The sequence below is a fragment of the Sabethes cyaneus genome, chromosome 3 (assembly GCF_943734655.1).
Source record: "Sabethes cyaneus chromosome 3, idSabCyanKW18_F2, whole genome shotgun sequence".
NCBI classification, from domain to species: domain Eukaryota; kingdom Metazoa; phylum Arthropoda; class Insecta; order Diptera; family Culicidae; genus Sabethes; species Sabethes cyaneus.
The window spans coordinates 206,962,464-207,106,642 of NC_071355.1; the positions used below are offsets into that span (position 1 = coordinate 206,962,464).

Below are 144,179 nucleotides of genomic sequence, written 5' to 3' on the forward strand. Positions count from 1 at the left end.
AATCATGACTCTCGCTTCGATTCCCGCTCGTCGGATCACCCCCGAAAGAGTGATGTGGAACATCATGCTGGATAAGCCGTCACCTTGTCTCAACCCTTGCCGTGTCTCTAAGGGGCTCGCAAAATGCGCACGAAACACATTACTTGATCCAATACAACTCTAACCAGACGCGTCAGTTTATTCGGAACACCTGCTGTTCTTGATCGACTGTATCGTATGCTGCTTTGAAATCAATAAAGATGTGATACGTGGGCACTTTGTATTCCTGACATTTATGCAAAATCTATCGGATGGTAAAAATATAGTCCGTGATTCCACGAGCGCCCATAAGGCTTGCCTGGTAATTCTTTTCGAAACCCTGTGCTATCGGTAACAGTATCTGGGAGAGTACCTTGCAGGCGGTGTTTTCCAACGTTATGCCGCGAAAGTTGCAGTAGTCGAACCGATCACACCCTTTTTGTAGATGGGACTAACCACTAACAAATCTTGGAAATAACCCAGTTTAGAACAATTGCCAGCGTTTCTCGGCAATGTTTATGAAAGTTTTCAATGCCATCGGTTAGCACATTTCCGAGTGCTAACTGAAATCGGAATCCACCGCAGGCGAGTATTTTCTTACTTCCAAAAACACGCAAGGAGGCGCTTCATACTTATTCCAATTGGCCGTGTGAGTAATTGAGATAGAAAAGGGAATACAAAAACCTAACGCTAGCAAAAAAACCGAGTTCACGCTTATCGTCCAGCATATACCCGAGAAACTTTTACGAAGTAAATGCACGCAATCCAGAGTGTTTCCGACGTGTTAAAACGCCGTTGTCTAAAAGGCTACACTGAAATGGGTCGCAGGTACTTTTTCAGAGCGCGCGGCTTATTTCATTAGCCACGGTCGCAGCGTATCGACTCAAGTAAATTTCGTAAGGTTTTTCAAGTGCGGCACGCAGTAAGGTTCAGTGTTTAGACATGCCTGGTCCTTACTAGCGACTTTCGTGGTCTTCAGTAACCCGATTTCTCGTTTGACTTGTTGGAGATTAGGTTCTGGGGCATTTATTATCTTTCATGGGCTCACTTAGGTTAAACCCGTTCCGCCTCCTGCTGCAACTTCACCATCGAACGTTTTTACCTGGTGAACACCTCGGGCTCTTTTGTGTCTAGGTTCCATCCCTCGTCCCTACATATGTCAGTTTTCAGTATGTAATTTCGCCGTCATATCACCGCTTGTGGAAAGCTGGATGCACTGAAACATTTTTTGCGGTTTTCGAATTCCAACGGAGAAAATTTCTGGAAGGGGTCTGCAGCATTTTGGAGAGGGCCAGGTCCTCCAGGCTCTCTAGCTCTAGCTACGCCTGTGGATCACGTTTGGCTAGGTATGACCGTGTGGCAAAAGTGGCTCTGCTACCCTAGTCGTAAATTATTTTCAAACAGCAGGCGACGGTCGACAGTGGTCGTTTGTCAGCATAACAAATACTCCGTTTCATGTTTTGATGTATAAAACATCGATGGCTGATCTAACGCCTTTATCACCGGACGAAAGACGATGTGTCGACCAATGGATACAGCTATTCCGCTTATCGTACCCGATCAGGAAGTTGAGCCGGGACTTTTCCGATGGAGGTAACAGCTTCGTTTTACTTGTTGGTGTCTTGCTACTTCAGTTAACATTGTCATTGTCACCCACGATCGTGTCTGTTGACAGTTCTAGCAGCGGAAATACTTCATCAACTTTTCCCACGATTGGTGGATCTGCATAACTATACGAAGGGATTCGCCATGGCTCGAAAATTGGACAACTGGGAGACGTTGAATCGTAAAGTTTTGAAAAAAATTGGAATTTTCTTGACCACTTCGATGGTACGATCGGTTGCTGGAGGAGAAAGCGGTGCTGTAGAGGCTATTTTGTTCGAAATCATGATGAAAAGCGCTGAATTTGGTAATATTCATAAACAATAAGGCTTTCGAATTTAGTATCAGTATTTAACACCCATAATACGTTTTGTAAGTAAATTTTATTTTTAATACTAATTTTCTTTAAACTTCGTATGGCCTCGAACTTTAGACGGTGTCACGATTTTCTTGGTTTCCTTCGATTTTTGTTTTATGAAGTCCCTATAAAGTGCCATCAGGATTCTATAGCTGACTGTTAACGTTAAAGTTACCATTAGTGTGAAAAAGGTTACCACGTCCAACATGTGGTACTGTACCCAATTCAGATCGACGGATATCGACTTCAGATGTTTGGCTCCTTTGTGACGTATTACATACTCAATCCAGTACATGGCTTCGTCCATTGGCGGAACTAAATTATCGCGAAATAGTTGAGAGGCTTTTTTCGCCAGTCTTTTGTAGGTAGGATCGGTGAGTAACTCATTGATTCTGGAACCCAGCGTTATTACGTTAACATCAGCGAAATTCAACGACAAAGCATAACCTGAGCGCTCTGCTTTGAGTGCGTTTTGATGCTGATCGCCATAGAACGGGATGAACAGCATAGGAACTCCACGATAAAGTCCCTCCTGTGTGCCAAACATTCCGCCATGAGTGATGAATAGAACTACATTGGGATGGGCCAGGATATCGCTCTGTGGCAACCACTTTCTAACCATGACATTTTTCGGAACATTACTCATCGTTTCATCCTCAAATTTCCACAACACTTTATGCTTGATATTCCGAAACACCTCGAAAAATGCCTTCAGCTTGTCTTTCGGCATATCGGTGCTCTTGACGTACGACCCGAGGCTAAAAAATATTGCCCCCTCGGTGGCACCGTTCAGAAATCGTTGAATATCCTTCGGCAGTACTTTCGCCGGTTTGATGTGGGCTCCAGCCACGTTCACCAGCCCCGTTATGGAGGCACGAGGCGGCGTCGTAGAGATGTGACTGTTTATCAACATCACCGAGATGGATTTTTCCAGCTCCTCCACCGATGGGAACGATTCCGGCCCTGTGGAAGTAGAAGAGTAAACAGTTAGTCAACTGTTTCACAAATGTTTGTTAGTTTCACAAATGTTTATTAATAGGTATGGACTAAGAGAAAACTACCGACGAAATATTTTTGTTTCAATTATTTTTCGAGGCACTAACCTTCAATCGAAGAAAAGTATTTTTTCGCCAATTTATCCTGTCGAGGCAAATAGTAGTATTTCCGTAAAAAAGCATCCGTCGCCGATATCAGAAAATTGTAGCATCGCTGACTGAAACTCATATCATCCTTATACATTAGAATAGGATGTGGAACGAAGGACCACGGTGTCAGCAGTCCCATTGCTCGATCCATAAAATCCGAGTAACCCAATGTCCCTAGCGAAGAGTAAATCGTAAATAACACGTTCACGAACAGAATGTTCACAAACAGCAAACCTATTGTCACAATCGGCGCTCGGTACTTGTGTGCAAACATCAGGAAAGCCTCCTGATAAAACTGTTCCGATATCACCAGATCGAAGCTGCTATCGTCCTGCTCGATGAAATGCTGAACATCGGGGTTCCTCAGCGCATATTTTGTCGTAGAAATGCCGACGTTCCAGTATAAAAACAAATTGGAAACATCACTGCTGTACTTCGCTTCGAACATATCCGACACGGGAACTACAATGACACAGTGTTCTGCCAATAATTAGTGCTCGAAATTCTGTCAAATTTACTCACAATAGTATGGAATATCGAATGGCGGATCTATTACTACCTCGGTATAGTTAGGATGTGGCTCGGTGGCGGCAAAGTTGGTAACAGCCGTTACTTGGTGGCCTCGGTCTAGCAGCTCCAGGACGAAATGCTCCAGCCACAGCCAATGACTGTGCGCCGGAAAGGGAACGAGCACTAGAATCTTCGAGCAGTTTGCCATCGTGCCGAAGGTCGTCAGTATAATCAGTACATGTTTAATGAGTGTAAAGTTCTGCAAAGGAAATATTCCTTATTTAGAATTCAGTTATTTTTAATTCAGTGGTTGTGAAAAATTATAGAACTCAGTGTAATACTGAAGTCGCTTTTTTCGTGTTTTTTTACGCGGTTTGTTTTTTACGCGACTATTTTTACGCGAATTTCGGAATTTACGCGGTTTTTTACGCGAATTTCGGAGTTTACGCGGTTTTTTACGAGAATTTCGGAATTTACGCGATTTTTGGAATTTACGCGGATGTGCTCAATTAGTTTTCGCATAGTGTTGAAATCCACAACACTTTTTATGCAAAATTTTGGATTTTTTTACAAAAATTTTGAAATTTACGAGGTTTTTTTACGCGAATTTCCGAATTAACGCGTTTTTTACGCGAATTTCGGAATTTGGCGTTTTTTCACGCGATTTGGATTACGCGAGATGTATCCTTCGCGTAAAAAGCGACTTTAGCGTATTTTCCACGGAGCGGTAAGTGATACTTTGGATTCTTTACCTATGAATTTTTGAATTTATAAACTGATAAACTTGGATCCATTTGCTTGATTAGTTCTCGAGTTATGAGGAAATTTGTATTTTATTTGTATGGGAGCCTCCGCCCCCCCACCGCTTAGAGAAGGAAGAGATATCAATACACCATATAAAACATCACTGCCTCCAAAAACCCCCATAGGCCAAATTCGGTTCCATTTGCTTGATTGATTCTCTAGTTATGAGGAAATTTGTCTTTCATTTATAAGGGAGCACCCCATCTAAGAGAAGGGAGGGGTCTCAATACACCATAGATATAATTACTGGCTCCAAAAACCCCTACATGCAAAATTTGGTTCCATTTGCTTGATTAGTTCACCAGTTATGACAGACCTGTCCGACAGATAGACCTATCCGACCGACAGACCTGTTCGACCGACAGACCTGTCCGACCGACAGACCTGTCCGACCGACAGACCTGTCCAACCGACAGACCTGTCCGACCGACAGACCTGTCCGACCGACAGACCTGTCCGACCGACAGACCTGTCCAACCGACAGACCTGTCCGACCGACAGACCTGTCCGACCGACAGACCTGTCCGACCGACAGACCTGTCCGACCGACAGACCTGTCCGACCGACAGACCTGTCCGACCGACAGACCTGTCCGACCGACAGACCTGTCCAACCGACAGACCTGTCCGACCGACAGACCTGTCCGACCGACAGACCTGTCCGACCGACAGACCTGTCCGACCGACAGACCTGTCCGACCGACAGACCTGTCCGACCGACAGACCTGTCCGACAGACAGACCTGTCCAACAGACAGACCTGTCCAACAGACAGACCTGTCCAACAGACAGACAGACAGACAGACAGACAGACAGACAGACAGACAGACAGACAGACAGACAGACAGACAGACAGACAGACAGACAGACAGACAGACAGACAGACAGACAGACAGACAGACAGACAGACAGACAGACAGACAGACAGACAGACAGACAGACAGACAGACAGACAGACAGACAGACAGACAGACAGACAGACAGACAGACAGACAGACAGACAGACAGACAGACAGACAGACAGACAGACAGACAGACAGACAGACAGACAGACAGACAGACAGACAGACAGACAGACAGACAGACAGACAGACAGACAGACAGACAGACAGACAGACAGACAGACAGACAGACAGACAGACAGACAGACAGACAGACAGACAGACAGACAGACAGACAGACAGACAGACAGACAGACAGACAGACAGACAGACAGACAGACAGACAGACAGACAGACAGACAGACAGACAGACAGACAGACAGACAGACAGACAGACAGACAGACAGACAGACAGACAGACAGACAGACAGACAGACAGACAGACAGACAGACAGACAGACAGACAGACAGACAGACAGACAGACAGACAGACAGACAGACAGACAGACAGACAGACAGACAGACAGACAGACAGACAGACAGACAGACAGACAGACAGACAGACAGACAGACAGACAGACAGACAGACAGACAGACAGACAGACAGACAGACAGACAGACAGACAGACAGACAGACAGACAGACAGACAGACAGACAGACAGACAGACAGACAGACAGACAGACAGACAGACAGACAGACAGACAGACAGACAGACAGACAGACAGACAGACAGACAGACAGACAGACAGACAGACAGACAGACAGACAGACAGACAGACAGACAGACAGACAGACAGACAGACAGACAGACAGACAGACAGACAGACAGACAGACAGACAGACAGACAGACAGACAGACAGACAGACAGACAGACAGACAGACAGACAGACAGACAGACAGACAGACAGACAGACAGACAGACAGACAGACAGACAGACAGACAGACAGACAGACAGACAGACAGACAGACAGACAGACAGACAGACAGACAGACAGACAGACAGACAGACAGACAGACAGACAGACAGACAGACAGACAGACAGACAGACAGACAGACAGACAGACAGACAGACAGACAGACAGACAGACAGACAGACAGACAGACAGACAGACAGACAGACAGACAGACAGACAGACAGACAGACAGACAGACAGACAGACAGACAGACAGACAGACAGACAGACAGACAGACAGACAGACAGACAGACAGACAGACAGACAGACAGACAGACAGACAGACAGACAGACAGACAGACAGACAGACAGACAGACAGACAGACAGACAGACAGACAGACAGACAGACAGACAGACAGACAGACAGACAGACAGACAGACAGACAGACAGACAGACAGACAGACAGACAGACAGACAGACAGACAGACAGACAGACAGACAGACAGACAGACAGACAGACAGACAGACAGACAGACAGACAGACAGACAGACAGACAGACAGACAGACAGACAGACAGACAGACAGACAGACAGACAGACAGACAGACAGACAGACAGACAGACAGACAGACAGACAGACAGACAGACAGACAGACAGACAGACAGACAGACAGAAATTCACTTATATATACATATGGGTTATTCCACGTCAAGTGTCCGAGCTTGTCCGAGTCACTTGTAACCGACCTCCTCGGATTTCAACCAAATCCGGCCAGATTGTTCATTTTGGGCCATAAAACAAAAGTTCTCTCAACTTTCGTATTCTGCTAAGGCGCTCAAAAACAAACTTTAGTTGTATTATATACTATTTATGTGCTTCCACAACAGCGCAATGTGCCTTTAGATTAAACCAGATTAATTTTGCTTTTTTTGTTATTTGCTTATAGCTAGGACATTTTATTTTCTTTATGATTTTACATGAGAAATTGGGAATTGTTTATTTCAAAACGCTATATCTCGAGATCGGCAAAGAACACCTCGTGGTTATGAGTGATTCTTATATAAATAATTCTGGGAAATACGATGGTGTTGAAATTTTTGAGATCAAGTTGTACTCAATGAGAGACAAATGCAAATTTAATTTTAAAATCGAAAATAAAAATACTTGGCAACACTGCTGGTAAAAACTAGTAGCTTTTTCGGATTCCTCAGAAAATTTCCCTTGAAAATGTAGAAAAGAGCTTCTTTCTAAACCGATTGCTTTCGGAGATATAAGCCAAAGAAAATAAGCGAATTTGACGAAAATGAGGTTTTTTCTTATAAAAGGGAGGGCTCCCATAAATCGAGTTGATGTCCAATCGGCACCAAACTTGGAATTTTTGTTTTTGGCCCAAAATGAACAATCTGGCCTAATTTGGTAAAAATCCGAGGAGGTCGATTGCAAGTTTGTACTTTTTCTCGGTCACTTGACGTGGAATGACCCATATATAGATTTCGCCGAATAACATATCGCGGAAAACCATTTCTCGGTTGACCATTACGCGGAATATAGTCTTTCGAGGAATACCATTTCGTATTCGTGGAAAACTTGATACGTTCTCGAGTTATACAGAAATTTGTGTTTCATTTGTATGGAAGGCTTCCCTCTTACAGGGGATAGGGGTCTCTAAGCTTCATAAGAACCTTTCCCGGCCACAAAAACCCTTGCGTACAAATTTTCGCGCCGATCGGTTCAGTAGTTTCCGAGTCTATAAGGTACATGCAGACGGACAGATTTATTTTTATATATACAAATAAAATAAAATTCAGGAAACATTGGTTTTGGATTAAAATGAAATTGAGATAAATAGTTTGAGAAATATTGCGATATCATGACGGTTAAAAAAATACAGAATCAAAGTGCTCTTGCTGCAGATTGGTTTCAATGCATTACAATAAAATCTAAATACAAGCTAAATTGCATCAATACTACCGGCAAAACAAATCTACTGCGTATTTGGTACCACATTGGCTACCAATGTCTAAGCACGCTAGTGGTCTTCAATGAAGTAAAAAAAAATATGAAAAAAAAAATGTTTTGTTTTTTAAGTGGCTGTGAATCCATAATTAATCTGAATGTTGATGTGGAGATAAAAACGGCCGATGAAACACGAACGAAGTGCGTTTTGTTGGTTGGTATGCTTGGAAACACACGCCCCATCTGAGCATATCTTTTTGAAGTCAGATGATGACAAAATAATCCCTAGACCAGATATTCAATCTTGATGGGCGATTTTCAGACTGGTTAAAAATACTCCTCAAATAGTATCCGAACAGCCACAGTTAAACACCATTCAAACTGGTCACCCCGCGTGAATGTCCGAAACGGCGCTCGTTGAATTACCTTATTCATTTAATAAACTCGAATTCCTTTGTCTGATTTATTACTTTGAGTAAAGCTAATTCAGATCTGCAATATTTCACTGACAATTGTCGCATGTTTTTCGTCCTCTCTGATGATAAAATTGAAGGTGTTAAAACCATTTGATCAAAAGTAACTTTGGTACTGTATGGTTATTCACTCGTGTCCTCATATTAATAGCGTCTGTTTTATCGTAAAATACATTTGTAAATTGTGCAGATGTTTACAAACAGCTGTGTGAAACTCAAACTAGTTAGCCCAACAACATCACAGTTTCATAGTTAATTAATTAGCAATTGATAGTGATCGACACTCTCGTTCCCTGGGAAAACTTATCACTGTGCAGTGTGCACTTAGTTCTCAAAGCAGTAACCGCTGCAGCAGTTTGTAATAATATTTCAAAATTTAAAAAATTATTTTTGCACTTCGAATACGGCACTTTTGATTGAACCAATATTTTTCCTATACTACAGCAACGGGTGGCGCATTATTCAGAAAACCACTTGTTAATCCGTCGAAGCCGCTTGAATGCAACGTTTTCGTTTGTAAGCCGCAGCCGTTTCGGTGAGCTCGTAGAAAGTAAAGCGCACTGACGAGAACGTTTGTTCGAACGTAAACAAAATATCTAAATTTAAGTGCGAATATTTAATCTATACTAAATTTAGGAACCTGTGGAGTGAAACTTGGCACTGACACTAGCCTGACCCATTTCCATCAGTATCTCCACCAGAAACAGTATCTCTTTCACTGTCAATGTCACAAGGATCCGTACGATGATGATCAGGAATGTGGTTTTCCTATACATTTTAATTGCTTTCAAGTATTTTAATGTTGAACTCCTATTTTTTTGGTCTATTAAAATACCAACCATTGCCGCGAGCTGCGTATCGTAGATATTCGGTTGTTAATTAACTCGGACACGTAACGTTTGTTATTGCTCCTGCGAATTAAATTATATAATTGGATCGAATCGGAACGGTTTGCTGTAGCACTGAAACACTTTCGAAACCACCGGATGGTGGAACCGTACGCTTTGGCGTCTCGCGGAATACTGAGCGAATGGCGAGATTTTCCTAACGTGAGGCAGCTGGCTGTGTTTATAGTGGATCCCGTAGCAGTAAACAGGGAGTAATTTTTTTCCCAATGAGCAAAAACTGTCCAACTGAACAATAACTCACTTCAGAATACCGGTGCGATGCGAACAAGAATAGATCAGTTCCAAGCGAAATTTTGCCGGCCGGCGAATAGCAGTCCGCGAAGGGTATCGTTTGAATTCAGTGCTTCTCAATAACCGTGCGTCTCCATTAAACATCTGTTGTAGAATAATATGGCATGGTTTATATGGCATGGCTTATATAGCATTTTCTGCTCACTCAAAAATCATGATGACATGTTTTAAATAGCTCTTACAGTCACAAGAAAATTGATCGCTGAATGTTTTGTAGAGACACTTCTCTCCGACAGCTTATCGAGATTACAGAAAAATCAATTAAAATTACATATGAAACCTTGGCGGATGGTAGTCGTAAGAGTGGTTATACATGATTATCGGAGTTGCATTGTTTTTCTCCTGGAAAAGTTGCCCAAATCGCGAAAAAACTAACGGTACATCCAAATTAGGTGAGTAAGGAAGAGAGTAAGGGGTTGTATTGTAGTCACAGTAATACGTGGACTATGTGGTCTTATGTTATCAAGCAACATGGTGAGTACTGATCCACTGATTAATCTAGGTCATATCAATTTAAGCTTTAGCAATAATGTTCGACATCGGAATGAAAATTGAAGTCCGGGTTCCGGTCTGGTCCGGTTAAAAATCGGCACGAACGTTATTATTCCGACCTTATTCCGGTCCGATTTGGCTCTGTTCCGGTTCTGGTTCTATTGAAGATCATTGATTTTTGATATAACTTAATTATAATTGTATAGTGTGTTAGTTATTTGCGATTGTCACATGTTATCTATTTTTTCCGTCAAACACTAGACTAAATTTTCGTCGAGAGAGTAGATTGAAAATAGGTATACGGTTTGAAATCAAAAGATTGCCCATCGTTAGCTGAAACTTTTTGCTATCTTTCTGGCAGAGCTCGATTACCGTTACGGTAAAAGCCCGAGCAGGAGCGAAGAGCAAAATAATATAAAAACAATATCAAACTGTGTTATAATGGTAGGGGATTGTCCCCTGTTGTGAAACGGCCCCGGTTGTGAAACACCCCTAATTTTTAACGTTTTTATTATCCTAGTGCAGCCAAGTTACTACCAACGTCTAGTCTCATAGTAATATAACTTTTGAGCGAACAACGGTCAAACTTCAACATTTACAATGCTTTGTAGGAAAAGTGTTTGAAAAAACACCTAAAAAAGTTTTTTCGCATATTTTGCAATTGATTATTTTGTGTACCAAATGGAATAAAAAGCTCAGGTATAGGCATATAAGCTAAGTTTTGGACCTCTATTTCATCACACAGACAAATTTTAGGTGAAATAATTGACTCAAAAATTATTATATAATTTTTTTGCAATATGGCCACCGCCCCGGTTATGAAACAGTTGAGTTCCCCGGTTGTGAAACATCTAGAAAATCAATTATTTTATACTTCAATGATCGTACATTACTTCGATTGGGGCATTATTAGTTTTTATGGCAGCAGGATTTATTTAGGTTTAGCAAAAACTCTATTCCTTGTAACACATGTAACAGACCAATGCATTTGAAATGCGCCAATATAATTGCTTGCTTTTTTACATGCATTCATTGCGATTTAGATTTAGATGATTAAACGAAAAAATTGATTAATGATTTTGTATTTTTAGTATTTTCCATGAATAAATGATTTGAATTTTTGATTTTCCTTCGATAGTTTTATATTTTCTTTTCTTTTCTAAAGATTTCCCGAGGTGTTTCACAACCGGGGACACTTTTCTTTTAGCCACAAAAAACCATGTTTTGAAATTTTGCTATAACTTTTGTGTTTTAAACAAAAACCATATATTTCTTTTGGCAAAAAGATAGGTAAACGCTTCATCTTTGCAACGCTTCAAAAAGATTTAAAATTGGATGATCCGATCAAAAGCTATGGCCAAAAAACAAAACCTGTTTCATAACCGGGGACATTCCCCTATATTTTGTTATTGAATAGATATGGAGATACATTGATAACACATTTTGTTATTGGGTAGCTATTTAAAACAGTGGTTGTAAGATGAGTTTAATAACTGATTTTGTTATCATAACTTATTTTGGCCTTAAAATGACATTCGATATATTACATACAATTTTTTTATTGATTAAAGAGATTTTAGATTATAAATATTTTATAAAATGATTTTTTTAATATCTCATATACTATTGCATTTGTTATTCAATACCTTAATAATACCAAAATATGTTATTCAAAACTCTAAATACAGTCATGTTATTGCTTTGTTATTCAAATAACACAAGTAGTTATTCTTTTGGCCTTAAGGGAGTAAAATTTTGATATTATTTTTTGTTATTTTACCATCTATGTCAGCTAAAACAAGACCAAATTTTGATATGAGTTTATTCGATTTCCAATAACACATTTGGATATTATTTTGCTCTTCGCTCCTGCTCGGGAGTCTTCACCGTTTGAGACTATCCATGAATCAAGCGTTTTTTGATGTCTCAATATGAGTGAGATTGCTGATTCACCAGACAATGAGCCATCGAATGGAATAATTAATAATTGGATGGCGCAATATCTGGCGAAAATGGCGGGTGGGGTAAAATTTGAGTATTACCACGGAGGTTTTATCGCGTTAGACAACATGAGCCCGACCGTTGTCACGCTATAGAATCACTTTTTCGTGCCTCTGCTCGTATTGTTGCCATTTTGGCGCGGTGTTCAGCCCAATCGAAGCCATTCAATTCGCTACTGATGGTGACGGTGATAACACCGTCTTCTCGAACTTCGAAAACAGACACTGACGAAGCTTGCAAGTCGTAGGCGAAATACGTATCTGTCGGGAATATATATTAATAGTAGAATTTAATTTGGAAAAAGTGTTCTTTTCTTTAATTGCAAGTTTTTCACTCTATAAAAAAAAATTGAAATAAATATTGAAATTTGTCTTAAATTTGGGTCAATCTAGCCTAACCTAAATTGGAAATAAGACTTTAAATTGAGCTTGAAATTGGACTTGAATATGGTCTTTACAGTGGAACTGAAATCAGACATGCAATAGAACTAGAAGCGGGACATAAAATTGGATATAGTACTTGTAGTACTTATACTGTCCATAAATGGAAGACAGCCACATCTGCAAAAACGTGCAACTACGAAAAACGCTGCTGAATGCATGACAATTTTTCTTTAATATTGAATCGATTTTGGAAACAAATCGTTCAAATCATCAAAAAATCACTTGAATGTACATAACAGAATACTTTAACAAGCAATTGGTTCACAAGTGACTTGAAATTTGTTCCAAAACTTAGAAAAACTGCCGAAGTTACTGATATGCGTTTATTTGTGCTTGAATAAGCAAAAATAAACTCATAACAGTCACAGCCACAGCATGCCTTGATCCTTGCGTTGTCGGTGACTCGGCAGTACTTTCAAGACCACGTGTCGTTGTTTTGATAATTCACGTGTTCGTTCAATTCAATTGTTCAAAATGTCATTTTTGACTCAAATCTCTTCCTGGCATTTTCTCCACCACCACCCTCCCCCCTTTGGAAATTGGCTTGAAAAATCGGGTGACAGAAAAATAATTTGTAGGGTATGAGCTAATTTTTTTTCATAAAATCAATTGTCTGTGGGTTTTACAGCCTGTAAAACTCGAAAAATGAGTGTACGAGTTGAGTTAATGCTTCTAGCACGAAACAAAAATGGAAATTCGAATAACGAAATTTCCGAAAATCGGTCGAAAAAATTTTCTTTCGTTTTTGTCTTTTTTCGTAGATTTTTGCATGGAAAATAATAAACGTATGTTTTAAAAACAAGAATAGATTTGGTTTTCACGTTTAAACTTTAAATAAAAATGCCTAAAGTCAATATTTTTTTTCTCGATTAAAAAAATCTTTTTGTTTTTTTTCGCCCCCCCCCCCCCTTCAGTGGCCCAACAACGGAAGGATAAAAACTTTATAAAATATTTGTAATGGCCTTATCTTGAGTTTACAGTGAGGTCCCATAACGTGTCCGAGTATGACCAATGTGATCCTGGACACTATATGTGACAACAAATGAACTGTTTCAAACTAGTTTTGCAATTTCGAGTACCGACTTAGAGAAGTCACATGTTGCATTTTAGTTAAATTCAGAAACTGGTCCCCGTAGAAGTATCTGGAACATTCACGGATATGTTTAGATGTGGGCAATGACGTCTTGAACACTTTATACGACTACCAATAGTCTAAATTTGCAAATCCGTGTATTTATAGATGTCATATGATGGATTTGTTGTGATTCAAGGTGCTTCTATGTTCAAGTCCCATATATTCCGGAACTTGTTCCCACTCTAACTTCGGAATCGTACATCCGATCAAATTTCTCCTCAACAGTGTTCTTCTAGGCCATAAAATCTTCCGTTTGGTAGTTGCTGCAGTCGAATCGGTCTAGGCATTTCCAAAAAACAGATACTTATTGATATATTTTTACTACTGTGACTGTTATGCGTTTATTTGTAATATGGGACTGACATAGTTTGATATTTTTTCAACATCTTGGGAACAAGCATAACTCTTTTGTTTGAAATATTGAAAGAACAGTTAATTTAAAGATGATTTCCAGGTTTATCTCAAAAGTGGTGAAAAGTCAAATGGGACTGTTATGCATTTATGGGCAGTAATAGTAGTATTGCATTTGAAATCGCAGTTGAAATTGATCTTAAAATTGGAGTTGAAATGAGACTTATAATTAGATATAGATATAAGATCGGACTCAAAAATGAATTTCTAATTTTACTTGAAATTAGACACAAAATTTTACCTAAAATTGGATTTGAAAGTGGATGTGAAATGGGACTTGATATTAATCCCGGATTCGACTTGAAATGGGAATTGAAAATGGACTATTAAACTTGAAATTAAACTCAAAATAGGACTTAAAATTAAGCATGAAATTGAAAACCAGTTAAACTTGAAATTGGACTTCAATTTTACTTTAAGTTTACCTAATTTTTGAAATTGGACGTGTAACTAGATATTACATGATATTGAACTTAATTTGAACCGATTTGGACTTCAAATTGAACTAAAAGAGGACTTAAAATTGAATCTAAAACTAAACTCAAAGCGAGACTTGAATTTGTACTTCAAACTCGTCTTCAAATTAAGTATGAAATTGGACGTGAAATTGGAATTTAAATTGGCATGAATTTGGACTATGTCTGAATCAATTTAGACTTGAAATTTTATTGATGATGATGATGATGATGATGATGATATTATGATGATATTTCAAATTGAACTGTAAGTTGGACTACTCAGATTAACTTTCGCCGTCTTTCACCGCTAGCAAGTAGTTTCGTGGGAAGACATCAAGCCGGTTTTGTGGAGACAGACCAATTTTTTGTGCTGCAACAGATCCTCCAAAAGTGTCGTGAATGCCAAGTCCCTACGCACCACCTATGCATAGATTACTAGGCCGCCTACGATACTTATGATCGTGAAGAGCTGTGCAAAATTATGGACGAAAACGGCATTCCCGGGAAATTGACAAGACTGATTAAGGCCTCGAAGGATGGTGTACAGGGCTGTGTGATGATATTGGTTGCGTTATTAAGCCTGTTTAAAAAACGCAGGGGACTTCAACAAGGCAATGGTATTTCCTGTCTCCTGCTCAACATCGTGCTAGAAGATGTTATGGAATGGGTGGGTTTTACCATGCGGGGCACGATCTCCAATAAATCTAACCAATTTATCGGTTTCGCTGACGATGTGGATTTGTCGGAAGGGCGCTCCAGGCAGTTGCTGAGTAGTATACCAAACTGAAACGTGCAGCAGTGAAGGTTGGATAAGTGGTAATTACGGCTAAACCATTTAAACCAAGTGTCTGCTAGCTGGAGGTACCGAGCGCGACCGAGCTCGCATAGGCAATAATCGACGGGGATGAGCTCGATTTGGTGGACGAATTTGTATACCTCGGGTCGTTGATGACGTCGAATACTAACTGCAGCAGAGAAATACGCAGACGTATTCTTGCCGGAAGTCGCTCTTACTACGGACTCCACCAGAACCTAAGGTCTGGAAAGCTTCATCACCGTACCAAATGTACCATGTACAAAACGCAAATAAGGCTGGTAGTCCTCTACGGGCACGAAACGTGAACAATTCTCGACGGAGACTTAAAAGTACTGGCCGTTTTTAAATGTCGTGTACTTAGGACCATTTTTGACGGTGTATGTGAGAACTGTGTATGAATCACGAGCTGGCGCAGCTCTTCGGCGAGCTCAGTATCCAGAAAGTTGACTAATTAAAAGTTATTACGTTGAGCGTCTTAGCAACATCTCGAATACGAGCAAAGTTAGAATAGTTTCCTAAAATTAAATAAAAAGAAAACTTATCCAATTTAATTCTACTATATACATAGTAGATTAAATGAAAAGAAAACTTATCCAATTTAATTCTACTATGTACATAGTAGAATTAAATTGGATAAGCAATGTTGCTATTCATCGATAAAAGTACTGATTCGGTTCGAAACACACTCAAAGGTGATCACGTCAAATTCTCTGGAAATGCTTTTCTAGCTGAGAATTATTTAATGAGAGTGAGAGAAAAGCGAACTACCACTCACTCTTTTTCATGCAATGATTTGATCGCTAGTGATGCCAATCAAAAACGAATACCTCGCATTTTGGCTCATCGCGATGAGTAGCTATGATTTATCAATTTTGGAAAACAGGCAAAAGCGCTATCGGATATTGAATTATACCGTCAAAAAAACATGTACCTAACATTTATGTTGGTTTTCAGTTCGACTATTAGCTCCTGAGATACTTGGAATATACATTTTTGCGACATAATACATAAATGCACTTCAAAACATCAACGTTCTTCTACACCCAGAAGACTTTTAATTTCATAAAATTATTTTAACATGCTATTCATAATTTTTCAACATTCACGTTGAGTGAGAGCATAAATCTTTTTTTTTTCGTGAGAATGACAAGCACCAGGATCAAATTTTGAACAGTAGCCGACGATATTTTTATTATCAGCCTTCATCGTTAGTCACACAAGAAGAAGATGTATTATTTTTCATAGCTTCGAACCTTCGAGGCACCAATTACTAATAATAATATTGCACCAGGTTTGCATTTCATTGAAACTAAATCTTGAAACCATTTTGTTTGTCCGTGTGCCGCTTGAAGTTACTGGTTGTGTATGGCGTTGCAAGTATATGTTGACGTTTGACATGTTCATAATTATTATATGTGATACGAATAACGTTTTATATTTGAACGAGCAATATTTCTTTTGTAATTTGCCAAAAAACATGTTTGTTTACGTTTCATCGCAAAATACATTCTCGGTTGGATGGCAGCGATTAACGATGATTAGCGATGAGTGTAAGACAGAGATACCGAGCGAGTATTTTCGAGCGTAATCAATTCCTATTTTGCTCACCAGTTTTTGCGTCGGCGATTCATCGCGAGCAATCAGGATACGATAGAGTTGCTAGTTGATAAGATTTAAATCGCTGATGAGCAAGTGATGAGCCTTCATCGTGATGAAAATTTGCAACATTGTGGATAAGTTTTCTTTTTATTTAATTTAGTATTAGTAGCAGAATAAAACGGAAAATTTTTCTGGCTTGACTCGTATCTGTTGCTAAAGCTGGAAGGGTACAATGGACGGGACATGTTGTGAGAATGCCGGACAACAACCACGCCAAAATGGTGTTCGCTACCAGAAGCAGAGGTGCGCATCATGCTCGATGGTTAGACCAAGTTGAGCAATACCTGGAAAGTAGGACAGAAGAGAAATTGGAGACGGACAGGCATGGACCGTGTTTGTAGGCGGGACATTGTAATGCAGCTGAAATCCTGTAGCACATCGCCCCAGGATAAGCAAGTAATTTTAATGGAAGTTGGACATGAAATTGGACCTAAAGTTTGACTTGAGACTGTTACACTGTTATTTTTACATAGTTAGATAATTTATCCCAAAAACTCTGATCTATTAGCCAGCGCCTCTGACGAGAAAGATAACATTTTGAAAATCTTGAACATTTCTTAAATAACGCTACAACATAGTTTTTCAAATACATCATTGTGTGTAAAACCCGTACCTGATATGATATGTCACTACAGTAGAGTATTCAAAACCATAGCTAATGAAAATGCACTCTCATTGAAAGTTTTGCTTCGTCTCTTTTCTTTCTCTAGTGCGCTGGCTTGGCCTTAAATGAAAACCTTCGTCCTCTTTCCTTATTCTTTCTCTCTCTCTCTCTCTCTCTCTCTCTCTCTCTCTCTCTCTCTCTCTCTCTCTCTCTCTCTCTCTCTCTCTCTCTCTCTCTCTCTTCTCCCCAGATGCTGGTTCCCAGATGCCTGATCTCAAAACTGAGATTTTGGCCAGAAGGCAGGACTTGGTAGCATTTTAATTATTTGTTTTAGCTCATCAAGTACCTCCTACTGTACAATGAAAACTTTGGTAGTAACAAGTTTAAATAATGCACATGGATATCAGAACGAAAAATTAAATTATTGGATATTAGATTAACTGATGGAAATTCAAATAACGCAATTATTTCACTCAATGGATTGTTGGTGAGATTGTTCTATTTTTGCCCATTTATACTCATTATATACTATATATACATGCTTTATTATTGAATCATCATGATCCTTATTGTTTACCTTGCGATATCTTCTGTTTTCCTGTAACATCTATGAAATTATCTATCATGTGTACCATCAGCGCCGTCTTTTTGAAATCATCTTTTTTGTTACTCTCCGCACTGCCCGACGCATTAAACTCTTGTAATGTTTTATAACAATAGTTGCTCCGATGATGAAGGCATAGTTCTTCGGAACGTCAGCTGAACGTAAAATAAAGTTGACGTAAGAAACCCGAGACCGAAATGCCATATCCTAAAAATGCTTAGCAGCACTATCGTTTAAAACTAATATTTTTTTGGATTCCTGGATTCGGATTTGCGTTGAAACCATGAAAATATTGTCTTTCTTAACCTAGTATTTCCAGAGATTTACGCAAAAGAAAATAAGAGGGTATGATGAAAACGTTCTCCACCATCTGTCAAAGTCTCTGAACAAGCCAACATAGGGTAAGGAACGAGTTAAGCAGTGTCACCTATTTTAATCAATTGAAAATAAATGAGCCGAAAATGCACTTTTTTATTCATATTTTCAAAATCTTTTGATAGGATCATCTTCACAAATCACTTAACCATACATTTGATTCACACAAACACAATTTACTGGGTTTCTGACAAGAAATATGATGAATTAAAAATTGTTGTCCAAAAACGTACATTTTTCAGCTGCTGAAGGCAATCCTCGCTATTAACGAATCCATCACATTTTTCAACACTGATTACAACCACTATAAAAGTCAAGCACTTAATTGCCACATGCCATATTATTCACTCTCTTTTTTTCTATTATCTAAGGCTTTTTCACTAGCCGAAAGTTTTATTATTTTCTAACAAAACTGAAAACTAATTCTGAATTGACGGAACCTGTTCATCAATAGTAGCAGCAGCAGCAAAACTGATAAACTATCGTGTTGCCAAGACACTGTTTCGGTTCTGGAAATAAGAATTATAGGTTTGAAATTAACTGAAACCTCCAATGGTGAAAACGTGGTTCAATACTTTAAAGAGAAATGTATGTTCATAATTAATTTTTCTTTATTAAAAACAACAGAAAAGACAGCTTTTTCAATACTTTTCGAAGATTTTCTCAGTGATTTAATGAATAGGGGGAAAAGTTCGAGGGATTTTTTACGGGGACGTAAAAAAAAATTCAGATTTCAGGATTGCTTAAAAAAGCACCTTGAGGGTGAATATGTTATGAATATGAGGGTATAATATGTTCGGTCTGATCAAAATTAGTTCCACCGCTCCAACTTTTAAAGCGGAAAATCAAAAGTTTAGCACAACAATAGTGTCTTCCAATGGTAACAGCTTGAAGAACTAAAGATAGCAAGTCACTTAGTCAACCCATCACTTGTAATAAGGTAAAACAATCAGTGACCCGCTTCGACTGCTTAAAACCGGTTCTTTACCCTATATAGAAAGACACGAAGTTAAATTTTGTATTTTTTGAGTCCAAAATTGTGCTTAAATTATACCAACATGCTAGGTCAGTGCATAATTAAGGGAATGCTTAATGATTTTTCGAAAAAAGTAAGTAGTCAGTTGGTTTCTGAAGCAAAAATATAGCTGCTTGGATATTGACAGTATAAATTAAATGGATTCAGTCCGATATCAAACTGGAACTACTTCGAAGTTCATTGCCTTATCGATTTATTATCATTAGATGGATAATTAAAGACCTGCTGCTCGGTTTCACATAGGTAGTTGAAAAGGTGCCGCCGCCTAATTGTTTCTCCGCCGACTCCTGACTTTTATAAAAGAAGGTAAAGTTGCAAAGTAAAGTATTTTTACAGTTTGGGTTGAGTTGAATTGTAATATTAGGTATTTAAAAATTGAAATACTCTATAAAGAGCCGCATCATCTTCTTAAGTAATAATAATACCACAGTCGACATGACATATTATCTCAGCATTATTGCTTCTTTTTCTTTGGTTCGATTTTGTTATTTCGACAAAGAATTGTAAATAACTTCCTACTGATCCATATAGCAACATAGAGAATAAGAATTGCAAGTGCCACGACGTCCAAGAGCAAATATTGATACCACGGTAGCCGAACGGCAGCAGATTTCAAATGTGGTGCTCCTCGATGTCGAATGACGTACTCAATCCAAAACACGGCCTCCTGCAGAGGGTCCACCGGATTGTCCCGAAACAGACTGGACACGCGGTTCGCATTATTTTGGTAGTCAGCGTTGTCAACAATCTGCCGAATTTTGTGCTGAAACTCATGCACCGTTACATTGGCGATGTTAAGCGTCAGGCCAATACCGTGCCGCTCGAATTTCAGAGCATTCGAATGCTGATCGCCGTAGAAGGGAACGAACAGCATTGGACGACCCCAGTAGATGGACTCCTGCGAACCGAAGATGCCGCCGTGACTAACGAACAGTTTGATGTGGGAACTCGCTAGTACGTCGTTCTGAGGTAACCATTTTCGCACCATTACATTCGGTGGCAGGTCCGGAACTTGGTTGCTTTCCCATTTCCACAGGAAGTGATATTGGGGAAGGTTACGGAATACTTGCAGAAAAACTTGTAACGTATCGGCCGGCATAGCTGAACTCCGCAGGAAGGTTCCGAAATTGATGTAGATCGTTCCGGATGGAGAACTTTCTACGAAGTTCTGAAATTGTGTTTTTGGGAATGAATTTAATAAGGTTTGATGATGAAAATCAACCTACCTTAACATCCCGTGGCAAATCTTTCGGTTGCCTAATATGGCATCCTGCTATATCAACCATACCGATCATTTTAGGTCTCGGCCTAAACGATACAATGTTACTGTTGGCTAGAGTCACGCTTACATTCATATCTAGTTGTTCAACCGTAGGAAGCAGTTCTCCGGATCCGTTTTCTTTGGTAAAATATTTTCTGGCCATTGCTGTTTGTTTCGGTAGATAAACGAACTTCCTGTATGCCCAATCGTATGTGGTTACAATGACATTGTAACATCGCTCGAAAAATGTCATTTCATCTGTAAGCTCAGTAAAGAAATGCGGTACAAACGACAGTGGGGTTATCATTCCGAAAGCACGATCGATGTAGTCCGTATATCCTAGTGTATCTACAATAATTTTAGATGAGTAAAAGTTTTTCGTCTGGTAACAAGTTACGTTTACTTACTAATCGTGACAATTGGTGATTGGTATTTGTGCCCGAACATTAGAAAAGCTTCCTGTACAAATTGCTCCGCAATCACTAAATCATAACGTAGGCCTTCTTCCTGCAAAAACTGCTGAACGTTGTTAGTCTCGAAGGCATGTTTCGTTGTAGCCAAACCGAGCCACCATAGAATTTTCAGCTTAAAAAATGGGCTACTGAAAGCGGTCGATCGGTAGTAGGATTCCATTGGAAGGTCGCTCTCGAAGTCAAATGTTGGCTCAATCAGTACCTCCCTGTAGCGATCGGTATAATTCGAGCTCTTGAGCCGATAATTGCTGATGGCAGTAACCTCATGACCCCTAGCTAGCAGTTCATTCACAATGTGTTCGAACGTCAACCAGTGGCTCACACCGGGAAAGGAGGAAACTAGCAGAATTTTGGCTCCTTCTGCAAAGCCCTTCGTTGCTGCCAGAATTGTTATGATCAATATCGAAAAGGATATCGATCTCTGCGATGTTCAAAGTTATTAGATTAGTATTTTTGCACCACATTTGATATATTTTGACCTACCATCTTTGCTGATAAATCTCCCGAATGACAAATACAACATAAATGCGGAGAGTTCCACTGCTCAAGTGAACGATAAAAAACTGAATGAGGATGACAACAGCGATGCTTTACGAGAAGCATCAGAGGCAGTGGAAAGTCGAAAGAGCATATTGCTTCTCGTTTTCGATCATTTTTCATTTCGAATCGTCATGTGTTCATGATCTGTTGAAGCGAGTTACGATTTCATTCTCTTTCTCTCTTTGTTTCGTTGTTGTTTTCGTGTACCTGGCATCAATATAACTTACGACCCTAATGATGATGGATGAAAAAAAGTCACATACTAAAGTTTCACAGATCCGTAAAAAGTGTAATAGGAAGTAGGGTATGTTGCTGCTTCGTCGTAATTGCCTATTCCCGTCCTATCCAACACAAATTATTTAAAAAAATCAGCGATTCTTATGACACACAATGCAAAATTAGTTATTCCCTAATATTTTAGTCTGTCGCCTCTCATACACGATCGATCAAAGTGAGCTAAGATCTATTTAAATGCTTTTTTTCATTAAAGAATTCCTAGAAGCCAAATTTCCAACGTTTTTTCGTGCGACGAAGAACTAATTGTCGACTAATCGTTCCAATTTCCGTCATTCATAAAATGAAAATAACTCACGCAACGCATTGTTGTTATTCTGTAACCGGGAAAACTTGCATAACCTACAGAAATTTTGCAGAATAACATTTGCCATGTTGCCCTACACAAATACATGCGCGCTAGCTTCGTAAACATTATGAAGTATTCCACCACGCACACATATAAAGATTTTTTGACATTAGCTGAGGCCCTCGCTGAGGCTGTTTGCAGTAGGAGTAATATCAACAACATCAAATTCCAAACTCCCGGATCCTCTCCTCCACTCTTTGCTCCCCTCTCACTCCTACATAAGCGATCCTCAGCAAATGTCATTCTCGTTGGTGACGAAACCGCAAATTACTTCATTGTGATTTTTAGTTCGGACGATGAAAAATTTTGATGGACTTAAAATCCGAGGAATTTAAAATATAAAGTCAGTTGCGTAGTTTCAATCAAATGCTTTATTAATCGCTTTTTAGCGAATTCACGGGGCAGGGATCGGAAGGTAAGCGTATTTGAGTCAAATCAGCAGCAGAGCTTTTGGAGTATTCATTAAATCCAAACAGTCCTATATGTTTCCCATATTCAAGAATGGAGGAAAGCTAAACGTGAGGAACTACAGAGGCATTACAAGTCTTTTTTTTAGAGTGGTTTTAACCCAAAGGGTCCTTCGCCACTTACAAGTCTTTCTGCTGGATCAAAGTTTTTCGAAATCATCGTCAGTAGTGTAATCCTGAACAGCACCAAAAACTATATTTCAGTTAACCAGCATGGCATTATGCCGGGTCGTTTTGTGTCGACTAATTTGATCGAATTCATCAGTACCTGCATCTCACAAATGGAAGCCGGAACGCAAATCGATGCTGTGTACACAGATATAAAGGCCGCGTTCGACACAGTAGATCATCAAATACTCCTGCACAAGCTCTCTAAACTGGGTGTTTCTGATATACTGACTTCGTGGTTGAGCTCATATTTTACAGATTGTTACGTGTCAAGCTGAATTCAATAGTTTCACGTGAATTTTGTAATATTTCTGGTGTCCCACAAGGTAGTAACTTGCGGCCTTTGCTTTTCGCCTTGTACTTTAACTATATTGCTATTTTGCTGGGTTCCAGATGCGTATTGGTATATGCCGACGATCTAAAGATCTGTACAACCAGGACGCATTGCTCACAGTACTAAGGGAGTCCGCGAGCCACCCGACCAAGTCAAGTTTCCTGAGACTTCTTGTCTACATATTCATCAAGTTCCGGATGGTTCCTATCAACAGAGTTGCCCTGGTCCTTGGGTCGTGGTTGGTGACGGGATCTCCCGACAACCATTCTGAGGCATGTACGGTGCCGTTTTGAACGAGACTCCTCCTGATCTGTCGAATGCTTCTAGCTCGTCTCAACTATCTCCTGGACGATCATTACCTATAAGTCATACAGGGCACATTGAAGCTGACATTAGAGAAGCCTTTAAGTTCCGGCCCGCGTTTAGTAGTCGTATTGTTTTTCCTGCGTGCAGCTCGGTATCTCCACGTGAACGGAGTACTATTTTGGAACTATCAACTGACACCAGTGACACGGATGGCATAAGAGCGTATCAGAATGTACGAGGTCTAAGGACTGTCTAGTTGTGAAACCTGTCGACGATGGACACCGATTGCAAACATTGCTATACACCTTCACTGATTAGTGTAACAGAAACAAGCTAACGGAGTTGTTCTAGAACGCGTCGCTCAGGCTAATGATCTTGGAGTTCTGTTGGATAACAAGCTCACGTTCAACTCAAGAGCTCAACGTCATCTAGAGAGTTTCGCAGCAACAAGGATGCATCACAAAAATCGCTCGTGACTTTAAAGTTCCGCACTGCTTGAAAGCATTGTACTGCGCATTAGTACGACCAATACTCGAAAACGCCTGTATCATCTGGAATCCCCATAACTTGTGCTGGACAGCTAGGACAGAACGTGTGCAACAACGAGTTGTCCGTATCGCTCTAAGACATTTACCGTGGCGTCTACCTAATAATCTTCCCCGCTACGAAGACCGTTGTCAGCTTGTAGACTTGGATGCGCTAGAGAGTCGTCGGAAGAATCAACAAGCGACTTTTGTAGCCAAGCTCAATAATGAGCTTGACGCCCCGGTTTTACTGTCTCGAATTGATTTTAGAGCTTCACGTAGACAGCTTCGTTCATCGAGTCTGCTGATTCCATCGGACCATGAACGGATTTTATGAACCACTGACATCATACGCTCGCCCCTTCACTTATTTGACTTCGGAAATGTTACGTCACGGGCTTTCAGTAGAAGAATAACAAGGTCCAAGATGCTGCAGTACCCAAGTAACCATAAGCATTAATCTAAAACCGTATATTGGAAATAATTCTGCATCCCAAGTGCCAAACTTTTGTATATTAGCAATCTTAATGCTTATAAAACGTATATTAACATTGTTGATGCATAGAAGCATTAACGTAAATCAGCATTAAAGAAAGCAATATATGCGCATATAACGTAACAATATAATGCATTTAGTCAATTGCATTAAAACGAGCCGTAAGTGTTGATGAACGGCTTGTACTTGACTTCTTATTTTGCTATTCTGCGGCCACTATTTGTGCCCTCTTCCATCTGATGGTTGCCGTCTTTTTCTACCCTATTGGTAATGCAGAACAAATAGGTATGATATGAGAGGGAATATCACCAAGATTTAAATATGGCTAATTTCACCTCACTCAATCACATCCGCTATGGCTTAGATAGCAAACGTGCAAGGAAACGAATGAGGTTGCATGACTACCCGAGCAGGAGCGAAGAGCAAAATAATATAAAAACAATATCAAACTGTGTTATAATGGTATATTTTGTTATTAATTAGATATGGAGATACATTAATAACACATTTTGTTATTGAGTAGATATTTAAAACAGTGATTGTAAGATGAGTTTAATAACTGATTTTGTTATCATATCTTATTTTGGCCTTAAAATGACATTCAATATATTTCATACAATTTTTTTTATTGATTAAAGAGATTTTAGATTATAACTATTTTATAAAATGATTTTTTAATATCTCATATACTACTGCATTTGTTACTCAATACCTTAATAATACTAAAATATGTTATTCTAAATTTTGAATACAGTCATGTTATTGCTTTGTTATTCAAATAATATAAGTAGTTATTCTTTTGGCCTTAAAGGAGTAAAATTTTGATATTATTTTTTGTTATTTTACCAACTATGTCAGCCAAAACAAGACCAAATTTTGATATGAGTTATTCGATTTTCAATAACACATATTGATATTATTTTGCTTTTCGCTCCTGCTCGGGTAACTCCCGGTTCGAGCCCTGTCTAGGTGGTAAGATTATTCAGCATTTCCAAAAATGGTTCTGTTTATCCTGCTCCCCTTGAGATGCAGCAAAAAAAGTCGCATGCTTTTTTAGTTTTTTAAATCCCGACCGAATCTATTTTTATTTACCATAACAAGCAAACGATATGCCGTCGATACTTTTTCGATACGTCGATAATGTAGACAAAATGACGTTTCGTTTAAGCCTCAAACAAACACTGATTATGCTTATTGGATGCTTGTGGCGTAGCATTTTAACAACCCGCTATTTCGCCTTTTTAGCATTATGTGAGTTCTATAAAAGTATATAAAGAAAAATATGCTTTTAATCATAGTTCTGTATGCTTATACAATGTTGTCCAAGGACTAGTGTTTAGTGCTTACTGGTTACTTGGGTAGACTTAGTTTTAGATTTAATTTTCATGTTGATAATGTCAATTGTCAGATGAATCGACCAATATACAATACAATACAACTATTAGACTAAAACAAATTACCTGTACAACTCTAAGTTGACGATACTACAGTATAACAAATGATTATGCCAATCGTAAAAATTACACTTTTAGCTTATTTCAGTCAAAATTTCGATAGTTTTTCCTATATTCCTAAGTTATTAATTAATCAATGTGCTTTATTTTTATCTTATATATAAAAATGGATTTCTGTCTGTCTGTCGGGATGTTCCTTATAGAATCAAAAACTACTGAACTAATCAGCGTGAAAATTTTCATGTAGAGGTTTTTGGTTTGGGGCCAGGAAAGGTTTTAGTGAAGGTTAGAGACCCCTCCTCCCACTAAGAGGGGGCGCTCCCATATAAATGAAACACAAATTTCTGCATAACTCGAGAACTAATCAAGCAAATAGAACAAAATTTGGCATGTGGGTGTTTTTGGTGACAAAAATTCATTCTATGATAAATTGGGACCCCTCCCCTCTTTAGAAGGGGAATTATGACTCATCTCCCCTTTAAGAGGGGGGGCTTCCATACAAATGAAATACAAATTTCCTCATAACTCGAGAACTACTCAAGCAAATGGAACCAAATTTGGCAAGTGGGTTTTTTTGGAGACAAAAATTTTTTCTATGACGAATTGGGACCCCTCCCACTTTAGGAGGGGGGCGCTCCTAAACAAATGAAATACAAATTTCCTCATAACTCGAGAATTAATCAAAGCAAATGGAACCAAATTTAGCATGTGGGAGTTTTAGATGGCAGAAATTTTTTCTATGGTGAATTACGACCCCTTCCCTTTTTAAGAGGGGGGCTCCCATACAAATAGAATACAAATTTCCTTATAATTTGAATACTAATCAAGCAAATGGAACCAAATTTGGCATGTGGGGCTTTTAGGGCGCAGAATTTTTTTCTATGATGAATTAAGACCCCTCCGCTGTTTAGGAGAGGGGAGGGGGAGCTCCCTTACAAATTAAATTCAAATTTCCTCATAACTTGACAACTAATCAAGCAAATGGAACCAAATTTGGCATGTGGGAGATTTTGGAGTCTTGAATTTATTTTATGATAGTTAGAGACCTCTCATCCCTGTGGTAGGGGGATATGGACTCTCATACAAATACAACAGAAAGTTTTGCGAAACTCAAAAACTAATCGAACTCGAGAAATTCGAGACAGTTCCATAAAACATTAGTCAATAACAAGACCACAAAAACTATCTATAGTAACACTAGATCATTCAGGACGAGACGGTCGCGAGTGTTGCCGGTGACCCGCCGTCGGAAGCGCCGCCCACTTTGGGGAGGCAACTCCCCGCAGAAATCACTACTGTCTAGATTTATTTGTTTTCCTAGGTCTACCTGGGTTTCCTGGAACGAGCGACAGCGCGTAAGGAGTGGATCGCGAAATGGTACTTTCCACAAAAAAGTTTTCCGTGAAATGGTACATTCCACTTAAGTTTTTTCGCAAAATGATATTCGGCGAAATGTTGTACAATCATGGCGAATAATACTAACCGCTTTCTGGCTATGCAATGAGGGGACAGGGGAGTTGTTTTCTACTTTACTGTGAGGAAAAATTGCAAATTTGTATATTAAACTACCCGTTGCTGGTAACTAATAAGCATTAACATAAGCAGCAAATCAGCATATCTGGCATTTTATACTGCACGTTGTTGTATATTAGCTTTTTGACTGCATAGGTATTGTAAATTGGCTTCCAAAATTGTATTCAAATTCTTCGTGTCGGTAATTAGCTGTAAATTAACATTGTCACTATAAGAAGGTTATTAGTAAAGTAGCTGTATATTTTGCCAAAATAGCATTTAAGTAGCATTTAAGGCGACTTAAATGCTTATTGGCCTACATTTGAATAGCATTGGTGATGCTTATTGAATACCTGGGATGCTTTCATATATACGTAACTGCCAAAATGAATCATCTAAGATTGAACTCCTCAGAAACTTGCAAAACTCGAGATTGTGACAGAGATCTTCCGAGATTCATGATTTATGTACAACACAGGTTAATTTGTGGCAATACGAAGTTTGTCGGATCAGCTAGTTATAACATAAAATTCATTTCATTCCAATCCTGCTTGTCCATACTGAGTAGTGACCATATCGTAATCGCGCCTAATTCTGCGCACCAAAATTTCTCATTTTATTTCTATCTTAATTAAGGCGTCTATGTTATTATTTTAGAATTTTTCATTGGAAATAATGCGCAGACTTAGGCGTGGCTACGGTAGCACATATGGATTTTTCACTTAATTGGAAGCATCTTGGAGATGAAGAAAAAACTTTTTACGCAATTTGCTAAGCATGAAACAACAGCGAGGCGACAATAGCATACAGAAACTCTTGTTTGTCGTGTCGTGTTTTGTTGTCGTGGCAGAACGAGCATCAACAATAAGAGGTAATTTCTACGCTTGATAAAATTTTCCACGGTGAAAGTGAGGATAACATAATTCTACTTCTAGTTGCGATTAAAACTGTTTTGACCCCGTTCTGAAACTGGAACTCAATGTGGTGGATGGTTATGGACATTATGGACGTTGTTTTGGATACCCCCGATACTACTAAAAGTCGTATGCATCCCGATACTACTAAAAGTCGTATGCATCTCAGGTTTTTTTTTTGAGCTATCTAACTTCATCCCTGATGAAAGTTATAATTCATTTACAACTGGTGCTTAATTACCCGGCCGGCCGGTTAGATTCGAAACAGTTTCCCTCAATCTCAACATAGTTCATTGCTTTCGGAATAAGCCATATGCGCATGCTTGTTCTGGTTCAGATTTTCCGCTCCGTATTCGAATTTTATCCGAGTTTAATTCATCCCGAGCGTTAGTCGCTGCCGATCGGTTGCGCTGAACGCATGTTTTTCAAAAATAAGCTAGCGTATTTTCCGCCAGTCCGTGCTTCGATTCCCTTGGTGTGTGCGAAAAGAAAACGTTTTTGTAGTGCTACCGATCCTTTTCCAGCGTACGCGACGGATAGTGGCATCTCGTGAATATTGTGCCATAAAAACCAACGAATGATCGCTTCTTCCGCGGTTGACCCCGGCACATTCGTATACCGTGACTTAAGTGAGCACTACTGAGAGGGGACCGCGTCACGCACGACTGCCGTATTCCGAGAAATGTGTTCTGACGAAGATCATTAGTGCACTGAGGAAATTGGTGTGTCTGAAAAGCATAATCGTGTTTGAAAAGAGTAATAAATTTTGTTTTTCTTCCAATTTCAATGAGCCAACAATTAAAATAAAATTGAAATTGGGTGAAGAAATATAAAATACAAAAGAAAATCTTATAGTGTCACCTAGCATCCCGCTTTCATCCTCATACTGCGATTTCCCGAAAGAGAGAGAGGATTTAAAGCGGCAAAGTGTACACACATGATTCCATCATCACCGGATTTTTATGAATAAGAAAAATTGTAGAAAATAAACATCACAAGGAAGGAAACGGCTGAGCGACGGGCCGACGACCGCGACCGCGTCGCGCCTCGACTCATCGCGTCGCGAGCGCGAGTGGAGGAAAAGCGAAGCGTAGGGGTCCTCCGATACCTATAGGTGCTTATGTGTGTTTGCGCGATCAACGCACAGGGAAAAGTCAATCCGAAAAGCCGCCAGCTAGCAGACAGGCCGAAAGCGAACCAGCAAGCACGGCACTCAGTGCTAAGTGGGAAACTGCTGTGGCGGCGTGCGGTGAGCGAAGAAAATTATGGCACTTACACTGTGAGTTTATTTCGGTTTCTCCGAGGCGACAGTTCAGTGTACAGCATTTTACGGGGCGATCTTAGTGCGTTGCTTAGAACTTTTTCCATCGCATCGTAATTGTAGTTATTTCCAAGTGTTTTTTGTTTTTGAAAATATGGAATAATTTCATTAGAAAAAGGTGCGATACACGTTCGACAGTTGCTGCAAAGAATCGGATCGGAAAGGTGAAAACGCTTCCACGCAAATAGAACATCAAGGCGACATGACAAGTTACCAGAGAGTGATGATTCATACATGGACCACGAAAGTGAAACGGGACGTGTGACAAATTTAAATGTGATGTGTGGTTAACGTGTTCTAGACGAGAAAAGTTAATACTGGCTTTCGTGAAAGTAAAGTGTTGAAAATAATGTGTTCTGATTTTTCTATAATTCGTTTAGATGAGATATGAATTGGGGATTTAGAAAATTGATGGTATTTATGTGATACGGAAGAAATTGTGGTAGGACTTGTGCTGTTTCGTGATAGCATGATGGATTTTATTCGTGACTTTCTGTCATGATAGCTGGAATTTATTCGTGACTTTCTGGAAATGTAGGGTTGTATATATTAAGAACCAGAGGAACTTGACAAAATTGCCTTTCGTAAGATAATAATTAACGGCCATTCTTATAAAGGTGATGGCTTCGAGGAAAACTCTGAATACGGTTTTGAAAAGTGAGGAAGTGCCTGATGCGAAGTATGATTATTTGCATGAACTGAAAAGTTTCGATATATCAAGGCGTTGGCAGGTCGGGTTCGCACCCACGTTCGGTTGGTACCCGACTGTTTTACTAACTAAACTGCTGCCGCCTACTATATTAGTCTAATACATATTTTTGTCTTATTCTCAAAATTCCTTCACTTCCCGTATCTACATCACACACTTCCCCAGGCGACGATATTATACAAACTGCTCTTGGTTCCTACCACCGAGCAGATAGACTGTTATCTACTCAGTCAGTGTGATAGAAGCAATGCAGTACGTTGCGGACGTTCGCACGGCAAGTCTTGGGTTATATTCTACAGTGGGTGTGTTTTTTTTCTTTACTGGTATATGATTATACGCGGTCATAACGTAAACTATTTTGGAAAGTGGGGAGGTGTATGATCTAAGAATGATTATCCCCTCTAAGATCTACTCTAATTTTAGCACCGAAAAATATTCTAAAATGGCTGTAACTTTTTTATCTTTTAATACTTTTTCATTAAATTTGATCGAGACCATACGTTACATGTTTCCGGTATTCCTTGGGGGACTGCGACATGGCTTTATTAGATAAGGCCATTACAAATATTTTATAAAATTTCAGTCCTTCCGGTGTTGGGCAACTGAAAGGGGGAGGTGAAAATGTTTTTTTATTCGAGCAAAAAAAAAATGCGTTTCAAGCATTTTTACTTAAAGTTTAAACGTTATTCGAGCAAAAAAAAAATGCGTTTCAAGCATTTTTACTTAAAGTTTAAACGTGAAAACTAGTTCTATTCTTGCCTTTCATATACACGTTATTATTTTCCGTGAAACCAAACCTACAAAACGAAAGTAAATTTTTTTGCAGATTTTCGGAAATCCCATTGTTTGAACTCCCATTTCTGTTTAGTGCTAGAAGAGTTAAATCCGCTCGTACACTCATTCTCTGAGTTCTTTAGGCTATAGAGCCCACAGACAAGTGATTTTATCAAAAACAAAAAATTAACTTATATCCTTACATCCTTACATTAATTTATAATTGTTTTTTGACCCTCGATTTTTCAAACCAATTTCAAAGGGGTGGGGAGGGGGTGAAAATTTTTTTAAAAAATATTTGCAATGGCCTAATTTTGTCAAATTTATAAAATCTGCTTGAAATGTGGATGTGGATTTTTTAAAACAAATCATCGACTGTGGTTATATCAATTACTTTGCTGCGGGGTCGAGCCATGACACGCGCTATCTGGACCTGGAAGGTCACTAAAAATCCGGAATCGTTGCCCATAAGGGGACATTCCAAATCAGTAATAAATGTCATGTCGCATACAAAAAGAACATCAGCATTCGACGAAATAGCGATTGGCGACCAACTCATGTCTTTCAGAGGCCATATGGCCGATTCCAAGTCCTAGAAAAGTACATTCGAAGTTCGTTCCGTGGTCTACATATTCTATGCATATTGTGGGGATCTTCAGAAAATATGTCCAGCCGTCATCTGCCATCTTAAATATTGAACTGGAGTAAAAAATCAGTTTTTAATTTCTAACAACCTTCTCTGCTTCAAGACATAACTTGTAATACCTACACACTTAAAAAAAGCAAAATTTTGCCGAAATCTCAATAGCCGAACGTTCCGTAAAAATGTAGTAGTAGTAGTAGTAGTAGTAGTAGTAGTAGTAGTAGTAGTAGTAGTAGTAGTAGTAGTAGTAGTAGTAGTAGTAGTAGTAGTAGTAGTAGTAGTAGTAGTAGTAGTAGTAGTAGTAGTAGTAGTAGTAGTAGTAGTAGTAGTAGTAGTAGTAGTAGTAGTAGTAGTAGTAGTAGTAGTAGTAGTAGTAGTAGTAGTAGTAGTAGTAGTAGTAGTAGTAGTAGTAGTAGTAGTAGTAGTAGTAGTAGTAGTAGTAGTAGTAGTAGTAGTAGTAGTAGTAGTAGTAGTAGTAGTAGTAGTAGTAGTAGTAGTAGTAGTAGTAGTAGTAGTAGTAGTAGTAGTAGTAGTAGTAGTAGTAGTAGTAGTAGTAGTAGTAGTAGTAGTAGTAGTAGTAGTAGTAGTAGTAGTAGTAGTAGTAGTAGTAGTAGTAGTAGTAGTAGTAGTAGTAGTAGTAGTAGTAGTAGTAGTAGTAGTAGTAGTAGTAGTAGTAGTAGTAGTAGTAGTAGTAGTAGTAGTAGTAGTAGTAGTAGTAGTAGTAGTAGTAGTAGTAGTAGTAGTAGTAGTAGTAGTAGTAGTAGTAGTAGTAGTAGTAGTAGTAGTAGTAGTAGTAGTAGTAGTAGTAGTAGTAGTAGTAGTAGTAGTAGTAGTAGTAGTAGTAGTAGTAGTAGTAGTAGTAGTAGTAGTAGTAGTAGTAGTAGTAGTAGTAGTAGTAGTAGTAGTAGTAGTAGTAGTAGTAGTAGTAGTAGTAGTAGTAGTAGTAGTAGTAGTAGTAGTAGTAGTAGTAGTAGTAGTAGTAGTAGTAGTAGTAGTAGTAGTAGTAGTAGTAGTAGTAGTAGTAGTAGTAGTAGTAGTAGTAGTAGTAGTAGTAGTAGTAGTAGTAGTAGTAGTAGTAGTAGTAGTAGTAGTAGTAGTAGTAGTAGTAGTAGTAGTAGTAGTAGTAGTAGTAGTAGTAGTAGTAGTAGTAGTAGTAGTAGTAGTAGTAGTAGTAGTAGTAGTAGTAGTAGTAGTAGTAGTAGTAGTAGTAGTAGTAGTAGTAGTAGTAGTAGTAGTAGTAGTAGTAGTAGTAGTAGTAGTAGTAGTAGTAGTAGTAGTAGTAGTAGTAGTAGTAGTAGTAGTAGTAGTAGTAGTAGTAGTAGTAGTAGTAGTAGTAGTAGTAGTAGGGGAAAGCCACCATCAGTTCAAGGACTTGCCAATGTATGTGGGTAGAATTACAGTAGATCCAAATTCGATTATCAAATGAATTTCACATTAATGCTGTTACAGATGGGCCAAGAGGGATTGGGCGGACCCACAAGCAGAGGCACTTGTGCGCATCTTCAGACCTTAAGAATTCAGGTTGGCAATCCACTCCATCATCCAGCCTTCCACGTTTATGATATCAATAATAATACTGTTAATAATATGATATTGCCTCCCAGTTGGCTTCGAGGTATGACGCTGGCCTAATAAGCCAGTCGTCGTATGTTCGAATCTCGACTGGAAGAGGCTGTTAGAGTCAATAGGATCGTAGCAACTGGCGTTGCAATTGTCCTGCACTCTAGCAGCTGGCTGCGAAGTCTGTCGTATAAAAACAGAAGGTCAAGTTTCGATAACGGAATATAGCACCTAGGCTTTGCTAATGTGATATTAAGATGAAATGTGGTATTTTCACTTTCGAATCTTCGTGTGGTATATATGGTAAAAATAGAACAATCTCACCAGCAGTCCTTGGTATGGAATAGTGTAGCGTCCTTCGAGGTTCCATAAGTGCTTCTAATAGTTAATTTAATTTTTCATTCTGGTGTCCATGTGCAGTATCAAGATTTGTTTTGACCAAAGGAAAAAAATAACTTATTAGGCTTACCTATTAGCTAGGCCGTGTGGCTCCGTCGTCTGCCCAAAACCGCGGTTTTGAGACCAGGCAGCCGGGAACCACCCAGCATCGCACCTCCTAGCTTGGCTACTCAATAGAGCATTACCAGGTATGGCCACGTGGAGGCACTAGGTAGGGGCTTGGGATAGCTAGAGCTGTATTGGACGCTCCTCATTTGCCTTCCCCATTTCATACCCACCAACTTGACTTGGTGCATCTCGACAAATAATTGAATGGTTGGACACATAGCTTAGTAGTAGGCTCGGAGTAAAACTCGGATCCAGTCTAGAGTTCCTCAAGTCAGCACCGTGGGACTTATGCTTTTCTGTCTAGTCTTTAACGATATTGCATTACTATGAGATATTGACTGCTAATAAGTATACGTGTATATGCTGATGACTTGAAATTGATAAAAGGAACTGGTCCATTGTGGGAGTTTCCAAATGTAAAGTAAGTAAGCTTCACCGTAATAAAAACCCGAATTTCTTTGGTTTTCTGAGCTATTAAACTTGGAGTCTCACCGGGCATAAAACTGACATTTAACCTACATGGTGAGTCACTTACATCCAAGGCATCACGGCAACTAGCATTCTTCATAAAAATTGGTTGGAGCTTCAAGGATGCTCACTGTCGTAAAATGTTGTATTGCGCCCTTGATCATCCGCTACTAGAGAATTGCAATCTGGTTCGGTTTACAAAGCAACTAACTTAAAACCTACAGATTGTACGTGTGAAATGGTGATTTTTCCGGCTAACATTATGACATTTCTCCTGGCGACATCCGGATGTCTTCCCAAGTAGCACACTTTTGTCACTTCTGGTTGCTGAAACCTGTTTATGACTGAAATCAGTCCTTAATCGGTTACCACAACTAGTTTATAACAACTGTGCTAGTAGGGTTGCCTTCTTACGTAGATAGTTGCCATTTACTTGACCTAGACGATATTTGTAACAGACGATATTTGTAGCTAAAGTTGTCAGTGGCGAAATTGGATCCCCTACTTACTTACTTTTTCGGTGACAATCCGCTCATCGAAACTGTGCCGAATTCAGGAGCCGTCTCCTGCACCACACTCCTTCTTCTAATATACCATATACTGCGTCAAGAATTGTTTGCAGGATCTTACGCTTAAATACGCCAAGAGTTCGTCGGTCGCTCTCTTTCAACGTCCAGGCTTTGTGGGTATAGAGTCTTATGAAGCGCAAGTTTCGTACAGAGTAATAGACTACGGGATCTCAGTCAGCTACGTAATCCATCGAAGGCTCTGTTGGCAGTCTCGGATATCATCAACGTTAGAACTTACCGTGGCGCAAACATCGATTCTGACCACTACCTTTTGAAGGTTAAAGGGTTTTGGCGTTGTTACCAACATTCGGTATAGTCGCCCGCAGGGGTACAATCTTGAACGACTGAAAATACCTGAAATCGTAACTGAGTATGTGCAATCATGCCTTGAGGTTGCGCTGTAGAGTGAAGGAGAGCTAAATGAACCCACCCCCGAGGACTGCTGGGGTAGCGTCAAAGCGAGCCATCAACAGCGTAGCGGAAGGTGTCGTTGGGTTCGCTGAAAGGAGTCGACGTAATGACTTATTCGACGAGGATTGCCAGAGGATGTTAGATGAGAAGCTTGCAGCGCGGGTGTTGATGCCCGGATAGGTTGGCTACCTGTCAGCACCGGGTGAGGGTCTGGGAAATAGAACAGTTACCGAAGAAGTGGAAGAAGTAATATGTCCAATATACAAGAAGGGCGACAAGATGGAATGTGAGAACTATCGAACAATCACCACTCCCATACTCCTATACGCCTATAAAGTGCTTTCTCAGATCATTTTCGCCGTCTATCACCGCTAGCAAGTAGATTCCTGGTGAGTTATCAAACCTGGCTTTGTGAACGGGCGATCGACAACGGATCAAATATTTGTACTGCAACAGATCCTCCAAAAGTGTCGCGAATACCAAGTCCCTACGCGTCTTCTATTCATAGATCTCAAGGCCGCCTTCGATACTATCAACCGTGAAGAGGTATGGAAAATTATGGATGAAAACGGCATTCCCGGGAAGCTGACAAGATTGATTAAGGTCACGATGGATGGTGTCAGTGCTGTGTCGAAACACGCAGGGGTCTTCGACGAGGTGATGGTACTTCCTGTCTTCTGTTCAACATTGCGCTAGAAAGTGTTATGAAACGTGCGGGTTTTAACATGCGAAGCACGATCTTCAACAAATCTAGCCAGATCATCTGTTTCACTGGCAACGTGGACCTTGTCGGAAGAAGATTCCTGGCGGTTGCAGAGCAGTATACCAAACTAAAGCGTGAATCGTGAAGTAGTAAAGGTTGAATACGTCTAAAACCAAGTAAATACCTGTTAGTAGGAGGAACCGCGCGCGATTGAGCTCGCAAAGGCAATCGATATAACATTTTTTTTTTTTCAAAAATCTGCAAATTGAATTGGTATATAATTCCGAGAGTTCGATTTCCAAATTTCAATTTCAATGAAATCTTTACAAACTCTTTTTTTCTTCTCATTTCTCAATGTATCTTCCAAACCACATCTTCAATGATTTCGTTTTTGCTTCGATATAACGTTACGAAAATAAAAATAAACTGCAACCGCCGTTTGAGATTAGTCAATTTTCAAAACTTTTTGACAGTTTTAATTCCTCGAGAATTCCCACATTTTCTTTGAAAATTCTAGCTAAAGCTAGTTACACAAATTCCTTTTAATTTAAGTTGGAAATATTGCGAGCAAATCAGTTTTTTGTTGTTTTCTTGCAATAAAGTGGAATGCATATGTGGGGTTTCTTAAACAAACGATTCAATTATTCTAAATGAGTCTTTATGGAAAACAAGTTCGTGAGTAAATTGATGAAATCGTTTATCGTTGACATATTGTTTGAATTGAGTACGTTACAGCTGTTCCTCAATTTAGGTGTGGTCTAAAACTTTAGAAAAAGGGTTACGCCCTTCATCATGCTGTCTACTCTGCCTTTCGTCACGTTCGAATGATTACAAATAGAGGAACACTGCTTCACTATCGATCACTAAAAGCAACGATGTCTAATAATCCTAGACCATAAACACACTTTAAGATTCAGCTTAACTTTTTCATTCACGTGTGATGACTTTGCTTGGATACAGAAACCCACATCGATAGGCACATTTAACCGGCTACCAAAACAAAAGTGGAAAGGCTTTCCGAAAATGCTCGCGAAGATTTATCGCAGTCACTAAAAACTGCTCGGAATGTCCCGCAAACTGTTAATCACGAATTGGAATGCTTCTTTTAAATAAATTCCTTCAAGCATATCCCCACCATCGCAGACGACGGAACGGATTGCTTTCTGCCAGGAAATGGTTATTCATCATCGTGTAAATTACGATACTTTGCTTCGCTAAAGCCGGCGAAAAAGTCTAAACAACAACTAGCTTCTGAGTCCAGTAGAAGTGATGGAACACAAGTTGGTTGCAACGAGCCTTCCGTCTTGCAAGCGGTACGTCCCCTAGCTGCTAAAAATACAGGGAAATGTGTACTTTCCATTCTCGTAAATTAACGACCGGCTTAGAAGTGTAGCCATTGGAGCCGCGACATAGTGTATTTCATATTGATATTAGTTTTGAACTATTTTTATCACTTTTGTGATAGATTGTGATGAAAATTATTTCAATTATATATGTAAAGATTTTGAATTATCCAAACTTAATGGGAAATATCAGTTGCTGGAAGATATCTAATCGGCTTTAAAAAAATAGATATAATTTTCAAAGTTGCTTCTACTTAAATGCCTTTCTTTTCATTGTTGTTTAATCATTGTTTATGATAAGCCGCTAGTTAGTTACACCCACTATTACATATTGTAGCTACTTGAGTGTCCTGTATTCACAAATTCTAAAATCAAAATATAAATACCACAAATGTGCACAATTTGACTTCAGTGCAAAACTTCAATGATATCCTCTTATTTGTACGAAACGAAACAGTCTATTTCAGATGTAGTGAATAACGTTAGAATTACTCAGAAGAGGCTGACAAGTGAAAACATAGTGTGCACACTAACCGAGCTCTGTCGGAAAAGATTGCCCGTTGGCGCATCGGAAGTGCGTCGTCGTGCGTCGGTGTGCATGCATGCTCTATGCTGGGTAGCATCATCTCTCTCGTGCATCGTCGGCACTGCTGCTAACCAACCACCCACCCCACCAACCAGCCCAGCCCGGTGTGTTGTTTATTTACGGCTGCAGACTGAAGCATCCAACGAACAGCATAACAAACATGGCGGTGCGGCGTTTAGCCAACGGAGAACAACGATGAATGTTTTGAACGGCGTGCGACAACGGGTGATTAGTGGCATAAATCGATTAGTAAACATAACAACAGCGCAGCGCTCCCAACAGCGAGCGTGTGTCCAGTTGTGATAATGTGATGAAGATTAATGGCTCTATTGATTAAGTGGGTTCTATTGGTAGTAGGGAAGCAGAGGTCAGTGAAACGATAAAACTATGATACCGATAAAGTGCAAGTGGAAACTAATAATAGATAACGAAAAAAGTGCAGACGAAAAACGGTACGGTGGCTATGAGTTTGTGTGAGCTTTATTACCAAATAATAAAAGTTGATAATCGTAACAATAATAGCGTAAAACTATATCGTGACTCTGAGGCTAAAGCTCAAGGAAATGATTGCGCCGATTATGGATAAATTCAATGAGCGTCTTCTGGCGATCTTCGCTTTCTGCCTGCTTCTCACAGTCATTGATGCAGTCAAAGGTATGTATCAATTTATTTTTCAATATAATTTACTGAACTAGCAAACAATTTTAACTGAACAGTCAGAACAATTCTATTGGAAACAGTAGAGTTTTATGTAAAAGATAACTCAGCAACCATGCTTTGCAAACAACAAAAGTTTACGATAGATTTAAGCTGTCAAAGTAGTCACCTATCCATGCCAATGTAGTCAATTGACTCAGAATCTGCACTGATAAATCGTTGAATCGCACTTTTACTCCCATCCATCGCACTGTTGCCCTTCCTTACTCTATTTATAACGGTTAGATCATACTTCCGATTTGCATACTATGGAGACAATCAAACTATTTATTTTGATTCCAATTATTTTTTATTCTAATTATTGTTTTAGCTTTTTTGACATTGTTAAGAGGACTCGGTCGTCGAATTGTTTTGAAAAATTCAATATTTGATTTAGATTCTACAGACTATTTTGCTCATTTTGGTTCTAATATTGTAATGATCTAACCAAGCTTACTCAAAACCATAGCTTCATTTAAAAAGCTATTTTTTAAACAAAATTTACACAAAAAGAGGGCACATCGGTGTTCAGGAGAGTATATCCTGGAGCACAAACCGTTTACGGATAGAATAAACTGCAATGGGCCTAAGTGGCTTTCCTGAAGGGCAGCTGAATCAATCTTAAATAGAATTGAATTTGTTTCACCTATACGTGCCTTATTGTACGTTGCATCTATATGTGCCTGACTATCTCCTGACTATGCCTCCATTCGGTCAGAGTTTGTCTTTACTAGGGGTAATAGTTTAAACTTCTTGAGTACACGAAGATGGGCAATTGGGATCCTTTGAAGTATGTTACGACACCTTTGCAACCTTAGTGCACCGACTTCGGCTTCCTTCATCACATGAAGATGTAAAGGCAGCAAGCATAACATTGCCCCAGTAGCTGCAGTTGGTGTTGCGCGTATTGCGCTGGTCACTGACGGACATGCCAGATGTTGAACTTTGTTTAGCTTGGCCTGCGCTGAGACCTTGTTCACAGTTGTTTGGCCGCCATACGAGGGTGGCATAAGTTAACTTAGGCAGAAAAGTAGTAGTGTATGACTAAAGCATGTACCGATTAACTTCATTGCTGAAGCTTAGTTTGACGCGACTCATTGTAGAGAAGGTGAGAGTATGTCTTCTCCGCCTAGTAGATGGTATGACGACTGACGACTTTGGTGGAAATTATATTAAGCCCCTCTTTTAAGCACCATGAAATAGTGGTAATTAGATATCCTTGCATACGACTTGACAGCACTGCGTTAAATTTACCTCTAACAATAAGTATTACATCGGCAGCGTAACCATGCTGTGATAGCTTATGGGCAATGCAAGAGGAAGAGAATTTCTCCTTGAGGACATTTTTTGATCGCGACGTACTTCCCAATGAAGCTGAAAATTCCCTGCTTAACAGCTTTGCTTGAATCTAGCTGATTGTCGGCTGGTCAGTTCCTTTGTTAAGGATAGCCGTATTAATTGAAGCGAAGGGCGTATTGTCGAAAGCGCCTTCAATATCAAGAAAAGCATACAGTGCCGTCTCTTGGTATTGGAGTGACTTTTCAGTCAACGTCACAAATCACACAGTAAATTGTCGCTAAATGAGGTCCTTTTCGTTGGTCCAACGGTACAACCAACCCTGCTTGTCGTTATGCTGAATTTCTGGTAACCCAAGTACACGTTCGCCGCCGACGCCGAGAAAACATGTCGATAAACATGGGTACATTCGGACGATCGGATTCCTGTCGATCACCTGGCGTTCGGATCCATCACTATCGTTGAAACATTTTTTGAAGATAGTAACATACGGATTAGCCTGTTCTCCGTATCAAGCTGCTCGCGTATTGAACCAGCTCGTTTACTCGGGTGTATTTGGTCGGGCCATGTGTTGAAGGGGACATTCAAAGCAAACTGCTGATCCCCAAGTAAGTCACGGGTCTCCCCTCTATGGGGCCTGCCCATTCCAAGATTGGAACTATGCGCGGCTGTACTTGGTAGCCAGCTGATTCATAACCTGCGTACAACTACGGACTTTGTTGGCTCTGCCGTGTTTTGTTTGGACAGCACAGTTGTGTTGCTCTGGATCCGGTCACCAGCAAATGAGTGGAAACTTTTTGTTTCTAATCGTGTAGCAGAAGTTCAACGCCTTGCTCAATGGCTACCCTAGAATCATGTTCCGCCCGAGTAAACCCCTGCATGGGCCGCCATTCTTAATGCAGCCATTTGAAACTTCCGTCCGAAATTTCCATCATCTCTACCGGCAAACCAGGACTTCGAGCAGGAGAGATGTGCAGTCGTAGTACTAACTCAAAACTCCCGTTCGTTCTACCAACTAATCACCAAATCAGCTTACTAATAACGCGATCGCTACATGTAAGGACTGCTCACGTGGGGTCTTCGTTACTACCTGCGATTATGCGTTAGAGATTTTGGCCGATGCGTGGACGTGACTTGGTTCACAGAGTCGTTCGAAAGTGCATAACTGGTGTCTGCATAACTTGTGTGTCGACCCCCTGATTACCATCAACAGATGACACTACCTCCAGCGGTTCGAGTAGTCCCTTCTAGAGTATTTTCGAAAGCTGGTCTAGACTACTGCGGACCATTAATCGTTTGTCCGTTGTATGGGAGGGGGGCCAATGTTAAAATGCACGTTACTTGGTTTGGCTGCTGGTAAATGCGGTGCACTTCAAAATCGTTCCGAACCTTTTTACCTTTGTTATACAATATAACAAAGGTTTAGGAATTGGTCGAAAAACACGAAGTCGATCTGAGGCCCGGAGGGCCGTGTCACATATACCAATCGATCAGGTTCGACGAATGAGCAATGTCTGTGTGTGTGTGTAAGTGTGTATGTGTGTGCGCTTCAATTTTCAATCGCCTATTTCTCGGAGATGGCTGAACCGATTCGTCTGCTATAACTTTTATTTGAAAGGTATTTCTACCTAGTATATCACAATTAAATGGTTTTGTGGTCTGACTTTTAGTTTAAAAGTTATAAGCAAAAATGTGAAATTTACGTGACACGATTTTCTCCGGAACCACATAACCGATTTCATCGATCTTAGTACCAAATAAAAGCTCTTACTATTGCTAAACTTCACGCCAATTTTTATTGAAAACAAACAAGTGGTTTGAAAGTTATGCTTAAAAAACCAGTTTTGACAAGGTTCAAATGATCGCCTGTTTCTCAGAGATGGCCAAACCGATTTACGTGCTATTAGTTTCATTTGGCAGGTAATATAGCCGGATAGATCACTATTGAATGGTTTTTTGATTGGATGTTTAATTTGAAAGTTATGAGTAATTCAATACACCACACCAAAATTAACAATAATTTATAATGATTTTAACCAAGAAAAATAACCTAATTTCAATTATTTTAATATCAAACGAGAGGTTTTCACACTACGAATATATATGCAAAATTTCATAAGAATTGGTTTTGCCGGTCAAAAGATATTAACCCTTGAACATACGCGCCAACTTTTGTAGCACGGTTACTCGCGCGCACAATAGCCCAAAACCAAAGAAAACGTGCGCACTAGAGTGTTGACTAGGAAAACTTGGTTTTAAGTTTATCGAACCTTTGGAAGAGTTTCTTGAAATTGAATGCTCTATCGTCTGGTAGAATTTGAATATTGATTAATCCCCCTAAAAGTGAAATAAAAAAATTATTTTCCTTCAGTTTCTATATAACACATTGATGTGTTCTGCAAAGTTTTAGAGCATATTATTACAAGAAATTTTGCTGAAGACAGTAACCTTCTATCTCTTCAACGAAGAGATCTTATTTATTGTATATGAATTTGAAAAATCAGTTTTTCTATTTTAGCTCTTTTTGTAATTGTTGTATGACTTTTTCATGTATTACAAAGTTGTATAAATAATAAAAATACACAACTTTGCTGAATATAGTATACCTCTATGTTTCCTTGTTTACAAACTGTAGAACTTTGATTATAAAAAATATCCTGATTTTGACCCCGAATTACTCGACTACCAGCAGACGGATACATTTTAAACATTTTACATTTACTGGTAGTTTTGCTGCACACAGACACCATTTTCCATATGAAGAAACGAAAGAAAATTCCAGTTGGGGTCAATTGCGGTACACCTCACATGCTACTTGCTTCGTTTCTGTGATGTCGGTTTATGCTAATCTATTTTCCTAACAATTTAAAGTAATAATGCATTGAATAATTCTGACATTTTGCTCATAACAAGTTTATTGAAGAATATACGTTAGTATATACGTAATATACGATTTGTAACTATATAACAATATGGCATTCAAAAACCTATATATGGTGTACAAAATACAACAACGTGAGTAACTGAAGGTTCATAAAAATTGATGAAATTTATTCAAGAAAACTTTATTGTGAATCAAATAGAATGGCGTTACAGGAAATTATGCATAGTTCAAAAACCTATAAACTAGACCTTTACTACGCAATGTATATGTTAAAGAATAATATTTCAGCTTACAACTTACTTTTACTTGCACTTACCCTCATCAGTAACAACTTACTCAGCAATTTCATGAGAAAAGAAACTATCAAAATTTATAAGTGCTTCTATTTGCTTCAAATTTTGTAAACTTATTCAATTTCCAAAAATTTCATGTAAACCAAACGTGTCGATTTCTATCTCTAATTGCAAGTAAGACGGTATAACAAAGGTTCCTTTCACCACTAGGTGGATTAAATCAGGTTTTTTTTTTGGGTACATTCTCCACTGCGACCAGTAATTTGATCTATTGTGGCGGGCCCCTATTTACTGTTCCGAACCTTACGTGCACGCGTGTATCAACGCGATCAAACGGTTTGTAGCTCTACGCGGTCGATTAATCGAGCCGCTAATGCGATAACGCGACAGCTTTCGCTGGGGCTGATTGCTAGTTAAAATCGTTGCGTAGTCAGTATCTCGAGCAGTTCAAGACAGACAAGTAGAAAAATTATTACCTCGACTCTGGAATTTTCTTTCGCTTCATTCCCGCTCATTCTCGGTATCTCGGGGGGCTGTGGGAGGCCGGAGTGAAGTCATTCAAATATCATTTCCTGCGAATTTTCGCGCCCATTTCCTACACGTTTGACGATTTTTATACGGCGACGAGCCGCATCGAGTGCATCCTAAACTCCCGGCCTCTCACTCCTCTCACCGATCGCCCAGACGATCTCGCAGTGCTTACGCCCGGTCACTTCTTGGTCAGGGAACCAATGGTCTCGATCCCGGAACCGGATGCAACAAATGACCAGGTATCGCGACTTTCCCGATTGCAGAAACTACGCCGCTCAGTCCTACATTTCTGGGAACGTTGGTCCAGGGATTATATAACTCAGCTACACTAGCGTTCGAAACGGTGGACTCAAATTACGCCAGAATTTAAAAACTAGATCAATCGAAGTCAGGTCCACTACCTAGAACCACGTTGGTTCTGGACAAGTGAAGGGGACTTCCGGAAACACCCAGATAAGTGGTCAGTTTCGTCTATGAACAAAAACTTATACGTACGACACCTTAAATCACACTAGATAGTTCAATAGTTAGAATAATGCAAGCCAAATCTGCTATCTGGGGTCTGGTTTGGTCTGGACATGTTGGGAGACTCCGGGAACCCCTAGGAAGTGATCAGTTTCGAACATGAACAAAAGCCAATCATACGACACCTTGAATTGCACCAAAACTTTCAAAATAGATCCACGTTAGTCAAATTGAGTACCTAGAACCATAATAGTTGATTCCGGGCATGCTTTTACCAACCTCATATACCATATACCTCATTGGGTTATTGATTTTCTCCTGCTTTTGAAATCACAGAAAACAATGACGCATGTTTGAACCTTAACATGACAGGAAGGGGTCAATCCCGGTGTAGTGGTTAGCATTCACGCCAAGGACCCGTCAAATCTCAGCCCCGCAGAAGTCACAAATGACTCAAGCTGTTAAAGTGATTATAATCTAGCAAAAAAACATGACAGAAGTTCCTAAGTAAACCATGTGTTCCCTGAACGAATACCACTTGGTTTTCTTAGGGTTTCTGCAGTTTGCCTCGATATCAAAAATGACCTCCTCTACAGTACCGCACGAACGCAACAACTTCGGATGGCGGTATAGCGTCCTTGTCATCCGCGAGGTAAATGGACGCCACGACCAAGTCCTGATTTTCCGTAGTCGTTTGCACTTCCAGTTAGGCGGCGACGATATCGTCTTCTATAAATTCTGTAATGGGAGAAAATTTTATTTCTTTACTTAACAGAATTGCAGTCCTCGATTTGGACTCTTTGTTACAGTGTATTAACTTACCGTGATTACCAAGGCAGAGAATCCAAGCCGTCCCAGGAATACAAGGTTTTTGAATGAAGGTAGTTGTTATTTAGTTGCTGGTTTACGAACGACCGACCAAGGTCACTAGAATCGCCCTTGCTATGACGGAGGGTCGCTTGCACGCAGCGAAGGCTGCTCACTATGTTTGCCATCTTCGGCAGAGTCGTTAGACACAGAAACTTGACACCAAGGTGGCCAGTGACGTAAAGGTCTTGTTGATAAGCCTGCTTTTCTACATCTGAGGGCTTCAGTGGTTGTAGTCGACTGGAGACCGAATCACGACCGACGCTTTTCGGTGGATTCCAAGGTGTGCGTTTGGTGGGTGATGGTTGATGCAGAGCTGGCTTACGGTGAACCTGGCGAACCTTCGCAACCGTCACCAACGTGCCTGGAGTAGTTGGAGCTCCCTCGGAAGATTGGTCCACACGTTACACGTACCTTCACTGCTCCTGCCGCTCCTTGACTAACCTTGTCACGTAGCTACGAAGTACTCGCCACGCTTGTGTAGAGAAGCCATCGTTCTGATTTTGGAGCAGATGAATTATCCTCTCACTCGAGGTATCCAAATACTCGCAATCACTTCATAAATATAAGAGGCTTCGAAAGGTCCTTCATGGTGTATGTTTGTAGCAGCACTTCATCCCACCGTTTGAGGGTTGGTATCGTAATCTCCAGTCATCTTACTGTTACTGTTGGCACAAACGGAGAGCAGGTAGCAGTTCCTGAACTTTGTCCGTATGGCTGCAGAATCCTGTTCCGTAAGGCAGCTCAGAATTTCTTCGGGAATAGCCGTTAGCATATTCGCGATAAGTATAGAGGATAGGTAATCACTTGTCGTGATTGTGATGCTGGAGTCATCCACCAATTCACTATACGAAATCCCTGTTTAGGGTATGAGCAGTTCCACGTGAAATAGGTAAATGACAAAATTTGAACCTTTCTGATTTAGATGAAACTTTTCAAACGTGTACCTTTGAATCTACGGTACAAGTACCAGCGAGTCACATGCCCTGGCGGGTGTTGTGGGTTCGAATCCGGTTATAATCTCAGATTATAGCTTGGTTCGACCCATGCACCTTCCAGCATTGTACAAAAGGTAGGAGTCACAACGACAACTTGTTAAGCGTAGCTACCTATTAACCACTCCCCCTCCCTTTACCTTTCCACCCTTTCCCCTCCATTTTCAAAAAAAAAATCATTACTTTCCTCCCTTCATCAATTATAGAACCACCATTTCAAAAAATATTAAGTAAAGGAGAGCCAATTTCCTAACCTCTTTCTATGTGTATCCTCTTTTGAGATACAGCTTGTGCCGCTTTTTCTGTGCACTGGAAAGCCACTTGAATGCAATACGAGACGATGTAGATGCCCCACCGTCGCCTGACCGCGTTGTCGGATCGGGAAGATTGTCCGTGCAGCTCTCCACTCCCTTCTGGTGAACCCAGGATCAACGAAGAAACTGAAGGTCCTCCATACAGTGAGTCGCTGTCAAGGTTGAAGCTTTCCTCCAGCTCTTCCGCCTTCGGTCGATTAGTTCCGCGCGATTCCGTAGAGTCCTCTGGCTCCATTGGAATTCTGGTATCATTCGGCCCAAATCTGCATGGCGAATTTTCAAAATACAATCATGCCGGTTTCACTCAAATGCAAAACTATGTTAACCTTCCTAATGCATTAGAAAAAAGTTACATATTATGCATTAAGGGTCGAAAACGACCCAAGTTTTGAAATTGCTCTCATTCATCCATTTTCAATCCGAATCTCGTTTTCTTTACCTCGTTTGAAAGCTATGGCCAAAAACTAGCACCCAAGGTATGTTGGGGAATATTTGTTGACTGATGGCCACTTCTGCGTCGGTTCCGGAACACCCACTACCAGGTCCCGGTGAACATTTTTATGTTTTGAGATAATTCATTTTGCGGCACATCAAATCACATTGGCTTGACAAAATAAGATTAATGGAAGTGCAATGGGAACATTTTGGACCCAAGCGACCATTTCCTCATTGGTTCTGGAACATACGGTACCCGGTTTTTGAGGACAATTTTAAATTTTAGGATGATTTATCTTGCGACACGTCAAATTACATCAGCTTGATAACGTAAGACTATTGAAAGTATAATAAAAACATTTTGAAGGCAAATGGCTACATCAGCATTGGTCCCGGAACATCCGGTACCCGGGTTTTGGGGCCATTTTTGTATTTTAGGATAACCCATCTTGCGACACATCAAATCACATCGGCTTGATTAAATAAGACTGATGAAAATAAAATAAGGTCATTTAGAAGCCAAATGGCCATTTTACCACCGGTTCCGGAACATCCGGTACCTGGTTCCGCGGGATATTTTTGGATTATGAAATAATTCATCTTGCGGCACATCAAATCACAACGCCTTGATCAAATAAAACAGTTCCAAGAGGTATGGGGACCATTTGAAGACAAATGGCCATTTCATCATCGGTTCCGGAACATTGGGTGCACGGTTTATGACAACATTTTTGGATAGGATAATTCATCATGCGCCACATCAAATCACATTGGCTTGATGAAATAACACTAATGGAAGTACAATGGAAAAATTTTGGAGCCAAAATTACCATTTCATCATCGGTTCCGGACTATCCGGTATCCGGTTTTTGGGGACATTTTTGGATTACAGGGTAATTCATCTGCCCCGAGTTACCCCGTTTTACGGTTCATTATAAATACCGGGTACCGGATTATATGCGACTAACGCCCCATTATACTTCCATTGTTGTTATTTTATCAACGCGATGTGATTTGAGGTGCCGCATGGTGAATTATTTCAAAAGCCAAAAATGTCCCCCGAAACTGGTACCGGATGACCCAGTACCGATGGTAAAGTGGCCATTTGGCTTCTAAATGACATTGTTTTACTTCCATCAGTCTTATTTTATCAAGCCGATGTGATTTGATATGTCGCATTATGAGTTATCCTAAAATACAAAAATGTCCCCAAAAACCGGGTACCGGATGTTCCAGGACCGATGCTGATGTGGCCATTTGCCTTCAACATGTGTTTATTATACTTTCAATAGTCTTATGTTATCAATGTGATGAAATTTGGCGTACCGCAATAGAAATCATCCTAAAATTCAAAAATGGCCTCAAAAACCAGGTACCGGATGTTCCGTAACCGATGGGGAAGTGGCCATTCGGGTCCAAAATGTCCCCATTGTACTTCCACTAGTCTTATTTTATCAAGCCAATGTGATTTGATGTGCCGCAAAATGAATTATCTCAAAATATAAAAATGTTCCCCGGGACCTGGTAGGGGGTGTTCCAGAACCGACGCAGAAGTGGCCATCAGTCAACAAATATTCCCCAACATACCTTGGGTGCTAGTTTTTGGCCACATCTTTCAAACGAGGTAAAGAAAACGAGATTCGGATTGAAAATGGATGAATGAGAGCAATTTCAAAACTTGGGTCGTTTTCGACCCTTAATGCATAATATGTAACTTTTTTTGCTGTGGCTCTTCTAGATGTCGCTGAAAGCTGAAACTCCCCCTCAATGCTAATTTTCCAAAGTTAGGAAAAGTCAGAAAATTTCAAGTCTCTAGCTCGTACCGTTACTGAGTATCAAGCTTTGTAAGTATGCCGATGGGTCGAAAACGACCCCAATGCACTAGGAAGGTTAAACAACATGAAGATTTTTTGTTTAAAATCATAATAGCAGTGAATTTTTGTTGTTGTGCAGATACTGCTTTCGGTTAAAAATTGATGGGGTAAAGCCTGTTAATCGTTTGCATTCTCATATATAGTATAGTCTCTATCTATTGAAACACACAAAATAATACGTTCGAAATCCAGTAGCACCTACCGCCAGCAGGGTAAATATATAAACAAAAATTGAAGCGAAAGAATTGAACAAGCACAAACAAGAGAGTAATATGTTTTTATAAACAAAACTGAACTCCAGCAACTAAACCAATGTTACGCTAGAGCAGTTCCAGACAGTTCTGGATTTCGGTTTCCACTCCACCCGTTCTAACGACCACGCCGGCCGTCCCTCGGCAGGCGGAATGATGTGCAGCACTTATGCGCGAACAAATTGACTGCTGCTTTTAATAGACCGTGCGCCATATGTTCTGTTCTACAATTATTGATGAAAGCAGTCAGATGTTTGCTGCTGTTTGCCGGTTGTAAAACTAATAACCTCTAAAAATATACCAAACTTTCCCTCTCGATGGATCATATCGGTTTGATCATTCCGCCGGTATTGATACGACTGAATAAGGGAGCTCCCGATGGGTGGTTTTCGTCACGTCACAAATTCTGTTCCACTCATCAGTTGACAATGGGTTTGTTGTTTTGATTTTAAATTGTCTTTCCCGTAACGATAGACTTCAGCACGCATTATGCACGCCAAAGCATTCATCAATGGAACTCACTGATCCGAATGGACGACGAAAACATTCCAACTATGTTGCATTTATGTGCGATGCTTTGGTTGTGGAGTAGAAACTAATTCGTTCTTTTCCGTTTGCGTTGTCTTGCTTCTTTTGCAGTATCGTTTTACGGCGCTAGTCACATAGCGATGCCATTGCAGGAAGCTAAAATATCTACCAACATTCGATTGCGGTTTCGATCGCGACAAGACAACGCCCTCATTCTGCTGACGGCCGGCCGGACGGACTACTCGTTGCTCTCCATCGACGGAGGACGGATTCGATTTAGCTTCAAGATCGATGAGTATCACACAGATGTAAGTATCATAAGGAAGAAGAAGATGCTCTTTCCATTTTAACGATATTTTTGAACCCGTCACACGACGCAGTTGTGGTCACCCGTTACGCTCAAGTTTAACGATCTGCAATGGCACGATATCTCGATTTCACGGTATGCAGCGAACTTGACCATGCAGATCGATGAGTATTTCACGACGAAAACGCTTCCCGCCAATGTTACGGAACTGAATGTCCATTTTGGTGTTTTTATTGGCGGTGTGGGTGAGTATTCCGCCGAATATTTAGACTCGTCGAAAAATTTCCGAGGATGTATTGCGGATGTAAGTTCGTTTGAAGTGTGTTGATTAGATTAAGGTTTCTGACTTTTTCGTTGTTTTTTTTTCGAAGATATTTTATAACAATATCAACATCTTCAAGCGAGCAAGAGAAAGGACGGGCCACGTGACGAACGAGCGAGTCTCGTGGATTTGCGCACCGGAGTTCGATGCGGATGCAAGTACGCCGATCAGCTTTTTGGACGACGAAAGCTACACCAGCATACAGAAGCCGACTTCACGATCAGGTGATCGCTGGAGCATGGAATTTCGAACGAACGAACCGTTTGGGATGCTTTTGAGTAACATTCCATCCAGTGCTAGGTACGATTTCATGGCGTTGGAAATAGTAGAAAGCCAGGTCCGGCTGCTCGTGGGTAAAGGATCCAACGCCGTCGAACTGATTCCCGATCGTAACGTGTCCGACGGGAAATGGCACAACGTGTCCATTACCTATGGTCCAATGTTGGTTGATGTAAGTTTACCGTTGTTTGATTTAACTTCAAATAATTTTATTTTCTTATTTCACTTTAGATAACCGTGGATGATGTTACAAACAGCGCTACCTTTGCCAATGGGAGTAGCCAAACGATCGAACTGGAAGAGGAGTTCTACATTGGTGGTTTTGACACTCAGAGAAAGCGAAGAGCATTCATTAGGGGAGCTCTCGCCACTGACTCCAGCCTTAAGGGATGCATTAGAGACATTCACTTGGATGATCATTTGGTGGGTTTCCCGAACTTTAAAGTCACTCATGGAGTGACCGTGGATTGTGTCTGGAGATATCCTTGTATTGAAAATAAGCCTTGCATTTCAACCGGTCACTGCCACCACCAGGGAATCAATGATTTCATCTGCTACTGTGATCAGGCATATTGCATCAAGGCGGATTATTCGAATAGTTTCAAGATATTCTCGCGATCGGATCTGGTGATCGAGAAAGAACTGATGTTGATCAGTCCAATGGAAGTCGTAGAAGGAGGAATCACTTTCCTGTCACCGAAATATATTGAGATTCTTTTTGACTATCACAAACTAGGTGTTCAAGAAGCTGGTATAATCTTCCATATAATTCAACCCCCTAAACACGGGAAAGTCACTATCCATTCCTACGGAACGGAAGGTAATGCTTCGGCAACACAAATGAAATTTTTCTCCCACATCGATTTAAGCACCGATAAGGTCAAATACTCCCATAATGGGGCGGAAAATTTGAACGATCATATGATGATCGATATGCAGCTAGTGTCGGCTACTAGAAATACGTTACCATCTTATTTGGAGGGAAAACATCGATTTGTACTGCATGTCAACGTAACTCCAGTGAACGACGCTCCAGTTTTGAGATTACCACCAAACAAACTACTTCGTGTCACGCAAGGAATTCCGAAAATTCTTGGTTCAGATTTTCTGCAGGCTGACGATCCGGACAGTTCTCCGGACTCGTTGATCTACACAGTTCTAATGAATCCCACATCGGAAGCTCAATTTGGTCGCGTTGAACTCAACGGACGAGCAGTCGCAACGTTTTCCCAGTCGGATGTTAATGCCGGAATCGTTACATACTTGATAAACACTCGCGGCTCGGAAGATTCGTCGTTTGAGTTGAATATTCAAGTTTCCGATGGAATGGAAACTAGTCCTGCCAGTACGGTTCGAGTTTCCGTACTGCCGTTGCAGCTGCGTATGGTTAATAACACGGGATTGGTGTTAATCCACAAGTCGTCAGCTCTAATCACACCCCACAATCTGTCGTTTGTTCCTAACTCGGACGAGGAAAATGTGGATATGAGGTAATACACGTTTGACTTGAATAACCACAGCGTTAATGGAAGACCGTGCTTTTAGGTTTGACATTGTCCAAGCTCCAGCCTACGGAAGCCTTCAGAAATTACGATCGGTGGACGCTTCCTGGATATCGGTGGATTCTTTCACCAGTAGTCAGCTACTTCTCGGACAAATCCGGTACTTACATTCGTCCGACCTTCCAGTACACGACGAATTTAAGGTATTCTTACAGGGAAATCTTTACGAACATATCTTAACGCATAACCCTTCACATTGCAGTTCACCGTCACGCTGGGCCCGGTAACGACCCCGACGTACGATTTCCGTATTTCCTTCACCAAGCTTCGCATCGGCATGATCCGCCAGAACAACTTGTACATCAACACCAAGGACAACGTCATCCGAGCCGACTATCTGCTGCACCAGACAACGCCGATTCCGACCTTCGCGCGGAACATTATCTACACCGTGGTAAAACCGCCAAAATTCGGTATCATCTACGTTGAAGGTCACCCGGAGTACGCCAAACCGGGCGATTCCTTTACCCAGCAAGAAGTGGACAAAAACATCATCAAGTATCGGACCTACCACTCCGCATATGGCAACTTTATTGACTCCTTCGAATTCATCGTGTCCGTGCCAGAGTGTGACGACGTCCAGGGGAAGATCGACTTCGTCTACAGTGCTCCGGATTATCTGGCAAAGCAAATCATCTATCAGAAGAGGGAAAAAATGTTTGTTCACGAGGGCAACAAAACTGCTTTGTCGAGAACAAATTTCGATGTACTGTTTAATAAGTTCAATTTTTTGACGTTCAATTTGACGCACTACCCAAAACATGGATCACTGTGCAAGATAAACCCGAGAACTTTCGAGACCAAAGAAGTATCTTCGTTCACGTTGCAGTACCTGTACCTAGGAGACATCCACTACTGCCATGATGATTCGGAATCTGTGGACGACAGTTTTCGTCTGTTGATTTTGTCGGATAACGACACGGATTTCCAGTTTGTGTGTGAAATTCAGGTTGAGGTGACGTTGTTGAATGATAATGGACCGTATCGGGTGTTCGACAAACCCTTTCACATCGTTAGGGATGAAACGAAGCTGTTGACGTCGGTCGATTTGAAATATGCCGATCCGGATATGGACACTCGAAGCACGGATATTGAGTATAGATCGGTGAGCAGTTCGAACGGGGAGCTGTTTCGAAATGGTAAGGTTGTGGAATTCTTTACTCAGGATGATTTGGACAACCGAAGGTTGTTGTTCCAACACAATGGGACGGATCAAGGTCGTTTGTCTTTTATTGTCACTGATGGGCTGTACGAGGTTCCTGGGTCACTGGAGATAGAAGCTTCCGATCCGTTTCTCAAGATAAGAGAAAGTAACGCGTCGATTGTTCAGGAAGGTCGAGCAGTGCTGCTAACTTTGGATGATTTGAACATCGATACAAACTTGAATGCCAAACCAGAAGAGATTCAGTATCGGATATTGCATGAACCTAGCCATGGATTGCTGAAGTTGCTTGATAGTCGTTTTAACACTAGCTTTGCATCTAACTTGCACAATGCTACTCCTATTCCTACGATGAATTTTACCCAAGCTGACATAATCGCGGAGCGATTAGTTTACTGGAATAGAGATGTTGCTTCGATGGATAAAATCAAATATCGTGTCAGCACGAAGGGGGTTTGGGCCGAAGGTCAAATTGTGATCAGAATCTACCCACCAGCCTACTGGGAAGCGTTGAGAATTCGTCGAAACCAAACACTGTTTGTGGAAGAATCAACTAGCGTTATCATTTCACGTGACATTTTAGAGGTAAGTTCACCTGCTAAGACAGTGGATCAACTAAAATGATATTTTTTTTACAATTACAGATTGTGCATCCCAACATTTCTCCGGGTGACATAACCTATCTAGTGACTACTCAACCTCAGCATGGGTACCTTGAAATTCAGTCCATCACTTCAGACGACGAGTACAACTCGAAAGTTTTCGATCAGTCGACCATAAATTCCGAGAAGATGTTCTACATACAGGCAGGAGTTAATCAATCGTCAGATTTCTTCACGTTTGACGTCACGAATGGAATCACTTGGCTTCGCGATTTGATGATCAGAATAGTGATTATTCCGGAGCATTTGTACATCAAAACTGCTCCCATCGTCGTGGAAGAAGGTTTGGTTCACTTTGATCGGCATTGTTTGAAAAATTTAAAATGATTTTCATCTGAACAGGTAAAAGTACAAAAATACAACCCAGCGATATGGTTCCATTTTCCGAGTACTACACTGGAAAAATTTTGGAGTATAAAATTCTACGCCACCCGTCCCATGGAAGTATTAAGTCGGGCAAGTCATCGAAGGTGAATCGTTTCACCCAGAAGCAGCTGGAGGCCGATGTAATCACGTACGTGCATAATGGCAGTGAAAATTCTTCCGACACCATCCAGATGGTAGCGTTGGGAAGGAACAAGGAAAGTGTTCCCTTCGACCTGAACATACAGATTCTGCCGGTGAACGATGAAGTGCCGCTGGTGGTTACCAATACTGGTATGCACATGTGGATTGGTGGAAAATCGATGATTCAGAGCACGGATCTCAGTAAGTAGTTCGAAAACGTTCACTTTTGGTCCATTAGTTGAATTTATACAATACAATACTGAGATCAAGATCAAAATCACCAAGATCAAGATCAAGACCAAGATCAAGATCAAGATCAAGATCAAGACCAAGACCAAGACCAAGACCAAGACCAAGACCAAGACCAAGACCAAGACCAAGACCAAGACCAAGACCAAGACCAAGACCAAAACCAAGACCAAGACCAAGACCAAGACCAAGACCAAGACCAAGACCAAGACCAAGACCAAGACCAAGACCAAGACCAAGACCAAGACCAAGACCAAGACCAAGACCAAGACCAAGACCAAGACCAAGACCAAGACCAAGACCAAGACCAAGACCAAGACCAAGACCAAGACCAAGACCAAGACCAAGACCAAGACCAAGACCAAGACCAAGACCAAGACCAAGACCAAGACCAAGACCAAGACCAAGACCAAGACCAAGACCAAGACCAAGACCAAGACCAAGACCAAGACCAAGACCAAGACCAAGACCAAGACCAAGACCAAGACCAAGACCAAGACCAAGACCAAGACCAAGACCAAGACCAAGACCAAGACCAAGACCATGACCAAGACCAAGACCAAGACCACGACCACGACCAAAACCAAGACCAAGCTCAAGACCAGACCAAGACCAAGACCATGACCAAGACCAAGACCAAGACCATGACCAAGACCAAGACCAAGACCACGACCACGACCAAAACCAAGACCAAGCTCAAGACCAGACCAAGACCAAGACCATGACCAAGACCAAAACCAAAACCAAGATCAAGACCAAGATTATTATTTATTCAATATTAAGTTTAGATAGCGGGAGTGGATAATTCAAATCAGTTGGTATAAGGCGGAACCTGGTTGGTATAATTAAGTACTGAAATATTTAAGAAACAAACAAAAGATGTGACCATATTTCAGAGACCAATCCATATTTTTTTAAAGTAATCCCCGTATTAAACTTAATCTTGGTAATTTTCAAAGTACTAGCGAACCAACAGGACCAATATCTTACTCCCTGGAGGTTCGTCCCGGTGCAAAGATTAACTTCCACGCTTATCACCCCAATATCTCGGATTCAAATTTCAACCCCGCAGATGTCATAAATGCTTTAGTTATTAAAGTAATTGTAATTGTTTGACTAAATCATACGGTGCTTTGAAATATCTATAAATAGATGAGGTATTTGAAAGTCTAATTGACCGAAATTTACCGACAATCTACCGGAAGATAAACATTTGGTTCGCTGTGGAGCATTTCTCTCGAAAGTCGGACTGGTGCTTGTCACTGTTGGCACTCAGTATTGAACCGCTCCATTAGGTATTACGATTTGTTGTAGTCCTTGCCAACCCACCGTTAAGCTGATCGTTCCATGAAGGTACCTCCTACTGAATCATTGGAGTGACACAACAAGCAGTTTCTGCGCGATAGACCTCGACTTTGAAATGACTTGGTATTTGACTTTCTATGGTCACGAACGGACAGAACTAGTTTGTTTATTCCCAATATATTATGTCGTCGTCGTCAGAATGGAGCCGGGTGTGTTCGTGCTGCTTCAAGCAGTCGTCTCCATTTTTACTCGATTTGGGGCCACTCGTAAGTCGCTTTCGACCTGGTCAAATTAGGATGCACGTTAGGCCCCTTTGTTCCTGGTGCCGGTAGGATTGTTGAAGGGAACAGTTTTTGTCCGGCACTGTCGTCCGGCATATCTTCACGACGTGTCCACCGTAGTCTACCAACTTTCACCAGATGTATAACAGGAATCCCTTCAAGCTTTGAATTTATTATCGTCCGCAACACATTCCGCTGGAATCAGGCAAGCGCGCGTATATCCTTCATGAGCAGTGCCACAACTTCAAATCCATAAAGAACTACTGGTCTAATGAGAGTTGTCTACGCTGTTAGCTTCATATTATGGCGTATGCTTCTTGATCATAGTGTTTGGCGAAGGGCAAAATAGACCTGATTTCCTACTTGAATGCGCCGCTTGAATCCCTAGTACTAGTATTGTTATCCTCGGTCACCAGTTATCCCAAAATTCGTTCTGTCTGGCGTAGTGTTCCTCCGCTGTCGCAAAGTTCTATGATTTCAAAGTCATTAGTGAGGCCTAGAAGTTGGCTACCTTCGGTGAAAATAGTGCCTTTCGTTTCAATGCCCGCTCGCCGGGTCACGCCCTCTAGAGCAATGTTGAACAGTATGCAGAAAAGCCGCCTACTTTTCCCAACCTTCATCGCGTTTCGAAAGGATTTGAAAGTGCCTCTGAGATGCTCACGATATACATCATTCGACCTAATGTAGCTCGAATCAGTCGCATCAGTTTATCCGGAAAACCGTGTTTGTGTATTATCTGGTCTCGATCGACTGCATCGTATGCTGCTTTGAATTCATTAAAGATGCGATGCCTGGGCACGTACTACTCCAGACATATCTGCAAGATCTGTCGGATGGTAAAAATTTGGTCCATGGGGAGCGTGCGCCCTTGAAATCCACCATATATGTTCCTAAGAAATTTTGTGCCATCGGCGACAGCCGACGTAACACAATCTAGGAGAGTACCTTGTAGGTGGCGTCTACATACGTTATACCGCGATAGTTGCCGCTAGCTTTTCCTCCTACCAAATCTTGAAAATAAATCAGTGTAAAGCCGTTGCCAGCGTTTCTCCACCAGGTTTATAAAGCTCTACCCGTAGGCGGTCCTTACCAGCGCCTTTGTTGGTCTTCAGCAATCCGATTTCTCGTTTCACTGCTTGGAGATCAGGTAATGGGACATTACTATCTCCCATCGGCACTCCTAGGTTGATTTTCGTTGTGGAACTTCGCCACTGAGGTGTTCATCGCAAAACTACCTGCACCTGTCTACCACCTCGCCGCGCTCGTTTTTGATTAGATTTCCTCCCTCGTCGCTGCAAATGTCAGGTTTCGATGTGTAGCTCTTACAAGTTTGTTTTACCTTCTTGTAAAATTTGCGCGTGTAATTAGCTCGGTACAGTTGTTCTAATTCTTCTAGATCTCTGTCTCCTCCTTTTTGCTTCTAAGATTTGTAGTTAACTGGTTTCTTGGTCGTCGATATTTGGCCAAGTTCTCCCTAGTGCCAATGTTCAGAAATTTTTTTCGGATATTTTCTTTCTTTGCGTCTTTTGTTGGTATTCGAACCTAACCGAACCTCATCGAACATAATTTCGTATACTCCAAGACACTTCACTTAGTGTCGTGTTAGCGGTATTCTACTTCAACTCTTCATGGGTTGAAACCCCTAACTCCTCGGAAGAGGCAGTGCCTCAATCAGTACTCGCGGGTAGTTCTCGGTAGATCGAGGGTTATCTAGTTGCCTAATGCTCAACCGAGGAGGACGGCTTTGACGTGTCTGGTATACGGTTGACAGTTTGACGGTTGAGCGCACATATACTGCTACTAGGTCATTATCAAAGTCTATTTTACAGTAACAAAAAATCGCCATAGTCTTACTTTTTAACCACCCGCAGACGACTGCCTGTGATCAGCAGTCAGGTCGTTGAATGCGGTCGGAATCTAGATCGAACTGTTCAAACCGTTTCTCGTGACGGTAGCGCAATGTAATGCTGCCGAGATGGTGTATTAGACGCGACATGTACTGATACTGGGATAAGCGATATTCTGTATCAGGGGTATTCAACCCCCACAGGTCAGTCAATATCCGCACCCCATAGGGGACGTATGTTCGTGATGACTATGAGAACGTATAGTCAATCTGGTTCATTGCATCTTGGTTAGGTGATCTCTAGGAGTTTTTGTGGATAACTTTGCGTAGGAAAATGGTGCTTCGGATCACCAGGTGATGTTTATGTGTCATTGGTCGTTATGTGCATGTTCATGCTATACAGTCCTATCACCGGTCTATAGATTTCTTCTTTACCGACCTGAGCGTTCATATCCCCGATAATGATCTTGATGTCCCGTGGTAAACAGCTATCCTGCGTTGCATGCAGCCGCGCGTGGAACGCTTCATTTTCATCGTCCGGTCTACCATCGTGCGGTCAGAAAACAATGCGGCACCCTTTAATTGAGTAAGATCAAACTTTTTCTTTTGGTTCTATTATTCATTCATTCACCAAAGGAACATTTTAGTTAAATAAATTCTTTATCGATTCAAGTTCGCTTAAGACACAAAACTGAACAAATAATTTTTTTGAACCAATGCTAACTAATGATTTCTCACTTTTCAGTGGTCCAAGATTACGACACACCACCGGAGAATCTTACCTTCCACATTCAGCAGATGGCCGGCGGGTACGTCGCCCTGAGGGACAGCTACAATAAGAAGATTCACACATTTACGCAGCAAGATATCCTTCAAAACCTGGTTTACTTCATCCACGACAGTAGCAACCAGAACGGAAGAATCCTGTTTTATGTAACCGACGGGCTTCACAACACAACCGAACACGTACTGCACATCGTTACGAATCCAGTCGCACTGGAGCTGGTAAAGAATGAAGTTCTACACGTCTTTCCTTTGACTCGGAAGCAGATTCTGCCGGATCAGTTGTACTACAAGTGCTCGGATGACGATCGCGATGTGAAGTATGTGGTGACCATTCCGCCCCAAATGGGACGGTTGCTTTACGAACATCTGGAATATGGCTATACCAATGAAGTAAACGAATTTACGCAGCATGATGTCGAGAATGGGAGGATTTTCTACGAGCACACCCATCCGATGGTCGAGCTGAAGACGAATGATTCTTTCTACTTCGATGTGACAGCTCCGCTGTCGAACAACTTGATCGATCAGATCTTCAACGTTGACGTTTCGGTTTCATCGGGAGGATTGTTAAGGTTTTTGCCGGTACCTCGTATTAGTATTGATGAGGGAGAATCTGCTCCGATTAAATTGGATTTGTCGAAAATTTTGGAATATTTGGAGACTCGTGCGGGTATTCAGAATCCTGAGTTGTACATTGAAGTGTACTCCCCTTCAAATGGGGTGGTGGAACTGGAAGATTCCATTCCGGATGTGAACCGATTCTCTTTGAATGATTTTTATACTAATAGGGTGATTTACAAGCATGATCATTCGGATACCTTGGAGGACAAAGTTTCCTTAGCAGTGTACTTGGTTCCAGGACATTTGTTTCTGTGCAACATTACTATTCCGGTTACGATAAATCCTGTTAATGATCAACCGTTTCAACTGGTGACGGCTTCTCCTCATATCTCAGTAATTGAGGGAGAAAATCAAACTATTACATCATCACAACTATTAACGGAAGATGCTGATACCGAACCGAAGGACATCGTGTACGACGTTATTAGTGGTCCAAATCTTGGGGTTTTGCTTAAAATTTCCGACGAAGGCTATCCCCAAGATATCATAACCTATGGAAATCAGTTTACGCAAGCAGATATCAACGAAAACCGGATTATTTACACCCACTCCGGTACTCCACAATCGACCACATTTTACTTTAAAGTTTCTGACGGCAAGTTCAAGCCTGCTTATGAAATTTTCAATATTAAAATTTTACCTATTACGATTTTGCCGGGCTTTAACAATCAGCCAATTGTGGTACAACAAGGAACCAATCTGGGTGTGCTGGAATCAAAGCACATTTCTGTTGATACCAACGTTCAGAAAAGCCGGATTGTGTACAATGTGACTCAAAATCCGCTGGGTGGTATAATTGTTACCAACAATAAAGCGATCCTTAGATTTACTCAACGCCAACTGGAAGAGGGAAAAATCAGTTACATGCAAACGGACATGATACGATCCAATGATACCTTCCAGCTTGAAGCTTTCATTCCAGACACCACATCCGCGTGTTTGGTAGAAGTTAGTATGATCGTTCAGCCATTCATTATTATTAATCCGATCACCATCACGCCGGGTGAACGAATAAGACTGAGTTCGACCTTCATATTTGACAATCCAGCCCAGCTAAACCTAAATCGTTACAATCCGAAGATAACAATCACACGCCGACCAAAGTATGGACGATTAAGAAAAATCGTCCGAAGTTCTGGATTGGATTATATTGAACAACCAAGTGATAAGGACATTCATACCTTCACTTACAAAGAGTTGAAAAGTGGCGTTATTTACTACGTAGCTCGAAAGTTCAACCAAGACTTTCAATCGATCAACGATAATTTCGAATATTTACTATCCACCAAGACTGCTCAACCCGGCCAGGGCATAGTCCCGATAGAAATTTACTCTCCGTCCCGTAATGCTCATGATAATAATGACGTTGACATTGTCACAGCCGACAGCGGTCTTCCGTTCGATTACTTAATCGCGGCCTGTGCGGCGGCAGCCATCATCGTTATCCCTCTGATGATCATCATCCTGCTCAAATGCCGATCGAGCAGTTCTCAAAAGGATCACCCCGATAAGGACCACCCGCCATCACTTCCGCGACCGCCCGACTTTATGACGCTGAACAATCGAATGTACACTCCGTCCGAAAACGATTCGCTTCCGGTGACGAACGCCTCGACTCCACTGCCCATCATCAGTACTATCCCGCACTGTAAGGTGATTCCAATCGGTCTCGATAACAATCTGCAGCTGGACTCCGATCCGGACGAGGATATGATGGACATCCATGGGGATTTACTGCAAAACACGAACAACCTGAACTATCCGTACGGTGACGAAGGTGACGAATGGAGTTCATCCTGCGATGTCGGTGCCGATGTTAACTATTCGACGATTGCTCAGCAGCAGCATGCCCAACAGCAGCAGCAGTTACTACCGCAGCAACATCTGCAATCGACGCTGCAGCCATCATCGCAGCAAGGACAGCAGAAAGCAAATCCCTTACTGAGAAGAAACCAATACTGGGTGTGAGTGTTTCAGACCAACCCAATTCGAACTGATTTGTACAGAATAGTATGATTTATTTGTCTTAATTACTTAATGCAATCTAAATTACTAGGATAAACTACGAGTTACGATTCTCTCATTTATGAGTAGGTACTTACAGTGGATTACTTGCTGCTTCTCAGAAAACTTTCAGCATTGTCTCTTGTTTGATATTTACAAAGAAAATAAAATATCGTATTGCCATGCAATTGTTGCCAAAAACAGAGCTAGAAAAATTAAACAAGCTAATACTGATTTAATTAGAATGATAATGAAAAAGACGAATGTACAGCCGAATCAATGAATGCGAAATGTTTTCTCCAGTTGTGCCTGCTGAAATTTTGCACTGAGTGAAATAAATACTTTATGCGTAAGGAACGTGTTTGAATTAATTTTTTTTAAACTTCGATAGTCCGAGTCCGGTATGCTATTAACTTTGTGCTGACTTAACTTTTGTTTTAACTTTTCTTATTATCCACCGATCTAGCAGCTGCTTTTCACGTACTCGTAGGTATTCTCCGTTGGAGTGATCGCCAGTCCTCCGTTATCGTACGCATGATTGTCCCGCCAGTATTCCGCCGGATAGCCGCGACTAACCGGCGTTGTGACCGTCTGCATGGAAGCTGACCCTTCGGAGTAGATGCTCGGTGGGCCAACGGTGGCCACCGAAGGTGGTGCCGGAAGTGGACTGTTGTTGTTGGTGGAATTACGAGCACTCAGCTTGGGGCTTTTGGTGTGCGGATTTTCGTGCGTATACTCCATCACCGGCGGATTGCTCTTCTCGTCCGATCCAATCAAACGCTTCACGATCGCACACGATAGGTGACCATGTCTTCGACACCATCGGACAATGATTACGGCCACCAGAATCGCGAGCATCAGCAGGATGATGGCAAAGATGACGATGGTGGTGTACAGGTTGTTCTCCAAGGTGGCAATCCTCTGCAGGATGAGATAATCTGAAATAAAATGTTCACCATTAGTGTTGCAATACATCTTCACACTTCGAAAAAATCCTGTAATTTTACGTCTCCTGACAGGCATATAAATGAAAAATCGCAAACCATAAAATTACGTGTTATTGGTATGGTTTGGCTTATTTATTATGTTTGGTTTGAGGTAAAAATATTTCTATAAACACGGTTTAGGCTATTTACATTTTATTTAATGGGAAAATATATCGGATTTCAGTTTACGTCGGATGTGAGACTCATTTTTTCATTCTGTATTTATCAGTTATATTAGATAATAAAAGAAAAAAAAAATCTTTTTCCTTCAATTCTCCTTCTGTTATTTTCTACTGCTTACAAAATTGCAGTAGAATTAGGTTGAAACATATCTCCAATACTCATATTTGAGCTTGCACTAAAATACCCAAAAATAACTCTTTTGATTATTCTTGTCTTTGCCGCATAGAATTCAAAATCTTAGCAACGATTCCGGCGTGCCCAGACTTAAACGAAATCTGTACACCGCCAGATTTCTCAGAAGCATTTTTTGGCTTAAAAAATTAAGTAATCGTAGAATGGCCTATCCAGTTTTGCCTCATTAACCGACTATAATCCGGATATACCTAGATTTGGAACCAATGAAGTGAACCTGTGTTATCCATTATAGTATGGCTCGAATGTGTCGGGAAATTCATCATTTGGGATAGGTTTTTTCGCCATTTTTTCTACTTTTTTCCGACATACAGGTATACCTCGATAGTACGTACACCTTTGCTTCGTTTAGCGTACGTATTACCGAAATGTACGTACTATCGACACACAATCTTAGGCTTTGAAACATTGTTGTATTATGCTTAATATTGCATGAAATTTGCAAATTTGCATACACTATTGAATAAATATATATTTTAGTGGTATTGATTTAATATAGCGGGTATTTTTTCGAGGCAAAATGTACGTACAATCGAGGATACGTACTATCGAGGCAAAATGTACGTATTATGGAGGGTACGTACTATAGAGGGTACGTTCTAACGAGGGTACGTACTATCGAGGTATACCTGTATATCACAGCATTGTACTATTGAAAATACAGATTAAATGACAAAAACTGACAGATTATCTCACACACATCAGATTGATGTCTTATCTCTCTTGTAGTGATATATTAACAATGCTAACTATTGAAATTCAGCAGTAATAGGACATAATGGGTTAAGCTTGAGCTTTAAGCTTTAAGCTTGAGGTCATGTCGTCGTGGTTGGGCCATCTTTTGGCAGTTAGCCATAACTTCTGCTTCAAAAGGAATTTTGAAAGCCTAAATACCTCGTTGCGAAATTCTAAGAATAAGGTAAATTTCGAGATAATTGACTGAAAAATAATAAATGTGAGTGTTGGACCACTACTGAAAATCGATGGTACATGCATAGTGTGAGTAATAACTGTCAGTGTTTTAGGATGCGTTTAATTAAAAATGGGCTAATCACAAATGTGACTGCATATTTTTCGTTTAGATTGTGTTCAAACGTCAACACAGCTTGTAAGTTTGTTTTAAATTTTCATTCGTTTAAGAGTCGGGCAAATCAAGGATGCAAAAAGGGGCCATCCATATATCATGTGGACAGTTTAGGGGGGGTATGGAAATGTCTACGCTTGTCCACGGAAGCGGGGGAGGAGGTATGGTAAATGTCCACGTGGATAAGTTTTTTTTCATACCAAAAACAGAAATTCCAAACAGAAATATTGAATTGATTATACATATTAGCACCATTGCTTAGTGAATGTTTTTAAGCTCAAATAATGTTTTATCTTCTGATGAGGCATATGTTGACCTAAACACGAGCATTACGGAAGGATTCGCGTTCAGAAAATTTTACGAACCACATCACATCGGAAAGGTCCTGTGTTGTGTTGAAATAGACGGCCAGGTTGAGGTGCTCTGGATAGACAGGAATACTCTTGACGTAGAAGAATCGTCAAGCGAAAGTTAAGCTGAAAAGTACTTCCTTGCAGTCGATAACAATTCGCTGTAGATAAGATTACTATGAACAGAAGAATCAAGGTTCTAACACCTTGCATACGGATTTTAACGCTGCGGAAATTTGACAGAAAATGCATGGAAAAACTTAAAATTCCGCAGCGCCTCAAAACCCGTATGCATTGTGTCGGCCTTTAGACTGAAGCGTAACTTTCTGATAAATACTGCATAAATCAAGTTGAACATTAAATTTAGCACCATGCATTTCTGTTTTCTTAAATTATACGTAAGAAAAAAATGTCCATGTGGACAAAAAGGTAGGGGTTGAGCCAATGTCCACGCATGTCCATGGAGGGGGACGAGGGGGTTGAAAATAGGTATTGTTCTGTCCACGTGGTATCCGGATGGCCCCAAAGGGAACTTGTGCTAAGTTTGTTTTGTAAAATTATCAACTGTGTAATATTTTAGTGAAGCTGAAGCCGTTCGGAAAAAATGAAAGATTCATCTTTCGTACTATAAAGCGGTACAAGGGAACCGGTTCTTGGAAAATACTCCCCAAACCTGGCCGCAAACGCACTGCAAGGACATCAGAAACCACCATACGAGTAAGAGAGCGAATTCGGAATTCGGCGGAAACCACATCAGTCTGGACGTAAGCCAAAGAACTGGGAATTTCGCGGTCAACCATTAAACATATTTTGAAAGATGATTTTCGATTGATTCCATACAAAATACAACGGGCGCACAGTTTTACTGAAAAACAGAAGGTTGCAAGTGTCGAAAAAATAATCACAATGCATACGGGCCTGGTGGATACAAAATCAGGAGCCTATTTAATCGTCAAAAGGGTAGCCTATCCGTTTGCAAGATCCGAAAGATAGGTGCAATTTTAAGAAACAAATTTCATTTTCATAGAACTATTCATTTTCAACACCCGCTAGCGATTATTTTCCGTTAAGACCGTACTTTCCGTCAAATTTAATTCTTAAAATCAGGGATGCCAATTTGCCTGGGTTTGCTGATGTCGCCAGCGGCTCAAGCGGCACGGTGATTGTGAAATTCTGTCTTCGGACGAAAAAATGTTCCTGCTACAGGATCACCACAATCAATAAAATGATTAGACATATACAGCACATTTTTTTGATATTTTGATTTGGCAAAAAATTGACTGTTCGAAGGTTCCAGAATGTTTCCTTTCCAGGATGATGGTATGGGGATGTTGAACCTGGTGTCAAAATCAACCCTAAATATTCCATTGACAATGTTTTGATGAACCAAGAATGCACCATACTGTTTGCAACAAGATTCTACACCGTCTCACCAGGCGAAAGCAACACAGGCTTGGTATGAGAACAATTTCCCGGAATTTATTTCTTCGAAAGACTGGCCTGCCTTGTTGCCTGATTTGAATCCTCTCAACTTCTAAGTAATGTTTGGAGAAGATTTGGGATGATATGCTCCAGAAAATCGTGTGTGATAGCTGTAGCGCTGTTCAACAACGATTACGACTGGTAATTAAAGCAAAGGGAGACACATTTGTATTGGACTAATTTAAGACAAATGTCATGGATATACTTTACACTCAATACACTCAAAATTAAAACTTACGCAAGTGTCTTACTTCAGTGATCACTGAATGTAGTACTGACAATTAGTACTACTCACTCTGTAATTCCAATTTCATCTCTAATTTTGAGTCCAATTAAAATTCGGTTTTGTGTCCAATTTCAAGTATAATTCAATTCTAATTGCAACACCGATTTCAAGTCTTATATCAAGTGCGATTCCTAGTTCAATTTAAATCCACTGTCATGTCTAATTTTAAGTCTAATTTCAGGTCCACTGTAAGTCCAGTTACAATTCTATTTTAAAATGCAATAAAATAGAAAAAGAAAATGCTTTTGAAAAGTCGGTGGCCCACCTTCTGCTTAGGTCTGGAATGAGACAATACGTGACCACTCGTAGCAGATTTTCAGACCAGCCGCTGATTGGCCGCATGAAAAACACAAGAAGGGCACTCAGCAATTTCAGCAAGAACAACATATTCATAACTTTTGGTGAAAAGTACCAAAAAATAGGTGAAAAGAAAACAAAGAAGAAAGTTGTCACGTCTCATCTCATGGTTTGGGCGCACTAGCGGTGAGATCAGACATGTGCACAGTATAATGAAGGAAGGCAGTGTAGGTCGTCGAATTCTTTGGCAATTTTCAACTTGAATCCCAATTGTATATTTGCTTTGTCGGTGACTGCTTAGAGCTGGCTCCGAAAAGTTAACCTTGTGTCGATCAAAATTCCAATATATTCGATGCGCTCCGCACGTTCAAGTATCAGATCATTAATACGATAATCAAATTCAAAAACTTCGCGACACTGTTTACGATACAACGAAATCACGAGCCAATTATGAATGCTGTCAATGCGTCAATGTGTCACTCTATTTTAACGTAGGACTACGTCTTACGGCAAGTTTTGAGATAGGGTGTCATTCCAAAAAATCAAAAAATACGAGCGTCACGAAAAATGAAAGGTTTTAAGCGCTAATAGCTCAGCGGTTTCCGATCGATTTTCAATATTCTTACACCAATCGATTGGAAAATCTTCTAAGAATTGGCCCAAATGAAGAAAAGTATGGATTCCTGATGTTGAACTATTGAAAAATTAAAAATGATGAACCTATGTTTTACCAGAATTCTCGCTTCGTGATTGGTTGGAAGATTCTTTAGGATGATCTAAACCTATACCAATTTGATATCTGTGCTTGGGAAGTAAGCCAAAACAAGCGACAAAGTTTCCTCATTTCAACAAGATTTCTCAACACCGCGATTAAACCTAGACTATTTTGATGTCCTTGCTTGGGAAGTACGCCAGAAAGAGTGACAAAACCCCCTCGTGTTAACAGATTTCTTACGAACGCGATTAAACCTAGTCCAATTTGATGTCTGTGTTAGGGAAGTGTTCCAGAAAAAACGACACAAGTTCATTGTCCCAACAGATCGCAAATTCTGAAAGATGTGCTGTTGATACAATAGGATTAAATTGGTAAAATCCCTTCAACGTGGATAACCATGGGTAATAAAAACAATTTTTAATTTCTGTAAGGTAGCAGGAACGCAATGGTTTGTGTTTTTGATGTTGTTAAATTATGTCCTAAAGCACATAGAAATAACTCTGGAATCTTTTTTGGATTGAACGTATACAATGTTACTGCTCTGATAAATGTTATATACAACGCATGTAGCATGTATATATTCTGCATATAGCAAGCATACAGAAAGAATCGAATGATTACATGCATGAATACATGCTACTATCACTAGAAAGAGACTTACGGAGTCCTGCGTCACCTATATATGCGGTCGTGTCTTGTACACAACTCCTCTGATTTTTTCGGTACCAATAGAAAAAATCTACAACGACGAATATTTTTAGGTCTTCTGCATATAATAGTTTACATCTACCGTTAACTAGAGCTGTCACGTCATTATAAAATAGCGAAAATAACAACGGGTCAAGGTTGCTACCTTGGGGTACCCCAGTCTAATTCACGAAATATCAAACGGCAATGATCGGATTTTGTAGCTTCCTGTTTTTCAAGTGCGATTCTAACCAGCGTTAAAAAATGCAAGCTAAATGAACTTCATAAGAGCAAAGAAGCTTGATTGTTCATTGCGTGAATTGCTCGATAACATGAATTTAAATGACAGTTTTGCATGGATGTGTTAGTTTATTCTAAACTAAAAATTTGTCATTACATTATGTATTTCGGACTGCATGCATTATAAATTAACAGTTGGGGCACAATAAAAAAAAATTAATAATTGAAATATATTAAACCGTAGCCTCGGTTGGAGTACGGTTGCTTAATGCGTAACATCGGTGCATCGCGTACCTGCAGGTATAAAATAGACCCCAGAGTAGTCGTTCTTAGCCTCTCATCAGCAACTCTTAACTCTATCTCCACGTGTTACCAGCCGGAATACGAGCAATCTTAGTGGAGATCGGATAACCAACCCCGGGGGAGGTTACAAAGGTCGTATACCGACAGGGAAGGAGTCACTCATGCGAATGCTGAGTGTAATAACAAGAATTAGCCTTGTTAGCGTTCAAACTTCATTTCCATGTCAGAAACAGCTCTGAATATTTGACGATTCCTCTACTAAGTACACGGTTGTACTTCAGGGTAGGAGCGACTAACGACAGCGTCTGATCCGGAGTCGGGGGCTAAACTAAGAAATGTGTTCTTTCGGCCCTACAGCCGAGATGGCAGCCCTATCACGAGACTCGGTAGCATGGCCCTAGTAAGGCAACCCACTTAAGTTCACCTTATTACGAAAAATCAAAAAAAATCCACTCGGAGCAACTTTCCACATAAATAAAGGCGACGAAATAAGAATATAGAATGGATACATAAAACCCCAAATATTCGCCTTCGTGGCATTGACTGCAGGAGATCTATCGCAAAGGCCGGAAGGTGTGGAGGATCCGTAACTGGCCTAATTTTGCCAGAGCGGAGGTGGAGCGACGAGCGTTGTATGCAGGATCATGTGATGGATTGAGAGGCGATCAATGAGAGAATGTTCCATGAGACGGTGAACCAATCTCGTGAATGACACACATCGGTGCCTGATCCCTACCGACTTGCAGGGAAACCTTATAACAAACGAGCGTGTGGTGGTCGATAGGTGCACCTAGGTAGGAGCAGTTCTTCGATAGGCATCTCAATAGCGATATCAGTAAGACGGTAGAAAAAGACGGAACTGCAGTATAACCTAGGTGTTACTGGAAATGAATGCGCGTTTAAAGGGAATGGTGACGCAGTGAAGCTTTATAACACAATAAATATAAAATATTTTCCTCCAAATAACTCGAAAACTTGCTGATGTATTTATATGCAACATAAGAAGTAAAACAACAGACTTCTTATAAATCCTCTGACCAAAAAAAGACAATCTAGACAGTAATTTATGTTCTCGCCCTTCGCGAGGTTAAATATAATCATACCTTTCTTTAAACCAATTATCTACATAACGAAAACAAATTTTTTCAGGGCGTTTTGTTTATTTTCCGAGAAAACTGGCACATGAACATTATAATTTTATAGCACTGTCTGTTTGCATCGAATTTACTCGGCGAACGTCAGGCATACTTGGATGGACGCATTATTTTTTTCCTCCCCAGATCGAGTTGGTAATTGGTATAAAAATAAGTGAAAAGGTCTATAAAATCTGATTGCAAAAATTTTACATTTATCCATACATAAAATTTAATCTTCACGTATTTGTGTGCGTACAAATGTATAAAGAATTACATGTTTACATGCAAATCGTAACTTACTAGCGTACGTAAAAAAATTAAAACGTGTTTCTAACACAATCATCCGAGCACAGTTTACGAGCTACGAGCGACGAAAGTAAACGAAGTAAATTATTGATAAACGATATTAAAATGCTGTACAAAAAAAACAATTCAGTACAAAGTTATTATAAGATAAACTTGAGTATTTGAAGTTTTTCTTGAAAGGCTTTGAACTTCAGTAGTGAAAACTATGTCACATTTCAGCGTTTTTGTAACATTTATTCTAAAATTTGATATTTGTAATGAGTTATAGTTGCGATACTGTTATGTTTTGATCATCTAGTTTGAGCTAAAGTGACATTTACTTCTTGTTACTCTCTAATAAGCATTTTCAAAGTGGATTGAAAATTGAATAGTATACTAGTTTACTATACACAATTACTATAAAATACCTTTGCACTTTTTATTGCAATCAATGCGGGTTTCACGCCGGGAACAGATCTCACTGCACCGGGTACATGACAGGCTGTGCAGATCGCAGTATTCGTCCTCCGGGCAAGCTTTGTTATCGATGCAAGATTCGTCGGACTCCGAATCGGACGACGTCGCTGCGTCCACCACTTTGGCCATTGAGACCATCGGTAAAACGACTATCACAGCCATGATACAGCACAGAATGGTTGCTTGAGATAACATTTTGCGACTTTTAAATGCGAAATATACAGATCCACAATGTTGGAGGAGATGACGACACTTTCGGTTCGCTTCACTTCAATCACGAAACACGGCATGATCTAACGTTCTTCGATCTGAACAGTCTCTCCTAAAGGTGCAACTCGTTTAAGAACAGGTTTTCTATGTACTTCGTCATAGGGTTAAACTGTATCCACTAACTTTAAATTATCACATTCCATCACACTTTTTGAAAATTTGACTCGATTTTAGAATATCATTCAATGACTCATCGTCCAATCATGTCTATGCTTTCTCTGAACTGATGATAAAACATTGCAATTTGCAGTCCAAATTCACTTCTTGATTTAATCCACAGCCACCAATCGCGCATAAGCGAATAAAAATCTCCCGCAGAATGGAAGTCCACTTCGCACTGACTTCGCTGGACCAAAGCTAACACACACCTGAGCCACGTCGTCGGCCTGTACCTGTGCCTGTGGTTGAACCTACAGGGCATCCGGTCGAGCCGACCCATCTGAATGAATGTGATAAATACCTGCACATGAGAAAAGCAACAAAAAGCTTAGTTGTTGTTATGGTGGTTCATTCTGAACCTAGCTAGCTCGCTTAGCTATCCTACAGAGCCAATGACAACATCATCGCATTGCCGGTGGAGAACAACCGAATGGAATGCTGTGCTGGTGTGGGAGAGCCGAAACCTGTCTGCGCACAGGTAAAGGCGGCGACGGGATGGTACATAACCGGAGCTACACACGTATGCCGGTTAAAGCTTGTAAGGTGGACAGGTGTAGCGAGATTTTTTGAACGATTTCGATTTTTTGAGGAGTGGTACATATCGTATGGTTATAATGAAGTCCAGAAAAATTAGTGAAACCTACATAGGGGGCTTTAGGGGACTTGTTTTTCAAAAATTATTAAATGTCTCAATATTTGTTATTTCGGAGTTAAATTTAATAGATTTTTTTTTGCTCAATATGATACTAATTTCATATCGGTTAGAGGGAATGGTCGACAAAATAGCATACACTTAAGCATTCCAGTGTCTCGCAGAACAAACTTCATGATTTTTTTTTTCGAAAACTATCTGTTTTTTGATAATTGTTAGAGTACAGGATAATTACGGGGCTAGTACAACGGTCCTACTAAACTCTAGCAGCATCACCTCTAGCAGTCGAGATTCGAACATGCGACGACTGGCTTGTTAGACCAGGATTGTACCTCGAAGCTAACTAGATAGTGCCCACGCATCACGTTTTTATTGACTTCAAAGCAGCGATACAGTCGATCGAGACCACCTATAGCACACAATACACGAACACGGTTTCCCAGATAAACTGACGCGACTGATCAGACGCAACTCGGGGACACATTCGAGTCCCTTAGAGACGCGACGAGGGTTGAAACAAGGTGATGAGATGACTTAGATATCAAAGCCAGAAATTTTACGACGGTGGAGGGAGATGATTTGGTCCACCGCAAATCGACCTCCCTGACTGACGACTTACATTGCAGATGATGACTTCCCTAGAATATATTGGCTATTTTCAGCCGTTGGATAGTTTCTTTAGTTTCACTTATCAACACATCTTCGCAGATCTTGGTTGCTTGCTACACCAATGAAGTCACTTCCTCCATTATAACGGTCTTCCTCGGCATAAAGGCCTTGCTGCAAGATTCGTTAAATGTTTGATAAAAGCTCCGAGTATCGTGAATACGGTCTAGCTGCGCGAGTTTCTCATACTTCTTCTCCCCCTGATGACACTGCTTCTTCTGGAACAGTTAAGCTCGCTGTCACCGCTTCTGTTTGTATCGCTCCGCATTCTGACGGGTGGCTGTATGCAGCATTAGTACCCGCGCTGCGTTTTTCTTATCTAATATCTGCTGGAACTTCTTGTCAAACTATTCGTTAAGCCGAATCGATGGCACACGGCTCTCCGCTTCGCTGTTAGTGACTGTTTTAACGGAACTCCAGCAACCCTCAAGAGGGGCTTTATCCAACTTACCATCTTCCGGCTGGGCGGCTTCTGGTGATAACGTGTAGCTTTCGGCGACATCCGGTTGCTGCAGTCGCGTTAGATTATACCGCGGTGGGTTCCGGTAACGTATGTTGATCACAACTGATAGTTTTTGACGTATCTTAACAATTACTAGGTAATGATCCGAATCAATGTTAACGCTCCGACAGGTTCTGACGTCGATAATGTCTGAAAAGGGCCGACCGTCTATCAAAACGCGGTCGATTTGTGATTCCGTCCGGTTGGGTAATCTCCAGGTCTACCGATGGTAGAGGTTATACTGGAACCATGTATGGTCATATTTTTGAATGCCGCAGAGTCGACAAATCTAAGGCCGTTTTCGTTTGCGAGTGTGTGCTGAAACATCCAATCTCCGGTTTAAATTTCTCCTTCTGGCCAACCTGAGCGTTATAGTCCCCGATGATAATTATGACTTCATGTCTTGGGTAGTGGTCGTATTCACGCTCCAAAAAAGGAAAGCCTTGGGCTTAAACGTCCTTCTAAGACTTGGCCCTTCTTTATCGTCAGACTTCGCAGCCGTCTGTTAGAGCATAAGACGATTACGGCTAGTGCAATGGACCTGCTGACTTTATCTAGTAAGCACCGCCTAGCCGAGATTCGAACATACGACGACTGGCTTCGTACCTCGAAGCTAATTGAGCGGTATTTGCGCTCCTATTGCACGTAAAACTCGTCTTTGTCATCATCGGTACTCCCACGGCGAGGGCGGTGCACGTTAATTACGTTAATATTGAAGAATCGGTCTTTAATTCTTAAGCTGTACATTCGGGGGTCGAACGGCCTCCACCCGATTACTAACATATCGGAATTTCATTATTCCTTTCCAGCATACCTCATGCAGCCCTACGATATCGAATTTGCGGCTCTTCATTTCTACAGAAGGCATACGGGTACTTCGAAGGAAATTTAGAGACCTACAGTTTTCAATTGTTAGTCCATTTTCGTCGCAATGAGTGCATACTGCATAATTTAATCTGTAAATTCATCAATATCTTCAAGGGAACCGTTTGGTACGGGAGGTTTCTCCCTTCCTCTTGATTCTTGGAATTCTCTCTGCTGTACATGCTGCGCAGTTGGCTTGGCCGTTGACCACAAAACTGATCGATTCAAGCAATCGTCATTTTCCAGAATGCCTTCAAGTATTGGCTGCGTCAGTTTGAGATAAGATAAGATAAGATAATCCCTTTTTCGTCACGAGGGTCTTTGCCGATTGTTCCGATTCAAATTAGTACTTATATCGTTCATGACTCCATTTTTTCAGTGATGCACCCTCTTGCAAGGCCCGTGAACCAACTCCATTGTATCGCCGGAGGACCAACGTAGCGCGAAAGAGCCCTCCTACCCTATCAATATACTACCTTGGTTTACACCGGGGTTGGTTACCCAATCTTCAAGTAGTTTGCTCGTATCCCACGCGTGGTACCACGCGGTGGTAGGTATAGGAGTTGCCAGATAAGAGGCTGGAAACTGTAGGGTCTATTTTATGCCCAGCGCGCAAAGCACCGATGGTATGAATTATCCAGCCATTTACCATTAGTGAGAAGTAAGTAGTGAGTAGTGAGTACTGAGCAGAGAGTATTGAGTAGTGAGTACTGAGTAGTGAGTACTCAGTAGTGAGTAGTGAGTGAAGAGCAGTGAGTAGTGGGTAGTGGGTAGTGAGTAGCGGGTAGTGGGTGGTGGATAGTGGTAATGGGTAGAGAGTAGTTAGTTGGGAGTTGGGAGTAGTGAGTGGTGTGTAGCGAGAAGTGAGTAGCACGAAGAGAAAACGTATGATTTTGGGTGTAGAATTAGTATCTGAAAACTGCACGAGCTCATACATCATGCATAGCACTTCTTTAGTAGCTAAATTTCGTCATTTCATTGACTCCTTCTTATAGCTTGCAGGTCTATCCTCCTTCTACAGTTCCCTGCCCAATCGACCAGTTTTCCTCAATCGGCCCCAGCTTCAGAGTATTGGCCGGTTTTCAACCATCGGGAATCACTGTGACGCCATTGTCGTTGCACCGTTGCTGTTTGTTCAAGCTTACCAAGTCGTGCCAGAAAATGCAATCTACCGTGAACGTACCATATTCTGCGCAGTTAAGACATTTTTATGATTCCTCCGCTATTATAAGTATTCTAGAGTTAAATTGATAACGTTGATAGCAGCAACATGTAGTGCTACGGTCTATAATATCTGGTAAAAAACATGGGAATTAAAAGTCGACCAACAATTGAGAATATCTTTCGTTTTGTAAACTTATTCACGGTGCCTAATTCTGCGCACTCTCTTGCCCATGTTCCTAATTCTACGCATGTTTGTTCCTAATTCTGCGCACCTAAAAAGTAACAATAAACATTCATACCATGTAGTTTATGTCTTTATACGCTGAAAGCACATCAAAAATCCGACATTAGCCATTACCATGATTAAATCCATGATCTGGCCTTCTTGTGCTGTCCAGGTGGCACAGGAACATTATTATCATTTGGATTGGCTTATTTTAAATATTTTATTGTCGATAACGTGAAGGGCGAGTTCATTCGGGTTTTCTCTATACTGAACATTATACTTTAGACTAATATTAACAATTGTGTTTTCATATAGAAACCACTTCCCCACTCCCTGACAGCTCAATGAAGTTCGACTGTCAAAAAAAATCAGAAGACATGGTTCCATGAATTGGCGTTCGTAGGTTCGGACCCCGAGCCGTAACACAGGATTCCAATCAATGCAAGTTAAAGGTTCTACTTGAATTCCTATGCCTCTATACCTCAGCCATTTGAGAGAAGTTGCGTATTTTTTCGTGATTTCTTCATAGGATACATTACTGCGCAGAATTTGAAACATGAATAAAAAATCTGTGCCTAAATCTGCGCACTACTCCATCGCATTTTCCCAACGAAAACAAGGCATGAAATCACTCTTTTTGCCTAAAACATGACTAAAACTAATTATTCTTTCTAATTATGCTGGGTTATTTGATCAATGCAAAGAATTTCGTTATTAATTTTCTAGAAGGACAGTTTTAGCGTTGGCGCTAACGACGTTGTTTTCTGATATATAAAATACTTTCAGTTTCACTTTAATTTATTTCGCTGTCAAATATTATGGCCCTTTTGTGAATAATGGCGTAATATTCAGCAGAGATTTATAAAAAAATAACACAATGGCCATAGTTATGCACAATGTTGAAAAATACATATATAAAGAAAAATGCGCAGAATTAGGAGCTGCGCAGAATATGGTATGTTCACGGTACTTCTTATTGCGCAGAAAAGTCAGCTATCTCTTCCGTAGACATTCCTTTTGACAAATTTTGTGGTTCATTGTTATAGCAGTTACGAAAGTCACAAGCAACCAAAAGTTCGAATTTCACTTACGGAACGAACTTGGAAGTTCATAGTTGGTTCAAACCTAGTTCCGCAGAACTTTCTTGCTGAACAACAAGACACTACATTTGTAAACCGAACTTTTGTCTCAATAAAGTACCGTTGACATCTGTAGTAACTTAAAAGTTCAACAGTCAGCTTAAAAGTTCAGCGAGCAACTTGAAAGTAACCAAGAGCTCGGAAAATGGTGTCTAAGGGAGGTTAACAAGCTTTACGTCTATAGATCGATCGCTTGCTAAGCAATTTCACTTGTAGTAATCACCCGAACTTTAAAGTGGCCTTGAGTTCGCTGTATAGAATGTTAAACAGCTTCTAATGAAACTTAATCTAAAATTATTAAAATACAAATATTTAGCATTTTAAGTTTGATTTTTATTCTTTTCTCCCTTCTACCTACTCCTAACTTCTGTATATTTGTTTCATGCTATTAAGATAAACCATATAAAAAACTTAAACTATCACATTACCGCTGCTGCTGGATTGGAATCCGAGCGTTCCGCATTGCAAACCTTTCTTGATGCATTTTAGAGGATTTGCCTGGAATGTGCGTTACTGACATATTATTTGGGTAGTCGCCAGTAGTATGTAACTGTAATGTATGTTACAGCAAGAAGCAAGGTATTGTCACTGCAGAGCTGGCTATCTTTAATGTTCCACTGCTCAGAATTGCTAATAAATTTATCAGAAAATTTAACAAATCAGAAAAAAAGTACAACTCCGGCTTCACATATCGGTAAACCGGTCTTTTTGCCGGATTGACCGGCCACCGGTTTTGCAAGTGAAAAACCGGTCGGGCCGTCCAAAAACCGGCCACTTGGCAACCCTAGCTGTTGTAAATGCAAATCGAGGACACACTTAAAAAAAATCACCGAGTTCGGCCAAATTTTGCCGAAAATTCATCAGCCGACTTAACTGAACTTCTTGCGAACTTTCTAGTTCTGTTTGGAAGTTGCTTTGCATTTCCTTCGAAGTTTAATCATGATATACGAACTTAAAAGTTCGGTTGAAAATTAGGCTGAATAGAATTCTATTCATCATCATTTCATTGACTGAGTAAGCTAAAAAATCCCCTTTTATCGGAACTTTTGGTTACTTGGGGTTTCACTTTTCAGTTCGCAGTTGCAGATTGCTTGACAAAATGAAAAACTATTTCGAAAATTTCGACTTTTTATTTCGCATTTTATTTTCCGGAGAACTCTGGCGATCAAACGAAGTATAAAATTCAGTTTAAAATTCAGTCAAAAATTCGTCCGAAAACGACAGTGATATACTTTTTAAAATATTTCCATAAAGAAGCAATCATATTTTGTCAATCGTGTTTTGTAAGTATTCTATAAGCATTCCTTTGTTTCCAGAATCAGCTTCGTGTGACGGTCTAGTACAACTTGCGCCTTGAAATTGTTTACTTTTTTACTTTATACTGGACACAGGATAACAAAACTGGGACCATTTTCGAATGGTTCTAACTCACAGTTCATCTAACTCACGGACTCCGGGAGTTCGGGATTGTCATTGTCAGCGAGTAGGATCGATTCGTAAACGCGCTTATTCCAATGACGCCATTATATAAACAATAGAACTTGCGCTGACAACAATTGCCTACTGTGGTTCTCTAAACTCTTAACGGGAAACTAGCAGTCATTAACTTTTCGTCGGAAAGCCTAATTTCGGAAGCAGTTTTTGGGCCCAAAAACGGGATTCTGTTTATAAAAATGCAAATACTGCATTCTTATTGCCAATTTGAACACAGCGAATATATTTTCATGAACAGAGTTTTTGTTTCAAACAAAAAAAACTGCTTTTGAAATTGGCAGAATCAATGACGACTAATTTCACCTTAACGTATTTCAATAAAACTTTGAAAATTATTACTCATAACATAACTAAATGACAGTATTTTCCATAATTCCAGATCTTTTTAGTGTTCATCCTTTACATGGCAACAAGGACTAATAAAGCAAAATTATCAGTGAATCAAAGGAGGTTCCATTCACGTTCAGATTCCCGTGCAACCCCAACATGGCCGGAAAAATGGCATCCATGTGAGGATATGGGTGCTATCGATCCGACCATGTTGGGATTCCGTACCGTTTCACCTTAACATTAACTAACATTACTAATCATTAAAAAAAATTGTTTGGCACATGTTGTGCTATTTCGGATTTCGTTTAAAATTATCTGAATTTATTTAAATGATCTAGAATATGTTTAAAACAAATGCCATCATTTCATCGCCATTAAACAAATTGGTCCATACGTCCCTCTCGTTTTCCAGTACACTTACACCCCTGAATGAATCAGGTTCAACAGTCTCCCGTGAAACGTTTCAATTCGATGCACAAAAACACAAAATACAACTTTCAAAACAACATACATATAGACATAGACATCCGCCAGTGAGCACTCGCAACTCGAACATTTGAAAAAGCATAATAATGTTTACCGTCATCATTGCTGACTGATCTCCGAGCTCTACCCAATAGGAATTTCATTGAGCATCTCGGGCAGGGCAGTAGGTACCGATAGTTGTTGTCGGTCGGTATCAACGGACCCGAGCTCACCTGTCCGCAGCGCGTAGAGGTGAGGCGCAGTTTTTCATTATTTCATCGTGCATTCGTGGCTCGCACAACTTCTACTTCTCTACTTCGTACCCCGTAATTAATTCTCATTCACTTCGATCCGATAGTGTTGTCCGATGGTTATATACCTACATTTTTTTTCTGTTCAATTTTCTCTACCATTCTGCTGTGAAGCTAGGTTTATTTCACTCTACACATTCAAAGTAGTTTTACGCAACGCACCCAGAGCAAGAGCACAGACCCAGAGCGCTACCTTATGGGGCGGTCGCGCAAGTGTGTAGAATCCGAAACCGTCGACGGAGATATAAGCAAGCGGAGAGGAAGTCATTATTACAGCGAAAATTACCTGTTTGGCATACGAGAAAAATAACACAGCCTCACTGGGCGCTTCGGTTCAGCTTAAGCTAGTGTTGGTTAGGTTTCGAGGAGCCCAACATGCTACACTCATTAACGTAAGTGCGCTGGCAAGGGAAGGATCATATCCGGATCAAAGTCGTTGAATGAGTTGTTTTTGAGCTGGTTGTGAATTGTGAAAGGTGTTTAGTGTGCAGAAGAACTGCGTTGTTTCGTTTTCGTTTCGAGTGACGGCTAAAGTGGTGAAATTGTGCTTTTCAAGCAAGTGACTTCAATGACGACGATGAAGAGCATATTTGCAAAGGATTGCAAGCGACAAACCTAGGCGTCGAAGTCACTTGAAGTGTTGGCGTTGCTGCTTCTAGGATTTATGACGCGTAATAAGTGACCGCGGGGATAGAATAGAGCGGTGCTCAAACGACTCTCAAACTACATTCCGATTGTAAGATAACACAAAGAACGGATCGTACGGCTTTACGAAAAGTAATAGCAGCAACTGTGGATAGCTACTGTGACGGTGTTCGATATCGAGATTTTTTTAAAGAAACAATGGTAAAGTTTACTTAGTGAAATAGTTACGTATTATTCTTTTTTTTCTGCTCTTATTCCCAATCTTAATTACGATGTATGATACTATTACGAAGAAAAAATCCCCATAACCCTTCTTGTTTTCTCTTCCCTGTAGAGCTTCATTATTCTGCTAACCACAATCTTTTCTGCCGCTGCGGCAGTGGTTTTCCCATGCGAGTTGTTTTTTTATGTTCCTTTGCTGCTTTTGCTACGGCGAAGACAAGACAAGTTGAATGGTAATCCATCGCGTCCATTTTTAATCCACGGCTGACTGTGCTAGAAGAATTTGACCTTAACGGTGTGAAAGAGAGAAAGAGTAACACAAAAGTGGAGTGGAGCCAGTTTGGCAGAGGCTGACTGTTCTGGATTATCTGGAGCGTACGTTCGGTTCCGAGGGCTGGGTGAGGTGATGACTGTTGTGTGGCTAGTGGCATCGCCCGTCCGTCCGTCCGGCTGTTTGCACGGAATGTGATTGTGGCTGTGTGGCGATTCCCAGACCGGAGATGGGACGATTTAGCCACTGTTAATGATGCTCAAACAAATGGCTTCGCCGAAGGCCGGATGGAAAGATGCTATAGATTTTTTTGTCATTGTTTTTTTTTTGTTCTTGGACTTACTCACGCTAAAATAGTTGAAAATGAAAAAGGTACCTTTAAGCAGTACAATGTCAAAGGTATTAATTTCACTACTTGGTATTAATTCTCTGGATTAGTGTTTGAATAAGATTTGCACTTAATTATTAGAAGCATAGAACCACACGTATTTTTTATCGAGGAAATGAACTATTTACTCAAAAGACTTTGTTTGACGTTTTAGTATTAACACTCTGACCATGTTGATGACCATATTCATACCTAGTTCAAACACAAACAGGTCAAACAGAATTGTGTCCGAAATTATTTAACAAATTGTTGTTATTTCAATTTTCGAAAAAACATCTATTTATATAAGAGGCTTATGTCTGTACCGAAAACCAGGTCTCTGACAGGACGTCATAAAAGACTTATCGGTAATTAAAAACAGGCCCCTGACAGGACATCGTGTTTTCGTAGCAATGAGTTCTATTCTCAGTCACCTCACTGGGTCGATTGCTGGACTGCTCGATTGCTCACTGGTTGACTAGACTGCTCGACTGGACTGGTCGATTAGACTGCTCGATTTGATTGCTCGACTGGTTGATTGAACTGCTCGACTGAACTGTTCGATTCGACTGCTCGACCCAACTGCTTGTTTGGACAGATCGACTTGACTCCTTGACTGAACAGCTCGATTTAACTGCTCGAATGGACTACTCGATTCGACTGCTTGACACAACTGCTTGACTTACTACACGACCCGATTGCTCGACTTCACTGCACGATTGAAATGCTTGACTAGAATGTTCGATTCGACTGCTCGATTGGACTGCTTGACTGGACACATGATTCAACAGCTCGACTAGACTGCTCGACTTAGCCACTCAACCCGACTGCTCGACTCAACGGCTTGACTTAACTGTTTGATTCGACAGCTCGAGTGAACTGTTCGACTCAACTGTTCGACTTAACTGCTCGACTGAACCGCTTGACCCGATTGTTCGACTCAACTGCTCGACTAGACTACTCGATTCAACTGCTCGATTAGACTACTTGGTTCAACTGCTCGACTGGATTGCTCGACTAAACTACTCGACTCAACTGCTCGGTTGGACTGCTTGACTGAACAGCTTGATTTAACTGCTCGACTAGACTGCTCGGTTTGACTGCTTGACTCAACTGCTTGAGTTCCGTTTGATTCGACAGCTCGACTTAACTACTCGATTCAACCGCTCGACTGGACGACTCGAATGAATTATTCGACTGAACTGATTTAACTGCTCGACTTGACTGCTCGACTCGACCACTCGATTCAACTGCTCGACTCAACTGCTCGACCGGACTGCTAGACTGAGCAGCTTGATTTAACTGCTCAACAGAGGTGGGCACCGCTAATCTGCTAACCGCTAATCTTTTAGCCAGCGAGTAGTGCGTTCGCTAGGTTTCAAATCTGTTAGCGCTTTCATTAGCTTCCGATAAGTTAAAGTGCCACTAAGTAAACTACTAGCCACTAATTTTTGAAAATAATAACAAAAATAAGTGTGCGGTTTCTTACAAATTGATAAAATTGCTCGCTGCTGTTCGCGACGCGAGCAAATATAGTTCATTCATGGCTAGTTGAACTATTTCCAAAAATTATTTTCAAAAATTAGTGGCTGGTAGTTTATTTAGTAGTACTTATGTTTATCGGAAGGTAATAGAAGCGCTAGCATATTTAAAACCTAGCGAACGTGCTACTCGCTAGCTAAAATGTTAGCGGTTAGCTTATTAGCGGTGCCCACCTCTGCTGCTCAACTAGACTGCTCGATTTGACTGCTCGACTTGACTGTTCGACTCGACTGCTCGACTCACCTGCTCAACTTGATTGCTTGTCGCGATATCATATGTTTCAGTTTCCGGCTGACTCTTATGTACAACATCTTAGGGCTAAATTATTCAATATAAGAATTCAAAGAACTAATACAGATTAAACATCTTCGCAAACATTGGCCAATGGAATGTATCCGCAGTTTTCTGAATTCTAAACAGACATTTATATTTTCCGGATCGCAAGATGCGGGCTCAACTATTGTTGAAAATAAAATGGAAAAACTTAGGAAAAAGTTTTCCATGAAATATTTCAAAAAAGTCCTGTTCGTAGTCATTTAGTGACAAAAATAACACAATTTAGCATTTTGTTATAGTTCCTGAGATAATGAATCATGAAAAAGTTGTAAAAACTATATTCTAGCTCAGTGGTTCCCAACCTTTTTTCGGTTCGCGTACCCCCTGACGGATTTCCCTATACTATTCTGCAGCGAACTAAAGTTTTGGCGAACCCCTGGGGGTTCGCGAACCCCCATTTGGGAACCGCTGTTCTAGCTCATAGAATTTTTTTTAGCATTTCTTAGTTAATCATCAATTTATAATAATTAATTTCGTTTTGATGCAAGATATGATTGACTTACAATTAGTTGACAGTTGATAGGCATGTAGCTATGTATAATGTCACAAATAATCATTGTTTTTCACCATTTTCAAATATTACAGTAGTCGTCAGAAGCCAGGTTAGTAGATTTTATTTATTAATATTCTCGCATGGCATCTATCTCATCAATTTTAATGCTTCGGCATTATCTCTTTCTATCTCTAAAAAAATTGCAAGAAAAGTATGATGTTTCGTACGAATTATCGCATTTAATTTTCACACATTCTTTAAAAACTGACTGATGTTACTTTAGTAGTAGTGTATCTTAGTAGAATCTGCGAGTAGAATGAGCTTCTTCTTTTGATTTTATCCTTTTTTGTTAATCTGACAAATATGTGTTTTGCCTCCGAGCCGCAGGCTTCATCAGCCAGTATCAGTTTCTAAACCTGCATTAAAACTTTATTTTGAATTTTTTAAACTGATTTTAAATTAGTGCATCTTGTGTTATACATATGATCATACATTTCTTTTTTAAGCACCAATATAGGTTCATACGAAAAAATTAACCATACAAAATTGATAACCAAAAATTTCTTGTGAGTCCGATTTAAGATTCAGGCCTTAGTTTTCTTTCGTCCTGAACTCCACAATACCAAAAATGAAGCCTTCCACCGGGGCAAATTAAAGCAATGGTGTAGGCTTGAGGAGCGTACTGAAGCCTCTTGTCCAAGGCCAAATTATAATTAGCTTGCACACTTTCTAGTTCTAAAAGCTAGATCCGACTGGTAGTAAAAAGGAGCGAAAATAGGAAGAAAAAATAATGGAAACATCGATTCTCAAGTACGAATAATATGTAGTAATGCGCTTATTTCTAGCAGTACTGCTAGTGCGGGTTACAGAACAACACTTGGAAGATATCACAATAGATCTCAATCTTGGTCGCAGTCAGGGCCGACGCTTCCCTTAAGCAAAATAAGCAGCTGCTTGGAGCCCCACTTTGAGGGGGGTGCCTTTTCAGCTACATTAAAAAACTGGAGCATCAAATAAATAAGTGGTTCACATAAAACTCTCCTCCTTCTTCTTTAGCAGAGCCGGCATGGCTCGTGCTGTATCTAGAGTTACTTTCCACTGTACTTGGTCCTGGGCTACTTGTCGTTGAGCGTCTCGACAGAAGCAAATTGGCTTCAACGTGGTCGAGCCATCTATCACGTTGGGTCCTTCTATTCCTACTGACGAAGGAGGTCTTCAAGAGAACAGATTTTACTGCACGGTCGTCCGGCATTCTTGCGATGTGACCGACGAATCCGAGTTGCAATGCTACAAAATTACAGCCTCGAATATTCTGATGAAAACCTATTGGCAACAAAACTTAACCATTAAAACACTCAAATAAGCGGGGTCGTTTGACACTATTAAATTATTAAGAAATTTTTCGGGAGAGATTTTCGAATCCCTTTAAAATCAGGAATCAGCAGAAGCAGCCAGGTATGAGGACAATGTTTCTCAAGCAACAGGTATTTTTAACCGAACTTTTTTATTTATGAAGGTTTATCATTCTGATAACGGGTTACAAGAATCCGACAATTATGCAAAAAAATGTTCTTCGAAAACAGATACTGATGAAGCCTGCAAAACGTAGGCGAAATACGTATCTGTCAAGAATAAATACACATAGTAGAGTTTAATTGGAAAGTTTTTTTTTATTTTTGACGTAGGACTACGTCTTTGATTTCTATATTAGGGTACACTTTAGAAAAATGAAAGGAGAACATGTAACGAAAAGTGGTTATAGTTTGCACGCTTATAACTCAGTCATCCCTAGATAGATTTCAGAGATATTGGTATTAATCGATTGGAAATTTTTCTAAGAATACAATACAATATAGTAGATAATATGTTTCCCTAAAAAACTTTTAAATCTATACCTACCTATAAAAATGAATTTCTGCCTGTCTGTTTGTCGGTATGTTTCTTATAGAATCGAAAACTACTAAACCGATCGGCGTGAAAACTTGCATGTAGGAGTTTTTGGGGCCGAGGAAGGTTCTTATAATGGTTAGAGTCCTCTCCCCCACTAAGAAAGGGAACTCCCATACAAATGAAACACAAATTTCTGCATAATTCGAGAACTAATCAGGCAAATGGAAAAAAATTAGGCATGTGGGAATTTTTGGAAATAAGATTTGCTTTTCTATGGAGCATTGAGACCTCTCCCCACTTTAGGAGGGGAATTATGACCCCTCCCATCTTTAGGAAGAGTGCGGGGGGGGGCTCCCATATAAATGAAGTACAAATTTCCTTATAACTTGAGCACTAATCAAGCAAATGGAACCAAATTTGGCATGTGGGGGACTTTGTATGCAGGTTTTTTTATGATGGTTTGAGACTCCTCACCCCTGTGGTAGGGAAATAAGGACTCTCATACAAACAAAACAGAAATTTTTGCGTAACTCAAAAACTAATCGAACTCGAGAAATTTTATACTCTTCCATAAAACATAACAGACAATAACAAGACCACCAAAAACTATCTGCACCCCCCGCAGAAATCAACTCTGTCTAGGTTTATTTGTTTTTCTAGGTCTACTGACCTTTATTACTTTCCCTCAGTTGAGTCCGAACGAGCGACAACGGGTAAGAAGAGGATCACCCCTAGGATCGAAAGGTTTTCCGTGAAATGGTAATCGGCGAAATGTTACACGATCACGGCGAATATTTAAGTGCTATCCGCTCTATTTTACCTGCTTTATTTTATCTGGTTTTCGACTTTACTGTGAGGAAAAATTAAATATTTGTAAATTAAACTACCTATGCTGTCATATTGACGTAACTACCAAAATGAGCTATCTAAGGTTGAGCTCCTCAGAAACTTGCTAAACTCGAGAATGTGACAAATTTACGATTCATGTACAACACATTTTAATTTGTGGCTATACGAAGTTTGTCGGGTTAGCTAGTAATCGATAAATGTTAGACATTAACTAACTAAAAATCCACGCTCTGTGTTTGGTCGGAATAAGTACCGTCAAACGGGGTAACTTGCAACAGTTCTCAACTATGAGTGAAAACTTATCTGTAGTACATTTGAGAACATTTAATTATTACAAAGTTATTAGGTCTAGCATAGAACAATTTCACATATTGAGAAAAAATATGCGATCAATATTGGCTGTTGTAGAATTTTTTAACTAATTTGTTACTGGTAACCCCTTAAACGGGGTAACTTGCAACAAGTAATATTTTTTGGAAATTGAACGAATTTAAAGATTTGTATGAGTTTCTTTTAACTTGAATATGCAAATGATAATCCGACTTGCGATTTTCAATGCTTTTGCTATGAATATACGCATAAATGTCCTATGTCACGTTGGTGAAAAAAAATTATGAGCCCCGTAGCGGAAATTACAGAAAAAACTTTTTATATTATTCATGCAGTTGATATTCCTTGTCTGGATCCTTTAGAGCTGCCTTCTTTAATGACCATTCACATATTACGTAACGCACTTTGGGAAGCGGGAGTTGTGTAATAACGCATTACACGTCGTATATCCACTATGCAAAATCGCGTCATGAAGTGGAACGGGAGAGTTAAAAATCATCGATATCTTGGTTATGTAATATATGATTGTTCATTACGTTACGAGTGATCCTAATTAGACATAGTCATATTGCTGGTCGATTCTCTCAGTGAGGTTATTTTCTTTTCGGCCTCTTCTATGGCCATTTTCAGTACATCCATAGAAAAACTGGCATATTTCCGACTTACCGAAAGTATCTTTCACTCTTCAGGTGTGCTTTAGTATTGTTTGATGCAAAATTAAATGATAACTTGCCTCTTAAAGCTAACGGAACACAGCTTTATATCTTCCAGCTGTTGCAAGTTACCCCGTTCATTTACTTGTTTTACGAATAATGTGGTAACAAGTACGATAAACAAAACTAGTCATCATAAATAGATTATTTTGTTTCCTTATTGTTCATTTTGCTATAAATAATGTATGTTAGGCTTCTTTTATTTGAAATGTCTGTGGGTGACACAAACGTTTTACTGACGAAAAATTGATGATGAGTTTGACACCATCTTGTGATTTTTTTTAAAAATGACCAAAACAGCAGAAAATCAACATAACAGTATCTATTGCTTCTTTGAACTGTTAACAATAAGATTCAGTGACTGATATTGATTAAAAATTGTAGTGACAGATCAAAAAGTACAGTAAATTTGATCGATATAGTGTTGTTGCATGTTACCCCGCTGTTGCAAGTTACCCCGTTTGACGGTAGTGCTGATTTGCTTTAGCGATGATGATGTTTCCATACCACAAATAGTACGGTTGTATACAACCCAGCCCTGGCGGGTGTTATGGGTTCGAATACAGTTATAATCTCAGATTATAGCTTGGTTCGACTCATGCACCTTCCAGCATTGGACAAAAGGTAGGAGTCAAAACGACTACTTGTTAAGCGTAGCTACCAATATCCCCCCCCCTCCTCACCTTTCCGCTCTCCCCCCCCCCCTCACAAAAAAAAATCATGTCTTTCCCCTACCGTCCCTTCATTAATTGTAGAACCATCGTTTTAAAAAAATATTAAGTCACTTGTTAGCTAAATGTTTTGAAAATTTTCTTTTCTATGCACTGCTACATACGTGAAAAGCGGAAGAGAGGAGACGCGAAGAGAATCTCTTATTGTCACATAGGTCTATTTGGAAAAATTACCCGAGAATTGATTAGATGGGATGCACTAATTAATTCTAAAGGCGGATAGAAAGCGTCAAATAAATAATTTTGTAATTTTGACGTCGTTATAAAAGCAATATCTATCTGAATAAATCTACTTTAATTTTACGCCTAAATTCTGGGGGCGCCATTTTGAGGATTTGCTTGGAGCTACAAATTGGCTAGCGCCGGCCCTGGTCGCAGTGATAATGACCTATTCCTAACCAATAACCCAATTCAAATCTTCGATAAGACGAAGCGTTGGTGTGTTTGAACCAGGGACGTAAAATGTACTGGTTGATGACAAAAATTTGAAGACATTTACCATTCTTTCTTCCTACCAGTCTTGCGACATGTTACTGGTACACAAGCACCGACAAGAAATGCAAGAACAACGAATCTCTTGGTCTACGTGTCATACACTCTTTGATACCGGGGAGAACATGTCACCAGTCTTGGAGACACTTTTTTGTGTTCTCTTTTGATGTTGCGCACATAAACCAAACATACAGCTTTCCCCCAAACAACACGATTTTAAATCAGAAGGTCCTCATTGCACCTTATTCTCTATCACTGCTTCATACTATTCAAACCACAACTGTAAGCAAAAAGCGACTAATGCATGTCATTTCTATACGACATTTTGTATGAATGGTCGGCTGACATATGAAAATGTTTGCTTATAATCATGTACGTATTCGGGCCAGTCTCGACACGTGCAAGAGATAGGCACACAGATACAGAAACAGTACAGAGCGATGGTATTGGTTAGAGTCTGACATGGCATTGCATGCTGGTAAATGTAAAGAAAAAATGTAACCGTTTCGGTCCCTGGTTTGGACATTACATTGGAAGGTTGACCGCTTCTGATTAGGGTCTCTTGACTTGTTTACAATTTACAAATCTGGTAGGTAAAGGCTGCCTACTAGTTTTATCGTAGTAATATGAGCAACCACAATAAATTTGTTTTATTAAAAGTTTGATTATGGTTTTATAGTTAGCTATAAGTGTGATTTGACTCGTATCCTCTTGGTATTCCTTAATGCCACAATAAAACCTGAGGTAATGATTAATACCGCAATAAAACGTTTATAAAATTCAAGTTACACCAAGTGGCTTTAGAATTGTTACTTGGGTTACATTCTGAGGAATGAACAACCGCGATGTGGCAACGTAAAACTCTTGCCCCGACAACTGTTTTGTATCCACCTTGATATAAGTCTAGTCATCCATCAAGACGCACCTTAATTTCATCAGCTGCTCTCGGTACAGTTTTCTGGCGCGAGTTGCGGTCACCGTGTTTTGTTTATCGTACCGGTTCGGTGCCTTCCGGATCTTGAAGACGTGGAGGTCGGCACGTTTTAATAGTTTTTGGACGAACCAGATGGAAACATTCGCCTTTTTCGACGCATCGTGAATCGAAAAATTCGGTCTACACTTGAACAAACTCAACACTTTGCCTTCAGTTTTCTGCAGTTGCCTGACCGGTCTCTGGTCGCCACTGGGTTGTCTAAATCTCCGGGACACGGTTTTTTTCTGGATTTCTCCTGGATTGCACGGAAAATTTAGTCATATTTTCATGCAAGAATAGTTACTTTGCTATGCTTCGTTTCTGCCACATGCATTTTTGAAATGAATAAATGTTCCTTAACCACCCAGTTAGTAACCCCACTTCGAGGTACGATGCTGGTCTATCAAGCCAGTCGTCGTATGTTCGAACGCCGGCTGAGTGGTGCTGTTAGTTGGATTAGTTTTCTTTTTATTTAATTCCAGGTTTCGTATTCTACTAAGACGCTCCAAAAACTTCAGTTAATCTTGAAATTGTACTTGAAATCGGACCTGAAATTGGATTTAAAATTCGACTAAAATTGGACTAAAATTGGACTTGAAACTTAATCTCTTTTTACGCAATTAGTTAACTTATTGGGTGAACAAATTAAATTCTTCAGATTTCTGAGTTGCACCGCAGGAAATTTGTTTGTTTTGAAATAGATCTTTTAGAGAAGGTAGGGCACAACAGTGCTTGTGCTAGGGACTGAGGTCTAGTTCTTGCAATATCAATAGTAAATTTTTACTTTCTATACTCGTAATATGGTGTCCAAAGATTTATTTATTTTATCAAATAAAACAATTTAATTGATTTAAATTTTTTTTATAAATTAAAAACAACATTTTCCAACCCATTTTGCGCGAGAATTTTACTCACTTTTTGGCATTTGCTAGTCAGCCCATTCAGTCGGACACCTGACTGAAGCTGACCGAGTTTCGAAAAAATGTGCAAAGCCACGAAAACAACAATTTCTACAACGGGCATCTGTTTGTTGGTGTCGAAAATGTACACCATACTCGGTATGTAGGTAGGTACCTATCGACAAATGTGCACGTTTTTATAGTGCTCATACCCGGGTTTCAAGCTTGCATTGAACGCACACGCTCCGTCCGTCGTGAGTTCCGCTGGAGGCCGTTCATAAAAAACGTCACGATGTTTGCGCCGCACGCTGCTGGGAAAGGTCCAAAATTATCATATTTACAGCATAGCTGTTTCGTGATTCCACGGCATAGCTAGTAGATGGTAGCATCATTTATGCTCCTAACCTAGCCTAGCTACACTCATTCTCTCTTTCGACCGATTTCCCTTACGTAGCATCTGTCAGCCTCAGCCGTCAGTCGGTCGGTCGTTGTCGCATCGCAGTCTTGGCGTAAGCAGTTTCCCTACCCTCGTTCGCCTCGTGTCCGAGTGCGGTGTGCATGATGGTCGGTCGCGCAGAGCTACTACAGCAACAGTACCAGCCAGCAGTGTTGTATCAAGGTGCTCGCTCGCTCTCCGTACACTGAGGCAGCCGTTTGCTGTTTTGTTGCTTTCGGAACGCCGTACGGTACGGTTATGGACATATCCATCCTCGGTCGCTCCCGAAAGGAGCTCAATTACTGAGTCAGTGTACCGTTCTAGTTCTACGTTGAGCCATAAATAGCCTTTATTTGGAGGAGAAAACAGAAGACAACGATTGATCGAAACTGGAGTTCGTTTCCGGTGTGTCTTGGCCCGTTTGTCAACTCGAGTTGCACAGCGACAGAAGGTGTGGACCTTGGTGAAGTGAAAATATTTAACTAACTCGAGTGAGAGAACAGAGAAAAGTGCTGAAACATGAGTTAAAACTTGCAAATTAGTGTTCGGGGTGAGCACAAAGGTTTTCACTTTATTTACGACGTGCTCCAGTAAAGCAGAACGTAATAAAAGTCGAACAACGACAGGCAGGCAGTGGCAATTATGCCATCACAATGAGTGTACACTGAGCTTCCGTGGAAAATTGGATTCAGATTCGAAAATACAGTCAGCTCTTGGTGATTGTTTGCGGATCGGCTACAGCACGCGGTGGTGGTGGTGGCGGCGGCGACGGCGGAGGCTGCTATCCGACAGGCAGGTGGGGAAAGTGAAAAGTGTGCTTCTTCTGCTGCATCGCGTACATCGCCAGTGAAACGTCAAATTGGATCGGACGCGCCCCTCTACGTCGTCGATCGAAGAAGAACAAGTCGTCCGTCACCGTCAGCCACCGGAATAATGGCTCACTTCTCCATCTCGGAGATGCCGGATATGAAAGTGACCGATACGTTCCCGAAAAGCGGTCGTGTCACCGAAGGTTAGTAGGACACTTCCATCGACAGATGTATTGATAGATTTATACGATCGAAATGCATTTGGGACCTGGGCGTAAATAGACGGTACCGTACGGTGGGGTTGGGTTTGACTTTTTTGGGTTTTTATATCGTTTGAGTCCTTCAATTTTTTGCTGCTCATCATAAAAATTGTTCCCATTTGGCTTAGAAAATTGAAACTGTGTTGAACGTATCATTACCGACATTATGAGTACAAGTTCAAAGTTACCCTCTATCATAATACTACGGAAGCAAGCTACTGGATGGCAAACACGTTGCATGGCTGAAGTGATGATAAGAACCGCGGGCATATTCATACGTTTCAATGTACATATTTTTTTTCATTTTGTTGACGGAAAACGTGAAATGAATAACTGTAAATCGGTAACCATCACTGTGAGAATAGTTCACTTCATCATCGTCGACAACGACGACGACGGACGGCTTAGTTTTCTTCCCTATTGCAAATTTCTTCACGTACTGAGCTGTCTGCGCTCTACAGCGAATAATTATTATTGAGACAAGGGCAAATCTTTGCCCGATGGTGTAAGAAGCGACTCACTTTCCGAGTACAAAGCATGATCAAAGTGATAGGAAAACAATTGTTGGTTTGGCTTTTGTCTTTGTTAAATAATAAACATGTTATAAATTATTTCAGTACGATTCACCAACTAAAACCCTGAAAGGTTTCTTCATCGTGCAATTGTTTTTAAGCTTCTTTTGTTGCTGGAGAATATTTTCGATCAAAATTGTAAACTTTCAATGACTGTGAGTGGTAAGCGAGAAAGGTGGCGGTATGGTATGGCCGCCGCTGATTGCTTGTAGAGTTGTCCTGCTTTTACTCGTCTTCAACCCTCTGTGGTAGAGCGTAACTTTCCAATCACATATTAAATCGTCATTTTATTTTCTAATTATTTTTTTTAGGATTAATTGGTTGTGGGTATTTATTTAACAAAAGAAAGTAAAAATACCGAAAAAAATTAATTAAAATATTTTTGATTTAAATTAAAACATAAAAAATGACGTTTTTGTAGTTCAAAATTCGTACCTAATTTATTCCGTTTCGGAATTGTTAATTTTGCCTCATTCGGCCCACCGAGGGTTAAAATGCGCCAGCTCAATTCGATTCAATTCATGTTACTTCTTTAATTGAAGGAAATTTACCGCTCGCACTGATGAGCGCGAAACGTTGAGTTTTGAGCGATAACTAGAACCTATGGGAGTAACTTGTCGATTTGTTCAAGTTGTAATTTTGCGTGGAATGAATTGACGAGCAGCGTTATATCGCTTTCGCTGTCTAGAAGAGCTCACTCTATCTTGCAGGAGATGTTGCTGATATGACTTGGAAATTAGATTTTCATCGTATGATTCACTCCTGCCGTGGAAGTCGAAACTTGCTTAACACTAGATATACCAGACCAGTCATTTTGACTGGTCGTGCAATTTCAATTTGAAATTTCTACAACATCTAACATTTCATTTTAGAAACGATGTTATGACTTTTGTAGCTATAAGTAGAGAATACATTTTATGAACTTAATGTTACTTTATATATATTAGTAACAAATATAATTTTTGTTTTTGCCATTTATACCATCACCAGTCAAAATGACTGGTGCAAGATTCTATGAAGAAATTTAGCATTTCTGGAGAACGGTGAGTCCGAAGCATGAAATTATTCAGTGAAATGCCGTTCCTAATGGTTCTTGGCCATTTTTGTAGAGTTTTGTCGAGAGTCGGTCCTTTTCGGCGGTTCTATTCTTCAGCTGACCGATTTCTCGCCGGATCTCTTTGAGATCGGAAGTCGAAACGCCCTTAGGCTCTCATACGTCCACTTTTGCTCCATTTTCTTTTGCTATATCAGCAATTGAGATCCCTATCAAAGAACTGCTTCCACTCACCAACCACTATGCGCTCGTTTGTGGCCAGGTTTCCCTGCTCGTTCTTACACATAATCAGGCCTCGGTGTGTATCCTTTACGCATCTCACGCATCTCACTGGCCTGAAATAGTGGTTCTAGCTCTCCTTCTGGCGTTTTGCGGCCTCACTGATGGCCGAACGTATCCTGCTACATTTATCTTCGAGGGTCGAAGCACCTGGCCACAGAGGAAGGCGCATAGTATGCGCGTAGTTCTCATCACATTCCGGGTTGTCTAATTATCGATTGTTTAACTGAGGATGGCTTTGTCGTGAGGTATATACCGTCGATAATTTTGAGCGCACGTGTACTGCTACTAGGTAATGATCTGAGTCGAGATCCGTACCCCGTAGGGAGCGTACGTTGGTGATATTCGAGAAAACCCAACCTTCGATGAGAATATGGTCGATTAGGTTCAATCTTGGTTGGTCAGGTGATCTCCTGGTGGTTTCGTAGATCTATGTGGGGAAAAAATGTGTTTCTGATCCCCAGGCCTCGGGAAGCTGCAAAGTTGATGCATCGCTGGGTGTTATCACTATACATTGCTTCCCTGTCGATCTGATCGTTCATGTCCCCAATGACGATGATATCCCGTGGCGAGCACTCGAGCAGCTATCGTATGTTGCCTCCTGCTGGACATAGAACGCTTTTTTCTCGTCGTCGGGTCTACCTTCGTGTGGCCAGTGCACGTTTATGATGGTGTAGTTCAGCGGTTCCCAACCTTTTTTCGGTTCGCGTACCCCCTGACGGATTTCCCTATACTATTCTGAAGCGAACTAAAGTTTTGGCGTACCCCTGGGGGTTCGCGAATCCCCATTTGGGAACCGCTGGTGTAGTTGAAGAAGCGGCCTGTTATCCTCAACACATATATCCTCTCCCGATCCTGCATTCTGCCCATCACTACGAAGCTCGTTGGTTGCTCCATCGTTCTGGCAAAATTGGGCCTTGCCGCCACGGATCCCCCAAACCTTCCCGCCTTTGCGACAGATCTCCTGTAGTGCCACAATGTCGAACTTTTGCGGTTCTAACTGAACGAGCAACATTCTGTCGCCATCCACGAAATTTGGTTTTACCGTTCCAGGTAGGAAGCATTCATTCCAAATCCTTGTTTCATCGCCTGTTCATGTTAAATGTTTCGAGTTGAATTTTCTTGATTTTTCGTAATATTTTAGATATAAAAAACTTGCCTTACTAGGGCTATGCTGCCGAGTCTCATGATGGGGCTGTTATCGTATAGTGCCGAGACAAGACAGTGCCTCCTTGCCTGTCGGTATACGACTTTAGTTTCCACCAGTGTTGGTTACCACACCTCTGGTAAGGTTGCTCGTATTCCGGCTGGTAGGGAATCAACCTATTTTGGACCCCATCTGTAGCTGTACATAATTTGGACACTTACAGCAAAATCAAATGAAAGTGTCCAAATTATGTACAGCTGCAGATGAGGTCCAAAACAGGTTGGTTACCCTACCACGAGGAGGTGGAGATAAAAGTTGCTGGATAAGAGGCTAAGGACCACTATAGGGTCTGTGTTGCACATTATTCAGTCGTTCACCAACCGTTTCTTATCCACCAGTCATTTTGACTGGTTTTGGTATAAATAGGTATATTTAAAATGCTGATATATCTAGTGTTAACGTTTAGTGACTGGCTAAAGCAATATAATAAATTAATTTCATTCGATTTGCTAAAAGATAACATAGAAAAAATGTTACAAATATTGATAATCTCATTCAAATTATTTCTTTGACACGAATCATTAAATTACTCAGACTATGTTTGACGTATCCTCCACAACTAATTCTATACAATACTACATTAGGCACCTTCGTGAGTATGTATTATTCTGCTTAACCACGTGTCTTACAACCACAAAAAGCAAGCGTCAGTTGATGCATAAACGTTTCGGTATGTAGGGTTTATTTCTAATTCCCATCGTAGTAAGTAAAGCCATTCTAATTTTCATCATTTATTGGATGGATGAATGAATACTCCAAAAGTTCTTCTGCTGATTTGACTAAAATACACTTACCTTCCGATCCGTGAACTTTGAAATCACTGAAAAGTGATTATTAAAGCATATTATTGAAATTACGCAACTGACTTCATTTCTTAAATTCGTCGTACCGTTTTAAAATCCGTCCATCGAAATTTTTCATCGTCCGAACTAAAAATCACAACATTGTTTACGAAGGTAACGCTTATGTATTTGTGTAGGACGGCATGACAGATGTTATTCTGCAAAATTTCTGCAGATCAGGCAAGTTTTCCTAATTTGTCTAAAATGACGAAGAAATACGAGTTTCGGGATTAATCTGATTTCTTTCTCTATTCCTAATTTGATTCCTATGTGATTGTGGTCAGGACTCTCCTATAAAGGACTTTCAAATTCTGTCGTGGTTCTACAATAAGGCCATTGCAAATAATTTCAAGAGTTTTTGTCACCCCCCCTTGGAAATTGGCTTGAAAAATCGGGGGGCAAAAAAATAATTTGTAGGGCATGAGTTAATTTTTTTCTCATAAAATCAATTTAATTGCCTGTGGGTTTTACAGCCTGAAAACTCGAAAAATGAGTATACGAGTTGAGTTAATGCTTCTAGCACGAAACAAAACTGGAAATTCGAACTGCGATATTTCCTAAATTCGACCGAAAAATTTTTCTTTCGTTTTTGTCTTTTTTCGTAGATGGAAAATAATAACGTATATTTTAAAAGCAAGAATATATTTGGTTTTCACGTTTAAACTTTAAATAAAAATGCCTTAAATCAATATTTTTTTTGCTCGATTAAAAAAATCTCTGTTTTTTTTCGTCCACCCCCTTCAGTGGCCCAACACCGGATTTAGTCTTATTGGTTTCTAAGAAATATTTGGCAAACCAAACCAAACCAAACCAAAATGTATGATTGAAATTTCAATGGTAGGTAATCTGCAGGAAAGGTGATACATAATGTTGTAAAACTTGGGAAATCATTGCACAATAATGGGTCACTTCTATTTTCTTTCGAATGACAATAAAACAACTTATAGAAAACACGAGTTTTTTCTTTTGGAGAATATAATATAATATACGAGGCCTACAAATTCACTAGCCGCATTTTCAGCTATTCACAATTTGAGCAGCTGAATTACAGTCACCCCAAAATTATGGACCACTCAGTATTATGACAGGGCTGCATTTTATCACCGCTTCTGTTTCTCATCGTTATGGATGAGATATTACTTGGAGCAATTGACAGTAGACCAAATCGAGGATTGCCTTGGAATCCTCTAACGATGGAGCAGCTAAATGACCTCGACTTAGCCGACGACATTGTCTTGCTCGCACAACGCCGAAACGATATGCAGAGCAAGTTAGACGACCTCTCCGAGAGCTCCCAGGCAACAGGTCTCACAGTCAATGTAGCGAAAACTAAGTCTATGGTAGTGAACACTGACAATTCCACCAACTTCACAGTAGCGGGACAACAAGTTGAGCAGGTAGACGCCTTTCAATATCTTGGTAGCCAAACAACGCCCGATGGTGGTGCCAAGACTGATCTAGCCACACGGATCAGGAAGGCCAGGGGTGTCTTTGCAGGTCTGCGAAACATTTGGTGCTCAAGCCAGATCACTCTACGTACGAAAACCCGAATCATTAATTCAAACGTTAAATCCGTGCTGCTGTATGCCTGCGAAACGTGGTGCGTCTCAGAGGAGACAACGCAAAAACTGCAGGTATTCATTAACCGGTGCCTGCGATACATCATTCGTGCCTGGTGGCCTGATAACTGGATATCCAATGAGGAATTCCATCGTCGGTGTCATCAACGGACGATTGCCACAGAAATTCTTGAACGTAGGTGGAAGTGAATCGGACACATTGAGGAAAGGAGCGAACGAGGTTTGCAGAGAAGCACTCGACTGGAATCCACAAGGACAGCATAGAAGAGGCAGACCCAGAGGCTCGTGGCGGCGGAGCTTAGCCAACGACATCCGGGCTGTAGACGAGAACCTGTCCTGGCGACAGGTAAAAGCCATGTCGGGTAACCATTAGCAGTGGAGATCTCTGATTTCATCCCTTTGTTCCGCCGGCAAACATTTTAAAGGTGCGAAAACTAAAATAGTAACTAAAGAAAATGGTTTTAATCGGTTTGTGGCTAAGCAATTTCAAGCTTTCCGCTACTATCATATACATCTAAAGGTGCTGACGAACAAATTGCAAAACTGCAGTTTGCCAAGTTGCCAGTTTGCTAGTATGTTGCTAAACATTTCAAAGTCAATCGTCGCTTTTCAGGGCTACCAACACTAGTAATTGAAGATATATGTGCGACGCCTATTGAATATGACAATACTATTTCTGGCCACCATCTCCTCCGCGTACAGCATATTAAAGATCTGGGAGTGCTGTTGGATAATGGATTAACATTCAAGAGCCACTACGACAGTATTATCTCCAAGGCCAACCGTCAACTTGGATTCATGCTCAAGCTTGCGGATGAGTTCCGAGACCCACTATGCCTTAAATCGCTTTACTGTTCACTTGTGCGGTCAATTCTCGAGACTAATTCTGTCATTTGGTGTCCATTTCACGCAAATTGGTCGCGCAGAATCGAGATGGTACAGAAGAAATTCGTCCGCTATGCCCTTCGCCATCTTCCGTGGCGCGATCCACTGAAGGTTCAGTAGGTACCGTCGTATGAAAATCGCTACCGACTTCTTGGCATTCAGCCACTGGAACTCAGACGACGAACTGCACAGGCGGTTTTTGCTGCTAAACTACTGTCAGATCGCATCGACTGCCCGTCGCTATTAGAACAACTGGCCCTATATGCTCCCGAACGACCGTTACGCCAGAGAAATTTCTTCTATTTAGAACCACGGAGTCATTTATATGGATCTCATGAACCTGTTCGAATTATGTGTCTTCGTTTTAACGAGGTGTTTGAAATGTTCGACTTTAATGTACCAATACATGTTTTTCGTGACCGCTTGCTTAATGTTAGAAATTAGTGATAGTATAATTAAGAATATTCATTAAGACATTCTTATTGTCAGATGAGTCTTATAAACAAATAAACAAATAAACAAATATAATTTTTTGCACTATCATTGGGTGTCCCACATCAAATTGCATCACGGAAAAAAACTATAGAAAATTACCTAGTTGACCGACCCATTTCCAATTTTCAGACAATAAAATATAACCCATTAGTAAGTTTTAGCATATTTATTTCATTCAATTTTAATACCATAACCGTATGCTCGCACCTTACGCTTAACTCCACTCATACGGTTCTGTACAGCTGCAGCTTCTGTACGGAAACCCACTTTTTCTTCATGTCTTCCTCAGATTTGACCTCCTTGGGATGCTTTCGTAGTGCCTGCTTCATAATAGCCCAATATTTTTCGATAAGCTTTAGTTCCGGTGCGTTAGGGGGTTCATGTTCCGTTGGCTTGGTACCATTTCAGGACATCCTTTGAATAAAGGGTGTCCCTCATCAAATTGCACCACGGAAGAAACGCTGTAGAAAATTGGGTTATTTTGGGTATTTTCTCTTGAAAATTTGAGTAGAAGTATTTTAGAGTGTATTGTTAACATTCTATTTTTAGAACGGTAGTTTTTTTTTACAATTAACGTAGGAGGGACGGTAAGATGGATCGCAGATACCCGCGAACGCGGACGGACGTGAAAATTTTTACGTCGCGAATTGTTCGTTTTTAAATTGAAACATTTAACTTCGATTTTAACATAAAACTTAATTAACGAACTCGTCAGAAACCGTGTGAAATCAGCCCATCGAAAAAAAGTAAAAGTACAGTGCATTTTTCCTTTTGAAATCTGGAAAACTTTCTGCTAATTGGCTGTCGATGTGTAATTCAGTTTCAAGTTTTGCGTGGCTAAACCATTTGAAGTGAAAAATAGTGTAATGTGGATTCTGTCGATACTTGTAAGCTAAGTTTTCCTACCATTTCGTCAGGTCTGATGGTACCTCCCGATTGAATCTTGGAGCAAGTGAGAAGGACCGGAAGTAGGAGGATGAGAGTTCGATGTGCTTTGACTTTTGCAACTGTGGAAACACCTGTGCAAGTTAAATATCTGCGGCGATCAAAGCCGGTGTTTGGCAGGATGCAACAATCTAGAATTGGAGCCAACTCGGAACAAATCGAAAAATTTAAAGAAGCCTTCGCTGTCGAATTGGTTAAATTTGAAAGTCTTGCTCAAGCGGCAGGTGCCGAGTTCATCCAACGGTTGCAGTAGAAAGGCAACAAGACCTCATTGGAGACTGATGTTGCGGCTACTACGGGGTAATTCGAAGCAGCAGCAAAATATTTAATATCGAGCCCAAGAGGAACTGGGATCAGTGCCAACCAGAAGTAATCTATCTGGCGGATCAAATCACAGCACAAACTGGGAAGTTAATCATTTCCTCTTGTTTATTTCTTTATTTGGTTATTTTTGAAAATTTGAACTTTTTATAAAATAATTTATGTTAATACTTTTGGTAGTTGGTTAGTTTAATCTATTTTCAGAGAGCGAAATAAGGCGCTATAACCTTGGCCTATTGCAGCCTAGCTTTTGATCTAAAAACCATAAGTTTATCCCCGAGGGTCCGGAGTATCACTTAACCTTTATTAGCAAAGTTACTCCCAACGAAACAAAGTTACAATTAATCAGAAACGGTTGGTACGAGACGTCCCCGTTGCTTCTTCCCGTGGTGATTTTGAAATGCATCTATGTATGAATAACTTATTCACACAAGATTCATTACGCAAATTGTCTTCGCGGCAATACTTCACAGTTGGCCTGGCCGATTAAACATTTGCAATATATCACTGATAAACAAGAAAATAATTTGAAATATTTCTATAAATAGAAATAACTAAAATTATTTCCAGGAATCCGTTATTGTGGCTGTGATGGTATTAATAAGAATAATAAGAATAAGAATATTGTTTACACTCTATTTTTATCGCGGTCAATTTTTCGAAAATTGGTAAAAATGGCGTCACCCAAAAAGGAACGTCGCGAATTTATTTAGCACATGCACCTAGAAAATCCTCAGCTCTTTCATCATGAATGATGAGACTTACGTCAAAGTGGACATCAAGCAGGCACTACGGAAGCACGGAAGCACGGAAGTCTGCGGAATACATGAAGAAAAAGTGAATTTCCGTATAGATGAAGCTGCAGCAAGGTTGTAAAAAACTTTTTGAGTGGAGTTAAGCGCAAGGTGCGAGCACACCCTTTAGTGGTACTAAGCTGGATCCGCCCAGAAGATCGTAGGGCCCTCGTGTTACTTCAACAGCGGAAGCAGACGATTCGGTACACTCCTTAGATAGATCGGTCCGCTTACAGTCCCAGTAGTCACGAACGGCGCACTCCGTTTGCCACATGAGCAGATCGCTTACCAAATCATGTATTTTTTGTCAAACTTTGAAATTTTCTGCTTCCTTACTTCCTCCGGAACATCAAATTTGTGCTAAGCGGTGAATAACAGTAGCCCCGGAAGCTTCCGGAAGTTCGCCTTGACGTAAGTGCCATCTGGATGTACAGATTCTGGGCCCATGACTTTCACACCGTATTTTGTCGTTCGTCACGAATTGTAGGCTTCTGCACTTTGTACGTATGCAATCCCTCCCGGTCCTTGGCTCTCTGACCGGTAGACTTGAACAGATTTAACTCTTTGGCCACATCCCTGACCGAAGCATTGGGATTCTGCTTAAACGCTTTCACGACACGTTTGTGATCCTGATCACTAATAGAACATCCATTCTGATCGCATTTCTCCTTCAGTTTCGTAGTAACGTGCACGATTCCGAGTTATTTTCCAATGTCCCGATGAGGAAGGTGAGGATTTTCCAGGTGCTAGCGCAAAATCAATTCGCGGCGTTGTTTTTTGGGTGACGCCGTTTTTCCCAATTTTCGAAAAACTGCCTACTGATAAAAATACAGTGTGAACAAAATACTTTAAACTACCTCTATCCAAATTTTCAACAGAAAATACCCAATGGGTAATTTTCTACAGCGTGTTTTCCGTGATGCAATTTGATTTGGGACACCCTTTAATGGATTCAGTATTAGGAAACAAATTATTCTTCGTCCGTAATTCTACCTCGGGTCCACGCTCCTGCCACTTGGCATGGGCTCTTCTATTTTTGTCACTAATCTTTATGTATAATGATGCTAAAAACACCTAGGGCAAATGGGCAACATACTGTTTCTCTTATAAATTTCTCAAAATTGAATAATTACACTTCCGCGATACTGCTACCTTGCAGTGAAGGTGTGTATATTGAAACTTTTTTTGGGTGCCCTCCTATCACTCTACTAACAACTCCAATCCAATCCATCGGGGAGTTGGTTGTTTGCATTTTCCAGCTCAATGAATCGGGGTTTCCATGCTGAAATTATCTCACCTATACGAAAGCTAATAACCTGTGCGAACGAAGTGTGTGGGTTACCTATTCGTAACTGGACCATTGCAAATCCGCTGTTGCTATATATAATCTAAATATTGAAAACCAACTGAAATGCTTACCAGAGTGGTTTTTCAATTCAACAATAACAGGCACTTGCCTGTTATTTGTTTTCTGTCACATTTTACACTTCTCAATATGGTTGGAAGTCGTAATGATGGTCGCTCATTTAATGGGAGTCTAACAAAAACCAGCAATTAACCGTGTTTTATAGTTTTGATTACCCCTTATTAATTGTGTTATTTGGTAGTGTATCTCCTTTAGCATTAGTTTACAGTACAAAGCACAGCTGAAGGCCTCGAAGCAGAAAATTGCTTTTTCCATTATTGCTTCAACTGCAAGTCACATGAACTCTGCTGCATATTTCGTTTATTTTCCCACTCAGAAAAGTCTTTTAAACTGGAAGTTTTGCTGGAGGGTAATTTTGTAGATGTGGCAGTGATCCGAAAAGATGAAAGTAAAGAGATGATTCAGCGTTGGTACATACCATTGCACTGCACTGGCGTTGTGTGAATAGTTTTCCAGCGAAGTGGGGTTAAGTTCGCCGATTTCGGAGAAAACAGAAACTGCATACAATCGATTCACAAATGGAGGTGGAAAAGCATCGGATTTCCAATTAAGAAGTTTATGAAATGTGCACATTAGATATGATTCGATATCGATCAGCAATAATTTTACCGTTCAGCAAATCGGTGAACGATGTTGACGGACTGATTGTCTATTTCCAAATGTTGGTAAATTTATGCAATGCATGTGCAAACTAGCGCTGCAAAGTATACCTACGTAATATAATCCATAACTGGTTTGCCGACGATCGCTTCTTGCATAAAAGGCAATTATCTGTTTGAATTATGCAATAAAACTTAGAATTTGTTTAACTCGGTATAAATTCAAAAATTGTTTAGAAGTGTATTACTTAGCATCATCGATAGGCAAAGAGAGACATTTTCCGCCCCGACCGATTGAGTTCATACAACTTGAACTTTATAAATAAACATCCTAAATTATGCCTAGTTCGGCCAGCCAAAGTCATTTATTCCGTAACCTGACATAAAGTATCTCCGAATGCATGCTAAACCGACTCTGTCAAAGCCAAAGACCGACACGAAAGCGTGTGAGCGTTCGAATTGCGATGTGATGCTATTATGACTTTCATAAGTTCATTGCCGCCCCGGCGCGCGGTATCCTCCTACCGTTCGTTGGTTGTTGTTGTTCGGCGTTCGATGAATATCCAAAACAGACGACGTTGCGCGCCTCGCGCCGGTCGAACTGCTAGCGTACAGTCGCATACGGTTCACGCGCAGTGAAAAACGAGAGTGACTGACGGGTCTGCTCTTCCGCCGGAGCGGTCCGGGCGGCCGGGTGCACCACACATCACAGTGGTTGAGGGAAACAAAAACAGACATACATATGGCTTGAGTTACTGTATGTAGCTGCAAACGGTGCATTAATCGTCGTGTTTCTAACCGGCTGACAAGCTTGTTACGAAAATGGTAAACCGCCCGGTTGCACCGAACGGGAAATATTTGCATTCGGGTCGATTTAACGGGTATGAAATGTGTTTTCCAGCGAACCTCAAAATTTGATAGAATCTTTTCGCTTTGTGGAAATCAATGTTTTTTGGTAGAAAGACTATCTAACATTGTTTAAGTGATCTACAAAGTACAATAGCTTGCTTCAGATAGTATTGGAACAAAAACAATTGCGTGTATTTTAGTTATTTGTTACTGAATTCAAGATCTTTTCTTACACAAATGTAGCATTTTTTTATACTTTCAAGAAAAAATAGGGATAAAATTATTCGTCATGGTTTCGAAAGAACTCTCGAACTTTTTCTATAATATGGCTCATTAGGCGGCGCACACTTTCTTCGTTCATCGCTTTGGCTATCTTATTCCACCAGGTCTTCATGTGATTGATGTCTTAGACAGTACCTTGAGTTTCCTCTTCATGATTGCCCAATATTGGTCCATAGGGCGGAACGGCAAAATTCGTTTTTGGAGACACTCCTTTTGGTACAATTCCGACGTCATTGATTTATTTGTAACGAAAACTATCGTTTTTCTGCCACAGCTGCAAATGGCCTGCCAAATCATAAATTTTCGTACAAATTTGTCGGCAAAAACAAATTTAAATTGGCTTGGAACATCTCCCCGAACCCCGAGCCGTTGCCAAGTAAAATTTTTGACCTGGCATTTGCCCGAAGTCAGCCTTGACGGCCTCGACATACGTTTCATCGTCCATTAGAAGACACCCGTCGAATTTGGTTAGCACGCGGTCTTATAGCTTTCGAGCACGGATTTTGGACACACTATTCTGTTTTATGGTTCAGTTTGGCTGTTTGCTAGCTCGATACGACTTGATTCCTTCCCGGAGTCGAATTCTCCTCACGACACGGTACTATGGGCAGCACCGAATTTTCTGGCCAAATCACGGTTCGACAGATTGGGATTCCTTTTGATGGTCTTCAAAATCTTACCACGCAGTTTCCGTTCGACAGTTCCATTGCGATGACTAGCTTGAGGCTTCCAAATCGTCATCAATGTTTCCTTATATCGTTTAATAACGCGCCATACGGTATTTCTGGGCAATTTCAGCTGTTTATCTAGCCTAGATACAGACCACAATGGATTTTTCAAATAACTGTCCTACTGCCCACAATTTATCCCTTCTTTCGGCTTCTACGTTGTTTGTTTACAAAATACAGTCGTTTTACGGAATGTCAAAAATATGAGCAAAAGTTGGTTCCAACTCTAAATGAAGCAAGTGCGTCAGTACAGCGTCACGCGTAGTACCTTGCAAGTCGTAAGGGCCTTCATAGTGTCGTCGTTCTGACAGTAACAACAAGTTAGATTAAGGGGAAACCGAAAATGGCTCAAAGATGGCTGGATAAATGGCTACCGTTTGATGCATGTATTGTTTTGTGCCTTAAAAATGCATCTGTATTGGCAGTGCACGCTTTCGCCACGTAATCAGTGCTTCCAGTGCTGTTATAATTTTCTAAAACTTGTCATTTCATTTATCGATCCGCTATATATCCAAGTACACTCAGCAAAACATAATTGCTAATGGAAAATAAATTTAACTGATCATATAGATCATTACGTGTTCATAAAACGTATAATCTGAAATTAGTTAATAAATATTTGGTTGCACACATATTTCGTTGCACTAGCGATTTCCGAAAAAAACAGCACCACGGTCTCAAAGTTTCGCCACATCAATAAGTTTTTAAAGAGCTTTCAGTTTTTGCCGCATAGATAAGCTTAGAGTAAAGTAAACACGCGAAACTGGCCTTCAATGCAAACGGATTAATTTACTATCCTATTGATCCTATGCATTATTCAGTTGCTGCTGGAAATCTTTAATGAATCGGAATGTCTGGATAAAGAAAACAAACCATATTTCGGGATGTTCGTAGTCGGTGCGGTTGGCTGCGAATCAGCTGTGTTTACATTTGCAAGCTCTGCTATTTGACATATATTACTAATACTAATGCAACAATCAAATAAACGTTTAGGGTTTCAATGAATACATGAGATGTACAGTACAGTTTTTGTCGCTCTAATACAGTAACGTGCCACTTTCAGTTTCTCCTTAAAACTTCTCGATCGGTGGTTTCTACAGTAGACGGAGGAAGAGGCGCAATTTGTGTCTAAAAATAACCCTACCACATACATCGCTACCTTAACAAGGGGGTTTTGCAGTCTCCTTTTGTCCAGCGCATCTCCGGTTCAAAGATACACGGGTACCAGCGAGCCACATGCCCTGGCGGGTGTTGTGGGTTCAAATCCGGTTATAATCTTGGATTATAGCTTGGTTCGACCCATGCACCTTCCAGCATTGGACAAAAGGTAGAAGTCATAACGACTACTTGTTAAGCGTAGCTACCAATAACATCCCCTCCCCACCCCCGTCCCTCACCTTCCCGCTCTTTCCCCTTCACTCCAAAAAAATTTTCATTGCTTTCCCCCTACCGCGTCCCTCCATCAATTGTAGAACCACCGTATCAAAAAAAATATTAATATTAATACCTTTTCATGGTCAAAGACTTAAACCACGAGTTTGGTCTGGTCATTCATTACTATTTCAACCTTTATGATGTACACAAGTGATTTTTTAAAGAAATCTCTATGTCTCAATGGTTACAGGCGTTGTACTTATGAACCCCCGTCCACGTATTTTCAAAACCACCATTGCATTCAATGAAGAATTGAATCAGAATATTTTGCTCTTCTCTTTTAAACATTCACTTAAGCAATGGCACTAACAGATTATTACAAACATACATACGCCCGAAATGCAGTTTTCATTAGTGTTTGATCTATTGATCTGATATAATCCTACGTTACCCTTTCGTACAACCCTTCGGGCTGTATACTTTGTAGTTTTTAAACTTTCAGACAGTAAAATATGACCCATTAGTAAGCTTTTAGCATATTTATTTCATTCAACTTCAATGCCATAACCGTATACTCGCACCTTACGCTTAACTCCATTCATAAGGTTCTGTACAACAATTGGCTGCAGCATCTTCTGTTCGGAATCCACCTTTTTCTTCATGTCTTCCTCAGATTTGACCTCCTTGGGATGCTCCGTAGTGCCTGCTTCATAATAGCCCAGTATTTTTGGATGGGCCTTAGTTCGGGTGCCTTGGAGGGGAGGGGGGGGGTGCTTTCATGTCTTTGGATACGAGGACTCCAGGACATCCTTTGAATAGTGGCACGAATCAAGATCTGGACAGAAGATCGTAGGGCCCTCGTGTTGCTTCAACAGAGGAAGCAGACACTTTTGTAGACACTCCTTGAGGTAGATCTGCCCATTTACTGTCCTGTTTGTCGGTAAGGTCGTTTTACACCTTCAGCGAACGTGAACGTGAACAAAATTTGATGTAGGAATAACTTGCTCATCCGCACGCGTATGTTGCCCAAAGCACACTTGGATGATGGAGAAACAGATTCTGCATTAGAAAAACATATACACATTTCATATATTCTGAAATGTTACGAATTATTTAGTTTCCGAAGAAGCAATAAAATTTGACAGTGAAACCATCGCGAAATCAAATTCACCACACTTCATTGGAAGTGTAAATGCGCTTGTGAACATGAACATGAAGCAAGGTGAATACAAATGTCAATGCTGTTCACGTCGGATGTTTCATTCCGAATACCTCAAACCATTCTTGTGACGTGTTGCGAAGATTGGAAGCGAAGTGGAGATCGAAGTTTTCTCTCGAAAAGCGAAAATTTTCGTATTTTGCAGATACTGCCTTGCGTTTTTGGCAGCGGAATTATGGAGATAGCGAACGGTAGAACATCACAGTCGAAACCACAACGAACATTGAATGGATTATTAAAGATAGCTGGTTTCAGAGTGACAACTACTTGCTTTTGGTGCTAGTGGACAATTTAATGTATATTACCGCCAGAAGCAAAGCATTGTCACTGCAAAACTGGCTATCTTCAATGATCCACTGCTCAGAATTGCTGATAAATTTATCACAAAATTTAACAAATCAATCATAAAATACAAATCCGGCTTCATGTGTCGGAAAACCGGCCTTTTTACAGGATTGACCGGCCACCGGCTTTGCAAGTGAAAAATAGATCGAGCCGGCCAAAAACCGGCCACTTGGCAACCCTAGAACCGGAGTTGGCTCCCACCGGCAAAAAAAGTAAGGTGGCCAGTGGAGAGGAAAAAAACGCATCGCCGCTTTAGTAAAAGATCATTCGTGCCTGCATGGTAATGGTAATAAATACTATCGAAATGCCGTCAAAAGGAATGCACCTTGGCAAAGTATTTCACACACGCTTGAATTATCAGAAATGTTTATCCCGAATGCAGGAGAAATTACCCGGAAAGTAAATAATGTTGAGAATGAGGAAACTATTTTTATAGAATTGCTATTTATTCTAATAGATTCATATTGGAAGGTCACAAATGGTTTACAGGCGATTCCTATAAGCGCTTTTAAAATTTGCTTTCTGTTTTTAATCAAACGTAAAATTGTTGTAAGTCTTGAGCCAAAACAGTTACATCAATTAAATCCGCTGATGCGTCCATGATGTACCGATGTTTACAGCACTTTTGTCAATCAATATCAATGTCACCCTAAAAACTCACCATCGCATTCGTTCACGAGGTTGTTCACTGTGGAAAAATCGAACTGTCAAACTTCTAGTTCACGTTCATTGTTCACGTCGACTGTAAATCGACCTGTACTGTCAGTAGTCATGAACGAAAGGAAGATCGCTTGCCAAATCATGCATTTGTTGGCTAAGTTTGAAAGTTTCTGCTTCCTTACTTTCTCCGTGTTACTTGTGAATTTTAAGTTAAATTTAGTAAATTTTAAGTTGTCAGAGTCCAGAGCCACTCAGCGGTGCATGGCGATGGAGGATGGATAGTTATGGTGCGAGTGACAACCCCGGCTAAACTGAAACTCACCACAGATTTGCGGTATGCTCATAGGGAACAAAGAAATGCGAATCTTCAATCGATGCAACACCTGAAGAAGAATTATTACAGGCTTTTGGCTAAAAAGCTCTATACGAAAGTGAACCTTAAACCATGATTAGCAAATCGACAAACAACTAACTCGTTCCTTCCCATACACTTTTCAGTTTAGTCTTAATTACTAGTTTTATATTCCGTCTATCTACTTATCAGACTGGTGTTACGGATGGCTAATTTTGTACAGCCTGTTTCAGGGCCGCGAAGCGTTGAATTTTCAGCAAATGCCGATACTAACGCTCGCTTGGTAGCAATGGTTTCAAGTACGATTGTTTGCAGCAAACGCCGATCCTCAATCCGTTGACAGCTCTCCCGGAGAGCGATGCTTTTACTAGACATCTAATTTAGTAAAAACTTTCCCCTGTGAGTGACCTCTCCGTCCAAAAGACTTGGCCCAGCAAACAATTTGGTTTGTATATCTAGGTTGCAACTGAGAGATACGAAATCATATCCGCACGAAAAAGTTACGCCAGTTTCACGCCACATAAAAACATATAAGTACCAAAGTGGAGGCAATATACGTACAAAAATTTTGACAATCATTTGTAATTCTATCTTGCATTCTATACAACAGTTTCTGGAACACGCAACCTCATACTCCTCAATATGCAATCAAGATATAACTAAATGTTACAATCAACTATACTGCTATATAATGCACAGTCATAAGTTGTATATGACGACACGCACGACTAGAAAACAATTTATTGTACACTTCGCTTTGACATACTCTAATCATTATGCAATTCCAATGTGAAACTAACATGCATACGACTTAATGAGGACTTTCTATTACGATCTTGTGTTATCTGGGGGGGAGCTATCACTCCTTCTGTCAAAGTTTGCTCAGAGGTGGACTTAAGATGTAGGAATAAAACTGTGCTACTCTGGACAACATTATAATTTTGGCGAAGCTGAAATATTTATTGTAACCAACGGTTACATCCGGAACATTAAACTTGTGTTACGCGATGGTGAACAGTAGGCCCGGAAGCTGTCAGTAGTCCGTCTTAACGTGTACAGATTCCGGGCCCGTCACTTTCACACCGTATTTTGCCGTTTATCACGATTTTGAGCCTTCTGCACTTTGTACGTATGCAGTCTCTCCCGGTCCTTGGTGCTCTGAATGAATGACTTTGACAGATTCAACTTTTTGGCCACATTCCTGACAAAAGCCTTGGGATTCCGCAAAATCAATTCGCGACGTTGCTTGTCGCGTGACGCCATTTTTTCCAATTTTCGAAAAACTGACAGTGATAAAAATACAATGTAAATAACATTCTAAATTACTTCTACCTAAATTGTCAAGAGAAAATATCCAATGGGTAATTTTCTATAGCGTATTTCCGTGATGCAATTTGATGTGGGACACCCTTTATCCTAGTTTTCTCCACATGAAAAGTTGCAAAAATCCATATCTTCGGTTCCACTGAGAAAAAATTGATCTTTTCTGCCACACGTTATGTTTCTGTGGAATCTGATTACAATTACAGAGTTTTTGTTTACGCCACATATTTGCACCTGTTTGTTTTATGAAGTTTTACCCAAATAAAAATCATACTACCCTAAGTTTTGTGATGTTAACTAGGAAAATGAGAATAGAATGACTGTTTTCCCGCAATCAATGCCCGATGCCTTGCTATCGGAATCCACATGCAAATAGTTTTCTTATGGTGAAAAAAAATTGCTTTCATCCAATACACCTTTGCATTCCGAAAAAAGTAGGGTAAAATGCACTTCATTTGGTCAAAATTGCTAAAAACACTCGCGTGGTATGAGCAAGGACCACACCGTTGGAATCCCTATAAAACTTTCTTTTGATATCGAAATATTGAATGCAGCAAAATTTCGTCATAGGATCTTTTTGTCGAAACTTTTTGTCTCCACTGCAACTGATATCCTAGGCTTACTCAAACCTAGGGACTATGTCTTAGTCAAATCCTCAAGAATGACAGTGAGTAAGGATAGTGTATATTTGGACGTTGAATCGCTCCAAGTATTTTTGCGGAAAAAAATCACTTTCGAGGATACATATTTTTTACTATATAATTGATTGCTTCGAAAATCGAGGAAATATTTTTTCCAATAAATTATTTTTGATGCAAGCCAATAAGAGAAACATGACAGTCGGGTCAAGAACCGATAAAACGCTCAATTGTTTAAAATTTTGGGTAATTCATGCAGATACAGACCTTGCGGGGCATGGTTTTCTGGGTACTGCTTTATTCTGGCGAAATTTGATAACATTTCATTCCATTAAAACGCCACTACATGCCACAGTGCTGCTGAATAATGGTTGTTATGCGAAATAGATTTGGTGTTCAACTAATTTAGAATCTAAACCGTATTTTGCTTGATTATGTGACTTAAATTACGTTGTCAACTGAATTACATCATCAGATCACATACATCATATGATCTTATGCCTCTTAAGTTTATTACTCTGGAGAACTGTGTATAATATATGCGTATTCAAGATCAGGTCAATGGCAAAAATGTTCTCAAGATGAAGCACGGTCAAATGCAGCCCCTCAATAAAGTTTTTCATCCAGCTCTTTTTAAAAGCCAAGTTTCATGCAATACAGGATTACTCCTTAGCATTCAGCACTTGTACGCTGGAAACACCTGAGATAACAAATGAAAATTCTAACATCAAATATACATAGGAATGAAATTGATTCAAATGCACTGAAAGTGGGCTATCAAATCATATCACAATTAAATAACGATCGTCAGCACAAAAATTTATAACCTGAATTAAACAAATATTTAACTTAACTTTTTCTTCTATTTTCAGTATGCAAAGAATGGCTGGTCCGGGAGGATAGTGCCTTAGCGTATCAACTCCAAAACAAAGAGAGTATGTCAAATTCAAAATTTAGCTGTTCATTCGACATTCCTTTTAATTTAATTTTGTTTATCCAACCAGTTTCCGAACACTACAAAGGAAACAAACATCGGAACCAAATCGTTCGCCAGGATTTCCCAACTGCTCTATCGGAACAAATCCGGGAAAAGGAAGACGCCGAACGCCAGGCTGCATTGTATCACCAGATGATCAATGAGCAGTAAGTTTAGTGTATTCTCATGAATCAAATTCGTTAGAAAGTTTTCATCAACCTACGATTGGTTGTCGTTGCAGAGAAGAAATGGATGCCAAAGTTGCACGCGACATTGCCGACCAGCTAAGACGTGAAACCGAACTGAAACGCAGACTCGAAGCGGAAAAAGGAGAAATGTTGGCACGAAAACTGCAAGAACAGGTAGCGATCGGCAACCGAAAGCACCATCGGCCCCCCGTTGAACCCGATCTCGCTTTCCCATTGCCGCCGAGAAATCACCCGAAACCTGTCCAGCAGCAAGTACCGGTTAGGCCGCCATCGCTACATCACGCTTCCCCGTACATTGCTCATTCACCTCCGGAGATGAGTTCCGCCATGGAACCACCAGATCTGCATTATGCTTCACTAGAACTGAATTCTCCGAAGCGACCACCTCCGCAGCCAATATTTCAGAATGGGAAAAATGCTTCCGCCAACATATACCAAGAAATTGCCCACAATCCAACGCCAAATTATCAATCGAGGTACGATCAAGATGAGGAAGGCTATACAAACATAAACCTTCACTCCCATACACCCGAAAAGAAGCAGCCTGCCTTCCCCAATGCTAGAAGCGGTTCGACTTCCGTCGACATCGTAGACAGCATTAGGCGCTACGATCTACCGTACGAAAGCGACTTCAGCTACCAACTTCCGCCAGCTCCATCGCTCAACGACTTTACCGGCCACAGTCAGCGGTACAACGTCATGCGATCCCACAACACAAAATCCGATGGTGCCTACAACAAGTTCAATAACAACAACAACAACAACAATGTCTGCCCCGAAGATGATTTTCGAAACAATTCAACCGCTTTCAACAAAATCTCCCCGGAGAAGATCGTTGCTCCTCCAACGCTGGTTGGTGCCTACGGAGGAGCAACCAGTAAACAACCATCGCGTGCTTCCGTCAACTACAACGTCTACGACGATGACGATATCGAAGAGGCGCTCGCTCAACCACTGCCATCGAACCACACACCGCAGCTCAACCAGATTGGCCTTCCAACGAATCTGGACATGGGTGCAAGCTCCAGCTCGCGGTACTCAAACAACAACGCCAGCAGCTTGAGTCACGGTTCGCACCAGCATCATCAACACGTCCACCACCAAAATCCTCACCTGTACCAAAATCATCATCCCCATCATAACATCCAGCAGCAGCAACAGCAAACTCAACAGCAGCAAGCCGTTCCACAGCAAAGTCAACCGTCGCCGGCGCATTCCAAGAGTGGAAGCTACGACAAAGCGGATCGGATTCGAGCACTGAAAGATTTGGGACTGCCACCGGATGAAATCCAGGAAATCGATAAACGGCTCGAACAGGAACTGAAGGATGAGGTAAGTGACGCGAAAACGAGACTGCAAACATTCGCTGGATGGTTGTTAGCTGCATGCATGCATTACCGTGTTTATGTTCCGATTTCAGCATTGTGCTTTAGTTGTGATTCGAGCGGTTCGAGCGAGTCCGCATCTAGTGTCATGTGTCCTTTTAGAAAATCATGACTAGAGGCAGACTCGTTCAGACCGGGCGATCATGCCCTTCAGTTTTGTTTGGTTTAGTGAAATTTTGTGTTGCTGCAATTGTTTTTGATGGTTTTGTGCACTTTTACGTTGATTGTAGAATAACATTTTTTATAACTGTAAAATTCTTCGGAAGTAGACTGAAACTGCGCTATTTTATTATGTTGCTGAACAGAGTTTTGTTGTAAATAGCTGAGATTGGTTATTTTAACTCTATTTCTAGCAAATTAGTTCCGCATTGAATTTCACTTCATTTTTTTGGACAGATATAATGACACATTCCAGCGTTACGGAACACAAGCAGCACCCATTGTTACCGTGTGAATCGCCTGCTGTTTCACCAACTTTTTAGCAAATACCGTGTAAAATAGTTGTTTAAAGATTACTTTATCTTCCACTAGAATACCAGGGATTTGATGAAAAAACAGGAACCGATCCGCATAGAAGGGATAGTGTCCCGTAACACTGGAATGTGTTTAATGCAAACTTTTTAGAATGTCTCTTTCTGATGTCTGCGCTTGAAAAACATCAAAAAACGTATTGAGAATTATAGTTGTACAACATTTCAAAGGAGCCATATAAAATATATCTCTTTTAATTTAACTATGACTCAGTCGAGAGCATATCAGATTCTTCATTTGCTGCTCTGTTTCAATTAATATTTGTGTTTAATGTTCAAGTAAAATTCAAACTTAGCTAGCACGGTTAGTATAACATTTTAATTGGCTGGGCTTCCAGAACTCCCAACCTTCCAAACACCTGTTTCTATTATCTATGGCCAATAACCATAGCCAAAATCCATGGCTAAAATCCATGGTCCAAATTCCTAGGCCCAAAATCCATGGCCCTGATTTCATGGCCCAAAATCTATTGCGGAACATCTATTGCCTAAAATTCATGATCAAAAATTCATCGCCCAAAATCCTTAGTCCAAAATCCATCACAACATCCATTAACAAAATTCCAAAGTCCATGACCAAAAATCCGTCCAAATACCATGGTCAAAATTTAATCTCAAAATCCATGGCATCTATGATCAAAATCCAAGCCTAAAATCCATGGCTCTAACCCATGGCCAAAATTCACGTCCCAAATCCACGACAAAGCCACCGCAAAAAGTCATAGACAAAATCCATGGCCAAAGTCCATAGCCAAAAATCTATGGCCCAAACTCCATGGTCCAAAATTCATGACCTAAATCCATGGCATTGGCCAAAACTTTATGGCCACAGCAAAAATTCATGTCCAAAATAGATAGCCAAAGTCCACGGCAAAAATCCATGGTCAAAATCCATAGCCAAAATTCATGGTCAACATTCATGGCCAAAATCAACGACCAAAAATCCTTCGCCAAAATTCCTTGGTATCCATGGCCAAAATCCAGGCATATATATTCCATGGCATCTGCGGCCCAAAATCCATGACCAAATTCATCCAAGGCCTAAGTCCACGGCCAAAATCCATGGCCACAATCTAAGTCCAAAGTCCATTACCAAAATCCATGACTATTATGAATGAATATGAATATATGGTACTACCACCATCCTTTCATATCAATGAGCCTATCATGTCAAAACGAGTTGTACGTATTCAACGATTGGTCATGCTTTCCAACTCTTGTATGAAGGGCCAAAAGGGAATTGATCGATAAGCAACATCACTTACACGTACCAGGGATTTAGAGAATCTCCTTCCAAGGGCTAAGTCGCCTGAGTCAATCGCTGAATAAACCGTCTTGATGCAGAATAACTCCAGCAGGAGGTGGGGAGAAAAGCCCGTTCATTATCCACGATGTGTCGTTAATCGGGCCAAGATTAACCCTAGAAAGTTGACTGTTTCACTCTCCCTAGGCCCACCGCTTCAAACAAGTGCTCTGATGGTCCCTCCCTCTTCCCGATTCTAGTTTATTTATGAAATGTGGTATATATGGGCAAAAATAGAACAATCTCACCAGCAGTCCTTCTAATAGAATAGAGTTGCGTCCTTTGAGTTTCCATAAGTGCTTCTAATAATTAATTGATTTTTTTCTTCTGGTATTCATGTGTAGTATTAACAGTCGTATTGGTCAAAGTTTTCACTATATAGCAGAAGATGCTTCATAAGCTAAAACGAAAAAAATAATTAGAATAACTTATATTATGCTTACCTCTTAGCAAGGTCGGCTCCGCCGTCTGCCTAAAATCGCGGTTAGGAGATCAGGCAGCCGGGAACCACCCAGCATCGCACCTCCTAGCTTGGCTACTCAATAGAGCATTACCGGGTATGGCCACGTGGAGGCGCTAGGTAGGGGCTTGGGATAGCTAGAGCTATATTAAACGCTCCTCATTTCATACCCCAAAATCTATGGCCAAAACCCATGACCCAAACTTCGTGGTCCAATCTCGAGGGCCCAAAATAAATGGTCAAAAATCCGCCCAAATACTATGACCCAAAATCTATGTTCAAAATTCAATCCCAAGATCCATGGAATCCATGGTCAAAATACATTCCTAAAATTCATGACCAAAGTCCCTGGCAACACCACGGTCAATATTCATAGTCAGAGTCCATGGCCAAAGTCTATGGCCAAAGTCCATGACCAAAAACCATGGCCCAAAATCTATGGCCCAGACTCCATGGTCCAAACTCTATGGTCCAAAATCCATGGCCTAAAATTTGTGGCCAAAATCCATGACCGAAATTGATAGCCAAAATCCACGGCCAAAGTCTATGATCAAAATTCATAGCCAAAATCTAAATCTAAGCCTAAAATCCATGGTCAAATTTATAGTCAAAATCCATGGCCAAAATCCATAGGCAAAATCCATGGCCAAAACCCATGGCCGAAGCTTATGATTATAATTTAAGTTCAAAATCCATAACCAAAAACGAAATTCAAATCCATGGCATCAATGCAAGTCCAAAATCCATCCTAAATAGTAAAATGCGACGAATTTACGAGGATTCAATCTCTCAGTAGAACACTGGTGTAACAAACCAAGCTTGACTGGGAAAGAGTTAATAGAAGAGAGAGAGAGAGTAAGAGTTAATACGATCGGATTCGATGTAAGATATTCACGGGGTGTTAAGCTTGGTTTTTTTTTCAGAGAAGAGATTCGATGATTGAATGTAGTTTTTGATTTAAATGAATTACAGTACGTCCAAAACATCAAATTTAATTATTGTCTTCCATATTAGGAACTAGCGCGTAAACTGCAAGAGCAGGAAGCGGACGAGCTGGATCAGGAAGTCATCGATCGACGTGTTGCAATGGAAGCTCAAGACAAAGAGCTAGCCAAAATGCTTCAGGAACGAGAACGCGCCAAAGCCAAAAGGGCTCGGGAAAAGGCCCGACTCAAAAAGGAAATGCAACGGCAACAGCAGCAGCAACAGCAACTGCAAGATTCCGAATCTCACGAACTTGGCACCGGAAGTGAAGGCCATTTATCGCCCCATCAAGGTGACGGAGAACCTGCTTCGTTGGAAGCAGCTGGTGGCGATCCGGATGGAGATTCTTACTCCAATCCAATAGATGTACTGCAACAATCTCACAGTCCGGGTGGAGTCCCTAGCGATTCAGCTGGTGGAAATAGCAAACGATACTTCGGAGCTCCTGCACATTCCCCTGAACACGCAGCAGGTCAACACCGGACCCAAGGCAGCATCTCGTCTCACGGATCTGGCTCCGGGAATAACTACCTGCAATCGCAATCTTCTCCAAACGAAGACAGTTATTCTAATCCAATCGACATGATTAGGCACCAAAAGTCTGCCCCGAACTTGAAACTTTCGGCGAATGTGCAGAGGCTAGTTGAAAACGGTCGCAAGGAAGACGACATTTACGTTCTACCTGTTTCCGAAAGAGAGGAAAGCCGAAGTCCCAAGAGGCCAAATCATCTAGAAATCAGGGGAGCACGTGCTGGGGTTACAAGGTAATTTTCAACCAAGATCAAACAACCAACAGTAGTTCATATCGTCTGTATCTTCCATTAGAAGTCAATATACAGAAGACAACATTGCTGCCCGTATCGATCCAACGTACAACTCCTCAGGTGCTAGCCCACTGAACACCAATTCGCTGACTGCATCAACGCTCTCTTCACCTCCCGGTGGGTTATTTGTTTCACAAAAAATCCTAAACAATTGTTTAACCGACCGATATTCTTCCACTTTGTTGCAGATATTCTCGAATTTTCCGATCCCGGATCATCTAGTCCAGTGCCACCGTACATGCCGATACAGGGAACGAGAAGAAACAACTCAGCCGACAATAAGAAACGAAAATCAAAAGAACGTTGTGCTCAACAGTGAATCACAAACGAAAGCATGAGCAATACTTTTCCACTTGTTACTTATATATTTACTAGTTATTCCCCTTTATCAACAGAAAAACAAACAACAATATAATTAATGCAAACTATCATTATGAATACCTGATTGATATGTACTGTCTATGGGACAATAACCCAAAAAGGATTAAGGAAACGTGAATATCCTCGATATTGATTTATTGCAAATGAGGAGGAAAGCAAAACACGAACACAAACTGAACAAAAGCCTGAGCAGATTTTTTTCGTTTACGCAAGAAGCTTCGTGTCACTACGCGAACGAGTTCCTCAAAGCGGAAAACTAGGCTAAAATCTGGTCGAAACGGTAGCTTATTTATTATTTACAGAGCAGCTATTATCTATACTGTTTTGCGAAGGCGTCTGATTTTATTTTTGTATTTAAATATTTAATGGAATCATCATTGTAATATAATTGCATTTTATTTATGGGCTTGACTTTTATTCGAAGATGACACTATTACACTGAGGCTTTTGAAAATTGGCGCACCAAGCTGTCTAGCAATCATTTAGCTATTGAACCCTCTCGAATATCTCGGATATTTATTTAATGTTATTATTTAATGGATGTATTGATTTTTCTGCCAACGATGAGCCAACTTATCGTATTTTATTTTGTCAAAAAACGTCGATTATAATAAGCAAACAACAATATAACAATGGCTATTTATCCCGTACCCTAATTCGATACATTGAATCCTTGCTTACTGGAAATGTCGAAATTGACCCCAACAAACATTTTGGTTTAAGAATAGCTTATTCAACCATTATATAACTAAAACCCGTGGAACAGGCTCTTTATACACTATTATGCAGCAAAAATGTTGCTTGGGATGCCAGAGAATATTTTCTTGCTTAAAATGTTTGATCTGTTCACCTCCTTCGTTTCTAATTCTCTTAAATTAACTATTTAAACTGATAATTTGTTATAAATGTGTTATAATTGATAATTTGTTATAATTGTGTTATGATTGTATGCGAGAGTTTATAACAAGATGGTAACTTACCATTGCTGGTAACTAAGCTGAGAGTTGGTATAGTTTTGCTCGGTTAAAAACTTTTCTATTGTTAGATCGGTCAAAATCTCTCAAAATTTATCAAAATTTGCTTTAGGAGAATAGATTTTCAGTAAAATATCATTCAATCAAATATTTTAACATTTCTTTTTAACCTATTCTCTCGGCATATACAGTCAATACACAACCATGGATCACACAAAGTTATTGATCATTTTAAGCTTTAAGGTGAAATTAGTCGTCATCGATTCTTCAAGTTTCAAAAGCAGTTTTTCTTGTTAGAAACAAAAATTTTGTTCATGAAAATATATTCGCTGTACTCAGATTGGCAAGAAGAATGCAGTGAATACATTTCTATAAACAGAATCTCGCATTTGGGCCACTAAAACTGCTTCTGAAATTGGGCAAACCGATAAAAATTTAATGACTGCTAGGGTAACCAACCTATTTTGGACCCCACCAGCAGCTGTACAAAATGTGGACACTTACAGCAAAGTGAAATGGAAGTGTCCAAATCATGTACACTCTTAAGTGATTCTACCCGTAAATAGGTCGGATTTAGCTAAAGCTAGGTTGAAACTATTAAACATGCACTTAAAGTGTACAAACTCAGATTTTGAGTAGTTTTTCAACCAAAAAATTGGTAGTAGAAACTTGAAAGTGCGTTATTTGTCACAGAAAATAATTCAATTATGGGTAGCAAGTAGCCAAAATTGGTTGAATTTTTTACCCAAAATTTGAGTTTGTACATTTTAAGGGCATTTTGAGAAGTTTCAACCTAGCTATAGCCAAATCCGACATATTTACGGGTAGAATCATTTAAGAGTGTACAGCTGCTGAAGGGTTCCAAAATAGGTTTGTTTCCCTAATTTCCCAGTAACTTTAACTGCAGCCGATAAATGCATGAATGTTATACTAATTGATTGACAAAATTGTTACTTGTAAGTAGCACCAATAAGTTAATCAATAAATAGCTGAAATTGCCAATTGCAAGGAAAATTGTCCAATCAACAAGTGCGCAATCGCTCATACAAATGCTACTTTAGCTTAAATAGTTTCGGTCTCTTCGGCGCACTTTTTGCTTGAATGTAACGAAAAAGTGCGCCGAAGATATCGAAACGATTTGATGTAAATTAGCATTTTTATGAGCGATATCGCACTTTGGATTGTACAATTTTCATTGCAATCAGTAATAGTTAAAAGGAAATTAACAATTACGCTTAAATGACACATGATTGTGTACTGACGTTTTGAAGGATTTGAGTTGCATGCTTCACTTGTATACAAGGTTCAAATTTATCTAGTGCAATGTCATGACTTGCTCATTCAAGCTGGTTGGAGTCTGAACTAAGCGAGTATTTAGTGCCGTATACAGCATAAACCTAACTAAAATCAATGGCATCGTCAGCGATTTATATAATTAAAAAATATCAATTCAATCAAAACATTTTAACTGTTTATCATATGGCAGTGCTCAATTGGCGATTTTATTTTAGTAAAATTTACTGTCAAATACTTTGCCTCGCTGAATGTTCGGCCTGATGTTAGCATACCAACTAAAAAACAATTATTAGCTTTTGCATGAACGGCTGGATAATGTAACGTTAGTGCCTCACGTAGCCCATACCCCTCAGAGGTCCTTTGCATCTTAATCAATACCCCTACTGGTACCAATGGAAATACGAGTAACTTTAGCGGTCCTAAGAGAAGGTGAATCATTCTCGTAAAAGATACGCACCAACAGGGATACATTGCACTACCTTCACCATATTAGCATACTGGTTTACTTTATGCAGCACGTGGTTCATGCGTCTGCCTTACACTCCATTTTCTATTTCGGCACCAAGTATTGATCGCAGAGTTTTTCGCTCGAAAACCCCAAATACTGGTCGATCAGCTTTATTTAGCGTCCATGATTCCTGTCCGTGCAGGGTAACCTGGAGAACTGATATTCTGCAAAGCTCCAGCTTTGTACGAATTTGCCAGCTACGGGACTTCAGCTAGTTACGTTATCCGTAGAAAGTCCGGTTCGCAGCTGCAATTCTCCGTTTTACTTCGCGGCTTACATCGTCTCATGTCACGAGCATACCAAAGTATATAAATTCCTCTACTACTTCATCAAGTTCCCCATCCAGCATCATCTCGGCACCAACACCATCTGGACTCCCCCTGCCAGCAACCATGTACTTCATTTTGGTGGTATAAATGGTAAGACCCAATTTCGCTGCTTCCCATTTAAAGTAGTAGTAGTAGTAGGGGAAAGCCACCATCAGTTCAAGGACTTGCCAATGTATGTGGGTAGAATTACAGTAGATCCAAATTTGATTATCAAATGAATTTCACACTAATGCTGTTACAGAAGGGCCAAAAGGGATTGGGCGGACCCACAAGCAGAGACACTTGTGCGCATTCCGGGGTTATAAGAGTCGCCTTCCAGCATTAGGATCCTTCCATGTAATAATCAATTTCGCTGTACCAACTTTAACCCACGTGATGATTTGTTTGTTTTGAATTGAGAAATTGCTTCAGACCTTAAGGATTCAGGTTGGCAATCCACTCCATCATCCAGCCTTCCACATTTATGATATCAATAATAATACTGTTAATAATATGATATTAAGATGAAATGTTGTATATATGGTAGAAATAGAAAAATCTCACCAGCAGTCCTTTGTATGGAATAGAGTAGCGTCCTTTGAGGTTCCATAAGTGCTTCTGATAGTTAATTTAATTTTTCATTCTGGTATCCATGTGCAGTATTAAGACTCGTTTTGGAGGAGATGCTTCATAAGCTAAAACGAAAAAAATAATTAAAATAACTTATTAGGCTTACCTATTAGGTAGGCCGTGTGTCTCCGTCGTCTGCCCAAAACCGCGGTTTTGAGACCAGGCAGCCGTGCACCACCCAGCATCGCACCTCCTAGCTTGGCTACTCAAAAGAGCAGGTAGGAGCTTGGGATGGCTAGAGCTATATTGGACGCTCCTCGTTTGCCTTCCCCATTTCATACCCCTTTCGCTGCTTCCCATTTAAACGGCCTAAACGCCTATTCCACTGCTCTACGGTTGATTCCGTAGACGTCATCCGTAAAACCAAGAAGCATGTGAGATTTTGTGATGATAGTGCCGTTCTTTTCCACATTTGCTATTCGTATTTCACCTTCCAACGCAATGTTAAAAAGCATGTTAGAGAGTGCATCCTCTTGCTTCAGTCTACCCAACGTTACGAAAGCGGCTGAGGTCTCACTCGCTATTCTGATACATGATTTTGACCCATTCAGCGTCGCACGCATCAGCGCAACCAGTTCCGTCGGAAAACCATATTCTAGCATTATCTGGCACAACTAATTTCGTTTGACTGAATCTTTTGCCGCCTTAAAGTCCATAAACAGATGATGAGTCTGCAAATTGTACTCCCGGAACTTATGTAGTAACTGACGCATGGTAAACTCCCCAGTTGGCCTCGAGGTATGATGCCGGCCTCATAAGCCAGTCGTCGTATGTTCGAATCTTGGCTGGGAGAGGCTGTTAGAGTCAATAGGATCGTAGCAACTGGCCCTGCAATTGTCCTGTACTCTAACGCTGGCTGCGAAGTCTGTCGTATAAAAACAAAAGGTCAAGTTTCGATAACGGAATGTAGCACCTAGGCTTTGCTTTGCTTTGCTTTTTTGACGCATGGCAAACATCTAATCCGTCATGGAGCGGCCCAGCTCCACGAAAACCAGCATGGTACTCGCCGACGAAGGACTCTATCAAATACCATGCAAAGACTGCCCGGCGGTATATATTGGGCAGACCCGACGAAAATTCAAGGTACGCTTAAAAGAGCACAAAAAGGCAGTGGAAAACAACCGAACCAACGATTCCAGTGTGGCAGTACATACAGCAAACTTTCACCATGAAATCGACTGGGATAACGTAAAAGTGATTAAGGGAATCAGGAAGGCCTCACAACTAAATGCGTGGGAGTCGATGTTCATCACAACAGCTGATCAACTGATGAACGAAGATGAGGCTCCCATCGTGTCACCTCTCTTCAAATTAACAGGCTTAAAAATATAACTCTCTCTTCAACGCAATCAGTTGGGCATTACCCCGTCGATGGGCTAGTTGCCCGAAACCGGTCGGTAAAAGGTAAATATACTTTTTATGTTTACAAGAACGATAAGTGTTATGCCTTGTGTTAATAGTGTCGTCAGTTCTTACGTTAGTGCAAAAAGTGAAGTTAAAAGCTTACATAACACCTTTTAGGCAGATTAAGCAATGAAATTGCTCGATAGTTTTCACACTCGAGTCGATGTCCTTTTCTAAAAATAGGACAAATGAGGCATCCAGCCACTTTCTCGTCATTTGCTCTTCCTTCCAGATCCCGACAATGATCATCTCCGTTTTTAGAAGTTCAGCCGAGATCTTTCCCAGCAGCCTTACCGTTTTTCAACACACTGATTGCCTTCTTATCCTCCTCCTGTGTTGGTGGGTCCACAGCTTAGCTATCGCTCACAATTCGTTTCCTGTTTCTGCTGATCTTCGTGTTCATTCAACAGCGTCTAGAAGTGCTCCTTCTACCTGGCTGCTACCGCCGTTTTGCCAGTAAGCAGGTTGCCTACACATTCCTCATCACAAGCTTGGTGAAGTTCACCGTTTTGTATAGAAGTTTTGTGTGTCTTTGCAGGCGAATCTCTCTTTTACAGCAGCGACCACGTGCTCCTCGTACGCGCAAGTTTTTAGACAGTGGGTTCCTTATTACGCAGATCTAATCTCTCTATACCTTTCTCTGCTCTGACGTGTAGCCACAGTGAGCATGCGATTCCTAGCATGGTTCTTTTCATCTGATACTCTCTGGCATTCGGTATTAAACTAACACTATTTTCCACGCGTCGTGGCTACATCACCTCTTTCGCAGTTGTTTCAATGGCACTATGGAGGTTCTTCCACGACATCTGTCGCCAATCGCTGAATATTAATACGTAGCCTCTTTTCAGTGCGAGCCATTGTATTTCAGCCATCAAGTGGTACTCCTACGACCGCCTTAACGTTGGCGCCTCTGCATCTCACTCGATCGCCGGTTATACGCTACCCTTGTGTTCCACACTTCCGAAGAAAAATCGAAATGGCCAATTTTGAGTTCCGGTAGAACCGACAACGGATATTCTGGAAGGTCCAGATCGGGTCAAAATACATCCCAAAGTCCACCCATGAATTCACGTTGAAAAATCTTTTGATTTGATACCCCATTTACCATATTTCTGAAGAGAATTCAAAATGGCCAATTTTGAGTTCCAGTAGAACCGATACCGGATGTTCCGGAGCGTGGGACATGAACTTGCGCTCTACAGGATAGTGTAAGATTCATTCTTATTGACCACAAATGAAATGGATAACTTTAGCGCACTCTGTTAAGTAGATTTCTAGTTTTATTTCACATGCTATTTATAACGTCAAATGAAATCCCACTGCGATCTGCAATATCTCCGGGAAAATGGAACCATAATTTACCAACTTATTTTTCCATTAAAGGCCAATCTAATGTAGTTGTTTTAAGACTAATTGCATAAAAAATCGAATGAAAATAAGTGGAGATACCATTATCATTTGGTAGTGACCGTTTACAAATCGGTTCAATAGTTGTCGAGTAAACTGATTGACAAGGTTAGGTGCCGGTCTTAACCCCATGGGGTGCTGGTTTCACCCGCACTCCTCTATGAACACCATTTTTTGGGCTGGTTCTGTGAAGAAAAATTAGCAATATTAGGTCTCAGTTCTGACAAAATGATCATTTCAGTTAGGGTGCCGGGCTTACCCCCCGTACCTCTAATATTAATCTATTACAATCGTCATAGAAATGCTGCTTTGACCACCTTCCCTAACCTAATTCTCCACTTATTTTCCTTCACGTCTGTTCCCACCCTAGGCATACTATAAAACTCTTTAGTTTCATTACCCTCTTCTATCATTCCCTTCGTCTGTTGGTATAATGACTGACTCCGTTATAAGTTAAGATACTAACATCTACTAACTAGGGTTTTTTTTTCTAATTCCCGTCGTAATAAGTAAAGCCATTACGCTAATTTTCATCATTTGTTGGATGGATTTTATTGAATACTTCAAAAGTTCTTGTGCTGATTTGACTAAAACACACTTACCTTCCGATCCGTGAACTTTGAAATCACTGAAAAGCGACTATTAAAGCATATTATTGAAATTACGCAACTGACTTCATTTCCAAAATTCGTCGTACCGTTTTAAAATCCGTCCATCAAAAATTTTCATCGTCCGAACTAAAAATCACAACAATGTTTACGAAGCTAACGCGCATGTATTTGTATAGGACGGCATGATAAATGTTATTCTGCAAAATTTCTGCAGGTAAATTTCCTGGCTGTAGAATAACGACAATGCCTTGCGTGAGTTATTTTCATTTATGAATGACGGAAATTCAAACGATTAGTCGATATTGTCTTCTTCGTCGGACGAAAAACGTAGGAAATTTGGCTGGTAGGACTTCTTTAATGATAAAAAGCATTTAAATAGATCTCAGCTCACTTTGATTGATCGCGTATGATAGACAACACACTAAAATATTAGGGAATAACTAGTTTTGCATTGTGTGTCATAAAAATACGGATATTTTTAATAATTTGTGTTGGATAGGACGGGAATAGGCAATTACGACGATGTAGCAACATACCCTATATAGAAAACTGATGCTGTTGAAAGAAGAATAAGTTTTCATAGCAATATTCTTTACAATAGATGAAGGAAATGGTACTAGAAATTAATGAAACAAAGATATGTATAGTATTCATATGATGAGTGACTGCAAATGATAAAATAAGCATTACAAAAAGATGTGAACTAATTAATCATTGTATGCGTATCAGCTGGGATGACGTAGCAAGTAGCAGCAACATAGTTCTAAATAAATTGCTGTCTTTATTGCACCTGGCAACAATTTACGAGTCCTACGCAACTTCGTTTTTTAATTTAATTGTCCTGTACTTCCCAAGTAACCAAAGGTTCCGATAAAAGGGGATTTTTTGGCTTAATCAGCCAACGAAATGATCATGAATAAAGCTCTATTCAGCTTAATTTTTAGGTAATTAACCGTACTTTCAAGTTCGTGTTTAACGATTGAACTTCGAAGGGAATTCAAAGCAACTTCTAACAGAACTAGAAAGTTCGCAAAAAGTTCACCTGACGCTTTATATAGACTGCTTTATTTATAAATATTAATTTATTGTAACTTACCATACACCACCAACCAAAACTTCGGAGATTTAAACTCGAGTACTCCCTTTCGAAGACTTAGATGCATACCACTGCTCCGTTGGTGGAGTATGCGATCTGCATCGATTTTACTCGATGTGCTAATTCCTCATTTAGCACAGCCCCGAAACGAACTTACATTTAAGAACAACTCATCGGCAAAATTCATGTCACTGGCGGCGTCAGAGATGACGCAATGCATCAGGATAGCCTACAGAGACGCCGAGACACTCAAAATCCGCTAAATTTTGAAACAAAACGGAGAGTACCATCATAAATAAAGGTAACTCTCCGCTTTCGATCAAAATTTAGCGGTTTTTGAGTGTCTCTGCGCCTCTGTAATCTATAGTCTCTGTAGGATAGGCTTGCAACGCAGAACTTACTTACTTACTTATGTGTCTATGTCCGTCGGTCCGGCAGAACAAAGGGATGAAGTCAGAGATCTCCGCTGCTGACGGCTACCAGCCATGGCTTCTTTGCAAACCTCGTTCGCTCCTTTCCTCAAGGTGTGTCCGATCCACTTCCACCTACGTTCACAAATGTGAACGTCTGTGGCTATCACCCGTTGATGACACCGACGATGGAGTTCCCTATTGGATATCCAGTTATCAGGCCACCAGGCACGAATGATGTATCGCAGGCACCGGTTAATGAATACCTGCAGTTTTTGCGTTGCCTACGCTGAGACACACCACGTTTCGCAGGCATACAGCAGTACGGATTTCTCGTTTGAATTAAAGATTTGGGTTTTCGTACGTAGAGTGATCTAGTTTGAGCGCCAAATGTTTCACAGACCTGCAAAGGCACCCCTGGCCTACCTGATCCGTGTCGCTATATCAGTCTTGGTACCACCATCTGGCGTTGTTTGGCTACCAAGATATTGAAAGCCGTCTACCTGCTCAACTTGTTGTCCCGCTACTGTGAAGTTGGTGGAATTGTCAGTGTTCACTACCATAGACTTAGTTTTCGCTACATTGATTGTGAGACCTGCTGCTTGGGAGCTTTCGGAGAGGTCGTCTAACTTGCTCTGCATATCGTTTCGGCGTTGTGCGAGCAAGACAATGTCGTTGGCTAGGTCGAGGTCATTTAGCTGCTCCATCGTTAGAGGATTCCAAGGCAATCCTCGATTTGGTCTACTGTGAATTGCTCCAACTAATATCTCATCCATAACGATGAGAAACAGAAGCGATGATAAAATGCAGCCCTGTCTCACGCCAGCAGGCAGTAACCCTTATGGGGTCGGACTAATACTGAGCCTCGATGAGATGGACTAGCTTATCTGGAACTCTTCTACGCCTAAGTGCGCCCCAGATGTTTTCGTGATGGAGTCGGTCGAACGCCTTTTCGAAGTCAACGAACACCAGCAGAAGAGAGTCCTGGAATTCGTTGATCTGCTCCAATATATTGCGGAGCGTTGTGATATGGTCTACACATGATCGGTCAGCACGGAATCCAGCTTGCTGCCGCTGGAGAGTAGCGTCGTTCTTCTCCTGGATCCGGTTGAGAATTATCTTACAGAGTACTTTGAGAGTAATACAGAGCAACGTGATGCCCCGCCAGTTACCGCATTCAGTTAAAACCGGAAAAGTTGCGGTTTCCCATATATTGCTGAAAAGCTGATGCATCATCTGGGCTGACAAAGATAGGTCAGCTTTGAGCATTTCGGCTGAAATACGATCTATCCCTGGCGCTCTATTGGATTTCATACTCTTGATGGCTGCTACAATTTCATCCAACGATGGCGCCTCCGAGTTCACGCGATTGATTCGACGAACTGTAGGCGTTATACGCTGCTGGTTTTGTGGCAACTCCGAGGCTCGAGATTCAAGTTTTTCGACAAAAGCCCTTTTCAGCTCAGGATTCTCCAATCGGCGGTCGTCGTAGCGGCACCCAACTTTCTCCTCCCGTCGTTGGAGACGTTGCAACGCAGAACACTCGGGTTCAAATCCAGCAGCGGTAGGTATTAGAGTTTTTTTTATATGGTCTATCTTAATCGCATGAACCGACTTTACAGAAGTTAGGAGGAGGCGTATAAGTAGACAATAGAAAAGTATAAAAATAGAACTTGAAGTACTATTTTATTTTATTTTTTATTTTCTATTTTATTTTTTTTTTAGCTTACGCTCACGTCGTAAGCCCGCCTGGAGCAACACTGAGCTTTCCCGCCTTAATCGTTTGCGAAAATCTGCTCTTCGTGCATATAATAGAAACAAAAATACTTCCAACCGTCTACGCTTTACAACAGCCAGTCGAAAATATAAAACCCTAAACAAGAGACTACCGAATCTATGTACAACAAACAGAGCGCAATCTTCGGCTTAATCCGAAAAGTTTTTGGAAGTTTGTGAACTCAAAGCGTAAGGAGGATGGTTTACCTTCTAGTGTGTATCTTGAAAACGACGAAGCTTCTACCGTAAACCGTAAATGTGATCTGTTCGCTAAATATTTTTCGGGAGTATTCAGTAATGAGTGCGCTTCACCTGAAAGTATAGCATCAGCACTACGTTTTGTTCCGAGTGATGAGATTGTAGCTGAAACGTTCAACGTTACTGGTGCTGAAGTTGCTGAAGCTGTTGGCAGAATGAAACAGTGCTATTGCCCGGGACCTGATGGCGTCCCTGCTGTGCTGTTGAAGAAATGTTTTGAAGTTTTGAAATCGCCAATCGCTTTATTATTCAACCTCTCCATGCAATGTCAGCAATTTCCTCGTATTTGGAAGTCCTCTATGTTTCCTGTGTTCAAGAAAGATGACAAACGGAATGTGGAACACTACCGAGGAATTACTTCGCTGTGCGCTTGCTCTAAAGTTTTCGAGGCAATTGTTTATAAGCATCTCTGGTTTCATGTTAAGAACTACATATCTACGTCACAGCATGGTTTTTTCCTGGAAGATCTGTTTCAACTAACCTGCTAGAGTTCACCTCTCTATGCTTGCGCGCAATGGACCAGCGTTTTCAAGTTGATGCAGTCTACACTGACTTGAAGGCTGCATTTGATCGCGTGGACCATGAAATTCGGCTGGCTAAGCTTGATAAACTGGGTGTGTCTGCTGGTTTAAGAGCCTGGCTCCATTCTTATCTACGAGACCGCAGGATGGCAATAAAACTTGGTGCGTCTCTATCTTGTTGGTTCCAAAACAATTCAGGAGTACCTCAGGGTAGCACGTTAGGACCACTACTGTTTTTTCTGTTTATAAACGATATATCCCGTCTATTACCGTGCGGCAGTAGATTGCTTTATGCGGATGATGCCTAAATCTACATGATCGTTCGCAACTCCGACGATTGTCTGAGACTTCAAGAACTGATTGACCGGTTTTCTGAATGGTGCACTTGCAACTGCATGACTATAAGCATCCCAAAATGTACCGTCATCAGTTTCTGCCGGAAAAAACATACATTGGTATACGACTACCGCATCAATGATCAAGTCTTGCAGCGTGGTGACAGGGTTACTGATCTCGGAGTTATTTTGGATGAGCAAATAACGTTTAGACAACATTACGAGATGATCATCAGTAAAGCAACTCGACAACTGGGAATGGTACTAAGGATTGGCAAAGAATTTCAAGACCCTGGAACATTGCGCGCTTTATACTGCTCGCTGGTTCGTTCCATTTTAGAAACAAGCTGCGCTGTACGGGACCCCCACTATGACTTCTGGTCCTAACGAATTGAAAGAGTTCAGAAACACTTCGTCAGGAAAATTTGCCATATGCTGGCTTGGATGAATCCCGAAAGTCTACCATCTTACGAAAACTTATGTAGTCTAATTGGCATTACCTCACTTGAACAACGGCCGAAAGATATCATCGCTACTACAGCACACAAGATATATGATAGCCCTGCTGTACTTTCCTCGCTCCAACTGTATTGCCCTTTGCGCCCTCAACGACAACAACAGCTTTTACGTATAGGAACACACCGTACCAACTATGGCCTGCATGAGCCAATTCGACATTTGGCAGTCGAATACAATCGTAGTAGACTGCTTTTTGACTTTTAATACTTGACCAATTGTAATTGTATGTGTATATATGGAATCTAGTGTGATATGTAATGTAATGTGCTATTTGCTATTGTCATAAAATGTATTTAAGGTTAAGAAAAGATGCTGGGTTTTTATGCCTCTTTGAGGATGCGTGATTTAGGCGTTCTGAAGGCGGCTTTTCCCAACCAGCATTTCATTTAGACCAATAAGTCGGTTGAAATTATTCAATAAATATCAATATCAATATCAATAAATTTTTTACAAAATTTCTTTAGAAGCTGCTTAGCGCTCTATGCAGCGAACTCAAGGCAGCTCTTAAGTTCGGTTAATCACAGGTAAAGCTGCTTAGCAAGCTATAGATCCATAGACATAAAGCTTATTAACCTTCCTTATACATCATTATCCAAACTCTTTGTCACTTTAAAGTTGCAAGTTGAACTTTCAAGTTGCGTGTTGATCTCTCAAGATGTATGTGGAACTTTCAAGCTGGATGTTGAACTTTCAGGTTGCTACGGTTTACAAATGTAGTGTCTGGTTGTTCAGAAAGAAAGTTCCGCGGAACTAAATTTGAACCAAATATAAACTTCCAAGTTCGTTCCTTAGATGAAATTCGAACTTTTAGTTGCTTGGGTTACTAAATACACTGAACATATGCTTATCAGCAAGGAGGGGTGCAGTGGGGAGGTAATAACGAAAAACTAATGTTTCAAATTGCTACATTGCTAACATGTGTGGTAAACGCAGAAAATGACGTGTGGACTCTAAATAGGTGGAAACTCCGCAATACATTACTCGCTTTATATCTGATATCATTAAATCCCTTTTAAGATTTTATTCTGAAGAAAGGATTTAATTTGTAAACGTTTTCGTATTCACCAATTCCACCCTTTAAAATTGAATAGATTTAATAGACGTTGTTGGAAAAATCAAAGAAGTTAAAAAAAAGAGGGGTTTTCTATAAAATTTTAATAATTTGACACAGTTGCATTTTTCAACAAAGTTCCGGAGATGAGACTCAACATAGATAATATCGTAACAGTCGCAAACCTGTTTCTGATCATCCCTACCGGTAATCAACCCTTCCCGAGTGTCGTCTCTTTCTTGCGACGGTGGGTACGAACACCGATGCAGTGGCTGGCACGGCAATATGAATGCAGCAATAATGGTAAAAATGTTCGGTCCGCTGGGCACGAGCGGGCAGGAAGAACTGCATCGGTCGGATAGAAAGGGGGTGCGGAAGCACGGTAGCAGCACCCAGCACATCGTCCGATATCGACCGTCGTAGTCCGTCGCGGGGTAGACCGGTCTGGCTGGCGGTTGGGCAGCAAAGGACCGGGAATTTCGCTGTATCACTCACACGCAGCAACCGTCACTGCATATCTACAGCCCGTGATGCACTTTTGCATCGATGTAGATGCGGGGTCAGTCCGACTATCAGCAGCTTTACTACCACTCTCGGACCCGGACTGGACTGGACTGGAGTGGACTACATGTCCAAAGACGGGGCGCGCGCGCCGCTGAAATCGTACCGCTGCTGCTGCTGCTGGCTGGCTGGCTGGCTGGCTGGCTGCGTTGTCGGAGACACAGACAACTCCACCTCAGGACGATGTGTGCAGCACTGGGCAACACATATCGACGACCTGCTGCGGTGGGAGCGAAAACGATTAATTTTTTTTTTCATTTTTTGCTGCGTAAGAATGAGAGGGAAAGACTGCAAAAATTTTCAAACTTAATGCATCGCGGTGCATTTTATTGTACGTTTTTTGCAGTCACTATAGTTTCCTCTGAGCCGTCGTCGCCGTCGTAGCGCTTTGTTTCGGTGGCTCCAGAGGCTGAGTCCTGTGTGACGTTTCAGTAGTAGGTGGTTCAGTAAGCATCGTCGTCGCTCTTTGCATAGCTATAAACTGATTTTTTTTTCGTGCTTAACTTGTGAAATCATCGGCGGGCAGAGGATCAGCTTGCCTCGGTGGGGTGGCAGGTCCTGATCTCTGATTTTTTATTTCGATCAAACTGGGAGCTACGGGACAGAACGAGAAATTGAGAGCGGAAGTGGAGAGCAAGAGTGAGATACCCCATCCTGTGGATGCAACTCTGCTCAGAGAATGCAGCTGCTTTGGAAGTGCAGCAAGCGCACCGTGCACTGGTTTCATGGAGGCTCAAAATCGGAAGAAATTGAATGTGCACTGCAAGTTGGACGTCGGTTCTTTTTTTTTGCGAGTCGCTTCGCTCCAACCGCGCGAGTACAAGTCGTGTGTCGGTGAAAGAGTGCAGTACGTTGCCGTGTAGTCAGTCGCCAGTCAGCCAGCAAGAAGAAGTTCCCTAGAGTGCGAAAATTGATGCCAATGTGCTATGTTCAAGAAGAAACCCTTCAGCAAAAAAATGCATAGCTCCAGAGATACCAGAAGTCGAGTAACAGTCGTTGCGGTTTTTTTTTATTTCGTCTTGCTACTTGTGTCTCTCGAATGGTTAAATTTACCACAATGTGTCCCCTGGGTTAAAATTCCTTTGGCTCTGCACTCACACGAGCTTCGTGGAAAATCGACGGCTAGGAAATAAATCCGCGGAATGTGAATTTACAGATGCGCTGTGTGACAATTGATATCGGGTGAAATATTGAAATCGTTGGCGAAACGCAACGACTACGAAGAAATTGTCTTCAATTCCTCGCAGTGATATTGTGACTAAGTGATGCAATCCGAACGTTAAGAACCCTTGCAGTGAAGTGAAACACTGGGAAATGGAAAATCTGCCAACGAAACGTGTCTGCAGGGTTTGGTCTCAAAGCAATCTTGGTTTAGAAATCCGTGCGCACGTTGGCTTAGTTGGTATTGACTAAAATTATGTACACTCACAGCTACTACCCCCCGTTGCGTTGATCAGCTTCATTTGACCTACAATATTTCCGCATTTTCAGCAGGATTGCCGAGCAGGACATCTAAAGTAAGCACATTTAGTCTATTACTTTGAATACGAAACGCAAATATGGATTTTTTTTTGTTTCACCATTTTTCATTTCCGGAATAGTAAAATAATCTCATTCTCTTTGTCACAGCCTCAACGAGCCGTTGTTGGCTGGCATTCGTGCAATTATAGTAAATGTAAAGTTGAAATTGCGCATGAATCATATGAATACACACATTCGCTGTGCCACTATGCAATATTTTCCATTAGTGTGTTAGAACACTGTACTACTTCCTCTCGGTTCTATAAGTTCCTCGCACTGTCTGCTACCCACTAGCCCTGTCTCTTTTGCCCGGCATGGATCCATACTGGTGTGCTGTGGTTGTGTCATCGCTGAAACCCTTGTATACTAAAATAGTATGTACCGAAGCGTACATTGCTGACTCTATTCTAGACTGGGTACAAACTATTTAAGGTACATTAGATCATTCGATGGCGTTTCATATATAAGTACTTTTGGCCGTACTTCGTGCTGCCGCTGCTGATGCTCTTGGCTGGTTCGGAAGGAAATTTTCGACTTTTCACTCTCCTATGTATGGAAACTTCAACTATCCGGCAAACATTAGAGTAGGAAATACGAAGATGAAAAGTAATTTCACTTCGCTCAGTCTTAGCCACTAGTAATGCAAGTTGTTCCATTAAGGCAAACTTACTGATTGCAAACCCGTCGATAACCAGCCAACAGCAGCCAAGGTACTGTTCGAAAGGACTCATACATCAGTTGGAAAACTACTTTTGGTTGTTGCAAATATGAAACTTTTCCGAAGAATGTCACTATCCGCAAGCTGAGCAACGATTACTTTTTCAATTCGTTGGAAATTCGAAATGGTCGTGGCAAAACTAGCAACTTTTCTGCCATCATAATTAAATTAGTTTCTGAAGAATCTATATCACATACTGATTGGTAACCATCAAACATATTTTATTTGTCCATTTCGAGCTAGCATTGCGAAAACACGACACAGCCCTCTGGCCATTTAGCTCTGGCAAACACTAGATACTGGGTCTATGAATAAAAAAAGATAGAATATTGTCTTAACGAACAACTCTTACCGACCAGCCTTGACTTTAAAAGCAATTTAATTTGACAATTAAAATCAAAGCAGTTACGAAACTTCCACCTCCTAGCTATCACGTGGGAGGCAAATGGTAGAAAGTAAACTAAAATGTGTTGTGGGCATTTATCTGTTTTGAAACGCAAAATGAAACGATTTTACTAATTTTAATCTAATTTAATCATTTTCTGAATTTGAGCACCATTTTTCGAGCAATCCTTTCATTTACGATTTTTTTCTAAAATAGTTTAGTTACTATTCAAAAATTAAGTTTTAGTTTCACAACGCTTTAATTTTTGTATTCGCATTGTCAGCCATAAATATGACCGTTAACGATTGCACACAACACAATGGTTTCACATCACACTAAACTAGAATTCTCGCAGGAGGGAGTCTAAGGCGATTGGAACGAAGCAAATTAAATTGAATAAGGTTCCGCCGAAACTAGTGATGGGATATCGAATACTTACCTTCGAAGTTTTAAGCTTGTTGCACTAACAAATGTTGCGAAATCACTGAAAAATCAAACTTTGCTATCAATACCTAGGTCAATAGGAAAATTAGGGAAAAAGTTGACAATTTGACACACATTAATTAAGATTTATTTCTGAATTTCATTTTTTGCCGTATTTTTATTTTCACTCGTGCTTTTACTGATGTATTTGTCAAGTATTTAGCGTAATCATGTGAGACTAAATATTTTGCAACTTAAAACTTAAAAAGTTTCAAGAACTACGCCCAAAACGTGAAAACTAAACTAAAATCTGGAAGTTTTTCATCCATAATGAATGTTAATGACAAGGTTGGGGATAGCTCGGCAAATTTTGTAATTTCTTTACAAATTTTTTTCAAGAAATCTATACAAGGTTTTCCGATGAAGATCGCGACCGCGACTATTTTGCATTTTATCCGGAATCTTCAATGAAGATTTGCGACAACCAGAGCCGTAGCGGGACATTGTGGCGCCCCTGGCGAAAATCCATTTTGGCGCCCCCTTGTTTCCAAGACCAGTATTTCTTCCAAGTTTATCATTTTTTCGTATTCGCCCTTTATCCAATATTTTGACATTTAACGTATATTTTGAAAAAATTTCGGATTTCGGATGGCGATGAAAAAAATACAAGAGATAAATGCTTGTTGCATTGCATCCATAAATCCTACGTTTATTAAGCCTTATATAAAAATGCTTTGACGCCCTGCCAGGTGGCTTTACGGCGGTTCACTGGAACTTTCATGGTGGCCAATCAAAACATAGACGGTCGGTATATTTTTCAACTCTTTCGTGGCCTTGGTGGTCATCTCCTTCTCGATTTTGGTCACAAAATTAGTGGAGTAAATGCTCCGTTTGAGCTTTGATTAAACATTTTTGATTGGGACAGTTAGGGACCGTTCGGAGAGTTGGTGATCGTCGGTACAACGTTTATCTTCAGCTGGTTCATTTCCGCTAGTGATCTCTTGTCATGATGGACCAAGGCCCGAGCCGGCCAAAAGACTTACTCGTTCTTTGCGCGATACTTATTGATGAAAAAGGCAACATCCGGTAGATACTTCGTACTGTATCTCCTTGTTCACCGTAAACTCCGAAAAAGCAACAGTCTCTTCTCGCTGATCGTCAGCCACAGAAGGATCTTCTTTGCAAAGATTTTCTTTACGTTATTGCTCATTTTCTTGGTGAGGGACATAAAGTACTCTGTCCTCTGTCAGCCGTTGCCGCTCAACGTCAAGTACTTTTCGTCACCCATTATGAACGCGACATTGTGCTTCGTCGGAAAGATGTTTTTCACCAGCACCTTAAGCCGTTTTCTGGATGATTGCATGCTACTCAGACATAACCAGCATTGACTGACGCTTTCGCAAAAAAAAATGTCCATTTTGGCCCAGTACTTCACTGTTTAACCGGTTGCTCCGACCTTCCGGCCCAAGGCGCGGAACTATGAGACCATCTTGTTCTCGATCGCCAGCTTCTGATGCACGTTACGGTCGTGCAGCACTATCGGGTGGCCGGAACCAGATTTCCGTTCAACGCTTTCGCCTATCTCGCGGGGAATAATGTTTTGCCAGATTGGATTTATTCAGCGGATACAAATTACTCCACCACGTCCAACTTTTTCATTACGGGGTGAAGCTGGCAGTACGAACAAAGCATCGAGCGTAATTGTTTAACTTTTTGCCATGGCCCTTTTTGCGCCCTTGGCCAACCGCACACTACGGCGCTGGTGACAACCACCTTCATGCACAGCATATTTTGCAAGTTTTAATAAATAGGGGAAATCCCCCTAGTGTTCATAAAAAATCTTGCAATGGGGCCTTGATTTCGGCTTCTAAGATTGTCACTGGAATTTGGAATTTTCTCAAAACTATGGAAAAGCTAATTTCTAGTGGATATATTTAAATCGAGCCGGAAATCGTTTTATTGTCATAATCTCTTGGATACCAAAACTTTCCGAAACAATTATGAATAAAAAATTATCCCTCAAGTTAAAAACAGAATTACAGAAAATTAACATGGCTTCTTCAAATGACGCTCGACTACGACAAATTTACTGGAATTCATAAACTACTCATCGAATACAGTGGATAATGGAATCCATGTAGAAGCACGATATACGGACTTAGCAAGGCATTTAATCATGCGTAGAAACCCGAAAAAATTTTGGACATTTGTAAATTCGAAAAGAAAACGCTCGTCGATTCCTACGGAAGTCTACCTTGAGAGAACTCAATCGTCCACTGAATCCAGTTCATGTGAGTTATTTGCTACATTATTTTCGTCTGCTTTCACTTGTGATCCTGGACCAAGTGGGGCAGATGATGGCGCTGCGGTAATGTGTCGACTTTGATATCTTCGAGATAACTCCTGACATGATCATTGCTGCCGCCAAAAAATTGAAATCATCGCATTGTGCTGGACCTGATGGAATCCCTGCCGTTGTTTTTTGCCGGTGCGCCGCAGCTTTATCTGCACCCCTCTGCTGCATCTTTAATAAATCTTTCGCACAAGGAAAATTTCCGGACATTTGGAAACATTCGTTCATGTTCCCGGTATTCAAAAGTGGCGATCGCCGAAGTGTCAGGAACTACCGTGGTATTACCAGTTTAACCGCCGCGTCCAAATTACTTGAAATAATCGTGAGTGATGCTTTAATTCGTAGCACTAAACATTACATTTCCTCTAACCAGCATGGATTTGTGGCTGGCCGCTCTGTGACGACGAACCTACTTGACTTTACTTCCAATTGCATTACTGAAATAGAGCGCAAAGTGCAAGTAGACGTAATATAAACTGATTTAAAAGCTGCTTTCGATCGCATCAATCATCGCATATTGCTAGATAAAATATTACCACTAGATGTTTCGCAACAGTTTGTTACATGGTTACGCTCGTATTTGTGCGACAGAGTTTTACAAGTGAAACTTGACTCGAAGGTATCGTCCCCGTTCACGAATCAATCTGGTGTCCCACAAGGCAGTAACTTAGGACCACTTTTATTCATTCTATTCTTTAACGACGCTGCCTTTGCCCTTGAAAGAGGATGTAGACTGGTTTATGCTGATGATTTTAAAATCTACTTGACGATTCGTTGCATTGAGGATTGTTATCGCCTTCAACTTCTCTTGGACACATTTGTAAATTGGTGCAAAGTGAATAACATGACTATCAGCGTTTCTAAATGCGAGATTATGACGTATCACCGAATCAAATCGCCAATAGTTTCGACTACAAAATTGACGACCAGATACTAAAAAGTGTTGAGCATCTGAATGACCTTGGTGTGATTCTCGATCCGAAACTAACTTTCAATCGTCACCTCACAACGATGATCTCAAAAGCGACTCGCCAGTTGGGATTTATTGCAAAAATTGGACGAGATTTTAAAGATCCGCATTGCCTTAAGGTCCTGTATTGCTCCTTAGTTCGTCCCCTTCTCGAAAATGCGTGCCTAATTTGGACTTCACATCAACTCTATTGGAACCTTCGAATTGAATCGAATTGAAGTTTGCCTTGGCGGGACCCGGAAAATCTACATCCGTATCCGGATCGCTGTCGCTTGCTTGGTCTAGATACCTTAGAACGTCGTCGGAACATCCAACAAGCTTTGTTTGTGGCAAAACTGTTACACGGCGAGATTGACTCGCCGCAATTACTATCGCTGGTGAATTTTCGCGCGGCACAAAGGACGTTGCGACCATCCTCACTGCTGACCAACTGTTTTCACCGCACTGAATTTGGCCGCTATGAACCGATTGCATCGTGTACTAGAATGTTTAGTCGTGTTGAACATTATTTCGAATTTGGTGAACCTTTGCATAAATTTAAGCGAACGATTACAAGCTCTAGCTTATTATAGCATAGTTCATTAAGGGGGCATAGTACTTTTTCAATTTAAAAAAATCGAAATTTTTTTTATTGATTATTTCGAAAGATTAACATTTTGACCAGATGTGTTTCAAGTCATTTCGATGAATTCCAAAAATTGGCAAAGTTACAGCTATTTGTACCGCGCATGTCTGGAGCGATTACACAGCGAATAAAAACTTCAACGTCGTTTTTCTCGAAACCAGGTTTTGAAAGTCGGTACCATAAATATCTCAAGAACGACTCAAGCAATTCTCATGATTCTTTTTTTGTTTCAAAGCCAACAAAATTATCTAGTGTTTGACCCATCCGTTTCTTGATATTACAATCTTTGTATTATTTAGAAATGTTTAAAGTCAATTTTTTCGACTAAAAACCTTACTTTTATGTTTGAATGTCCGCCATTTTGTTATGTGTTCGAATTTTAAAAAAAGGATGGGTCAAACACGAGATAATTTAATATACTTTCATGTCGTTTTGGAATTTTTCAATTCGGATAAGCCCACCAGCTCCAATCCATGGTACCGCAAATCATGTTTTTTTCGAATGATCATGTTCAAGGAGCCGTAGGGGAGAGGGTAAGAAGTTCACATATGCAAACAAAATTGTAAATATTAGTATAAAGTGCAATGTTTAGAATGCAAAAAAACCGAATCGATTCGCTTTTCGCGTTATCGAGAAAAAAATATTTGAAATAAGGCAAAAAATATGGTGTAAAAAGTACTATGCCCCCTTAAGACTGACAAGTCAGATGAATTGTAAAAATAAAGAAAATAAAGATGGTGAAAATAAAGATGTTGACATACCAATGCTGCTTTTCAAATTGCAAAAAATGAATGGCAAAGCTCCAGAAATGGCTTTAACCATATTTAGCTAATCGCCAACCAATAATTAAATTTAACAGAAAGAACTCAAATCCAGTTCAAATCACTTCTGGGGTCCCTCAAGGCTCTCATTTGAGACTTTTTTTATATTGTATGTAAAAAACATTTCCGTAATTCTCAAGAATGAATAATGTGCTAATACATGCCGATGACATAAAGCTTTTTTTTGAAGAAGACATCAATGATATTCCAGTAGATATAACGGGTGACAATTAAAATTTTGGAATTTATTTCTCAAGCTGTCAAAAAAGACTAAAATTAAGGAAACATTGTCCATTTTTGGAAAAAAAAATTTATTGAATATTTGAAAACGGTCCGTAATCGGCTGTTCGGCGAATGTTCCGTTTGATGTCGGAACAGGAGCGTTGTACGGCCGGCATGCCAATTTTGCGAATGTATCTCTAGGTTTTACCAGTCAACTACAGTAATGTTCTGATTTTGTCAGCTCCCGATTTTGTCTAACCCCGATTTTATCAGCTGTTTATCCCGATTTTGTCAGCCTATAAATTTTGTTTAACTTTTGTGCTTTTAAACATGATTTAAAAACTTTTCAGCCTGCGTAAAACTATTCTGATTCTCTGGGGAGAGTTTTTGAATCAAAATACCTGCCTGCGAGTAATTCCGGGTCAAAATTAGTTTATTTTTGCAGTAAAAGTTTTATAGTTCCTAAACAAGCAAAGATAGAGGTATACTATGTTCAGCAATGTTGTGTATTTTTACTATTTGTACAACTTTATAAAACAAGAAAAAGTCATACAACAACTACAAAAACAGCTAAAACAGAAAAACTGATTTTAACGATTTTTCATTTATGAGAATTAGGATTTTTCTATCTTGGCTGGAGAGATAGAAGGTTACTGTCTTCAGCAAAATTTCTTGTAATAATATGCTGTAAAACTTTGCAGAACACATTAATGTGTTATGTTAAAACAACCTCCTTCGGTTGTTATACATTATGAAACCTCCAAAACTCCATTGCAACTCATTCCATTTTTGGAGCCCCTGAACGCACGCTCCGTTGGTGGGGGTCAGTCTGGCCAACCGCACACTATAGCCCTGCTCATATATGCTCTTCGTAAATTAGGTTGAACATTTCCTCTTCCATCGTACGAAGCACGCTGCATGCTGCAATATATACTTTATACAATATAATTTTGCCAATTTCAGCACTTTTGCTAACTTGAAAGCGGATTACTACGAATTTTTCAGTTATTTGTGCACATTTTATTCTTCCTCCGAGTTTTATACCATACCGCCTCTTCAGCACGCTGAAACTGATTTATCTCAATGACACACTTGCTTTGTGTATTCTTCGCATATTCGATGAAGAATTGTCATTCCTAGCTAAAATATTCGTATTCAGCTGATCAATTTCGCTTATAAATCTTTGAATAGTCAAACATTGTAAGGCTTTTAAGATGTTAAGTAACTTTGTTTTCGATAGATTGCTTTATAAATCTGACAAATCGCGTTCATTAGGTAAGTCAAGACTGGACCACACGTAAAATTTGTATACTTAGGTTTAATTTTTTGTGGTTTGATGCTTAAAAAATTTAAAAGTCAGTGCATATTTTTCATATGAAGCCCAATTGATTCTTTTTCTCAAACACCCTACAATTTCCCTACAAAACAAGTAAAATTTTGGGCTAAACGTCTTTCTAAGTCTTGACCCTTCTTTATCAACAGACTTCACAGCCGGCTATTAGAGTACAGGACAGTTACGGGGCTAGTGCAGCTATCCTATTGACTCAATCTAGCAGCACCGCCACCGCCTAGCCGAGATTCGAATATATGACGACTGGCTTGATGGTAGACCAGCATCGTACCTCGAAACCAACTAATCGGTTGATCTCCATACAATTAATACCCAAATAACGTTTTGTGTTTTATTGCACACTTATAGCGGCTTTAATGACCAAAATTGATCATCTAAAGTATAAACCACAATGAATGTGCCATAAAACTCATGAAACTCATGAACCACGTGTTTTTGTGTTGGCTTATTAATAAGGTCAGCCATTTAAATATTTTTTTATGTTGATAGTCTTTTCAAGAGACTTTCTTCTCTTTTTGCCTTCATTGCCTAGAAAGATTATCGTTATTAAAATCTAATAATGTTATTTGAGACTTCGGGTTATGATTTTTGAAACAGAAAATAGACACATGAAAACACATGTCGTTATTTGAAAAACCAGTATTTTTTTTAAAAAAAACACGAGGTTTAGTCTAAACTAGTCTTGACTCAAAATGATTACCTAACCTGTGGAAAAGTCATTACCTCCCTCACCGATGACATGCTGAGAGATTTTTAGTATTTTCTTGGCAGACTGCTTCTGCTGATTTCCCATTTTTTTATGTTTCATCAAAATCGAACGATAATTTCTTGCCGCGGCAAGAGAATAGGGTCATATCGTTATGGCTCATGTTATATAAAAAAAGTGTCGTGAAATGCATCGGAAAGTGCAGCTATTTATAAAACAACGAAAACAAATCGCTAGTAATAAATTTCTGTTCGCGACCACTAGCTGAATGTGGCCATAACGGTTATTTCCGTCGATAGAATGTAGGTTGATTCGTTGTTCGTCTAAGGGCGGTCCGATGACCACTACCGGTGCACCATACACCTTCAGGGATATGAAAAGGAATATCAATATTGGCTGTCTGCATTAAAATCGATACCATCACTCTAATGGCACCAGGACTATACCTGGTGCTCAATAGCTGGAAGAGCTCATTTTGATGCTGTTCTTTTGTTTTCCCTGGTTATCGAACGAAGGAAGGGGTAAAATTTTCCGGAAAAACTTTGCACGAAATCAATCCTTTGTTGCAAAGTCTTCAGCTAACAATGTTTTTAATTACAAACTTCCATCATTTTCCAACACATTAGTGATTGGTAATTTCACTCCTCGTACCCGACATTGGTAGAGTAAACATGTTTGAGCAGCACGAGAATTCGACAGAACCGCGGCGCTAAGAAGAAAGCTAATAAGAAGCTGAATCATTCCTAGGCTCCGCCCCTTGTCTCCCTACACGGCTAGCACATTTTTTTTCGCTGCTCTTCCACGCCTTCCACGGCCGCCGGAATAGAAGGGTACAAAAAATGCCTCACAGCGGTAGCAGCAACAGCAACAGCAGCAGCAGCGAATGGCCCGCTTTCTGTCAATTGATACAGGAGGACCCAACGAACGGGGATGCTTTCTACTTCTAAAAAATAAATACAAACAAATGAATAGACGATAGCCAACGAAGGAAGGCTCGTAGGCTATCGTGTGGCTTACAAGCTTCGCACCACTTCGTACTATATTCCATTTTAGAAGGAAAAACACAGTGGTCAGCGCGCAGTGTTACCAATTTGAAGGAACATTCACTGAACGTTTTGGTTAATCGCAAATAAAAAAGTTTGAATTTGATTTCAAACTATTTCGACCCCTTTGCTTTGGTGTAAAAATAACTGACCTATGTCAATCTATCAATCTATAGAAACCCGGGAGCTAGATGGCATCACTGGTTGGACAAGCATAATAGTAAAAAAGGATGAAGGGAAACTGCGAAACCCGTATTGGCCGAAGTTGAATTGATGAGGAAAAGCTTAACCTCATTCGTTGTAGGAGCTACTCTACATTCAGTTCTTTTTGATTGTGTAAACGTTTAGAGTATCCAGAATTCTATAAATACTATTTACCTATGCATAACTACGCCCTCAATACCAGAGGGTAGAATTGTTGCAGAACGTGAATGGGAAACGGTGAAGATATTTGGTTAGAAAACGATGCAAAATGGCGGAGGATGTTTAGAAACACTATTCCAAAATAAACGTTTTCTATTCATAGTGAAAAGAGATTAGTGTTCATAAGAGGGCCAACTACGGCTTATTGAGGGATAAGAGCGTGTCACAATTAAATAGCTACGACAGAAATATTTAAGTACTTTTCAAAATTTCAAGTATATAACCTACACAAATAATTGATAAAAATATTTGTAATTTTTGACAGATCCCCAGGATATCGGTGTATAAACAACATTAATTGTTACCAACAATTGAAATAAAATTTTCCCGTAAATAAAGTTTATTGAATGGTACCGCGAGCATTTCTATCAAAGTCAGATTTTAGCAAATGGTAATAGCAATATCCTATGGTCACAATGTCTCAATCAGGCTGAAATATTCCTAGGAGAAGATAACTGTAAGATTTGGAATATAAAAAAGCATTTACCGCGAAGGTGTACTTTTATTAGCATTTTCGCATATTTGAAAAACCCAGTCGTAGATTAAATTAACAATAATACATTCAATTAGCTCTATTGAATAATGTTTTGGATCAGTAAATAGTAGCATATTAGGGCCTATTATCGTCTCTCGGCAAAGCACTACTTTCGGAAAATTCTTATCAGTTGATTTATAAGAAAAATACAAATAAAGATTTAAATAAAGATAATATCGGGTACATACAAGAATATCGAATCTAGACCATAAAATTGCTTAGCATCGATTGTGATAGAGGAAATGTACTTGAAGGTGTCAAAAAATTATTGGGGCCGAATGCAAAAACGCAAATAAAAAGTGTTTGAGAGCATCAGATATAGCAATGATACACTTCAACAATGATTAGAATATCGTTGGTTGTGAAATAATCCTATTCTCATAATGTTTTCAACATACTACTTACTTACTTAGGTGTCCTGCCGTCCTAAGACAAAGCCTGTTGAACAAGGTTTCTCCATATAACTTGGTTGTGAGCTGCCGTCCCCCACTTCCTCGGGCACCGAGTACTCTGCGCCAGATCTCGCTCCACCTAGTCTAACCTGGTCTTGCTCGTTGCGCTCCTGGTCGTTCCTACCGGATTTGAGGCGAACACCATCTTTGCAGGGTAGTTGTCCGGTATTCTTGCAACATGCTCTGCCCATCGTATCCGTCCAGCTTGAGTCACCTTTTGGATACTGAGTTCGCCATAGAGCTGGTCGAGTTCATGGCTCATCCTCCGCCTGCATACTCCGTTCTCCTGTACGCCATCGAAGATTGTTCTTAGCACTCGTCGTTCGAAAACTCCGGGCACTCGCAGATCCTCCTCGAGCATTGTCCATGTTTCATGCCCTGTATAAGCGTCTTTGTACAGGGACTTCGTCTGCTCAACCGCAACTACTTGAGAAGCCCATGGTAAGCACGACTTCCGGTGATAATACGCCTCCGAATCTCACGGCTGGTATCATTGTCCGCCGTAACCAGTGAGCCAAGGTAGACAAATTCGTCGACTACTTCAAACTCATCGCCGCCGATCAATTTACTACTGCCCAAGCGTCGAACGGCCTCAGTTCCGCTGGTCAGCATGTACTGTGTTTTAGACCTATTTACCTTTAACTCAATCTTTTCTGCTTCGCACTTTGGTCTGGTGTACTGTTCAACCACCGCCACAGATGTTCTGCCGATAATATCCATATCATCGGCAAAGCAGACGAATTGACTAGATTTGTTGCAGATCGTGCCTTGCGTGTTGATATCTGCTCGGTCATAGCACCTTGTAGCGCTATGTTGAACAGCAGGCATGAGAGACCATCACCTTGACGAAGCCCTCTGTGTGATTCAAATGAACTTGACAATCCACCCGAAATCTGAACACAGCACTTTGTACCATCCAGCGTAGATTTAATCAGTTTGATGAGCTTCCTGGGGAGGCCGTTCTCGTCCATGATTTTCCAAAGTTCTTTCCGGTCGATGGTATCATATGCGACTTTGAGGTCAACGAACAAGTGGTGCATGAGAACTCTGTAT

General features: G+C 40.5%; 5 protein-coding genes across 8 annotated transcripts; 2 read left to right on the plus strand and 3 right to left on the minus strand.

Moving 5' to 3' along the window:
* Positions 1-2,015: 2,015 nt before the first annotated feature.
* LOC128740645 (UDP-glycosyltransferase UGT5-like) lies at positions 2,016-9,423 on the minus strand. The gene is made up of 5 exons (XM_053836208.1): positions 9,313-9,423; positions 3,646-3,892; positions 3,358-3,585; positions 3,082-3,297; positions 2,016-2,941 (listed from the first exon to the last, which is right to left on the minus strand). Exons 1-5 carry the CDS (start codon positions 9,421-9,423, stop codon positions 2,016-2,018), a joined length of 1,728 nt encoding a protein of 575 aa, XP_053692183.1.
* A 10,912-nt stretch (positions 9,424-20,335) lies between these two features.
* Positions 20,336-38,620, minus strand: LOC128740646 (UDP-glycosyltransferase UGT5-like). Its single transcript, XM_053836209.1, has 4 exons — positions 38,516-38,620; positions 21,550-22,036; positions 21,108-21,490; positions 20,336-21,049 (listed from the first exon to the last, which is right to left on the minus strand). Exons 1-4 carry the CDS (start codon positions 38,618-38,620, stop codon positions 20,336-20,338), a joined length of 1,689 nt encoding a protein of 562 aa, XP_053692184.1.
* A 510-nt stretch (positions 38,621-39,130) lies between these two features.
* On the plus strand, positions 39,131-61,853 carry LOC128740647 (chondroitin sulfate proteoglycan 4). The gene is made up of 10 exons (XM_053836210.1): positions 39,131-39,221; positions 50,108-50,304; positions 50,377-50,607; positions 50,675-51,076; positions 51,136-52,394; positions 52,450-52,609; positions 52,669-54,213; positions 54,273-54,573; positions 54,633-54,998; positions 59,224-61,853. Exons 1-10 carry the CDS (start codon positions 39,131-39,133, stop codon positions 61,851-61,853), a joined length of 7,182 nt encoding a protein of 2,393 aa, XP_053692185.1.
* A 38-nt stretch (positions 61,854-61,891) lies between these two features.
* On the minus strand, positions 61,892-71,232 carry LOC128742993 (protein grindelwald). The gene is made up of 2 exons (XM_053839494.1): positions 70,544-71,232; positions 61,892-62,827 (listed from the first exon to the last, which is right to left on the minus strand). Exons 1-2 carry the CDS (start codon positions 70,785-70,787, stop codon positions 62,352-62,354), a joined length of 720 nt encoding a protein of 239 aa, XP_053695469.1. The 5' UTR covers positions 70,788-71,232; the 3' UTR covers positions 61,892-62,351.
* Positions 71,233-78,951: 7,719 nt separating this feature from the next.
* On the plus strand, positions 78,952-116,864 carry LOC128744554 (myb-like protein I). 4 transcript variants are annotated; one of them, XM_053841638.1, is made up of 8 exons: positions 78,952-79,570; positions 90,348-91,035; positions 110,734-110,796; positions 110,866-111,004; positions 111,079-112,378; positions 115,739-116,472; positions 116,534-116,649; positions 116,721-116,864. In XM_053841638.1, the coding sequence occupies exons 2-8, from the start codon at positions 90,957-90,959 to the stop codon at positions 116,849-116,851; spliced, it is 2,562 nt and encodes an 853-aa protein (XP_053697613.1). In that variant the 5' UTR covers positions 78,952-79,570; positions 90,348-90,956; the 3' UTR covers positions 116,852-116,864. The 4 variants fall into 4 exon arrangements, with proteins under 4 accessions (XP_053697613.1, XP_053697614.1, XP_053697616.1 ...); XM_053841639.1 differs by having other exon boundaries at positions 90,383-91,035; XM_053841641.1 differs by lacking the exons at positions 78,952-79,570; positions 90,348-91,035 and adding an exon at positions 79,573-79,680.
* The last annotated feature ends 27,315 nt before the right edge of the window (positions 116,865-144,179 follow it).

Bases quoted from the DNA above. Each gene is read 5' to 3' on its own strand.
- LOC128740645 (XM_053836208.1), bottom strand. From the start codon at position 9,423: ATGTATAGGAAAACCACATTCCTGATCATCATCGTACGGATCCTTGTG. The intron at 3,893-9,312 runs GTCAGTGCCAAG...TTTCCTTTGCAG, and splicing joins TGGAAATGGGTCAGGCTAGT to AACTTTACACTCATTAAACA. The intron at 2,942-3,081 runs GTTAGTGCCTCG...CTACTTCCACAG, and splicing joins ATACTTTTCTTCGATTGAAG to GGCCGGAATCGTTCCCATCG.
- LOC128740646 (XM_053836209.1), bottom strand. From the start codon at position 38,620: ATGCACGAGAGAGATGATGCTACCCAGCATAGAGCATGCATGCACACC. The intron at 21,491-21,549 runs GTAAGTAAACGT...AAATTATTGTAG, and splicing joins ATCACCAATTGTCACGATTA to ATACACTAGGATATACGGAC. The intron at 21,050-21,107 runs GTAGGTTGATTT...ACACAATTTCAG, and splicing joins ATTTGCCACGGGATGTTAAG to AACTTCGTAGAAAGTTCTCC.
- LOC128740647 (XM_053836210.1), top strand. From the start codon at position 39,131: ATGATTGCGCCGATTATGGATAAATTCAATGAGCGTCTTCTGGCGATC. The intron at 39,222-50,107 runs GTATGTATCAAT...CTTCTTTTGCAG, and splicing joins AGTCATTGATGCAGTCAAAG to TATCGTTTTACGGCGCTAGT. The intron at 54,999-59,223 runs GTAAGTAGTTCG...CTCACTTTTCAG, and splicing joins GATTCAGAGCACGGATCTCA to TGGTCCAAGATTACGACACA.
- LOC128742993 (XM_053839494.1), bottom strand. From the start codon at position 70,787: ATGTTATCTCAAGCAACCATTCTGTGCTGTATCATGGCTGTGATAGTC. The intron at 62,828-70,543 runs GTATTTTATAGT...ATTTTATTTCAG, and splicing joins TTGCAATAAAAAGTGCAAAG to ATTATCTCATCCTGCAGAGG.
- LOC128744554 (XM_053841638.1), top strand. From the start codon at position 90,957: ATGGCTCACTTCTCCATCTCGGAGATGCCGGATATGAAAGTGACCGAT. The intron at 91,036-110,733 runs GTTAGTAGGACA...TTCTATTTTCAG, and splicing joins AAGCGGTCGTGTCACCGAAG to TATGCAAAGAATGGCTGGTC. The intron at 112,379-115,738 runs GTAAGTGACGCG...CTTCCATATTAG, and splicing joins AACAGGAACTGAAGGATGAG to GAACTAGCGCGTAAACTGCA.